General features: G+C 32.7%; 2 protein-coding genes and 1 long non-coding RNA gene across 5 annotated transcripts; 2 read left to right on the top strand and 1 right to left on the bottom strand.

Moving 5' to 3' along the window:
• Positions 1 to 55,033: 55,033 nt before the first annotated feature.
• Positions 55,034 to 104,618, top strand: LOC143246807 (uncharacterized). 3 transcript variants are annotated; one of them, XM_076493977.1, is made up of 5 exons: positions 55,046 to 55,147; positions 59,493 to 59,686; positions 91,598 to 91,718; positions 93,455 to 93,550; positions 101,565 to 104,618. In XM_076493977.1, the coding sequence occupies exon 5, from the start codon at positions 101,581 to 101,583 to the stop codon at positions 102,607 to 102,609; it is 1,029 nt and encodes a 342-aa protein (XP_076350092.1). In that variant the 5' UTR covers positions 55,046 to 55,147; positions 59,493 to 59,686; positions 91,598 to 91,718; positions 93,455 to 93,550; positions 101,565 to 101,580; the 3' UTR covers positions 102,610 to 104,618. The 3 variants fall into 3 exon arrangements, with proteins under 3 accessions (XP_076350091.1, XP_076350092.1, XP_076350093.1); XM_076493976.1 differs by lacking the exon at positions 59,493 to 59,686 and having other exon boundaries at positions 55,034 to 55,147; XM_076493978.1 differs by lacking the exons at positions 55,046 to 55,147; positions 59,493 to 59,686 and adding an exon at positions 65,463 to 65,550.
• Positions 104,619 to 107,195: 2,577 nt separating this feature from the next.
• Positions 107,196 to 116,029, bottom strand: LOC143246809 (uncharacterized). The gene is made up of 3 exons (XR_013026172.1): positions 115,885 to 116,029; positions 115,646 to 115,709; positions 107,196 to 108,757 (listed from the first exon to the last, which is right to left on the bottom strand). It is a non-coding gene; the product is annotated as an uncharacterized LOC143246809 (long non-coding RNA).
• Positions 116,030 to 117,407: 1,378 nt separating this feature from the next.
• Positions 117,408 to 119,663, top strand: LOC143246810 (phospholipase A and acyltransferase 3-like). The gene is made up of 2 exons (XM_076493980.1): positions 117,408 to 117,976; positions 118,620 to 119,663. The coding sequence occupies exons 1-2, from the start codon at positions 117,491 to 117,493 to the stop codon at positions 118,779 to 118,781; spliced, it is 648 nt and encodes a 215-aa protein (XP_076350095.1). The 5' UTR covers positions 117,408 to 117,490; the 3' UTR covers positions 118,782 to 119,663.
• The last annotated feature ends 2,233 nt before the right edge of the window (positions 119,664 to 121,896 follow it).

Below are 121,896 nucleotides of genomic sequence, written 5' to 3' on the forward strand. Positions count from 1 at the left end.
TTCAAAACCAGGCACAAAACTAAGGTCTATACTATGTAAAAACTACACTGACAAACACCACACTAACATTATTTATAAAATACAATGTGATAACTGCCACGACTTCTATATTGGAGAAACAAATAGAAAAATGGAAACCAGATTCAAAGAACATAAAAGTCACCTTCACACGTTTTCGAACACTGCAAGTCAAATAAACACAACATAACCATAGAAAACACTCAAATACTAAATAAAGAAACAAACATAAACAAACGCAAAATTAAAGAAGCCTTACTTATACAACAACTTAAACCAAAATAAAACCAATATAAGGGAACGCCTTTATACCTATATTAATATAATAAAATAAATAAAATTATTCAAACATCTAACACCGCCCTCTACATTCCGACACTCAGTTACACAACCCTTCAAACACGTGGTCAGCTTCTGGTCAGTTACCTCTTTCTTTATGAACCTGACGATGACCGAAGAAGGTCGAAACGTTGTCCGCTCCTCCACGTAAAAAATTTTCTCAACCCAAACGAGCCGTTTTACATAAATATTTAACTATGGCAATACTTCTCGAACCTATAAAAGGTATTCAAATCGTAACAAGTGTGTCCTGTATCATGTGATCTGTATTATGTGTCCTGTTCCTGTTTATTATTACACATACTTCTGTTCCTAAACTACTTGACAAACAATGTAGTGTTTATACATTTAATAGGTCTAATACTAATGTCCACTTTCTAACGGACTTTACCCCAGTTTCCACCATCTTCCTGAAGTGACATACTCTGTAGCAAATTTTACATTAATCCCCTGTCCAGCATTCCTCACTCACTACAAAGTTTCCAAAGAAAATGGTAACACTACTTATAAAACCTACGGTGCTGCCACCAACAGTGAGAAAAATTCATCTATTTGTATACGTTTTCAAAGACGCTCTCAACCACCAACTAAATACAATATTAATGATAACAGGTAACTAACAACTACTCAGACTACATCTCTTATCTCTTTCACGACAACACAAACAGGTCTGTTAATCTTTGATTAAATCTCTAATCTCCAATCAAGTAAATACAATATTAATGATAACAGGTAACTAACAACTACTCAGACTACATCTCTTATCTCTTTCACGACAACACAAACAGGTCTGTTAATCTTTGATTAAATCTCTAATCTCCAATCAACTAAATACAATATTAATGATAACAGGTAACTAACAACTACTCAGACTACATCTCTTATCTCTTTCACGACAACACAAACAGGTCTGTTAATCTTTGATTAAATCTCTAATCTCCAATCAAGTAAATACAATAATGTATAACAGGTAACTAACAACTACTCAGACTACATCTCTTATCTCTTTCACGACAACACAAACAGGTCTGTTAATCTTTGATTAAATCTCTAATCACCAATCAACTAAATACAATATTAATGATAACAGGTAACTAACAACTACTCAGACTACATCTCTTATCTCTTTCACGACAACACAAACAGGTCTGTTAATCTTTGATTAAATCTCTAATCTCCAATCAAGTAAATACAATATTAATGATAACAGGTAACTAACAACTACTCAGACTACATCTCTTATCTCTTTCACGACAACACAAACAGGTCTGTTAATCTTTGATTAAATCTCTAATCACCAATCAACTAAATACAATATTAATGATAACAGGTAACTAACAACTACTCAGACTACACCTCTTATCTCTTTCACGACAACACAAACAGGTCTGTTAATCTTTGATTAAATCTCTAATCTCCAATCAACTAAATACAATATTAATGATAACAGGTAACTAACAACTACTCAGACTACATCTCTTATCTCTTTCGACAACACAAACAGGTCTGTTAATCTTTGATTAAATCTCTAATCTCCAATCAACTAAATACAATATTAATGATAACAGGTAACTAACAACTACTCAGACTACATCTCTTATCTCTTTTACACGACAACACAAACAGGTCTGTTAATCTTTGATTAAATCTCTAATCTCCAATCAAGTAAATACAATATTACATGATAACAGGTAACTCAACAATCTACTCAGACTACATCTCTTATCTCTTTCTTACGATAACATAAATACAATCTCAACCAAACAAGGTAACCAAACAAACTACTCAGATTACATCTCATCTCTCTCTCACGACAACACAAACAAGGTCTGTTGTCTTTGATTATTAATCTCTAATCACCAATCAACTAAATACATATATATAATGATAACAGGTAACTAACAACTACTCAGACTACACCTCTTATCTCTTTCACGACAACACAAACAGGTCTGTTAATCTTTGATTAAATCTCTAATCTCCAATCAACTAAATACAATATTAGATAACAGGTAACTAACAACTACTCAGACTACATCTCTTATCTCTTTCACGACAACACAAACAGGTCTGTTAATCTTTGATTAAATCTCTAATCACCAATCAACTAAATACAATATTAATGATAACAGGTAACTAACAACTACTCAGACTACATCTCTTATCTCTTTCACGACAACACAAACAGGTCTGTTAATCTTTGATTAAATCTCTAATCACCAATCAACTAAATACAATATTAATGATAACAGGTAACTAACAACTACTCAGACTACATCTCTTATCTCTTTCACGACAACACAAACAGGTCTGTTAATCTTTGATTAAATCTCTAATCACCAACCAACTAAATACAATATTAATGATAACAGGTAACTAACAACTACTCAGACTACATCTCTTATCTCTTTCACGACAACACAAACAGGTCTGTTAATCTTTGATTAAATCTCTAATCACCAATCAAGTAAATACAATATTAATGATAACAGGTAACTAACAACTACTCAGACTACACCTCTTATCTCTTTCACGACAACACAAACAGGTCTGTTAATCTTTGATTAAATCTCTAATCACCTTTCTCAAAAACCCTTCGTCAAACATATTCGCCCTTTCAGCGGTGGGAGCTTTATAATTTCACGATCAATCCCTATTATTCATTGGTAAAAGTAACTCAAGAGTTGGCGATGGGTGGTGATGACTAATTGCCTATCCTTCTAGATGAAGACCAAAATTGTGGATGACAAGTGCCGATAGCCCTCAGTAGCTATGCGTGAAATTCAACAAAGAAACAACAAAATAAGCAAAGAAACAACAAAAATGGTTTAAGCTTTATCAGCAGTGGTGTAATGGTGTGAGAATCGTAAGCTTTATCAGCTTTAATGGTGTGAGAATCAGCATCAGCAGTGGTGTAATGGTGTGTGAGAATCGTGTCCTTTATCAACAGTAATGGTGTTCGTGTTTTAAGACGAAACGCTGTTCTCGCACTATTTTGAATGAATCTTATCTTACAAATCTCTAACTTTGTGAAGGTTCCCATCCCTAGAAGAAAGAATCATTAACCCTTCCATCTATGTCGTAGGCAGTTTATCAAATGAAAGGAAATATTGTTAAATAAAATGTTCTGTTAGTATATATCAAAGTTTCAAACAACTTGTATCAGAGTTTATATTTCTCACTTTTTCACTTATTTTCTATAGTTATTATATTGTTAGCAACTAGCTTTTGAAACCGGACAAAACAAAATGTATAGCACCGATAGTTTCATGACTTCTGATTCAAAACTAGAATCCAAACAATTATGTAAAAAACGGCTTAGATGTCAGCAACTAGCTTTTGAAACCGGACAAAACAAAATGGATAGCACTGATAGTTTCATGACTTCTGATTCAAAACTAGAATTCAAACAATTATGTAAAAAACGGCTTAGATGTCAGCAACTAGTTTTGAAAATCGGACAAAACAAAATGGATAGCACTGATAGTTTCATGACTTCTGATTCAAAACTAGAATCCAAACAATTATGTAAAAAACGGCTTAGATGTCAGCATTGAGAAACTGATACACAAACAAGAGTAGACGAGTCCAAAGAATTCACGATGAACCAAACTTGGAAATTTCGCAACAGGCTCAATAACATAATACACACAAGTTCGTATACATATCTGGACACGTTAAGTATTTATATTATAACTTTTGATACAGTATGTGTGCCTTCACAAAATTTAGTGGACCGTCAGTAAAGTTTTGTACACGATAAATCAGGTTTTAATGAAATATTTTTATTAAAAAATTGTTGATGAGAATATAATCTGTTTCCTTAGTATTCACAGTGCGAAGTGATTTCAGGTAACAATTAAGAAAACTTCATCCTATTAATCTCGGATATTATTTGTGTAATTTCTAAAACCTCTTAAATACATTTCTGTTGTATGTTGTCAGTAAGACTTATAACCTAACTATGTGGGGTTGTGTCAACTGACCGACCTCGTAACCAAAGTTTAAAAATATGAAATAAGTATAAATTATGCTTTTCTCGCGCTGGAATGACTACATATCATAACATGAAAATACGGTCGTTTAGTCTAAGTAGCTTAAGTCTCATAATGTTACACATTTATATATATTTATTATGTTGTATTATATTGACTTTCCCTTCCAGTGGTGACTAGCTAACAGTGCATAACTGCTACTGACTCGTTGCGCGTGCACTCATTTTCTTCACAAAGTGACCTTGTCTTGGCTGTAATTTAGCTAGTATTTTGTAATATAATCGTATTTCAATTATGATGCATTATATATGCATATAGATTATTACTGTTCAGAAATAAGTTATGAAGCCTATTTTTCTTAAATATAGAACAACAATAAACAAAGAAATATAGCAAACAATTATCTCTTCTAGCTACGAATTTTGAACATCATTGTGAATGGGCATAGGTTGCTAAGCCTTTTAAAACTTTGCACGTGGAGGATATCATACCAATTTTTTTAGGTCTTGTGTGTACAATTATAACCAAAAAAATCGTAAATAACTATACTGATACCATATAATTTTACAATAATTTATCAAGCTAAGTAACTAAGACGTATTTAGATTTTTAAAAAATTATATGAAACTTCAAGTAGAATAAAGACACAACTTACCACCCTGAGATCGTAGATGGAATAAACGTTGTAGCCTTTTCACGTATTGAAATGGACGAGAGAACCACTAGGGGGATATTCTAAACTGTTGATTGGTTGTTCACATGCATATAATTAAAAAAGGCGTATATAAGGAACCGTTTCAAAAAGTGGAAAGAGTCGTTTTAGTTAGTTATAGTCAATTCTAAATCAACTCACCAGCCGCCAGGTTATACTGACCACAGGCCAAGGCCTGGCTCACTTCCCTTACGCCTTCTCTCGTGTCCCTCTCACATACCCCACCTCACTTCTATACCTTAAAGAAATCAAACCAAAATAAAGACAAACTTCCATGAAAATCTCTCACGTAAAGGGACGAAGAAGAACCACAACGTTCCTGACCACCCCAGTTGGAGAGAGAATTCTTCTTCTGATTTCTCTCTCTGAACTAAAACTCTACCGCGTTCGTTTGCGAATAGAAAGAGGTAAACGGGGTTTCTGTGTTTGATTCAGCAAAATAGAAGTGTATGATGTTCTTCTTTTAGCTTGTCAATACTGATAATTTGAGTTCCTCATTTTAACGAAACTGTAGACTTTGTATTGAGGCATGTGAAACATCTAATTTTAAACAGTACTGCATTCGGTATTCCACGTGACTCACTATAATTTATATTTAGATGTGTTATTTTAACATTTACTGTTAAATTAAAAGGTCAGTAATATACAGTAACAAAGTTGGAAATATAATCTGAAATCTAATTTCACACTTCTTGACATAAATTCATAACAGTGCAATAAAACGTTGAATGCAAGTCAACAAACGCGATGACATGGCCTTTGACATCTGACTCATCGCGAAAGGTTTTTGTTTTTTTTACATATTATCAAATAATTCGAAAATTCAAAGTGAAAGAAAAATTAATTTTTATTGTAACTTTTTCAAATGTATCTTCCAATTAACTTACATCTACTTACATCTACTATTCGGGAAATATGTGTTTTTTATGTAACGGTGACGTAATGAACACTTTCATAATTACGCATTGATAAACTTAACACTGTACCACTGTGTAATGAAAACACGTATTAACCCTTTCAACACCAATTTTTAAAAGTGCAGCTGACCTTCTCATCTCTCAATTATTTAACTTCTCTCTTCATTCTTAGTGGACCAAGCGTGTTAAGGCGTGCGACTCGTAATCTGAGGGTCGCAGGTTCGCATCTCCGTCCCACCAAACATGCTCGCCCTTTCAGCCATGAGGGCGTTATAATGTTACGGTCAATCCCATTATTCGTTGGTAAAAGAGTAGCCCAAGAGTTGGCGATGAGTGGTGATAACTAGCTGCCTTCCCTCTAGTCTTACACTGCTAAATTAGGGACGACTAGCACAGATAGCTCTCGAGTAGCTTTGCACGAAATTCGAAAACAAACAAATCTTTCTTAGTGTTATTCGTTCCAGTGGAAATTCACCAATATAACAATCATTCCCAAGAAAGAAACTAAACCATTACGTCCAGTCAACTTTCAGTTTAGTGAAGTGTATTTTAAACAGTTCAAGTCTACCAGCTTGCCGCAGTATTCAGAACATAATAACGTAACTACGAGCAGTAAACCGAAAAACAGAAACCGATGTTTCATGTTCCTGGACGTTTAAAAAGTATTTCAGTCCGTTTAAAAGAGGAACGTGAATCCAAGCAAAGTCCGACACAACTCCAAAATGGTTTTTAGGTTGGTGTATGGTAACCTTTTATTCGTCTATACAACTAAAGTAGTACGGCTGTATGGTAACAATCTATACGTCTACAAAACTAATGTAATACGACTGTACGGTAACTTTCTATACGTTTACATAACTAGTGTAATAAGGTTGTGTGGTAACTTTCAATTCGTCTGTAGAAATAATGTTGTACGGCTGGGTGGTAACTTTCAATTCGTCTGTAGAAATAATGTTGTACGGCTGGGTGGTAACTTTCAATTCGTCTGTAGAAATAATGTTGTACGGCTGGGTGGTAACTTTCTATACATCTACAGAACTAATGTTGTACGGCTGTGTGGTAACTTTCAATTCGTCTGTAGAAATAATGTTGTACGGCTGGGTGGTAACTTTCTATACATCTACAGAACTAATGTTGTACGGCTGTGTGGTAACTTTCAATTCGTCTGTAGAAATAATGTTGTACGGCTGGGTGGTAACTTTCAATTCGTCTGTAGAAATAATGTTGTACGGCTGGGTGGTAACTTTCTATACATCTACAGAACTAATGTTGTACGGCTGTGTGGTAACTTTCAATTCGTCTGTAGAAATAATGTTGTACGGCTGGGTGGTAACTTTCTATACATCTACAGAACTAATGTTGTACGGCTGTGTGGTAACTTTCAATACATCTACAGAACTAATGTTGTACGGCTGTGGGTTAATTTTCTATACATCTACAGAACTAAAGTAGTACGGCTGTGTGGTAACTTTCTATACATCTACAGAACTAATGTTGTACAGCTGTGTGGTAACTTTCTATACATCTACAGAACTAAAGTAGTACGGCTGTGTGGTAACTTTCTATACATCTACAGAATTAATGTTGTACGGCTGTGTGGTAACTTTCTATACATCTACAGAACTAATGTTGTACGGCTGTGTGGTAACTTTCTATACATCTACAGAACTAAAGTGTACAGCTGTGTGGTAACTTTCTATACATCTACAGAACTAATGTTGTACGGCTGTGTGGTAACTTTCTATACATCTACAGAACTAAAGTAGTACGGCTGTGTGGTAACTTTCTATACATCTACAGAACTAAAGTAGTACGGCTGTGTGGTAACTTTCTATACATCTACAGAACTAAAGTAGTACGGCTGTGTGGTAACTTTCTATACATCTACAGAACTAATGTTGTACGGCTGTGTGGTAACTTTCTATACATCTACAGAACTAATGTTGTACGGCTGTGTGGTAACTTTCTATACATCTACAGAACTAATGTTGTACGGCTGTGTGGTAACTTTCTATACATCTACAGAACTAATGTTGTACAGCTGTGTGGTAACTTTCTATACATCAACAGAACTAATTTAGTACGGCTGTGTGGTAACTTTCTATACATCTACAGAACTAATGTTGTACGGCTGTGGGTTAATTTTCTATACATCTACAGAACTAAAGTAGTACGGCTGTGTGGTAACTTTCTATACATCTACAGAACTAATGTTGTACGGCTGTGTGGTAACTTTCTATACATCTACAGAACTAATGTTGTACGGCTGTGTGGTAACTTTCTATACATCTACAGAACTAATGTTGTACAGCTGTGTGGTAACTTTCTATACATCAACAGAACTAATTTAGTACGGCTGTGTGGTAACTTTCTATACATCTACAGAACTAATGTTGTACGGCTGTGGGTTAATTTTCTATACATCTACAGAACTAAAGTAGTACGGCTGTGTGGTAACTTTCTATACATCTACAGAACTAATGTTGTACAGCTGTGTGGTAACTTTCTATACATCTACAGAACTAATGTTGTACGGCTGTATTGTAACTAGACTGTTAATAATTGGATGAAGATGTTATGGACGGAAGAGTCCAAGTTTGTAATATATGGATCATGTGTTGAATGTCTGGTAGAAGAAACATACATCAATGTTTTAAGACTTGGGGCTGCTTCTCTTCACAAATACCGATCCATCCTGGTGCACCCAGTGGTTTGTGTATTATTGATAAATGATTCTAGTCCCAAGAGATAATAACCCCAAACATTCATCCAACCTATACAGAAATTAATTCGCTAAGAAAGAGGCTGCTGGAGTCATACAAATGATACAATGGTCCCCATACAGCTCTGATCTGAACCCAATTTACCAGATCTGGGATTTGATACATCAAAAACTTGACAGATCAAAATATGCTTCTAAAGATAATGTATGGAAGTATATTGGAGACACTTGGAGTAAAATCACAAAAAACACTTTGATTAAATATGTTAAAACAATGTTTGAAATACTTTCTGTATTTATTACAGTAAATGGGACATACAAAATATTAACTGTTTGATTAACTCAAATTTTCCACTAAGTTTATGTTGTAATAAACACGAAGATTAATCAATTTTGTTTATGTTTCATCTATGATTTATCTTCTATTGTTCTTAGAAAGTAACCTGAAATACAATGTATGACTTTGTCCTTACACTTTTACACAGTAATATATATATATGTGTGTATGTTTATCCCTAACATAACTTTCTTTTCGATTTATATATTTTTTCCACTTGAAGGCGAATATAAAATGCTTGTATAAATTTTAAGAAAACTTGACATCAGATCCATAATCCCTACAGAGAAGAGAACTACCCTCCTCGTGACGTTGTGTACAGATGTAATAGGTTTGTGCGCCACTTCTTACCTTATTCAGCCCGGTGTTTATATCACCCCTTCTACCACAATTAAAGTTCTTCTCAAGAAAATCAAAATCAGTAACCCTAGCAACTAGATATGTCACTTCCAGGTGCAGCACGTGAAGAGTCGTGTTCATCCTAAAGAAGTGATTCGTAAGAAAACAACGAATTAAATAACTTCTCTCCATCAGAATTGAAACTTTGTAACCCTGAAGACGACACTTATGAATACAGTTCAAAAAACAATGAATACTAGATAATAATTCTATTAGGATTATCAGCAATGTTAGAAAATCAGATAAGTCGTAGAATCTGAACAAGTGTAATGGCTCTAACTAGGACTAGATTATTCCACTCTATACACAGCACGAAAATCTTCAAGATACCAGATCACATAAGAAATAAACTGTTAACTGTTAAAAGTGCTTATCTCCTCCTAATCTATACCAGTAAGTCCAGTGACTTACATTTTGATACTCCTGTGGTAAGTAAAGCACGAGTACCCCTCTGAGCTTGAAAACTAATGAACAACTCACTGACATTTCTATACATCGAGAGGTCGCATTTAGAACTCGGATTTCTCGTTTAATAAAAATATTTTATAAAAGTAATCTGTCTTCAATTCCATTTCTGTCTGTATCCTGAATAATATGTGTATCACCCTAAATTAAATCTGTTTACCAAACAAGTGGTATTATTGTTAAATGTATGTGTGTTTTTTTTTTACAGCAAAGCCACATCAGGCTATCTGGTGAGCCCACAGAGAGGAATCGAACCCCTGATTTTAGCATTGTAAATCCGTAGACTTAGCGCTGTACTAGCGGGGGAAGGCTTTTGAAATGTAAGGCAAGATATTTTACCCAGAGATAATAGTATGTATGTTTTCCTATAGCAAAGCCACATCTGGCTATCTTCTGTGTCCACCAAGAGGAATCGCACCGAGAGGAATCGAATCCCTGACTTTAGCGTTCTAAATCCGAATACTTAACGCTGTTCTAACGGGAGACGAGATGATGGAACTTAAATATTCTTTGATAGATTGATTAGGCAAAGTATTCATGATGAAACTTTGTAGAATGGACGACAACTGTCTGTTGTAGAGATACGAGTGTAGAGGACGACCTGAAGACGGAAGATTTTGAAATGTCGTCCTCCACACTTGTGTCTCCACAACAGGCAGTTGTCGTCCATTCTATAAAGTTTCATGATGGAACTTAAAGTTGAAAGTTTTGGTATATCAGTTGTTAACACACAGGGTAAAAGTGGGATGAGTTGTTTTATTAAATAAGTTGTCATAATATTTATATAATACGAAACGAGATCAACAAACAATATAAACCATCATTCTAAAGGATTTAATATTTACAGGAGGGACAGGTTCATTCCAACAGTTTTAATCAAAAATTTAGTATTTATAGTAAGGACAGGTATCAATAAACATTCATTAGGGTTAACGGTTTTAGTTGAATATTTAATATTTATAGGAAGAACAGATATCAATAAACATTCATTAGGGTTAACGGTTTTAGTTGAATATTTAATATTTATAGGAAGGGCAGATATCAATAAACATTCATTAGGGTTAACATTTTTATTCAAATATTTAATATTTATAGGAAGGGCAGATATCAATAAACATTCTTCTGGGTTAACAGTTTTAGTTAAATATTTAATATTTATAGGAAGGGCAGATATCAATAAAATTTCATTAGGGTTAACAGTTTTAGTCAAATATTTAATATTTATAGGAAGGGCAGATATCAATAAACATTCTTTAGGGTTAACAGTTTTAGCCAAATGTTTAATATTTATAGGAAGGGCAGATATCAATAAAATTTCATTAGGGTGAATTGTTTTAGTCAAATATTTAATATTTATAGGTAGGACAGTTATCAATAAACAATTATTAGGGCTAACAGTTTTAGTCAAATATTTAATATTTATAGAAAGAGCAGATATCAACAAACATTCTTCAGGGTTAACACTTTTAGTCAAATATTATATAAGATCCGAATTAGAGACACTAGTGATTCCAGTGTTAAATAAGTCTTAGCTATTGATGTGTGGATTTCAAATATTAAATGTGCAATTATTAATATCAATATTTCACCAAGAAATCATCTTGATCAAAATATTTTTTTATAAAATTAATAATTTATAATGATAATTCACTAATTTTAGGTGATTTGAAGAGTAAACACAATGCTTGTGGCTGTGAACAAATTAACATAGATTAAGGATATATGTTTAATATTATAAATCCACATGTTATTTTGATAACAACTAAATTTCACTCTCATATTTATAATTTTGAAATTGGACCTGATGTCATTTCCTTGTAACTATTTATAGTTAGAAATTCGACTTAGTTAAAATTGGATGAAATCCTTTATAAAAATTTAAAATAATGTGAATTTCAAACTGTTAATAATGAAGAAAAATTACAATATTTAGTTTTATATTTTAAAGACTTTATAATTATAAATACAACAAACCTAAGTTTATCTAAATATTGTCCTAAACAGCTACAATGGAAATTTACCAAAGAAGTTGAAGAATCAATGAAAAATGAGAAAAGAGCAAGAAGGATAGTGATGGAAAATTATAATCCATACTTACATATAGCAAGAAGGACAGTGAGGGAAAATTATAATTCATACTTACATAAAGCAAGAAGGATAGTGATGGAAAATTATAATTCATACTTACATAAAGCAAGAAGGATAGTGAGGGAAATTATAATCCATACTTACATATAGCAAGAAGGACAGTGAGGGAAAATTATAATCCATACTTACATAAAGCAAGAAGGGCAGTGAGGGAAAATTATAATCCATACTTACATAAAGCAAGAAGGGCAGTGAGGGAAAATTATAATTTATACTTACATATAGCAAGAAGGACAGTGAGAGAAAATTATAATCCATACTTACATAAACCAAGAAGGATAGTGATGGAAATTATAATCCATACTTACATATAGCAAGAAGGACAGTGAGGGAAAATTATAATCCATACTTACATATAGCAAGAAGGACAGTGAGGGAAAATTATAATCCATACTTACATAAAGCAAGAAGGATAGTGATGGAAAATTATAATCCATACTTACATAAAGCAAGAAGGATAGTGATGGAAATTATAATCCATACTTACATATAGCAAGAAGGACAGTGAGGGAAAATTATAATCCATACTTACATAAAGCAAGAAGGGCAATGAGGGAAAATTATAATCCATACTTACATAAAGCAAGAAGGGCAGTGAGGGAAAATTATAATTTATACTTACATATAGCAAGAAGGACAGTGAGAGAAAATTATAATCCATACTTACATAAACCAAGAAGGATAGTGATGGAAATTATAATCCATACTTACATATAGCAAGAAGGACAGTGAGGGAAAATTATAATCCATACTTACATATAGCAAGAAGGACAGTGAGGGAAAATTATAATCCATACTTACATAAAGCAAGAAGGATAGTGATGGAAAATTATAATCCATACTTACATAAAGCAAGAAGGATAGTGATGGAAATTATAATCCATACTTACATATAGCAAGAAGGACAGTGAGGGAAAATTATAATCCATACTTACATAAAGCAAGAAGGACAGTGAGGAAAATTATAATCCATACTTACATAAAGCAAGAAGGGCAGTGAGGGAAAAGTATAATCCATACTTACATATAGCAAGAAGGACAGTGAGGGAAAATTATAATCCATACTTACATATAGCAAGAAGGATAGTGATGGAAAATTATAATCCATACTTACATAAAGCAAGAAGGATAGTGATGGAAAATTATAATCCATACTTACGTAGAAAATTATGATCCATATCTACATAGATAATTTTAATCCATAGAAAATTATTTACATAGATAATTATAATCCTTAGTTACATAGATAATTATAATCCATATTTACATAGATAATTCTAATACATACTTAGATAGATAATTACAATCCATACTTACGTAGAAAATTATAATTCATACTTACATAGATAATTATAATTCATACTTACGTATATAATTATAATCCATATTTAGATAGATAATTATAATCCATGTTTACAAAAGATCCAAAACAAATATTAAGGATTTAATTTTTAAAAAATCTAGATAATAAAAAGACATTTTTTGAAAAAGTTTACAATTAATTAGATAACAGCTCTGTTAAAAGTAAATATCCTGATATTATACTGGTGTGAATTTCGCACAAAGCTACACTTTGGCTATCTGCTATAAGGGTCCATAATTTAGCAGTTTAAGACTAGAGGAAAGTAGATAGTGATTACTACCCACTATCAACTCTGGTGGAACTCTTTTCTCTCTTACGTTATAACCCCCAAGGCTACACGGGCATGTATGTTTAGTGAGACGTGAATTCAAACCTGCAACTCTCATATTACAAGTCTAACCTATTAACCGACCTGGCCATGTTGACCCGATATTATATTCCATTATAAAATTGCTAAAACTGATACACAAAAGATTAACTTAAAAATTAATGAAACAAGTCACTATTTGTAAGATAATCCGGACTTTAATAATAAATTATTTGTAATGTTAATGAAAGAATAAATAATGATATCGGACAAATATCTTAACGACACAAAGTGTCGTCTTTGAAGATAATTAATATCAAATCTCATGAGGTAATGAAAGTTGTACAAACAAATAATACAACGTTTAGCAAGTATAACAAATATATTTCTCCATTTAGTTTCTATTGTTAGGGTTAGAGAAGATAAATAATTTTTTATAATTTTAATTTTAATATTATTTTATTATCTTTCACATTAAACTGTATATAATTAAATTCATTAACATTACATTTATAAATACACACTGTTGGTAGAGGAAGTGCACTAGAACCTGAAACACCAATCCTCAAGAATTAGTGGATAAATATCTTAGCACCTGACTAAATATGGTGAATTTGACAATGTCCCCGTAGTTTTCTTTTCCATTGCAAAGATCTCTCTTGTGAAGCTACTTGGTTGCAATGGAAATCCATAGGCCCACCAATTGACCAATATCTCTCAGCACAGAATAGTATTAAAATTCATTTTAATTTCTATTTGCTTTAGTAATGCAAATCGTCCAAAAAGCTCGTGTACACGTGACTTACAATGTTTTTTTCATTCGGATGATTTTTAATACTGTTGCGCATGGTCATGTGACACTCGTTCACAGCCTTTGAACTAAAATTTATGTTCGTGGATTCTCAACTGCTAAAACACTTCGCACTTAGCTTATCACATCTCGAGCAAACTGAAAGTCTCTTTCCATATTGTTCTGCACACCTAAGATGATCCATATTCCTTAGTTTTCCAATGCCATTAACTAAAACCGATATACTAATCTCGGAAATTCTAAAACCTTCATGTTAACAAACGCTTGAAATCTGAGAATACAAGAATTTTATATTGCAAAACGACAAATTTTAACTCGATCAATCGTATTATTTAAGATACATTAAATAATGTCACGATATGGCTCCACACAACCATAATAATAACTAGCTGAACTTAACACACCATGCTACATAATGTTACCTACTATTAAACCACCTACACAACCATAATAACAACTACAGGAAATTATTACACCATGCTACATAAATTTACCTACTATTAAACCATCTACACAACCATAATAATAACTACAGGAACATATTACACCATGCTACATAATGTTACCTACGATTAAACCACCTACACAACAATAATAATAACTAGATGAATTTAACACACCATGCTACATAATGTTACCTACTATTAAACCATCTACACACCATGATAGTAACTAGAGGAACTTATTACACCATGCTACATAAATTTACCTACTATTTAACCATCTACACAACCATAATAATAACCACAGTAAATTATTACACCATGCTACATAATGTTACCTGCTATTAAACTAACTATACAACCATAATAATAACTAGAGGAAATTATTACATGATGCTACATAAAGTTATATACTATTAAACAAACTACACAACGATAATAACAACTACAGGAACTTATTACACCATGCTACATAATGTTATCTACTACTAAACTACCCACACAACCATAATAATAACTACAGGAACTCATTACACAATGCTACATAATGTTACTTACTATTAAACAATCTACCCAACTACAGGAACTTATTAGACCATGCTACATAAAGACACCTACTATAAACTAACTATACAACCATAATAATAACTACAGGAAATTATTACATGATGCTACATAAAGTTATATACTATTAAACAAACTACACAACGATAATAACAACTACAGGAACTTATTACACCATGCTACATAATGTTACCTTCTATTAAACAACCTACACAACCATAATAATAACTACAGGAACTTATTACACCATGCTATATAAAGTTATCTACTACTAAACAACCTACCCAACTACAACAACAACTAAAGGAACTTATTACACCATGCTACATAATGATACCTACTATTAAACTAACTATACAACCTTAATATTAACTACAAGAACTTATTACACGATGCTACATAATGTTACCTACTTTTAAACCACCTACACAACAATAATAATAGCTACAGGAACTTATTACACCATGCTACATAAAGTTACATACTATTAAACAAACTACACAACGATAATAACAACTACAGGAACTTATTACACCATGTTAGATAATGTTACCTACTATTAAACCACCTACTCAACTACAATAATAACTACAGGGACTAATTACTCGATGCTACATAAAGTTACCTACTATTAAACCACCTACACAATAATAATAATAACTACAGGAACTTAACACACCATGCTACATAAAGTTACCTACTATTAAACTAACTACACAACGATAATAACAACTACAGAAACTTATTACACCATGCTACATAAAGTTACCTACTATTAAACTAACTACACAACCATAATAATAACTACAGGAACTTATTACACCATGCTACATAATGATACCTACTATTAAATTAACTATACAACCATAATATTAACTACAGGAACTTATTACACGATGCTACATAAAGTTACCCATTATTAAACTTACACAACTACAATAACAACTACAGAAACTTACTGCACCATGCTACATAAAGTTACCTTCTAATTAACCACCTACACAACAATAATAATAACTACAGGAACTAATTACACCATGCTACATAAAGTTATCTACTATTAAACCACTTACACACCCATAATAACAACTACAGGAACATATTACACCATGCTACATAATGTTACCTACGATTAAACCACCTACACAACCATAATAATAACTAGATGAATTTAACACACCATGCTACATAATGTTATTTACTATTAAACCATCTACACACCATGATAATAACTAGAGGAACTTATCACACCCTGCTACATGAGGTTACCTGCTATTAAACCACCTACACAACCATAATAATAACTATAGGATCTTATTACACCACGCTACATAATGTTACCTACTATTAAACCACCTACTAAACTACAATAATAAACACAGTAAATTATTACACGATGCTACATAAAGTTACCTACTATTAAACTAACTACAGAACTATAATAACAAGTACAAGAACTTATTACACCATGCTACATAATGTTACCTACTATTAAACTAACTATACAACCATAATAATAACTACAGGAAATTATTACATGATGCTACTTAAAGTTACATACTATTAAACAATCTACACAACGATAATAACAACTACAGAAACTCATTACACCATGCTACATAATGTTACCTACTATTAAACAACCTACCCAACTACAGGAACGTATTACACCATGCTACATTATGACACCTACTATTAAACTAACTATACAACCATAATAATAACTACAGGAACTTATTACACCATGCTACATAATGTTACCTTCTATTAAACAACCTACACAACCATAATAATAACTACAGGAACTTATTACACCATGCTATATTATGTTACCTACTGTTAAACCACCTACCCAACTACAATAACAACTAAAGGAACTTATTACGCCATGCTGCATAATGATTACCTACTATTAAACTAACTATACAACCATAATAATAACTACAGGAACTTATTACACCATGCTACATAATGTTACCTTCTATTAAACAACCTACACAACCATAATAATAACTACAGGAACTTATTACACCATGTTACATAAGTTTACTTACTATTAAACCACATACACAACGATAAAAATAACTAGACGAACATAACACACCATGCTACACAATGTTACCTACTATTAAACCACCTACACAATCATAATAACAACTACAGGAACTTATTACACCATGCTACATAATGTTACTTACTATTAAACCACCTACCCAACTACAATAATAGCTACGGGAACTAATTAAACGATGCTGCATAAAGTTACCTACTAGTAAACTAACTACACAACTATCATAACAACTACAGAAATTTATTACACCATGCTACATAATGTTACCTGCTATTAAACCACCTACCCAACTACAATAAGAACTAGAGGAACTTATGACACCATGCTACATAAAGATACCTACTACTAAACTAACTACACAACGATTATAACAATTGCAGGAACTTATTACACCATGCTACATAATGTTACCTTCCATTAAACCACCTACTCAACTATAATAATAACTACAGGAACTTATTACACCATGCTACATAAAGTTACCTACTATTAAACCACCTACTCAACCATAATAATAACTACAGGAACTTATTACACTATGCTACATAAAGTTACCTACTATTAAACCACCTACAAAACTATAATAATAAGTGGTATATTGTTGAATATCGAGTATTGTAAACAAAGTGTAAGTGGTATGTTGTTGTATATCGAGATTTGTAAACAAAGTGTAAGTGGTATGTTGTTGTATATCAAGTTTTGTAAACAAAGTGTAAGTGTTATGTTGTTGAATATCAAGTTTTGTAAGCAAAGTGTAAGTGGTATGTTGTTGAATATCGAGTTTTGTAAACAAAGTGTAAGTGGCATGTTGTTGGATATCGAGTCTTGTAAATAAAGTGTATGTGGCATGTTGTTGAATATCGAGTTTTGTAAACAAAGTGTAAGTGGTATGTTGTTGTATATCCCAGACTAACTTCTCAAGTCACTGTGAGGTTTTTTTCAACCTTTTCTCCGGTCTTCTCAACACGTAGTGTTAACAGTTGGGTTGCTAAGTGGTCTAATTTTTGTCTTCATAATTTATCGGTAACAATAGATGATATTTTTAATTAATTATTGAGAGTTTCGGTTCGTTGTAACATTCAGTCACATAACCATGGCAACAGACTGAGAGAATGGCCCTATTTTTATTAAATAATTGCTCATTATTTATGTATTATACGTATCGATGTAAGTGAGGCTATTTTAGTTTTGTTTCAAACGTTCCGTTTATTTGTTTAGTTTGATAAATATTTAATTTTTTTCTCCTAATTCAGTCTCTCTCTCTAATTGTCCCTTCCCTCCAATACCCTGAAGACTAGACCGTACCTGAATTGATATATAAATTGTGTTCGTTCAAATTTACAAGTGGCTTTATTATAATCTCCTAGTAAGTCACGTGACAGCTCGAACTAACCTCGTGCAACGTTAATGAACAAGTAGTGACTCTATTTCTGTGAAAAAGAGAAACATTAGTTTTAGGAGAATGAATACATATTGGTGTCAGAGTCTATACTATCAATATTATTTTACTGTGCCGTTATCGTGAACAAGGAATAAATATCTAACAAGTAACTGCATATGATTTCATCTTTCGCCTGGAGAACCACTTGCACTAATCAGCTGACATTTAGAACAAAACACCAATCAATATTTTATGAATGTATCGCTTAAACAAAATAAGCTAATTTCTCTAAATGAAAGTTTACACTTGACAACAACAACAACAAAAGACAAAGAAAACTGATTGTCGCTGACAGGAACATGTTATCAGTGGAAAAATCAAACAACTGACTCTGACTAGGACTAACTATGCTCTCTCATCACCACCAAAATAAAAACTGGTCTGGACCTGTTGCTTCTTTATGGTGGATTAACGTGAGCACGTGTATTTAAGTGGTTTAGGTTTCACTTTTAATTTTTTTAAAGAAAAGGAATCATTATGAATCACTATCTTTGTTAGCCAGAGATCCTGGGTTCATGCGGTAAGTCTACGGAATTACAACGCTAAAATCAGGAGTTCGATTCCCCTCGGTGGACTTAGCAGATAGCCCGATGTGACTTTGCTGTAAGGAAACACATACACACTCATGGGTAATTAGTGAGTTTTTAACGTTGCTACCAGCGTTATCTGACGTTACGTTTGCGAAATACTAACGTTGCTCCAATATTACCTTATATTAAGTTCATGAAATATATCGTTGTACTAATGTTATGTTACACAAGTTCATGAAACCTGAGATTGTTACTAAAGTTGCCTTACATTAAGTTCATGAAATATGACATTGTTATTAATTTACGTATTTGATAATGTTACCTTTGATTTACGAACAAAATCAAACGTACATAGGAATGTTTACAATAAACCCTTGTTCAACATCAGACCTGTTCCCTATGTCTTCAAAACGGTTTTGTATATTTGATAAATACTTCAATAACTAATTTCCCTGTTTTATATCATCTCTTCGTATTTTAAAATCTATAGCAGAGAAAGGCACAATTCTATTACCCCGTCCATTTCTCTCTGGACAAAAGTTTCGTACAATTCTATCACATAAATCTTTCCTTTTCATAACCACGATAAAATGGTTTATATAAATATAGTTGTGACGTAAGACATGTCAAAGGATGTCATCTCATAACTATGGAAAATAAATTATGTTTCACGTATCTCAGAACGGCTGGTATGGAAAATAAGTTATGTTTCACGTATCTCAGAACGGCTGGTATGGAAAATAAATTATGTTTCACGTATCTCAGAACGGCTGGTATGGACATTAACACTTTTGTTAATAAGTAGACAACAACTTTGGACCTTCCTAGGTCATCTTGAGGTTAAACTTATCAATAAAGGTGTTAATACCAACACCAGCCGTTCTGAGATACAATTTTGTTTGAACTGTGTTACCCCTCATCATGAATTAGTTTCAAATATAATTCACAAACTGTGATGATTTATAACACAGCATACAAATACAAACACCATTCTTAACACAGCATACAAATACAAACACCATTCTGTAGATTGTATTTTCCTTCTTATGTTATTAAAATATCTTGTTTCATTATGTCATTAGAATATCTAGTTTCATGATATCATTAGAGTATGTAGTTTGATAATGTTATTAGAATAACTTGTTTTGAGATGTCATTAGAGAACTATGATAGTTATATTGTCCCTAATATTAGCTATACCAAGAACTATGATAGTTGAAATGTTATATTAACAATACTAAGAACTATGACAGACATATTGTTCCTTATATTAACAATACCAAGAACTAAGATAGTTATATTAACAATATGAAAAACTATGATAGTTATATTGTTATATTAACAATATGAAGAACTATGAGTTACATTGTTATATTAACAATATAAAGAACTATGAGTTATATTGTTATATTAACAATATAAAGAACTATGAGTTATATTGTTATATTAACAATATAAAGAACTATGATAGTTATATTGTTATATTAACTACATCAAGAACTATGATAGTTATATTGTTATATTAACAATATGAAGAACTATGATAGTTATATTGTTATATTAACAATATAAAGAACTATGAGTTATATTGTTATATTAACAATATAAAGAACTATGATAGTTATATTGTTATATTGACAATATGAAGAACTATGATAGTTATATTGTTCCTTATATTAACAATACCAAGAACTAAGATAGTTATATTAACAATATGAAAAACTATGATAGTTATATTGTTATATTAACAATATGAAGAACTATGAGTTACATTGTTATATTAACAATATAAAGAACTATGAGTTATATTGTTATATTAACAATATAAAGAACTATGAGTTATATTGTTATATTAACAATATAAAGAACTATATGATAGTTATATTGTTATATATAACTATCATAGTTCTTGATAACTACATCAAGAACTATGATAGTTATATTGTTATATTAACAATATGAAATAACTATGATAGTTATATTGTTATATTAACAATATAAAGAACTATGAGTTATATTGTTATATTAACAATATAAAGAACTATGATAGTTATATTGTTATATTGACAATATGAAGAACTATGATAGTTATATTGTTATATTAACAATATGAAGAACTATGATAGTTATATTGTTATATTAACAATATGAAGAACTATGATAGTTATATTGTTATATTAACAATATCAAGAACTATGATAGTTATATTGTAATATTGACAATATAACAATATAACTATCATATTTCTTGATGTATTAATATAACAATATAACTATCATCTTTCTTGTCATAGTTCTTGATATTGTTAATATAACAATATAACTATCATTGTTCTTGATATTGTTAATATAACAATATAACTATCATAGTTCTTCTTCATATTGTTAATATAACAATAAAACTATCATAGTTCTTTATATTGTCAATATAACAATATAACTATCATAGTTCTTCATATTGTTAATATAATATAACAATATAACTATCATAGTTCTTGATGTAGTTAATATAACAATATAACTATCATAGTTCTTGATGTAGTTAATATAACAATATAACTATCATAGTTCTTGATGTAGTTAATATAACAATATAACTATCATAGTTCTTCATATTGTTAATATAACAATATAACTATCATAGTTCTTGATATTGTCAATATAACAATATAACTATCATAGTTCTTCATATTGTCAATATAACAATATAACTATCATAGTTCTTGATGTAGTTAATATAACAATATAACTATCATAGTTCTTGATGTAGTTAATATAACAATATAACTCTCATAGTTCTTGATGTAGTTAATATAACAATATAACTATCATAGTTCTTGATGTAGTTAATATAACAATATAACTATCATAGTTCTTGATGTAGTTAATATAACAATATAACTATCATAGTTCTTGATGTAGTTAATATAACAATATAACTATCATAGTTCTTGATGTAGTTAATATAACAATATAACTATCATAGTTCTTGATGTAGTTAATATAACAATATAACAATCATAGTTCTTGATATTGTCAATATAACAATATAACTATCATAGTTCTTCATATTGTCAATATAACAATATAACTATCATAGTTCTTCATATTGTCAATATAACAATAAAACTATCATAGTTCTTTATATATTTATTGTTAATATAACAATATAACTCTCATAGTTCTTGATGTAGTTAATATAACAATATAACTATCATAGTTCTTGATGTAGTTAATATAACAATATAACTATCATAGTTCTTGATGTAGTTAATATAACAATATAACTATCATAGTTCTTGATGTAGTTAATATAACAATATAACTATCATAGTTCTTGATGTAGTTAATATAACAATATAACAATCATAGTTCTTGATATTGTCAATATAACAATATAACTATCATAGTTCTTCATATTGTCAATATAACAATATAACTATCATAGTTCTTGATGTAGTTAATATAACAATATAACTCTCATAGTTCTTGATGTAGTTAATATAACAATATAACTATCATAGTTCTTGATGTAGTTAATATAACAATATAACTATCATAGTTCTTGATGTAGTTAATATAACAATATAACTATCATAGTTCTTGATGTAGTTAATATAACAATATAACAATCATAGTTCTTGATATTGTCAATATAACAATATAACTATCATAGTTCTTCATATTGTCAATATAACAATATAACTATCATAGTTCTTCATATTGTCAATATAACAATATAACTATCATAGTTCTTCATATTGTCAATATAACAATAAAACTATCATAGTTCTTTATATTGTTAATATAACAATATAACTCTCATAGTTCTTGATGTAGTTAATATAACAATATAACTATCATAGTTCTTGATGTAGTTAATATAACAATATAACTATCATAGTTCTTGATGTAGTTAATATAACAATATAACTATCATAGTTCTTGATGTAGTTAATATAACAATATAACTATCATAGTTCTTGATGTAGTTAATATAACAATATAACAATCATAGTTCTTGATATTGTCAATATAACAATATAACTATCATAGTTCTTCATATTGTCAATATAACAATATAACTATCATAGTTCTTGATATTGTCAATATAACAGTATAACTATCATAGTTCTTCATATTGTCAATATAACAATAAAACTATCATAGTTCTTTATATTGTGAATATAACAATATAACTATCATAGTTCTTGATGTAGTTAATATAACAATATAACTATCATAATTCTTGATATTGTCAATATAACAATATAACTATCATAGTTCTTTATATTGTCAATATAACAATATAACTATCATAGTTCTTTATATTGTTAATATAACAATGTAACTCATAGTTCTTCATATTGTTAATATAACAATATAACTATCATAGTTCTTTATATTGTCAATATAACAATATAACTATCATAGTTCTTTATATTGTTAATATAACAATATAACTATCATAGTTCTTGATATTGTCAATATAACAGTATAACTATCATAGTTCTTCATATTGTCAATATAACAATAAAACTATCATAGTTCTTCATATTGTTAATATAACAATATAACTATCATAGTTCTTGATGTAGTTAATATAACAATATAACTATCATAGTTCTTTATATTGTTAATATAACAATACAACTATCATAGTTCTTTATATTGTCAATATAACAATATAACTATCATAGTTCTTTATATTGTTAATATAACAATGTAACTATCATAGTTCTTGATGTAGTTAATATAACAATATAACTATCATAGTTCTTTATATTGTTAATATAACAATATAACTATCATAGTTCTTGATGTAGTTAATATAACAATATAACTATCATAGTTCTTTATATTGTCAATATAACAATATAACTATCATAATTCTTTATATTGTTAATATAACAATGTAACTCATAGTTCTTCATATTGTTAATATAACAATACAACTATCATAGTTCTTGATGTAGTTAATATAACAATATAACTATCATAGTTCTTTATATTGTTAATATAACAATATAACTATCATAGTTCTTGATGTAGTTAATATAACAATATAACTATCATGGTTCTTCATATTGTTAATATAACAATATAACTATCATAGTTCTTGATGTAGTTAATATAACAATATAACTATCATAGTTCTTCATATTGTTAATATAACAATATAACTATCATAGTTCTTGATGTAGTTAATATAACAATATAACTATCATAGTTCTTCATATTGTCAATATAACAATATAACTATCATAGTTCTTCATATTGTCAATATAACAATATAACTATCATAGTTTTTCATATTGTTTATATAACTATCTTAGTTCTTGTTTAATAATGTCGTTAGAAGGTGTGTTATCAAACATGATGTCATTAGATTATCTTGTTTCATAATGTCATTGGAAGGTGTGTTATCAAACATGATGTCATTAGATTATCTTGTTTCATAATGTCATTGGAAGGTGTGTTATCAAATATAATGTCATTAGAGTATAAAGTTTAATAATGTCGTTAGAAGGTGTGTTATCAAACATGATGTCATTAGAATATCTTGTTTAATAATGTCATTGGAAGGTGTGTTATCAAACATGAAGTCATCAGATTATCTTGTTTAATGATGTCATTGGAAGGTGTGTTATCAAATATGATGTCATTAGAGTATAAAGTTTAATAATGTCATTGGAAGGTGTGTTATCAAACATGATGTCATTAGATGATCTTGTTTCATAATGTCATTGGAAGGTGTGTTATCAAACATGATGTCATCAGATTATCTTGTTTAATGATGTCATTGGAAGGTGTGTTATCAAACATGATGTCATTAGATGATCTTGTTTCATAATGTCATTGGAAGGTGTGTTATCAAACATGATGTCATTAGATTATCTTGTTTAATGATGTCATTGGAAGGTGTGTTATCAAACATGATGTCAATAGATTATCTTGTTTCATAATGTCATTGGAAAGTGTGTTATCAAACATGATGTCATTAGATTATCTTGTTTAATGATGTCATTGGAAGGTGTGTTATCAAACTTCTAGTTCTACTTAACAGGTACTTTTTTAATCCAATTCATTTTGTCGGTGTCTTCACACTTGAATAATTGTTTACACGAATAGTAAAGTAAGCACTTAAGATGGAGACATTAGATTCGTTATTAACTACCAAGTATACAGACGTTCGTCGTGTTTGATATGTCGCTGTAATGGAAGTTTCAATCAAATGTACATTCATGTGGATTTAATTAGCTTCAAGAGAGACAAGAGGGCTTTTAAAGTTCTCTGTTTATGTAAATAATTGATACTTTTAGTCCTCAGACTCTAATCCATTTTAATTAAGAATTACACCTGGTGGTTGAACGCGCAAGTTTGGTTAATAATGTTCGAGATTTAGTTACTCACAAGATACCTTAAAATAACCCGGTTAGAAAAGTTATGTTTATGAAGTACCCAAAATAATAAAAATAAACTAATAATAGTAATAAATAATTATTAGTATTAATAGTAGTGAATAATTTAGAATGTAATCACAGGAAGTTGTATCAAATAATGGACGCTGCATTTGTTCTTTGAGTAGCTTTGTGCTTATGAAACAAAGAACTGGCTAGGAATGATAGGATACTGAGTTAAACCCTTATAAATGAGCTGCACCTACAAACTCCCCTATCATCCATCAATAAATACAGCATAAACAGTTCTGTATGGAAAAACGACAAGACAACTGATGCTGTGGAGATAGAACAGTTTTACCAAAGACAGTTTAAAACATTCATTTATATTCTACACCAATCTTACTGGATGAAATTAGGGTAAAATCCCTCAGGTTATACTCTTAGAGAAAAATATATACTGAAAAAAAATAAACTTTAAGATATAGATACTGTTCCCACAACATTCGTTATGGTGTACTTGGAACACTCATGGAGAGAAAATGAAATCTATTCCCGAGAAGTGCATATTAGATGTGTAGAAAGACTGGAATACATACATACTATAAACCAGAATTGTTCCAAGTGTTCATATCTTGATGTGTAGAGAGACTGGAATACATACATACTATAAACAAGAATTGTTCCAAGTGTTCATATCTTGATGTGTAGAAAGACTGGAATACATACATACTATAAACCAGAATTGTTCCAAGTGTTCATATCTTGATGTGGAGAGAGACTGGAATACATACATACTATAAACAAGAATTGTTCCAAGTGTTCATATCTTGATTCTACTCTACAGTAAATATTTATTGCCTGTCATCAAGCAGTTCACAGTTAACATTCATTGATTATGGTCAAGCAGTTCACAGATAACAGTTATTGTATATGATCTAGTAGTTCACAGTTAACAAATATTGATCATGGTCTAATACCTCACAGATAACAATTATTGATTATGCTCTAGCAGTTCAACATATAACTATCATAGTTCTTGGTATTGTTAATATCAGGAACAATATAACTATCATTGTTCTTGGTATTGTTGATATAAGGAACAATATAACTATCATAGTTCTTGGTATTGTTGATATAAGGAACAATTAACTATCATAGTTCTTGGTATTGTTGATATAAGGAACAATATAACTATCACAGTTCTTGGTATTGTTGATATAAGGAACAATATAACTATCATAGTTCTTGGTATTGTTGATATAAGGAACAATATAACTATCATAGTTCTTGGTATTGTTGATATAAGGAACAATATAACTATCATAGTTCTTGGTATTGTTAATATAAGGAACAATATAACTATCATTGTTCTTGGTATTGTTGATATAAGAAACAATATAACTATTATAGTTCTTGGTATTGTTGACATAAGGAACAATATAACTAACATAATTCTTGGTATTGTTGATATAAGAAACAATATAACTGTCATAGTTCTTGGTATTGTTGATATAAGGAACAACATAACTATCATAGTTGGTATTATTGTTAATATAATAATATCTTTATTTACAACACTAATGACAACGCTTTGTGTGTTATCTATAAAATTTACGGATTAGATACAATAAATTAGCTTTAGTTTTAAATTTCTACGTTTCTAATACATAAAATTTTTAAATTTTGATAACTTATAAATTTGGAATTCATTCTCTAGTTTAACTGTATCTATAGTTATCCATATTAAATAATACCCTGAAATATCTCTCTTCACTACACAGGAATAAAACTAGTCGTAATTTTATCTATAATTCAATTGGAAGTATTCTGCGCCTCGAATAATTGAGAAATTATTAAAAATGAATAGGAGTGCTAATTTATTTATCAGTTTACCCTGTATCACTGAGTTATATCGGTTTAAAACCCATGTATATAATCGTACTACATTGACTACTGAACACTATCCAAATATATGTTATTATACTTGTCTGACTACTGAACACTATCCAAATATATATTATTTTACTTGTCTGACTACTGAACACTCTCCAACTTTAGATCATTATACTTGTCTGACTACTGAACACTATCCAAATATATATTATTTTACTTGTCTGACTACTGAACACTCTCCAACTTTAGATCATTATACTTGTCTGACTGCTGAACACTATCCAAATATATATTATTTTGCTTGTCTGACTACTGAACACTATCCAAATATATATTATTTTACTTGTCTGACTACTGAACACTCTCCAACTTTAGATCATTATACTTGTCTGACTACTGAACACTATCCAAATGTATATTATTATACTTGTCTGACTGCTGAACATTCTCCAACTTTAGATCATTATACTTGTCTGACTACTGAACACTATCCAAATATATATTATTTTACTTGTCTGACTACTGAACACTATCCAAATATATATTATTATACTTGTCTGACTACTGAACACTATCCAAATATATATTATTTCACTTGTCTGACTACTGAACACTCTCCAACTTTAGATCATTATACTTGTCTGACTACTGAACACTATCCAAATATATATTATTTTACTTGTCTGACTACTGAACACTCTCCAACTTTAGATCATTATACTTGTCTGACTACTGAACACTATCCAAATATATATTATTTTACTTGTCTGACTACTGAACACTCTCCAACTTTAGATCGCTATACTTGTCTGACTACTGAACACTATCCAACTTTGGACAATTTTTATACACTGACTACTGAACACTATCCAACTTCAGACAATTTACTACTCTGACCACTGAACACTATCCAATTTTAGATCATTTACCAGCCTTACCACTGAACACTATCCAATTTTAGATCATTTACCAGTCTTACCACTGAACACTATCCAACGTTAGCTCATTTATTATCAAGTTTCTTGATTGCATTAGAACCCTAATTTGTTATTGTTATAACATTTTATCATTCAACATTAATAACATTAGCGGTATCTTGCTGGTTGTTCCTTTAAGAGTAACATTGTTTTAAGTTCGTAGTCTGTAAACAAATCATGCATTCCTCGTCGCAAAATCTTTAAGCACCATTTCGCTTTATTCAAAATTATAGGATGGGTCCAATTATTTGACATGTTAAGTAGTGTCTGAAATATTACAATCTTCGTATTAATGCGATTAGTATTGTCCAGTGGCACATCCGTACGTCCGTACCCGTGGTGGGTAGAGCTCAGATAGACCATTATGTAGCTTTCTGCTTAAACACAGATAACCAACCAACCATCCAACGGGTAATAGTATCAAAAGACGTAAAAATTATTTACCATTTCTTTACCAATTTTCAGACGTAACAGACCGAAAGCCTATGACAATTAACTATGGATGATCCGTATATTTTCATATTTGCCTTCGATTAATAACTTATTTTAATTTCAACCAAGAAATCCAAAATAGCCAGAAGTTCATCTGCAGCGTGCAACCAAACGTATTTCTCGTTTTAATATGGGATAACAACTTGTTGTGAAGCACATGTGTGCACGAACGGTCTCAGTTTTTGTGCCACTCGACACGAGCTCTGTTTGCTTCTGCCTTCTGCACGTGCTATATTCATTGATCAGCTCAATCTGTTGTGTTCGTTCAGTTATTTACCTTCATACGATGATTGGGGTCAACCTGTTGTGTTCACTCAGTTATTTACCCTCATACGATGATTGGGGTCAACCTGTTGCGTTCACTCACTTATTTACCTTCATACGATGGTTGAGATTAACCTGATGTGGGGATAAGACCTTTAGACTCGTGTGTCTTGAAAATGATGTCCTAATTGTCCGAGCCCAATAAGGTCAAACGACAATACTCTCCCCAGTGTCTCATGAACAAAGAAGAAGTGTCTATTCTTGTTTAAAAAATATGTGTACCTGTTCTAATTTAGCAGTTAAAGTATAGATTAAAAGTTCGCCGGCACACTCGAGGTTGTCAGACCACACGCTGACCTAAATCGGATTGACCTCTTGCGTCTCGTGACCTTGAACTGGTCATTGTTTTAGTTGCAAACTCTCTTTGTTAACCTAACCTAAAAAGGTGGAAACGTTTTTCTACATTGTTTTAACTGAAGTTTTAATATCCATACCAGACATTGTTTCATCCTGCATGACAGACTTACTTTAACTGAAGTTTTAATATCCATACCAGACATTGTTTCATCCTGCATGACAGACTTACTTTAACTGAAGTTTTAATATCCATACCAGACATTGTTTCATCCTGCATGACAGACTTACTTTAACTGAAGTTTTAATATCCATACCAGACATTGTTTCATCCTGCATGACAGACTTACTTTAACTGAAGTTTTAATATCCATACCAGACATTGTTTCATCCTGCATGACAGACTTACTTTAACTGAAGTTTTAATATCCATACCAGACATTGTTTCATCCTGCATGACAGACTTACTTTAACTGAAGTTTTAATATCCATACCAGACATTGTTTCATCCTGCATGACAGACTTACTTTAACTAAAGTTTTAATATCCATACCAGACATTGTTTCATTCTGCCCATGCATGACAGACTTACTTTAACTGAAGTTTTAATATCCATACCAGACATTGTTTCATCCTGCTAGACAGACTTACTTTAACTAAAGTTTTAATATCCATACCAGACATTGTTTCATCCTGCATGACAGACTTACTTTAACTGAAGTTTTAATATCCATACCAGACATTGTTTCATCCTGCATGACAGATTTACTTTAACTGAAGTTTTAATATCCATACCAGACAATGTTTCATCCTGCATGACAGACTTACTTTAACTGAAGTTTTAATATCCATACCAGACATTGTTTCATCCTGCATGACAGACATACTTTAATTGAAGTTTTAATATCCATACCAGACATTGTTTCATCCTGCTAGACAAACTTACTTTAACTAAAGTTTTAATATCCATACCAGACATTGTTTCATCCTGCATGACAGACTTACTTTAACTGAAGTTTTAATATCCATACCAGACATTGTTTCATCCTGCCCGTGCATGACAAACTTACTTTAACTGAAGTTTTAATATCCATACCAGACATTGTTTCATCCTGCATGACAGACTTACTTTAACTGAAGTTTTAATATCCATACCAGACATTGTTTCATCCTGCATGACAGACTTACTTTAACTGAAGTTTTAATATCCATACCAGACATTGTTTCATCCTGCATGACAGACTTACTTTAACTGAAGTTTTAATATCCATACCAGACATTGTTTCATCCTGCCCGTGCATGACAAACTTACTTTAACTGAAGTTTTAATATCCATACCAGACATTGTTTCATCCTGCATGACAAACTTACTTTAACTGAAGTTTTAATATCCATACCAGACATTGTTTCATCCTGCATGACAGACTTACTTTAACTGAAGTTTTAATATCCATACCAGACATTGTTTCATCCTGCCCGTGCATGACAAACTTACTTTAACTGAAGTTTTAATATCCATACCAGACATTGTTTCATCCTGCATGACAAACTTACTTTAACTGAAGTTTTAATATCCATACCAGACATTGTTTCATCCTGCATGACAGACTTACTTTAACTGAAGTTTTAATATCCATACCAGACATTGTTTCATCCTGCATGACAGACTTACTTTAACTGAAGTTTTAATATCCATACCAGACATTGTTTCATCCTGCATGACAGACTTACTTTAACTGAAGTTTTAATATCCATACCAGACATTGTTTCATCCTGCATGACAGACTTACTTTAACTGAAGTTTCAATATCCATACCAGACATTGTTTCATCCTGCATGACAGACTTACTTTAACTGAAGGTTTAATATCCATACCAGACATTGTTTCATCCTGCATGACAGACTTACTTTAATTAAAGTTTTAATATCCATACCAGACATTGTTTCATTCTGCCAATGCATGACAGACTTACTTTAACTGAAGTTTTAATATCCATACCAGACATTGTTTCATCCTGCCCGTGCATGACAGACTTACTTTAACTGAAGTTTTAATATCCATACCAGACATTGTTTCATCCTGCTAGACAGACTTACTTTAACTAAAGTTTTAATATCCATACCAGACATTGTTTCATCCTGCATGGTAGACTTACTTTAACTGAAGTTTTAATATCCATACCAGACATTGTTTCATCCTGCATGACAGATTTACTTTAACTGAAGTTTTAATATCCATACCAGACATTGTTTCATCCTGCATGACAGACTTACTTTAACTGAAGTTTTAATATCCATACCAGACATTGTTTCATCCTGCATGACAGACTTACTTTAACTGAAGTTTTAATATCCATACCAGACATTGTTTCATCCTGCATGACAGATTTACTTTAACTGAAGTTTTAATATCCATACCAGACATTGTTTCATCCTGCATGACAGACTTACTTTAACTGAAGTTTTAATATCCATACCAGACATTGTTTCATCCTGCATGACAGACATACTTTAATTGAAGTTTTAATATCCATACCAGACATTGTTTCATCCTGCTAGACAAACTTACTTTAACTAAAGTTTTAATATCCATACCAGACATTGTTTCATCCTGCATGACAGACTTACTTTAACTGAAGTTTTAATATCCATACCAGACATTGTTTCATCCTGCCCGTGCATGACAAACTTACTTTAACTGAAGTTTTAATATCCATACCAGACATTGTTTCATCCTGCATGACAAACTTACTTTAACTGAAGTTTTAATATCCATACCAGACATTGTTTCATCCTGCATGACAGACTTACTTTAACTGAAGTTTTAATATCCATACCAGACATTGTTTCATCCTGCATGACAGACTTACTTTAACTGAAGTTTTAATATCCATACCAGACATTGTTTCATCCTGCACGTGCATGACAAACTTACTTTAACTGAAGTTTTAATATCCATACGAGACATTGTTTCATCCTGCATGACAAACTTACTTTAACTGAAGTTTTAATATCCATACCAGACATTGTTTCATCCTGCATGACAGACTTACTTTAACTGAAGTTTTAATATCCATACCAGACATTGTTTCATCCTGCCCGTGCATGACAAACTTACTTTAACTGAAGTTTTAATATCCATACCAGACATTGTTTCATCCTGCATGACAGACTTACTTTAACTGAAGTTTTAATATCCATACCAGACATTGTTTCATCCTGCATGACAGACTTACTTTAACTGAAGTTTTAATATCCATACCAGACATTGTTTCATCCTGCCGTGCATGACAAACTTACTTTAACTGAAGTTTTAATATCCATACCAGACATTGTTTCATCCTGCATGACAAACTTACTTTAACTGAAGTTTTAATATCCATACCAGACATTGTTTCATCCTGCATGACAGACTTACTTTAACTGAAGTTTTAATATCCATACCAGACATTGTTTCATCCTGCCCGTGCATGACAAACTTACTTTAACTGAAGTTTTAATATCCATACCAGACATTGTTTCATCCTGCATGACAAACTTACTTTAACTGAAGTTTTAATATCCATACCAGACATTGTTTCATCCTGCATGACAGACTTACTTTAACTGAAGTTTTAATATCCATACCAGACATTGTTTCATCCTGCATGACAGACTTACTTTAACTGAAGTTTTAATATCCATACCAGACATTGTTTCATCCTGCATGACAGACTTACTTTAACTGAAGTTTTAATATCCATACCAGACATTGTTTCATCCTGCATGACAGACTTACTTTAACTGAAGTTTTAATATCCATACCAGACATTGTTTCATCCTGCATGACAGACTTACTTTAACTGAAGTTTTAATATCCATACCAGACATTGTTTCATCCTGCATGACAGACTTACTTTAACTGAAGTTTTAATATCCATACCAGACATTGTTTCATCCTGCATGACAGACTTACTTTAACTGAAGTTTTAATATCCATACCAGACATTGTTTCATCCTGCATGACAGACTTACTTTAACTGAAGTTTTAATATCCATACCAGACATTGTTTCATCCTGCCCGTGCATGACAAACTTACTTTAACTGAAGTTTTAATATCCATACCAGACATTGTTTCATCCTGCATGACAGACTTACTTTAACTGAAGTTTTAATATCCATACCAGACATTGTTTCATCCTGCATGACAGACTTACTTTAACTGAAGTTTTAATATCCATACCAGACATTGTTTCATCCTGCATGACAGACTTACTTTAACTGAAGTTTTAATATCCATACCAGACATTGTTTCATCCTGCCCGTGCATGACAGACTTACTTTAACTGAAGTTTTAATATCCATACCAGACATTGTTTCATCCTGCATGACAGACTTACTTTAACTGAAGTTTTAATATCCATACCAGACATTGTTTCATCCTGCCCGTGCATGACAAACTTACTTTAACTGAAGTTTTAATATCCATACCAGACATTGTTTCATCCTGCATGACAAACTTACTTTAACTGAAGTTTTAATATCCATACCAGACATTGTTTCATCCTGCATGACAGACTTACTTTAACTGAAGTTTTAATATCCATACCAGACATTGTTTCATCCTGCATGACAGACTTACTTTAACTGAAGTTTTAATATCCATACCAGACATTGTTTCATCCTGCATGACAGACTTACTTTAACTGAAGTTTTAATATCCATACCAGACATTGTTTCATCCTGCATGACAGACTTACTTTAACTGAAGTTTTAATATCCATACCAGACATTGTTTCATCCTGCATGACAGACTTACTTTAACTGAAGTTTTAATATCCATACCAGACATTGTTTCATCCTGCATGACAGACTTACTTTAACTGAAGTTTTAATATCCATACCAGACATTGTTTCATCCTGCATGACAGACTTACTTTAACTGAAGTTTTAATATCCATACCAGACATTGTTTCATCCTGCATGACAGACTTACTTTAACTGAAGTTTTAATATCCATACCAGACATTGTTTCATCCTGCATGACAGACTTACTTTAACTGAAGTTTTAATATCCATACCAGACATTGTTTCATCCTGCATGACAGACTTAGTTTTAATATCCATACCAGACATTGTTTCATCCTGCCCGTGCATGACAGACTTACTTTAACTGAAGTTTTAATATCCATACCAGACATTGTTTCATCCTGCATGACAGACTTACTTTAACTGAAGTTTTAATATCCATACCAGACATTGTTTCATCCTGCATGGTAGACTTACTTTAACTGAAGTTTTAATATCCATACCAGACATTGTTTCATCCTGCATGACAGATTTACTTTAACTGAAGTTTTAATATCCATACCAGACATTGTTTCATCCTGCATGACAGACTTACTTTAACTGAAGTTTTAATATCCATACCAGACATTGTTTCATCCTGCATGACAGATTTACTTTAACTGAAGTTTTAATATCCATACCAGACATTGTTTCATCCTGCATGACAGACTTACTTTAACTGAAGTTTTAATATCCATACCAGACATTGTTTCATCCTGCATGACAGACTTACTTTAACTGAAGTTTTAATATCCATACCAGACATTGTTTCATCCTGCATGACAGACTTACTTTAACTGAAGTTTTAATATCCATACCAGACATTGTTTCATCCTGCATGACAGACTTACTTTAACTGAAGTTTTAATATCCATACCAGACATTGTTTCATCCTGCATGACAGACATACTTTAACTGAAGTTTTAATATCCATACCAGACATTGTTTCATCCTGCATGACAGACTTACTTTAACTGAAGTTTTAATATCCATACCAGACATTGTTTCATCCTGCATGACAGACTTACTTTAACTGAAGTTTTAATATCCATACCAGACATTGTTTCATCCTGCCCGTGCATGACAAACTTACTTTAACTGAAGTTTTAATATCCATACCAGACATTGTTTCATCCTGCATGACAAACTTACTTTAACTGAAGTTTTAATATCCATACCAGACATTGTTTCATCCTGCATGACAGACTTACTTTAACTGAAGTTTTAATATCCATACCAGACATTGTTTCATCCTGCATGACAGACTTACTTTAACTGAAGTTTTAATATCCATACCAGACATTGTTTCATCCTGCACGTGCATGACAGACTTACTTTAACTGAAGTTTTAATATCCATACCAGACATTGTTTCATCCTGCATGACAAACTTACTTTAACTGAAGTTTTAATATCCATACCAGACATTGTTTCATCCTGCATGACAGACTTACTTTAACTGAAGTTTTAATATCCATACCAGACATTGTTTCATCCTGCCCGTGCATGACAAACTTACTTTAACTGAAGTTTTAATATCCATACCAGACATTGTTTCATCCTGCATGACAGACTTACTTTAACTGAAGTTTTAATATCCATACCAGACATTGTTTCATCCTGCATGACAGACTTACTTTAACTGAAGTTTTAATATCCATACCAGACATTGTTTCATCCTGCATGACAGACTTACTTTAACTGAAGTTTTAATATCCATACCAGACATTGTTTCATCCTGCCCGTGCATGACAAACTTACTTTAACTGAAGTTTTAATATCCATACCAGACATTGTTTCATCCTGCATGACAAACTTACTTTAACTGAAGTTTTAATATCCATACCAGACATTGTTTCATCCTGCATGACAGACTTACTTTAACTGAAGTTTTAATATCCATACCAGACATTGTTTCATCCTGCCTGCATGACAAACTTACTTTAACTGAAGTTTTAATATCCATACCAGACATTGTTTCATCCTGCATGACAAACTTACTTTAACTGAAGTTTTAATATCCATACCAGACATTGTTTCATCCTGCATGACAGACTTACTTTAACTGAAGTTTTAATATCCATACCAGACATTGTTTCATCCTGCATGACAGACTTACTTTAACTGAAGTTTTAATATCCATACCAGACATTGTTTCATCCTGCATGACAGACTTACTTTAACTGAAGTTTTAATATCCATACCAGACATTGTTTCATCCTGCATGACAGACTTACTTTAACTGAAGTTTTAATATCCATACCAGACATTGTTTCATCCTGCATGACAGACTTACTTTAACTGAAGTTTTAATATCCATACCAGACATTGTTTCATTCTGCCAATGCATGACAGACTTACTTTAACTGAAGTTTTAATATCCATACCAGACATTGTTTCATCCTGCCCATGCATGACAGACTTACTTTAACTGAAGTTTTAATATCCATACCAGACATTGTTTCATCCTGCATGACAGACTTACTTTAACTGAAGTTTTAATATCCATACCAGACATTGTTTCATCCTGCATGACAGATTTACTTTAACTGAAGTTTTAATATCCATACCAGACATTGTTTCATCCTGCATGACAGACTTACTTTAACTGAAGTTTTAATATCCATACCAGACATTGTTTCATCCTGCATGACAGACTTACTTTAACTGAAGTTTTAATATCCATACCAGACATTGTTTCATCCTGCATGACAGACTTACTTTAACTGAAGTTTTAATATCCATACCAGACATTGTTTCATCCTGCCCGCATGACAAACTTACTTTAACTGAAGTTTTAATATCCATACCAGACATTGTTTCATCCTGCATGACAAACTTACTTTAACTGAAGTTTTAATATCCATACCAGACATTGTTTCATCCTGCATGACAGACTTACTTTAACTGAAGTTTTAATATCCATACCAGACATTGTTTCATCCTGCATGACAGACTTACTTTAACTGAAGTTTTAATATCCATACCAGACATTGTTTCATCCTGCATGACAGACTTACTTTTAACTGAAGTTTTAATATCCATACCAGACATTGTTTCATCCTGCATGACAGACTTACTTTAACTGAAGTTTTAATATCCATACCAGACATTGTTTCATCTGCCATGCATGACAGACTTACTTTAACTGAAGTTTTAATATCCATACCAGACATTGTTTCATCCTGCCTGCATGACAGACTTACTTTAACTGAAGTTTTAATATCCATACCAGACATTGTTTCATCCTGCTGACAGACTTATTTTAACCAAGTTTTAATATCCATACCAGACATTGTTTCATCCTGCATGACAGACTTACTTTAACTGAAGTTTTAATATCCATACCAGACATTGTTTCATCCTGCATGACAGACTTACTTTAACTGAAGTTTTAATATCCATACCAGACATTGTTTCATCCTGCATGACAGACTTACTTTAACTGAAGTTTTAATATCCATACCAGACATTGTTTCATCCTGCATGACAGACTTACTTTAACTGAAGTTTTAATATCCATACCAGACATTGTTTCATCCTGCATGACAGACTTACTTTAACTGAAGTTTTAATATCCATACCAGACATTGTTTCATCCTGCATGACAGACTTACTTTAACTGAAGTTTTAATATCCATACCAGACATTGTTTCATCCTGCATGACAGACTTACTTTAACTGAAGTTTTAATATCCATACCAGACATTGTTTCATCCTGCATGACAGACTTACTTTAACTGAAGTTTTAATATCCATACCAGACATTGTTTCATCCTGCATGACAGACTTACTTTAACTGAAGTTTTAATATCCATACCAGACATTGTTTCATCCTGCATGACAGACTTACTTTAACTGAAGTTTTAATATCCATACCAGACATTGTTTCATCCTGCATGACAGACTTACTTTAACTGAAGTTTTAATATCCATACCAGACATTGTTTCATCCTGCATGACAGACTTACTTTAACTGAAGTTTTAATATCCATACCAGACATTGTTTCATCCTGCATGACAGACTTACTTTAACTGAAGTTTTAATATCCATACCAGACATTGTTTCATCCTGCATGACAGACTTACTTTAACTGAAGTTTTAATATCCATACCAGACATTGTTTCATCCTGCATGACAGACTTACTTTAACTGAAGTTTTAATATCCATACCAGACATTGTTTCATCCTGCATGACAGACTTACTTTAACTGAAGTTTTAATATCCATACCAGACATTGTTTCATCCTGCATGACAGACTTACTTTAACTGAAGTTTTAATATCCATACCAGACATTGTTTCATCCTGCATGACAGACTTACTTTAACTGAAGTTTTAATATCCATACCAGACATTGTTTCATCCTGCATGACAGACTTACTTTAACTGAAGTTTTAATATCCATACCAGACATTGTTTCATCCTGCATGACAGACTTACTTTAACTGAAGTTTTAATATCCATACCAGACATTGTTTCATCCTGCATGACAGACTTACTTTAACTGAAGTTTTAATATCCATACCAGACATTGTTTCATCCTGCATGACAGACTTACTTTAACTGAAGTTTTAATATCCATACCAGACATTGTTTCATCCTGCATGACAGACTTACTTTAACTGAAGTTTTAATATCCATACCAGACATTGTTTCATCCTGCATGACAGACTTACTTTAACTGAAGTTTTAATATCCATACCAGACATTGTTTCATCCTGCATGACAGACTTACTTTAACTGAAGTTTTAATATCCATACCAGACATTGTTTCATCCTGCATGACAGACTTACTTTAACTGAAGTTTTAATATCCATACCAGACATTGTTTCATCCTGCATGACAGACTTACTTTAACTGAAGTTTTAATATCCATACCAGACATTGTTTCATCCTGCATGACAGACTTACTTTAACTGAAGTTTTAATATCCATACCAGACATTGTTTCATCCTGCATGACAGACTTACTTTAACTGAAGTTTTAATATCCATACCAGACATTGTTTCATCCTGCATGACAGACTTACTTTAACTGAAGTTTTAATATCCATACCAGACATTGTTTCATCCTGCATGACAGACTTACTTTAACTGAAGTTTTAATATCCATACCAGACATTGTTTCATCCTGCATGACAGACTTACTTTAACTGAAGTTTTAATATCCATACCAGACATTGTTTCATCCTGCATGACAGACTTACTTTAACTGAAGTTTTAATATCCATACCAGACATTGTTTCATCCTGCATGACAGACTTACTTTAACTGAAGTTTTAATATCCATACCAGACATTGTTTCATCCTGCATGACAGACTTACTTTAACTGAAGTTTTAATATCCATACCAGACATTGTTTCATCCTGCATGACAGACTTACTTTAACTGAAGTTTTAATATCCATACCAGACATTGTTTCATCCTGCATGACAGACTTACTTTAACTGAAGTTTTAATATCCATACCAGACATTGTTTCATCCTGCATGACAGACTTACTTTAACTGAAGTTTTAATATCCATACCAGACATTGTTTCATCCTGCATGACAGACTTACTTTAACTGAAGTTTTAATATCCATACCAGACATTGTTTCATCCTGCATGACAGACTTACTTTAACTGAAGTTTTAATATCCATACCAGACATTGTTTCATCCTGCATGACAGACTTACTTTAACTGAAGTTTTAATATCCATACCAGACATTGTTTCATCCTGCATGACAGACTTACTTTAACTGAAGTTTTAATATCCATACCAGACATTGTTTCATCCTGCATGACAGACTTACTTTAACTGAAGTTTTAATATCCATACCAGACATTGTTTCATCCTGCATGACAGACTTACTTTAACTGAAGTTTTAATATCCATACCAGACATTGTTTCATCCTGCATGACAGACTTACTTTAACTGAAGTTTTAATATCCATACCAGACATTGTTTCATCCTGCATGACAGACTTACTTTAACTGAAGTTTTAATATCCATACCAGACATTGTTTCATCCTGCATGACAGACTTACTTTAACTGAAGTTTTAATATCCATACCAGACATTGTTTCATCCTGCATGACAGACTTACTTTAACTGAAGTTTTAATATCCATACCAGACATTGTTTCATCCTGCATGACAGACTTACTTTAACTGAAGTTTTAATATCCATACCAGACATTGTTTCATCCTGCATGACAGACTTACTTTAACTGAAGTTTTAATATCCATACCAGACATTGTTTCATCCTGCATGACAGACTTACTTTAACTGAAGTTTTAATATCCATACCTTTCATCCTGCATGACAGACTTACTTTAACTGAAGTTTTAATATCCATACCAGACATTGTTTCATCCTGCATGACAGACTTACTTTAACTGAAGTTTTAATATCCATACCAGACATTGTTTCATCCTGCATGACAGACTTACTTTAACTGAAGTTTTAATATCCATACCAGACATTGTTTCATCCTGCATGACAGACTTACTTTAACTGAAGTTTTAATATCCATACCAGACATTGTTTCATCCTGCATGACAGACTTACTTTAACTGAAGTTTTAATATCCATACCAGACATTGTTTCATCCTGCATGACAGACTTACTTTAACTGAAGTTTTAATATCCATACCAGACATTGTTTCATCCTGCATGACAGACTTACTTTAACTGAAGTTTTAATATCCATACCAGACATTGTTTCATCCTGCATGACAGACTTACTTTAACTGAAGTTTTAATATCCATACCAGACATTGTTTCATCCTGCATGACAGACTTACTTTAACTGAAGTTTTAATATCCATACCAGACATTGTTTCATCCTGCATGACAGACTTACTTTAACTGAAGTTTTAATATCCATACCAGACATTGTTTCATCCTGCATGACAGACTTACTTTAACTGAAGTTTTAATATCCATACCAGACATTGTTTCATCCTGCATGACAGACTTACTTTAACTGAAGTTTTAATATCCATACCAGACATTGTTTCATCCTGCATGACAGACTTACTTTAACTGAAGTTTTAATATCCATACCAGACATTGTTTCATCCTGCATGACAGACTTACTTTAACTGAAGTTTTAATATCCATACCAGACATTGTTTCATCCTGCATGACAGACTTACTTTAACTGAAGTTTTAATATCCATACCAGACATTGTTTCATCCTGCATGACAGACTTACTTTAACTGAAGTTTTAATATCCATACCAGACATTGTTTCATCCTGCATGACAGACTTACTTTAACTGAAGTTTTAATATCCATACCAGACATTGTTTCATCCTGCATGACAGACTTACTTTAACTGAAGTTTTAATATCCATACCAGACATTGTTTCATCCTGCATGACAGACTTACTTTAACTGAAGTTTTAATATCCATACCAGACATTGTTTCATCCTGCATGACAGACTTACTTTAACTGAAGTTTTAATATCCATACCAGACATTGTTTCATCCTGCATGACAGACTTACTTTAACTGAAGTTTTAATATCCATACCAGACATTGTTTCATCCTGCATGACAGACTTACTTTAACTGAAGTTTTAATATCCATACCAGACATTGTTTCATCCTGCATGACAGACTTACTTTAACTGAAGTTTTAATATCCATACCAGACATTGTTTCATCCTGCATGACAGACTTACTTTAACTGAAGTTTTAATATCCATACCAGACATTGTTTCATCCTGCATGACAGACTTACTTTAACTGAAGTTTTAATATCCATACCAGACATTGTTTCATCCTGCATGACAGACTTACTTTAACTGAAGTTTTAATATCCATACCAGACATTGTTTCATCCTGCATGACAGACTTACTTTAACTGAAGTTTTAATATCCATACCAGACATTGTTTCATCCTGCATGACAGACTTACTTTAACTGAAGTTTTAATATCCCATACCAGACATTGTTTCATCCTGCATGACAGACTTACTTTAACTGAAGTTTTAATATCCATACCAGACATTGTTTCATCCTGCATGACAGACTTACTTTAACTGAAGTTTTAATATCCATACCAGACATTGTTTCATCCTGCATGACAGACTTACTTTAACTGAAGTTTTAATATCCATACCAGACATTGTTTCATCCTGCATGACAGACTTACTTTAACTGAAGTTTTAATATCCATACCAGACATTGTTTCATCCTGCATGACAGACTTACTTTAACTGAAGTTTTAATATCCATACCAGACATTGTTTCATCCTGCATGACAGACTTACTTTAACTGAAGTTTTAATATCCATACCAGACATTGTTTCATCCTGCATGACAGACTTACTTTAACTGAAGTTTTAATATCCATACCAGACATTGTTTCATCCTGCATGACAGACTTACTTTAACTGAAGTTTTAATATCCATACCAGACATTGTTTCATCCTGCATGACAGACTTACTTTAACTGAAGTTTTAATATCCATACCAGACATTGTTTCATCCTGCATGACAGACTTACTTTAACTGAAGTTTTAATATCCATACCAGACATTGTTTCATCCTGCATGACAGACTTACTTTAACTGAAGTTTTAATATCCATACCAGACATTGTTTCATCCTGCATGACAGACTTACTTTAACTGAAGTTTTAATATCCATACCAGACATTGTTTCATCCTGCATGACAGACTTACTTTAACTGAAGTTTTAATATCCATACCAGACATTGTTTCATCCTGCATGACAGACTTACTTTAACTGAAGTTTTAATATCCATACCAGACATTGTTTCATCCTGCATGACAGACTTACTTTAACTGAAGTTTTAATATCCATACCAGACATTGTTTCATCCTGCATGACAGACTTACTTTAACTGAAGTTTTAATATCCATACCAGACATTGTTTCATCCTGCATGACAGACTTACTTTAACTGAAGTTTTAATATCCATACCAGACATTGTTTCATCCTGCATGACAGACTTACTTTAACTGAAGTTTTAATATCCATACCAGACATTGTTTCATCCTGCATGACAGACTTACTTTAACTGAAGTTTTAATATCCATACCAGACATTGTTTCATCCTGCATGACAGACTTACTTTAACTGAAGTTTTAATATCCATACCAGACATTGTTTCATCCTGCATGACAGACTTACTTTAACTGAAGTTTTAATATCCATACCAGACATTGTTTCATCCTGCATGACAGACTTACTTTAACTGAAGTTTTAATATCCATACCAGACATTGTTTCATCCTGCATGACAGACTTACTTTAACTGAAGTTTTAATATCCATACCAGACATTGTTTCATCCTGCATGACAGACTTACTTTAACTGAAGTTTTAATATCCATACCAGACATTGTTTCATCCTGCATGACAGACTTACTTTAACTGAAGTTTTAATATCCATACCAGACATTGTTTCATCCTGCATGACAGACTTACTTTAACTGAAGTTTTAATATCCATACCAGACATTGTTTCATCCTGCATGACAGACTTACTTTAACTGAAGTTTTAATATCCATACCAGACATTGTTTCATCCTGCATGACAGACTTACTTTAACTGAAGTTTTAATATCCATACCAGACATTGTTTCATCCTGCATGACAGACTTACTTTAACTGAAGTTTTAATATCCATACCAGACATTGTTTCATCCTGCATGACAGACTTACTTTAACTGAAGTTTTAATATCCATACCAGACATTGTTTCATCCTGCATGACAGACTTACTTTAACTGAAGTTTTAATATCCATACCAGACATTGTTTCATCCTGCATGACAGACTTACTTTAACTGAAGTTTTAATATCCATACCAGACATTGTTTCATCCTGCATGACAGACTTACTTTAACTGAAGTTTTAATATCCATACCAGACATTGTTTCATCCTGCATGACAGACTTACTTTAACTGAAGTTTTAATATCCATACCAGACATTGTTTCATCCTGCATGACAGACTTACTTTAACTGAAGTTTTAATATCCATACCAGACATTGTTTCATCCTGCATGACAGACTTACTTTAACTGAAGTTTTAATATCCATACCAGACATTGTTTCATCCTGCATGACAGACTTACTTTAACTGAAGTTTTAATATCCATACCAGACATTGTTTCATCCTGCATGACAGACTTACTTTAACTGAAGTTTTAATATCCATACCAGACATTGTTTCATCCTGCATGACAGACTTACTTTAACTGAAGTTTTAATATCCATACCAGACATTGTTTCATCCTGCATGACAGACTTACTTTAACTGAAGTTTTAATATCCATACCAGACATTGTTTCATCCTGCATGACAGACTTACTTTAACTGAAGTTTTAATATCCATACCAGACATTGTTTCATCCTGCATGACAGACTTACTTTAACTGAAGTTTTAATATCCATACCAGACATTGTTTCATCCTGCATGACAGACTTACTTTAACTGAAGTTTTAATATCCATACCAGACATTGTTTCATCCTGCATGACAGACTTACTTTAACTGAAGTTTTAATATCCATACCAGACATTGTTTCATCCTGCATGACAGACTTACTTTAACTGAAGTTTTAATATCCATACCAGACATTGTTTCATCCTGCATGACAGACTTACTTTAACTGAAGTTTTAATATCCATACCAGACATTGTTTCATCCTGCATGACAGACTTACTTTAACTGAAGTTTTAATATCCATACCAGACATTGTTTCATCCTGCATGACAGACTTACTTTAACTGAAGTTTTAATATCCATACCAGACATTGTTTCATCCTGCATGACAGACTTACTTTAACTGAAGTTTTAATATCCATACCAGACATTGTTTCATCCTGCATGACAGACTTACTTTAACTGAAGTTTTAATATCCATACCAGACATTGTTTCATCCTGCATGACAGACTTACTTTAACTGAAGTTTTAATATCCATACCAGACATTGTTTCATCCTGCATGACAGACTTACTTTAACTGAAGTTTTAATATCCATACCAGACATTGTTTCATCCTGCATGACAGACTTACTTTAACTGAAGTTTTAATATCCATACCAGACATTGTTTCATCCTGCATGACAGACTTACTTTAACTGAAGTTTTAATATCCATACCAGACATTGTTTCATCCTGCATGACAGACTTACTTTAACTGAAGTTTTAATATCCATACCAGACATTGTTTCATCCTGCATGACAGACTTACTTTAACTGAAGTTTTAATATCCATACCAGACATTGTTTCATCCTGCATGACAGACTTACTTTAACTGAAGTTTTAATATCCATACCAGACATTGTTTCATCCTGCATGACAGACTTACTTTAACTGAAGTTTTAATATCCATACCAGACATTGTTTCATCCTGCATGACAGACTTACTTTAACTGAAGTTTTAATATCCATACCAGACATTGTTTCATCCTGCATGACAGACTTACTTTAACTGAAGTTTTAATATCCATACCAGACATTGTTTCATCCTGCATGACAGACTTACTTTAACTGAAGTTTTAATATCCATACCAGACATTGTTTCATCCTGCATGACAGACTTACTTTAACTGAAGTTTTAATATCCATACCAGACATTGTTTCATCCTGCATGACAGACTTACTTTAACTGAAGTTTTAATATCCATACCAGACATTGTTTCATCCTGCATGACAGACTTACTTTAACTGAAGTTTTAATATCCATACCAGACATTGTTTCATCCTGCATGACAGACTTACTTTAACTGAAGTTTTAATATCCATACCAGACATTGTTTCATCCTGCATGACAGACTTACTTTAACTGAAGTTTTAATATCCATACCAGACATTGTTTCATCCTGCATGACAGACTTACTTTAACTGAAGTTTTAATATCCATACCAGACATTGTTTCATCCTGCATGACAGACTTACTTTAACTGAAGTTTTAATATCCATACCAGACATTGTTTCATCCTGCATGACAGACTTACTTTAACTGAAGTTTTAATATCCATACCAGACATTGTTTCATCCTGCATGACAGACTTACTTTAACTGAAGTTTTAATATCCATACCAGACATTGTTTCATCCTGCATGACAGACTTACTTTAACTGAAGTTTTAATATCCATACCAGACATTGTTTCATCCTGCATGACAGACTTACTTTAACTGAAGTTTTAATATCCATACCAGACATTGTTTCATCCTGCATGACAGACTTACTTTAACTGAAGTTTTAATATCCATACCAGACATTGTTTCATCCTGCATGACAGACTTACTTTAACTGAAGTTTTAATATCCATACCAGACATTGTTTCATCCTGCATGACAGACTTACTTTAACTGAAGTTTTAATATCCATACCAGACATTGTTTCATCCTGCATGACAGACTTACTTTAACTGAAGTTTTAATATCCATACCAGACATTGTTTCATCCTGCATGACAGACTTACTTTAACTGAAGTTTTAATATCCATACCAGACATTGTTTCATCCTGCATGACAGACTTACTTTAACTGAAGTTTTAATATCCATACCAGACATTGTTTCATCCTGCATGACAGACTTACTTTAACTGAAGTTTTAATATCCATACCAGACATTGTTTCATCCTGCATGACAGACTTACTTTAACTGAAGTTTTAATATCCATACCAGACATTGTTTCATCCTGCATGACAGACTTACTTTAACTGAAGTTTTAATATCCATACCAGACATTGTTTCATCCTGCATGACAGACTTACTTTAACTGAAGTTTTAATATCCATACCAGACATTGTTTCATCCTGCATGACAGACTTACTTTAACTGAAGTTTTAATATCCATACCAGACATTGTTTCATCCTGCATGACAGACTTACTTTAACTGAAGTTTTAATATCCATACCAGACATTGTTTCATCCTGCATGACAGACTTACTACTTTAACTAAGTTTTAATATCCATACCAGACATTGTTTCATCCTGCATGACAGACTTACTTTAACTGAAGTTTTAATATCCATACCAGACATTGTTTCATCCTGCATGACAGACTTACTTTAACTGAAGTTTTAATATCCATACCAGACATTGTTTCATCCTGCATGACAGACTTACTTTAACTGAAGTTTTAATATCCATACCAGACATTGTTTCATCCTGCATGACAGACTTACTTTAACTGAAGTTTTAATATCCATACCAGACATTGTTTCATCCTGCATGACAGACTTACTTTAACTGAAGTTTTAATATCCATACCAGACATTGTTTCATCCTGCATGACAGACTTACTTTAACTGAAGTTTTAATATCCATACCAGACATTGTTTCATCCTGCCCTGAAGTTTTAATATCCATACCAGACATTGTTTCATCCTGCACGTGCATGACAAACTTACTTTAACTGAAGTTTTAATATCCATACCAGACATTGTTTCATCCTGCATGACAGACTTACTTTAACTGAAGTTTTAATATCCATACCAGACATTGTTTCATCCTGCATGACAGACTTACTTTAACTGAAGTTTTAATATCCATACCAGACATTGTTTCATCCTGCATGACAGACTTACTTTAACTGAAGTTTTAATATCCATACCAGACATTGTTTCATCCTGCATGACAGACTTACTTTAACTGAAGTTTTAATATCCATACCAGACATTGTTTCATCCTGCATGACAGACTTACTTTAACTGAAGTTTTAATATCCATACCAGACATTGTTTCATCCTGCATGACAGACTTACTTTAACTGAAGTTTTAATATCCATACCAGACATTGTTTCATCCTGCATGACAGACTTACTTTAACTGAAGTTTTAATATCCATACCAGACATTGTTTCATCCTGCATGACAGACTTACTTTAACTGAAGTTTTAATATCCATACCAGACATTGTTTCATCCTGCATGACAGACTTACTTTAACTGAAGTTTTAATATCCATACCAGACATTGTTTCATCCTGCATGACAGACTTACTTTAACTGAAGTTTTAATATCCATACCAGACATTGTTTCATCCTGCATGACAGACTTACTTTAACTGAAGTTTTAATATCCATACCAGACATTGTTTCATCCTGCATGACAGACTTACTTTAACTGAAGTTTTAATATCCATACCAGACATTGTTTCATCCTGCATGACAGACTTACTTTAACTGAAGTTTTAATATCCATACCAGACATTGTTTCATCCTGCATGACAGACTTACTTTAACTGAAGTTTTAATATCCATACCAGACATTGTTTCATCCTGCATGACAGACTTACTTTAACTGAAGTTTTAATATCCATACCAGACATTGTTTCATCCTGCATGACAGACTTACTTTAACTGAAGTTTTAATATCCATACCAGACATTGTTTCATCCTGCATGACAGACTTACTTTAACTGAAGTTTTAATATCCATACCAGACATTGTTTCATCCTGCATGACAGACTTACTTTAACTGAAGTTTTAATATCCATACCAGACATTGTTTCATCCTGCATGACAGACTTACTTTAACTGAAGTTTTAATATCCATACCAGACATTGTTTCATCCTGCATGACAGACTTACTTTAACTGAAGTTTTAATATCCATACCAGACATTGTTTCATCCTGCATGACAGACTTACTTTAACTGAAGTTTTAATATCCATACCAGACATTGTTTCATCCTGCATGACAGACTTACTTTAACTGAAGTTTTAATATCCATACCAGACATTGTTTCATCCTGCATGACAGACTTACTTTAACTGAAGTTTTAATATCCATACCAGACATTGTTTCATCCTGCATGACAGACTTACTTTAACTGAAGTTTTAATATCCATACCAGACATTGTTTCATCCTGCATGACAGACTTACTTTAACTGAAGTTTTAATATCCATACCAGACATTGTTTCATCCTGCATGACAGACTTACTTTAACTGAAGTTTTAATATCCATACCAGACATTGTTTCATCCTGCATGACAGACTTACTTTAACTGAAGTTTTAATATCCATACCAGACATTGTTTCATCCTGCATGACAGACTTACTTTAACTGAAGTTTTAATATCCATACCAGACATTGTTTCATCCTGCATGACAGACTTACTTTAACTGAAGTTTTAATATCCATACCAGACATTGTTTCATCCTGCATGACAGACAGACTTACTTTAACTGAAGTTTTAATATCCATACCAGACATTGTTTCATCCTGCATGACAGACTTACTTTAACTGAAGTTTTAATATCCATACCAGACATTGTTTCATCCTGCATGACAGACAGACTTACTTTAACTGAAGTTTTAATATCCATACCAGACATTGTTTCATCCTGCATGACAGACTTACTTTAACTGAAGTTTTAATATCCATACCAGACATTGTTTCATCCTGCATGACAGACTTACTTTAACTGAAGTTTTAATATCCATACCAGACATTGTTTCATCCTGCATGACAGACTTACTTTAACTGAAGTTTTAATATCCATACCAGACATTGTTTCATCCTGCATGACAGACTTACTTTAACTGAAGTTTTAATATCCATACCAGACATTGTTTCATCCTGCATGACAGACTTACTTTAACTGAAGTTTTAATATCCATACCAGACATTGTTTCATCCTGCATGACAGACTTACTTTAACTGAAGTTTTAATATCCATACCAGACATTGTTTCATCCTGCCCATGCATGACAGACTTACTTTAACTGAAGTTTTAATATCCATACCAGACATTGTTTCATCCTGCATGACAGACTTACTTTAACTGAAGTTTTAATATCCATACCAGACATTGTTTCATCCTGCATGACAGACTTACTTTAACTGAAGTTTTAATATCCATACCAGACATTGTTTCATCCTGCATGACAGACTTACTTTAACTGAAGTTTTAATATCCATACCAGACATTGTTTCATCCTGCATGACAGACTTACTTTAACTGAAGTTTTAATATCCATACCAGACATTGTTTCATCCTGCATGACAGACTTACTTTAACTGAAGTTTTAATATCCATACCAGACATTGTTTCATCCTGCATGACAGACTTACTTTAACTGAAGTTTTAATATCCATACCAGACATTGTTTCATCCTGCATGACAGACTTACTTTAACTGAAGTTTTAATATCCATACCAGACATTGTTTCATCCTGCATGACAGACTTACTTTAACTGAAGTTTTAATATCCATACCAGACATTGTTTCATCCTGCATGACAGACTTACTTTAACTGAAGTTTTAATATCCATACCAGACATTGTTTCATCCTGCATGACAGACTTACTTTAACTGAAGTTTTAATATCCATACCAGACATTGTTTCATCCTGCATGACAGACTTACTTTAACTGAAGTTTTAATATCCATACCAGACATTGTTTCATCCTGCATGACAGACTTACTTTAACTGAAGTTTTAATATCCATACCAGACATTGTTTCATCCTGCATGACAGACTTACTTTAACTGAAGTTTTAATATCCATACCAGACATTGTTTCATCCTGCATGACAGACTTACTTTAACTGAAGTTTTAATATCCATACCAGACATTGTTTCATCCTGCATGACAGACTTACTTTAACTGAAGTTTTAATATCCATACCAGACATTGTTTCATCCTGCATGACAGACTTACTTTAACTGAAGTTTTAATATCCATACCAGACATTGTTTCATCCTGCATGACAGACTTACTTTAACTGAAGTTTTAATATCCATACCAGACATTGTTTCATCCTGCATGACAGACTTACTTTAACTGAAGTTTTAATATCCATACCAGACATTGTTTCATCCTGCATGACAGACTTACTTTAACTGAAGTTTTAATATCCATACCAGACATTGTTTCATCCTGCATGACAGACTTACTTTAACTGAAGTTTTAATATCCATACCAGACATTGTTTCATCCTGCATGACAGACTTACTTTAACTGAAGTTTTAATATCCATACCAGACATTGTTTCATCCTGCATGACAGACTTACTTTAACTGAAGTTTTAATATCCATACCAGACATTGTTTCATCCTGCATGACAGACTTACTTTAACTGAAGTTTTAATATCCATACCAGACATTGTTTCATCCTGCATGACAGACTTACTTTAACTGAAGTTTTAATATCCATACCAGACATTGTTTCATCCTGCATGACAGACTTACTTTAACTGAAGTTTTAATATCCATACCAGACATTGTTTCATCCTGCATGACAGACTTACTTTAACTGAAGTTTTAATATCCATACCAGACATTGTTTCATTCTGCCCATGCATGACAGACTTACTTTAACTGAAGTTTTAATATCCATACCAGACATTGTTTCATCCTGCATGACAGACTTACTTTAACTGAAGTTTTAATATCCATACCAGACATTGTTTCATCCTGCATGACAGACTTACTTTAACTGAAGTTTTAATATCCATACCAGACATTGTTTCATCCTGCATGACAGACTTACTTTAACTGAAGTTTTAATATCCATACCAGACATTGTTTCATCCTGCATGACAGACTTACTTTAACTGAAGTTTTAATATCCATACCAGACATTGTTTCATCCTGCATGACAGACTTACTTTAACTGAAGTTTTAATATCCATACCAGACATTGTTTCATCCTGCATGACAGACTTACTTTAACTGAAGTTTTAATATCCATACCAGACATTGTTTCATCCTGCATGACAGACTTACTTTAACTGAAGTTTTAATATCCATACCAGACATTGTTTCATCCTGCATGACAGACTTACTTTACCTGAAGAAACTCAGTGTTATTAAGTGTTTAAACATTATCTGAAGAAACTCAGTGTTATTATGTATTAAAACATTATCTGAAGAAACTCAGTGTTATTAAGTGTTTAAACATTACCTGAAGAAACTCAGTGTTATTATGTATTAAAATATTATCTGAAGACATCCTGTCTATATTAGTTAGTGGATTTTATCGCAGGTATAGTGTCATTTCTTGACCGTTAAAAGTAAACATTTTATTCGAACCATCACAACTGATGAATGTACGTAAATTTGAGTCAGAAGTGACTTATTGTTCTAATGCCTTAGTAAATTATTGTCTTAGACAATATTTATTTTTATTTTTGCCTACTTGGTCGAAGATATTACGTAATTTTCATTAGAAATATATGTACATACTTTACTTTTGAACACTTACATACAGATAAAAACCAACACGTTTCAGGTTCGACATCTGGTAATAACTAAAAAGGAGAGAAAAGAGAGCGAACTCGTTATGAAAGTATTCAACTCCAGTTTGTGTTAAACCCCGAGTGGTCAGGGAACATTATTTATGTAAAATCTTTCATTACACAGGTCAATTGTGAATCCAAAGTACGAAGTTTAAGAAAGGGAACCACACATTTCACCAACAGCTGTCCCTTTCTGCAAGTTAAATATCATAACAAGAACCACACGTTTCTCCAACAGCTGACCCTTTCTTTATGTTAAATATCATAACAAGAACCAAACGTTTCTCCAACAGCTGTCGTTTTCTTCATGTTAAATATCATAACAAGAACCACACGTTTCACAAACAGCTGTACCTTTTTTCATGTTAAATATCATAACAAGAACCAAACGTTTCACCAACAGCTGTCCCTTTCTTCATGTTAAATATCATAACAAGAACCAAACGTTTCACCAACAGCTGTCCCTTGATTCATGTTAAATATCATAACAAGAACCACACATTTCACCAACAGCTGACCCTTTCTTCATGTTAAATATCATAAAAAGAACCACATGTTTCTCCAACAGCTGTCCCTTTCTTCATGTTAAATATCATAACAAGAACCACACGATTCTCCAACAGCTGTCCCTTTCTTCATGTTAAATATCATAACAAGAACCAAACGTTTCCCCAACAGCTGTCCCTTTCTTCATGTTAAATATCATAAAAAGAACCACACGTTTCTCCAACAGCTGTCGCTTTCTTCATGTTAAATATCATAACAAGAACCAAACGTTTGTCCAACAGCTGTCCCTTTCTTCATGTTAAATATCATAACAAGAACCAAACGTTTCTGCAAGATGTCTCTTTCTTCATGTTAAATATCATAACAAGAACCAAACGTTTCACCAACAGCTGTCGCTTTCTTCATGTTAAATATCATAACAAGAACCAAACGTTTCACCAACAGCTGTCGCTTTCTTCATGTCAAATATCATAACAAGAACCACACGTTTCACCAACAGCTGTCGTTTCCTTCATGTTGAATATCATAACAAGAACCAAACGTTTCTCCAACAGCTGTCGTTTCCTTCATGTTAAATATCATAACAAGAACCACACGTTTCTCCAACAGCTGTCGTTTCCTTCATGTTAAATATCATTACAAAAACCACACGATTCTCCAACAGCTGTCCCTTTCTTCATGTTAAATATCATAACAAGAACCAAACGTTTCTTCCACAGCTGTCGCTTTCTTTATGTTAAATATCATAACAAGAACCAAACGTTTGTCAAACAGCTGTCCCTTTCTTCATGTTAAATATCATAACAAGAACCAAACGTTTCTGCAAGATGTCCCTTTCTTCATGTTAAATATCATAAGAAGAACCAAACGTTTCTGCAAGATGTCCCTTTCTTCATGTTAAATATCATAAGAAAAACCAAACGTTTCTGCAAGATGTCCCTTTCTTCATGTTAAATATCATAAGAAGAACCAAACATACCGCTGTGCCCCTCAGGTGGAGAATCGTTCTGAAAGTGTTCACGTCATATTCAGAGAAATAGTTGTGAAAACAGTGTAGAATTTCATCAATAAATATTTGTCGTATTGTTCATATAAATTTTGAAAAGGTTCGGTAATTATTTAATAATGAATGTTTTATATTAATATCAGTTTAACCACGCTATTTCTACTATTTATTTTATTTATTGCATTTCGGCAGATGGAAATCATTCGTATTTAGAAAATCGTTTATTAAACATACTAAACAGAGAAGTACAAAACCCACCTTTAACAAACATATGGAAAGTCTCCCGAAACAACACGTTCCAACAGGCGAAACGTCTAAACAAAATATTTTGAGTATAATCAATAACGTCGCGCCAGTAACGGACAAGCAGACGAAATTTGTCCAAATTATTTGTTTAGCTTTAATATATTTTCCCCTCTATCTTTCGCCTCTTTCCTACTAGAGTTATTGGACTAGCCCGACAAGCAACTGCTACTACCGCCACCTAGTATTTGTAAACAGATACCAGCAAAAGATGTTGGAATAACATTCACGGTGTGACAGATGCCAGCATCGTAGCTGGTGGTTAAACATGGAACCAAGTGTAACAAGTCAGCTCTGAAAGTCTAGTAAGTGGTCGAAATTCGTTTAATGATAAGATATTTGCCTATCAAAGTTCACTAATCATGAACTGTTATTGGGTAATATGTTTCTTTATCGGTTTTTTGTTTATTTGACGTAATATGTTTTGTGTATTATCAAAAGCCAGAATTATCACCCTGTCGTGACGTAAACCAGGTGAAAGCCTATCCATTCCAGATATTAGCTCTTAATATGTGATTGTACTCACGAAAGAGCTGTATCAACTGATCCGAGTAACGTTAACAGTTAGAGCTAGTCTGCTCATTAAAAACGTTTATTATCCTCACTCGATAGATTACACTCAAAACTGAACTTCACACATTCTATATCTGAAATATATATTAATAACAGTTGACACTGAAGGTGTTAACCAGTTGTTATTCACAGAGTTAACGATCTCCGTGTTAATGTTTAATTGCAAGTAGTGTTAAACATCACAGTGAACAAAATGAATCACCTGAATTTGATGGTGTCAGTCACCAGTATTGAGTAATGTTGTTAGTCAGCAGAATGTAATGGTGTCAGTCACCGGTACTCAGTACTGTTATTTGATCAAGTTATCTTTTGTACAACGTCACTGATAAGTCATTTGTATATTTCATAATATTTGCAGTACCATGACATAGTACAGAAAGGTCAGTACGGTCATCATTCTTGACACCTGACCAAGTCAGTGAGCCACCACCGTCATATTTATGTCTGTCTTCTATGAAGAGGGGTTTGAGTCTGGGTCTTGTTGTTCTTTACGTGTACACGTCTGGCTTTATTGTAAACCTTTGTCATCTATTGGCAGGATGTTTCACATTATACTGCGTGACCAATCCATGTGTTATTGAAAGTAGGTAGCTATTAGGTAGCGATGAAATTAGATAAACAAGCCAACAATAGATTGACCTAAACATGAATTTATGAAACCTAATCGTTTCCATGCTGAATTGTCTCTCAGTTGTTGGTTTCAGTTGTCGATTCACTTCAGAAGTTGAGGCCTTCTACTTGTTCGAGGCCTTTGTTATATTGTGGTTCGTTAATGTTGCAACTTGTTCAGGACTCCTGGCTGTTGTTGTGGTAATCTGAAACTGAATCCACATCCTGCTAAACTACGCTTTGATATTTGTCATGATTTGTTCAGTTTCTAGCCGCCCCAGCGCCCTCAGTGTAATAAAAATATCCAGATGTTTCTGATCATCGTACTTTCCCGTAACTTTATATACTTGTTTGTTTGTTTTGGAATTTCGCACAAAGCTACTCGAGGGCTATCTGTGCTAGCCGTCCCTAATTTAGCAGTGTAAGACTAGAGGGAAGGCAGCTAGTCATCACCACCCACCGCCAACTCTTGGGCTACTCTTTTACCAACGAAAAGTGGGATTGACCGTCACATTATAACGCCCCCACGGCTGGGAGGGCGAGCATGTTTAGCGCGACTCGGGCGCGAACCCGCGACCCTCAGATTACGAAGCGCACGCCTTAACGCGCTAGGCCATGCAAGGCCCGACTTTATATGCAAACACAATATACTTGACAAATCACATGACTAGCCACGTGTGTCGCGTGTGATTTAAAAATGTATTCGGTGGTGCTATTAATATTAGTTAATTTTGAGTTTTCGTAAATACAATACAAATGACTACAACTTTATTCTTAACTTGTCTAGACTACTGTAAAATAAGACACTTTATTAACCTGGGTAAGTAAAGTAATACTGTACATAGATTTACTAACAATACTCTTATGTAAAAATACATTCTGATGCAGAAGTCCATTCTCCAACAAATAATTTAACATAGGAGAGGTTGAAGAAAGCTGTTTTTAGAAGTATAAAATCAGTGTTCCAGACAGTAATCCCAACATAATTATTCGAGGTAATATTGTTCAAAACAATTATTAATACAAAGTAATGAAGTTGTGACAAACAATCAGTAGATATGTTTCAAATGTTATTATTCAAGTATGACAAATGAAACAATTGTGGCTCATAATATTATCAGTTGATGTTATTAGTTTGCACTAAAATCGACAGTGGATAAATAAGTCTGTAGTGCGAAACCGCTCATACACTTTTTCTCACGTCATATCACGTGTGACAATAACCTAGAAATCATTCAGTATAGAATGTGGTAACTTTCTACTCACAGTAGGATCATGGTAAACAGTTCTTCACCTGAATATTGTGTTATTATTTATCTGGTAACATTCTCCTCACAGTAGGATCATGGTAAACAGTTCTTCACCTGAATATTGTGTTACTATTTATCTGGTAACATTCTCCTCACAGTAGGATCATGGTAAACAGTTCTTCACCTGAATATTGTGTTACTATTTATCTGGTAACATTCTCCTCACAGTAGGATCATGGTAAAGAGTTCTTCACCTGAATATTGTGTTATTATTTATCTGGTAACATTCTCCTCACAGTAGGATCATGGTAAACAGTTCTTCACCTGAATATTGTGTTACTATTTATCTGGTAACATTCTCCTCACAGTAGGATCATGGTAAACAGTTCTTCACCTGAATATTGTGTTACTATTTATCTGGTAACATTCTCCTCACAGTAGGATCATGGTAAATAGTTCTTCACCTGAATATTGTGTTATTATTTATCTGGTGATATTCTCCTCACAGTAGGATCATGGTAAACAGTTCTTCACCTGAATATTGTGTTATTATTTATCTTGTGATATTCTCCTCACAGTAGGATCATGGTAAACAGTTCTTCACCTGAACATTGTGTTATTATTTATCTGGTAACATTCTCCTCACAGTAGGATCATGGTAAACAGTTCTTCACCTGAATATTGTGTTATTATTTATCTTGTGATATTCTCCTCACAGTAGGATCATGGTAAACAGTTCTTCACCTGAATATTGTGTTATTATTTATCTGGTAACATTCTCCTCACAGTAGGATCATGGTAAACAGTTCTTCACCTGAATATTGTGTTATTATTTATCTTGTGATATTCTCCTCACAGTAGGATCATGGTAAACAGTTCTTCACCTGATTATTGTGTTACTAATTATCTGGTAACATTCTCCTCACAGTAGGATCATGGTAAACAGTTCTTCACCTGAATATTGTGTTATTATTTATCTGGTAACATTCTCCTCACAGTAGGATCATGGTAAACAGTTCTTCACCTGAATATTGTGTTACTATTTATCTGGTAACATTCTCCTCACAGTAGGATCATGGTAAAGAGTTCTTCACCTGAATATTGTGTTATTATTTATCTGGTAACATTCTCCTCACAGTAGGATCATGGTAAACAGTTCTTCACCTGAATATTGTGTTATTATTTATCTGGTGATATTCTCCTCACAGTAGGATCATGGTAAACAGTTCTTCACCTGAATATTGTGTTATTATTTATCTGGTGATATTCTCCTCACAGTAGGATCATGGTAAACAGTTCTTCACCTGAATATTGTGTTACTATTTATCTGGTAACATTCTCCTCACAGTAGGATCATGGTAAACAGTTCTTCACCTGAATATTGTGTTACTATTTATCTGGTAACATTCTCCTCACAGTGGGATCATGGTAAAGAGTTCTTCACCTGAATATTGTGTTATTATTTATCTGGTAACATTCTCCTCACAGTAGGATCATGGTAAACAGTTCTTCACCTGAATATTGTGTTATTATTTATCTGGTGATATTCTCCTCACAGTAGGATCATGGTAAACAGTTCTTCACCTGAATATTGTGTTACTATTTATCTTGTGATATTCTCCTCACAGTAGGATCATGGTAAACAGTTTTTCACCTGAATATTGTGTTACTATTTATCTGGTAACATTCTCCTCACAGTAGGATCATGGTAAACAGTTTTTCACCTGAATATTGTGTTATTGTCTTTGATTATCTCCTGTATATGACTAGTAACGTCACTAAGTGTATATATCACTGGTTACGTGACCAAAGGTACAAATGTTACAGTTTATCACGTATTCATAACGTTACTAAATGTACAGCTGTTACAGTTTATCACGTGTTGGTAACGTGTCTAAATGTACAGCTGTTACCTCTTGTCACGCATTGGTAACGTGTCCAAATGTGCAGCTGTTACAGTTTATCACGTGTTGGTAACGTGTCCAAATGTGCAGCTGTTACAGTTTATCACGTGTTGGTAACGTGTCCAAATGTACAGCTGTTACATTTTATGACGTATTGGTAACGTGATCAAATGTATAATTTCAACTATTATAATATATCATGTTTTAAGACTTGAAGATCTAAACTGTATATTTTGAAATGTTATTCGACAATTAGTTTCATGTTTAGTTTTAAATTGGTGTTCTCACTTAACATTGCTTTTTTTAAAACCCAGGTTCTGTCTGTGAATAAACAGTTTCGGTTCCCGTACTTGCAAGGCCATGAAACATTTTGTTGTAGGTGAATAGCTTGTAGTCACGTTGAGAAGATATTATAAGATTGTGTGGTGGGCGATAAGTTGTCCAGGAAACAGTGCACGTGACTAGTGTGACTAAACAGACACTGTTTCCAAACTCTCATGGTTGAAAGGTAAAAGAGACTCGAACCTCGAATCTTGTCTTCTTTTATCATAGTTAATATCTAACAACATTTTATTATAGTCGTGTTCACGTGAATATTCAAGTGTTTGATAAATATTTACGGACTAAATTAGTACCAGGTTAAAGCATGCAGTATGTAATTGTTGGTAAAGGCACGTGACTTTCTTATATACTTTTATTGTTATAAAACTGTAAGTAATATGTACTTTAATGAGTTACATATATCGTATAGCGTTGTTGGTTGATTTACGTGCCTTTGGCTCAAATGTGAGCTGTTTGGTCTTATAACAACATAAGTATTATAGTTTGATTTGATTACAATTTTTAAATTCAACAGCGTTGGTTTTCAAACGTGATCTTTTCTATTGATATGTATTTGTTCGTTGTTAGGCCCAAGTTACACAACGGGCTATCTGTACCCGGATTTTTGTACTATAACTCTGTAGTCTTACTGCTTAGTCATTGTGAAGAGAGGGGGACAGTTATCGATTTGAATACTGTAGGGAAGAAGGGCGGCCTATCCAATATAGAATAAAGATGCACGACATTTGGTTAGTACAAACTTGTTACTATCGTCTGCTTTGTTTTTAATAATTTGTAAGAATTTTCTGCATAAATTTCCGTCAATTTAAAACAAAAGAAAACAAGAGAACTAAGTGCATTATTCTTAAGTTTAATTTATGGAAAGTGATATAAAGTCAGAACTGTTCTCAGCTTTGCTCTAGTTCGACTGGTGTTCAACTTGACCGTAAATAGCACTTATTGTTTTGTCAGATAGTTTGCAGTTTTTCCACTAGGTGTTCTTTGCAGGTTACTTTTCGAATATTTACGTGAAGCCCAAAAGAACTGTGTGTGTCAACAGCACACGCCGTCAATTCTTGAGCTTTTTTTGTGTCACCGAAGAGTGGGATTTGACCATTACTCCTATCACGCATCTACGGCTGCAAGATGCGGATCGTTGTTTGTTTATTTTCCTGGTAACTGGACGCAAACTCTGAACCTACAGACACACCGTATATCATGTTTAGTCCAAGGTGGTTTTTACTTTATATTTATTACCCATGAAAATACTTCAACACGTATTTACATCAAAGTGTTAGCAAGTGGCAAACCACGTGACAAACTTTACTTATTCAGATTAACGTTATCTCTAGGTTTTCGTCAATTTCTAATATTTAAAGTAAAATATTAATCAGTGATGACGAGAAACCCACTTGTTGAGAAATTTATATGCAAAAACGGCTCGTTTGGGCTGAGAAAACACTTTACATAGAAGAGCGAACAACGTTTCGACCTTCTTCGGTCATCGAACCTGACGAAGAAGGTCGAAACGTTGTTCGCTCTTCTATGTAAAGTGTTTTCTCAGCCCAAACGAGCCGTTTTTGCATATAAAGTAAAATATTATTAACTTGATCCTAGTTTTTAGTTTGTTTCCTCTTAATCACAAAAATTCACAGTGGGTTGTCTGTACTCCGCCCACCAGGGGTATCGAAACTCAAATTTTAGCGTTATGTTTCCCGTATTATTGCAGATACAATTTTTATTTTAATTCATTTCCTTTTCCAAAAGGCCTTTGAAATACTTTTGTTTCTGAACTTTTTTTATAAGTCACTCTTACAATAGAGCTGATGGTCTTTACTAAGACTGCCCGGCATGGCCACGTGGGTTAAGGCGTTCGACTCGTAATCCGAGGGTCGCGGGTTCGAATCCCCTTCGCACCAAACATGCTCGCCCTTTCAGCCGTGGGAGCGCTACAATGTGACGGTGAATCCTACTATTCATTGTTAAAAGGGTAGCTTAAGAGTTGGCGGTGGGTTGTGATGACTAGCTGCCTTCCCTCTAGTCTTACACTGCTAAATTAGGGACGGATAACGCAGATAGTCCTCGATTAGCTTTGCATGAAATCCAAAACAAACAAAAACTGTTGCTGAATATTTAATGTTAGGCTCACAAAAGATAGTTGTTTGGAAAGTTATGGTCACTATGTTATCTTGTTTTAAATTTTTGTCAGTCCTTCAAATATTTCGGTCAACTTACTTCAACCTTCTCGAAAATGAAAACTTCCTACTTCCTTCTAACACTTCAGTATTTTACCTAAAGCTAGGTCAAGTAATCATCTCAGTTAATAACGCACCTATAGTTTAATAGAACCTCATCTGAATAAATAAGACACGTCCAGTCAGGTAGCGATTAAGTTAACAACGTTCACTGGTTACCTTATCCGTCATGAACTGACTTGAATTTTAGGGAAATAAGTGAAACACAATAATACAGTAGTAATGCTTTTAAATTAGCACTTGTTATTTTCTATAACTTTTATCAGTGTGCCGTAATAAACACCTGGGCTTCAAGAAAACATTTTGTGTTTGCATGTTCCGAGAATTTCAAAGGTCCAAACTTGAATAATGTAATTATGCAACTTGTATGTTGCTTTAGAGAAGTTTTTCCAGGGGCGTAGATTTTTTACACCCGAAGGGGGTGATGATTTTTGCAACCACGTATGTAGACTGTTCAATTTACAAATTGGTAATCTCTGATTACGTGAACCTGAAAGCTGTAAACATGCAGTCACAGAGTAATTTTGTTGCCATGATACTTGGATGTATACTTAGGCCTACTGACTGATACTTACGAACTATCACTTAGATCGAAAAGCTTAGAAGCGTGTGTTTCTTATAGCAAAGCCACGTCGGGCTATCTGCTGAGCCCACCGAGGGGAATCGAACCCCTGATTTTGCGTTGTAAATCCGAAGACATACCGCTGTACTAGCAGGGGGCGAACTTAGAAGCACGCCTATATTAAAGATGTACATTTCGGCTACAAAAAAAGCCTACATCTACGCCTAATTATGTAATTCGATTGGTAAGAACACGAGAATCACAAGAACAAACACACAATTTGTAAGCCTGTAATGCAATAAAAGAATTCAACAGACCAAACTGTAGGGGATAATTGTATACACCATACCCCCACATAAAATGAAGGGGGAATGTATACCCTCCATCCCCCCAGATAACAGAGTTTATCTGTTACTAAACAGTTCCATATACGTTTAAGTTGTAACGGTCACTCTAAATATCTTATAACAACAGTCTCATTTTACGACGTCCAAGTGCAACAACATTTGCTTAAAGTTTCTCTTAAAGTAATATCAGGTTCAAATACTATACCACAACAATATTTCCGTATTGTGTTACAACTATAGTAATATCTGATTATATTACAATGTTTTTAAAGTCTCTATTAAAACAATGCGGATTAAAATACTTTATTACATTATTACCAATATTTGCTTAAAGTTTACATAAAAGTTATATCAAATTAAATGAATACATAACAACATTACACGATAAAAGATTCAATTACAACAAAATCAGTTTTACAGTTACATTAATATGTCTTCAAAAAAATTCAATTACAACAATATCATTGCACAAGGTTATATAACCACAACCACATCATCTTAATATTATGTCCTTCAAATAAATAACTGACAACACTACCGTCCTATGAAATCCCCATAATATCAGAAAGTTCCTGACATGAGAAATTGGTGGATTCCACTACTGTGTTAAGATACTCATAGTTTCTCAGCAGGTTCCTGAGATAAGATATTAATGGATTCCACTACTGTGTTAAGATACTCATAGTTTCTCAGCAGGTTCCTGAGATAAGATATTAATGGATTCCACTACTGTGTTAATATACTCTTAGTTTCTCAGCAGATTCCTGAGATAAGATATTAATGGATTCCACTACTGTGTTAAGATACTCTTAGTTTCTCAGCAGATTCCTGAGATAAGATATTAATGGATTCCACTACTGTGTTAAGATACTCTTAGTTTCTCAGCAGATTCCTGAGATAAGATATTAATGGATTCCACTACTGTGTTAAGATACTCATAGTTTCTCAGCAGGTTCCTGAGATAAGATATTAATGGATTCCACTACTGTGTTAAGATACTCTTAGTTTCTCAGCAGATTCCTGAGATAAGATATTAATGGATTCCACTACTGTGTTAAGATACTCTTAGTTTCTCAGCAGATTCCTGAGATAAGATATTAATGGATTCCACTACTGTGTTAAGATACTCATAGTTTCTCAGCAGGTTCCTGAGATAAGATATTAATGGATTCCACTACTGTGTTAAGATACTCTTAGTTTCTCAGCAGATTCCTGAGATAAGATATTAATGGATTCCACTACTGTGTTGAGATACTCTTAGTTTCTCAGCAGGTTCCTGAGATAAGATATTAATGGATTCCACTACTGTGTTAATATACTCTTAGTTTCTCAGCAGGTTCCTGAGATAAGATATTAATGGATTCCACTACTGTGTTAAGATACTTTTAGTTTCTCAGCAGGTTCCTGAGATAAGATATTAATGGATTCCACTACTGTGTTAAGATACTCATAGTTTCTCAGCAGGTTCCTGAGATAAGATATTGATGGATTCTACTACTGTGTTAATATACTCTATGTTCGAACCGTCGACTCGCTGATTGTGAGTCGTGAACTCTAAAGTTGCTAAGTCTAACAAATCATATGAAGTTCACCAAAACCCTGAACATAATAACGTATTCGTTAGAAGATATTACCAGTTCATATTCCAGTTCCAGTTTCAATTCATTATAAATTTCTACATATACATATTTAATTTTTCCCTAAAGTACATAGGACATTGCTTTCAGGTAATTATAATAATTTGATTATGGTTATAAAATGTCTATAGGTTCGGTCGGGTGTATTTGTTTTACGTTTATCAAAATTCATACTTCGTTCATCCTGTACTCACGATATAAATCATTATTTGTCAATCTCGTTTCGTCTCTACAAACGTAGACGTACGTGTACGTGATAGTTTCGATGAAGAAAAACACTTTATGTATATCATAAATAAAGGCGAGGTCTAACAAGTTAAAGTGTGCACACCCTTTTTTGTCGATTAAGTCTTCGAAAGTAAACAAAGCAGTCAACCTTGGTTTAGAGGACCTATTTCACGTATTTTAATTTTGTCAATGTTGTGTTTAATATTTAAAATACCTCACAGTGTAGCTCCACTCTTTCGAAATAGTCACTCGCTGCCTGTTTGTCCTGCCCTCTAGTGGCTTACCAGTAAGTCTGTAGGCTTAAACGATAAAATTCGGGTTGCTAAACAGGATTTCTAAACAATATAACATATAGGTCCACATTTCTTGAGTATGCGTTTTACACTAATAAAAAAAGATACGTCTTTCCTTCGTGTTTTCAACAATGTAGGTGGCTACACCGCCATGCGTGTTGTCGGAGTTGATTCAAGGATATTGTATACTCGTGTGTTAGTTTTACAGATTCGTGCCAGAACTAGAGTATAAGTCCAATAATTAGGGTATCGAACTTTACATCCTTGGGTTTGTGGTTCGCATCCATTGCCGAATAAAGTAAAGTAAGATTCCATAGAAATCCCTTGAGTAGCGTTAAGCTAATGATGGACACGTACAGACACAATATGTCTCTTGTACATACAACAAGTTTCCCCAATACTGAACGTGCGTTTCAAACAAATGCTCTTTCTAAAACGACTTGAGATTTGGGAGAAAATTCACTCTAATCGTTTGGTAATTGGTAATGCTATATGAGTTGGTTGACAAAACCGGTTCTAACAAGAGAAAAGAAAAAACAAGCCATCCCTGGAGGTGTGTTGACAACAAGTTGGGGTAATAAAACACTAGGGTGAAGTGACCACACATGACCTTTAGGGAAGTCAGAATCTGGCTGTTTCTCAAGGTGGGTCCCAGTTTCAAAGCAAGTTTTTAGAAGATTAGCCCGCTGTATCGAGATAACAACACTATGAAGTGACTTTCTTTAGAAAGTAAGACTTATTTTTATTTCAATATCCACTTGTTACACTAATATAACATATAAAAATATAACGTGATAATATGTCAGATACCTTCCAAAACAAAACTACAAACTAATCTCATGCTATTGATTGTATTGTGAACAATCACTTTACCAGAATCAATGTAAACATTTTATGAAAATGATAGACAATGAACAATAGAAGGTAACATTAAACATAACTCAAGATGAAAAACAAGAAACAAAATATAACTTAGAAAACTTATGTGTAAATAATTATAGCAGGACTTAATTGAATGATACTGTCATAGACTTAGTAACATTATGTGTAGGAGGAAAAGGGAGACTTGAAGTGATACTGTCATAGACTTAATAACATTATGTGTAGGAGGAAAAGATAGACTCGGAGTCATACTGTCATAAACGTAATAACGTTATGTGTAAGAGGAAAAGGTAGACTTGGAGTGATACTGTCATAGTCTTAATAATATTATGTGTAGGAGGAAAAGGTAGACTTGGAGTGATACTGTCATAGTCTTAATAATATTATGTGTAGGAGGAAAAAGTAGACTTGGAGTCATAATGTCATAGACTTAGTAACATTATGTGTAGGAGGAAAAGGTAGACTCGGAGTGATACTGTCATAGACTTAGTAACATTATGTGTAGGAGGAAAGGTAGACTTGGAGTGATACTGTCATAGACTTAGTAACATTAATGTAGGATGAAAAGGTAGACTTGGAGTGATACTGTAATAGACTTAATAACATTATGTGTAGGAGGAAAAGGTAGACTTAGAGTGAAACTGTAATAGACTTAATAACATTATGTGTAGGAGGAAAAGGTAGACTTGGAGTGATACTGTCATAGACTTAATAACGTAATGTGTAGGTGGAAAAGGTAGACTTGGAGTGATACTATCATAGACTTAGTAACATTATGTGTAGGAGGAAAAGGTAGACTTGGAGTGATACTGTCATAGACTTAGTAACATTATGTGCAGAAGGAAAAGGTAGACTTGGAGTAATACTGTCATAGACTTAGTAACATTATGTGTAGGAGGAAAGGTAGACTTGGAGTGATACTGTCATAGACTTAATAACATTATGTGTAGGAGGAAAAGGTAGACTCGGAGTGATACTGTCATAGACTTAATAACATTATGTGTAGGAGGAAAAGGTAGACTTGGAGTGATACTGTCATAGACTTAGTAACATTATGTATAGGAGGAAAAGGTAGACTTGGAGTGTTACGGTCATAGACTTACTAAGATTATGTGTAGGAGGAAAAGGTAGACTTGGAGTGATACTTTCATAGACTTAGTAACATTATGTGTAGGAGGAAAAGGTAGACTTGGAGTGATACTGTCATAGATATAATAACGTTATGTGTAGGAGGAAAAGGTAGACTTGGAGTGATACTGTCATAGTCTTAATAATATTATGTGTAGAAGGAAAAGGTAGACTTGGAGTGATACTGTCATAGACTTAGTAACATTATGTGTGGGAGGAAAAGGTAGACTTGGAGTGATACTGTCATAGACTTAATAACATTATGTGTAGGAGGAAAAGGTAGACTTGGAGTGATACTGTCATAGACTTAGTAACATTATGTATAGGAGGAAAAGGTAGACTTGGAGAGAACTGTCATAGACTTAGTAACATTATGTGTAGAAGGAATAGGTAGACTTGGAGTGATACTGTCATAGACTTAGTAACATTATGTGTAGGAAGAAACGGTAGACTTGGAGTGATATTGTCATAAACTTAGTAACATTATGTGTAGGAGGAAAAGGTAGACTCGGAGTGATACTATCATAGACTTAATAACATTATGTGTAGGAGGAAAAGGTAGACTTGGAGTGATACTGTCATAAACATAGTAACATTATGTGTAGGAGGAAAAGGTAGACTTGGAGAGTACTGTCATAGACTTAGTAACATTATGTGTAGAAGAAATAGGTAGACTTGGAGTGATACTGTCATAGACTTAGTAACATTATGTGTAGGAGGAAAAGGTAGACTTGGAGTGATACTGTCATAGACTTAGTAACATTATGTGTAGGAGGAAAAGGTAGACTCGGAGTGCTACTGTCATAAACGTAATAACATTATGTGTAGGAGGAAAAGGTAGACTTGGAGTGATACTGTCATAGACTTAATAACGTAATGTGTAGGTGGAAAAGGTAGACTTGGAGTGATACTATCATAGACTTAGTAACATTATGTGTGGGAGGAAAAGGTAGACTTGGAGTGATACTGTCATAGACTTAATAACATTATGTGTAGGAGGAAAAGGTAGACTTGGAGTGATACTGTCATAGACTTAGTACCATTATGTATAGGAGGAAAAGGTAGACTTGGAGAGAACTGTCATAGACTTAGTAACATTATGTGTAGAAGGAATAGGTAGACTTGGAGTGATACTGTCATAGACTTAGTAATATTATGTGTAGGAAGAAACGGTAGACTTGGAGTGATATTGTCATAAACTTAGTAACATTATGTGTAGGAGGAAAAGGTAGACTCGGAGTGATACTATCATAGACTTAATAACATTATGTGTAGGAGGAAAAGGTAGACTTGGAGTGATACTGTCATAAACTTAGTAACATTATGTGTAGGAGGAAAAGGTAGACTTGGAGAGTACTGTCATAGACTTAGTAACATTATGTGTAGGAGGAAAAGGTAGACTCGGAGTGCTACTGTCATAAACGTAATAACATTATGTGTAGGAGGAAAAGGTAGACTTGGAGTGATACTGTCATAGACTTAATAACGTAATGTGTAGGTGGAAAAGGTAGACTTGGAGTGATACTATCATAGACTTAGTAACATTATGTGTAGGAGGAAAAGGTAGACTTGGAGTGATGCTGTCATAGACTTAATAACATTATGTGTAGAAGAAAAAGGTAGACTTGGAGTGATACTGTCATAGACTTAATAACGTAATGTGTAGGTGGAAAAGGTAGACTTGGAGTGATACTATCATAGACTTAGTAACATTATGTGTAGGAGGAAAAGGTAGACTTGGAGTGATGCTGTCATAGACTTAATAACATTATGTGTAGAAGGAAAAGGTAGACTTGGAGTGATACTGTCATAGACTTAGTAACATTATGTATAGGAGGAAAAGGTAGACTTGGAGTGATACTGTCATAGACTTAGTAACATTATGTGTAGGAGGAAAAGGTAGACTTGGAGTGATACTGTCATAGACTTAATAACATTATGTGTGGGAGGAAAAGGTAGACTCGGAGTGATACTGTCATAGACTTAGTAACATTATGTGTAGGAAGAAAAGGTAGACTCGGAGTGATACTGTCATAAACGTAATAACATTATGTGTAGGAGGAAAAGGTAGACTTGGAGTGATACTGTCATAGACTTAATAACGTTATGTGTAGGTGGAAAAGGTCAACTTGAAGTGATACTGTCATAGACTTAGTAACATTATGTGTAGGAGGAAAAGGTAGACTTGGAGTGATACTGTCATAGACTTAGTAACATTAAGTGTAGGAGGAAAAGGTAGACTTGGAGTGATACTGTCATAGACTTAATAACATTATGTGTAGGAAGAAACGGTAGACTTGGAGTGATATTGTCATAAACTTAGTAACATTATGTGTAGGAGGAAAAGGTAGACTCGGAGTGATACTATCATAGACTTAATAACATTATGTGTAGGAGGAAAAGGTAGACTTGGAGTGATACTGTCATAAACTTAGTAACATTATGTGTAGGAGGAAAAGGTAGACTTGGAGAGTACTGTCATAGACTTAGTAACATTATGTGTAGGAGGAAAAGGTAGACTTGGAGTGATACTGTCATAGACTTAGTAACATTATGTGTAGGAGGAAAAGGTAGACTCGGAGTGCTACTGTCATAAACGTAATAACATTATGTGTAGGAGGAAAAGGTAGACTTGGAGTGATACTGTCATAGACTTAATAACGTAATGTGTAGGTGGAAAAGGTAGACTTGGAGTGATACTATCATAGACTTAGTAACATTATGTGTAGGAGGAAAAGGTAGACTTGGAGTGATGCTGTCATAGACTTAATAACATTATGTGTAGAAGGAAAAGGTAGACTTGGAGTGATACTGTCATAGACTTAGTAACATTATGTATAGGAGGAAAAGGTAGACTTGGAGTGATACTGTCATAGACTTAGTAACATTATGTGTAGGAGGAAAAGGTAGACTTGGAGTGATACTGTCATAGACTTAATAACATTATGTGTGGGAGGAAAAGGTAGACTTGGAGTGATACTTTCATAGACTTAGTAACATTATGTGTAGGAGGAAAAGGTAGACTCGGAGTGATACTGTCATAGACTTAGTAACATTATGTGTAGGAGGAAAAGGTAGACTCGGAGTGATACTGTCATAAACGTAATAACATTATGTGTAGGAGGAAAAGGTAGACTTGGAGTGATACTGTCATAGACTTAATAACGTTATGTGTAGGTGGAAAAGGTCAACTTGAAGTGATACTGTCATAGACTTAGTAACATTATGTGTAGGAGGAAAAGGTAGACTTGGAGTGATACTGTCATAGACTTAGTAACATTAAGTGTAGGAGGAAAAGGTAGACTTGGAGTGATACTGTCATAGACTTAATAACATTATGTGTAGGAAGAAACGGTAGACTTGGAGTGATATTGTCATAAACTTAGTAACATTATGTGTAGGAGGAAAAGGTAGACTCGGAGTGATACTATCATAGACTTAATAACATTATGTGTAGGAGGAAAAGGTAGACTTGGAGTGATACTGTCATAAACTTAGTAACATTATGTGTAGGAGGAAAAGGTAGACTTGGAGAGTACTGTCATAGACTTAGTAACATTATGTGTAGAAGGAATAGGTAGACTTGGAGTGATACTGTCATAGACTTAGTAACATTATGTGTAGGAGGAAAAGGTAGACTTGGAGTGATACTGTCATAGACTTAGTAACATTATGTGTAGGAGGAAAAGGTAGACTCGGAGTGCTACTGTCATAAACGTAATAACATTATGTGTAGGAGGAAAAGGTAGACTTGGAGTGATACTGTCATAGACTTAATAACGTAATGTGTAGGTGGAAAAGGTAGACTTGGAGTGATACTATCATAGACTTAGTAACATTATGTGTAGGAGGAAAAGGTAGACTTGGAGTGATGCTGTCATAGACTTAATAACATTATGTGTAGGAGGAAAAGGTAGACTTGGAGTGATACTGTCATAGACTTAGTAACATTATGTATAGGAGGAAAAGGTAGACTTGGAGTGATACTGTCATAGACTTAGTAACATTATGTGTAGGAGGAAAAGGTAGACTTGGAGTGATACTGTCATAGACTTAATAACGTTATGTGTAGGTGGAAAAGGTCAACTTGAAGTGATACTGTCATAGACTTAGTAACATTATGTGTAGGAGGAAAAGGTAGACTTGGAGTGATACTGTCATAGACTTAGTAACATTATGTGTAGGAGGAAAAGGTAGACTTGGAGTGATACTGTCATAGACTTAGTAACATTAAGTGTAGGAGGAAAAGGTAGACTTGGAGTGATACTGTCATAGACTTAATAACGTTATGTGTAGGTGGAAAAGGTCAACTTGAAGTGATACTGTCATAGACTTAGTAACATTATGTGTAGCAGGAAAAGGTAGACTTGGAGTGATACTGTAATAGACTTAGTAACATTATGTGTAGGAGGAAAAGGTAGACTTGGAGTGATACTGTCATAGACTTAGTAACATTAAGTGTGGAAAAAATATATTTGTTGTGATAATGTCTTAGATTTAGTAACCGAAAGTGTGGAAAAAATAGATTTGTTGTGATAATGTCTTATATTTAGTAACCTAAAGTGTGGAAAAAAATAGATTTGTTGTGATAATGTCTTATATTTAGTAACCTAAAGTGTGGAAAAAAATAGATTTGTAGTGATAATGTCTTAGATTTAGTAACCTAAAGTGTGGAAAAAAACAGATTTGTAGTGATAATGTCTTAGATTTAGTAACCTGAAGTGTAGGAAGAAAAAATAGATTTGTAGTGATAATGTCTTATATTTAGTAACCTAAAGTGTGGAAAAAAATAGATTTGTTGTGATAATGTCTTATATTTAGTTACCTAAAGTGTGGAAAAAATAGATTTGTTGTGATAATGTCTTAGATTTAGTAACCTAAAGTGTGGAAAAAAATAGATTTGTTGTGATAATGTCTTATATTTAGTAACCTAAAGTGTGGAAAAAATTGATTTGTAGTGATAATGTCTTAGATTTAGTAACCTGAAGTGTAGGAAGAAAAAATAGATTTGTAGTGATAATGTCTTATATTTAGTAACCTAAAGTGTGGAAAAAAATAGATTTGTTGTGATAATGTTTTAGATTTAGTAACCTAAAGTGTGGAAAAAAATAGATTTGTAGTGATAATGTCTTATATTTAGTTACCTAAAGTGTGGAAAAAAATAGATTTGTTGTGATAATGTCTTAGATTTAGTAACCTAAAATGTGGAAAAAATAGATTTGTTGTGATAATGTCTCATATTTAGTAACCTAAAGTGTGGAAAAAAATAGATTTGTTGTGATAATGTCTTAGAGTTAGTAACCTAAAGTGTAGAAAGAGAAAATTGATTTGTTGTGGTAATGTTTGATTTTAGTAACCTAAAGTGTGGAAATAAATAGATTTGTTGTGATAATGTCTTATATTTAGTAACCTAAAATATACCTTACCGAAGAAGATGTCGTTTTTGTATAGTTTATTTATGTAAATAAAGCTTCTTACACAGAACCCGACGACTTTATGTATCATTAGGTCACAACTTCGCATGATCCATTAATGTCCCCTATCACGTTGATTCTGTGTTAAGTGTCTCTCCCTCTGTATATAATTGTACGTCCTCTGCGTAAAATACCATTTTCTCTTGGTGTGAGGTTTCAACATATGTCTGCTGTTTCCCTTAAGTAAAATGATATAGTTATTACATCACATTGTTGATGTGAGAGTCTGTGAATGGTTGAAGAATTATGAAAATTAGATTTGTTATATACTCTGTTCTAAACACCAACAAGTATAGTTGGTGTGAATTATTTTGGTTGATATTTACCAGTTAATAATGTTATATTGACTTTCATATCTTAGGGTGATCCGAGGTGTGAAATATTTAAAATTACATCAACACTTTTTCTGTATAAGACTTACATAAAACATTAACCTCTTCAGTGCCGTAGACGAGATAACTCGTCCAAACCGATCGGTAACACAGTGCCACGGACGAGTTAATTCGTTCTCAATAATACCTATCTTCAACGCTAGATGTCAGCACCATACATGCATTTGCCCTACTTACAAATTGTTTCACTTTCGATCCAAAATGGCGTCACGAAAAAAGTTACCAGACGAAGAAGCATTAGAGTTGTATTGTAGCAGCTGAAATACTTGGCAGTCAACAGGTTAAAGAATAATGGAAATTTTCTGTATAATTTTCTAAATAATGAATACATTTTCAGTTTCCTTAAGAAAATTTAATATAATGGTTTTACTCACTGAACAACTTTTATAACAACAAATAATAAGGAAACAGAAATAAATCATATTGGGTTATTTAAAATGAACAGAAATTATTATTAAAATGTTTATTATACAGTCTTGGTCAAAATGTTTAAATAATCTTCTATGTTGATGTTATTGTCCACTTGTATGGAATAGTAATTGCATGTAAATCGAGTCGCGAGCTCAAATCCCCGTCGCACCAAACATACTTGTCCTTTCAGTCGTGGGGACGTTATAATGTAACGCTCAATCCAGCTATTCGTTGGTAAAAGAATAGCCCAAGAGTTGACAATGGATGATGATTACTCGCTGTATTGTTTCTAGATCAATGTTTTGTCCAGACAGTTTATCTGTACATGGTTTAGAGGTATGTCTCGTAACGTTCCAGAAGTTACATGGTATCATATTGTTCGACTGTCTAGAAATGGCATGAACACTTCCAGAACAATAGGGTACCTAACACCAGTGTACTGTATCCAGAATTCTGAAAGGTCATGAGACTACAAGAAACCTTTTTCCAGAAAATTCTATTGGTTGATGCTAGAAAACTACTGACCAATTACTATATTAGCAGGATCTAGGTTGAAAGACGTCTTGTAGCAACTTATAGCATCAATTGCTTGAGCACATTCATTCAAGGGTATCTAGAGGAACAATGAATAAGAAAATGACCACTGTTATTTTTCAAGAAGGAGTGGCTATCTGCAAACCGATATTAACCAGAACTCACCGCTTTCATCGTTATATTAGGACAATAAAGCAAGTCAACTCACAGCTAGGACTCTAGCGACACGTGTGTTCTCTGTGGAAAAGATAGTCTTATTTTATTTACTTTCTAGACAAACGACGAACACATTATAATGTGACGGCCAATCCCACTATTCGTTAGTAAAAGAGTAGCCCAAGAGCCGGCGGTGGGTGGTAATGACTAGCTGCCTTACCTCTAGTCTTACACTGTTAAAATATAGCCGGTTAACGCAGATAGTTCTCGTATAGCTTTGCGCGAAATTCAAAAATCAAACTTACTGTGTGGTTTACTAAAAATTGTCCTACACACAATATTTTTAAATATAGGAACATATAATCGGAAACTGGCGGGCTTGTTTTTAAACATTTGTAAAAAGCGAGTACATAGTTAATAATATTTTGACAGTTATATATCATTGTGTTTTTGCGAGTTATAACACCGTCATTATGTAATAACATTCCTTTGTAAGAAACAATTCGGTTAGCAAAAAATTTGTTTTTTTAAATTATATGGTTTAACACGGCATAACTAAATCAGTTTTTATCAGTTTTTTTTTAAATATTATATAAAGACCTAACTAAATCAGCGAACATTGAAGTTTTAAAGATTATATAATTGTAAAAGGCTTTACTAAATCGGTACATCGTAAACTTTTAAACATCACATAATTGCATGTGTTACTAAATCTGTTTTTATTGAATTTTGTAAATATTATGTGATTATATCAGGCCTAACTAAATCGGTTTTATCGACCTTTTACAAGTTCCCACTATTTATAGTCATATAAACGGTTTCCCCAGTGGCACAGCGGACTTCCAACCCTAGAACAGGACTTGGATCTCGTAGCGGGCAGAGCACAGACAGTTTATCCTGTTGTTTTGTCGTTCCTTGAAACAAACACAAATAGACTGAAAACCAGTTACTACACTATTAACACTTTTTTCATGTAATTTTTAAATTCAATGTTTCAGGAATGATTTTGTACTCAAATATCTTAAGTAAATAGACGATAATTTGATTACTTTTAAAGTTCCATTTGACTGTTATAGGCCTAGAAATTAACAAATTTTAAATTGGAAAGTATCATAAATTTTATGAGTCAGAATTTATAATTTGCATATAATTCTATAGAGGTCACCACAGTAACAATTACTGTAATATTAAGGGTGTTGGATGTTTTTCTTATAGCAAAGCCACAAAGGGCTATCTGCTCAGCCCACCGAGGGGAATCGAACCCCTGGTTTTAGCGTTGTAAATCCGGGTAATATTAAGTAGAAATTGTAAAAATGTTTTTTATTACTTGATAATATTGTAACACGTTCCCAAAGTGAAGTACATTTCGTCTTCACGTGTTCAAATTTTCAGTTTGTAAGTAAAGATAGTTACGTGCTAAGAAATGAACTCAAATGAAGTATATTTCGTCTTCACGTGTTCAAATTTTCAGTTTGTAAGTAAAGATAGTTACGTGCTAAGAAATGAACTCAAATGAAGTATATTTCGTCTTCACGTGTTCAAAGTTTTAGTTTGTAAGTAAAGATAGTTACGTGCTAAGAAATGAACTCAAATGAAGTATATTTCGTCTTCACGTGTTCAAAGTTTCAGTTTGTAAGTAAAGATAGTTACGTGCTAAGAAATGAACTCAAATGAAGTATATTTCGTCTTCACGTGTTCAAAGTTTCAGTTTGTAAGTAAAGATAGTTACGTGCTAAGAAATGAACTCAAATGAAGTATATTTCGTCTTCACGTGTTCAAATTTTCAGTTTGTCAGTAAAGATAGTTACGTGCTAAGAAACGAACTCAAATGAAGTACATTTCGTCTTCACGTGTTCAAAGTTTTAGTTTGTAAGTAAAGATACTTACGTGCTAAGAAATGAACTCAAATGTTCCTTGAAATCAAATTATTTGCATATTTTATCGTGTTTCGTCACAAAATCATCACAGAGAACTGATAAAACAAAGAACCAACAAATGTTAACGTTTTTTTATTGACATGTCGGTGAGAACGAGATTATGTGGGCTCAACCAAGCGTGATTCAGAGCACGTGAAGCCTAAATTTGGTAGTTGTTAATACACCTACAGGCACGTGAATCAAGAATTCGTGTCGATTCATGACGACAGAGAAAGAAATAATAAAAATAAACTGTATTGGTAGCAGATACGTTCTCTTCAACTGTATCGTAGCAGATACGTTCTCTTCAACTCTATAGGTAGCAGATTCGTTCTCTTCAACTGTATAGGTACCAGATTCGTTCTCTTCAACTGTATAGGTACCAGATTCGTTCTCTTCAACTGTATAGGTACCAGATACGTTCTCTTCAACTCTATAGGTAGCAGATTCGTTCTCTTCAACTGTATAGGTACCAGATTCGTTCTCTTCAACTGTATAGGTACCAGATACGTTCTCTTCAACTCTATAGGTAGCAGATTCGTTCTCTTCAACTGTATAGGTAGCAGATACGTTCTCTTCAACTCTATCGTACCAGATACGTTCTCTTCAACTGTATAGGTAGCAGATACGTTCTCTTCAACTCTATCGTATACTGAGAATCATTTTTAAGTCCTAAAGAGCCTTAATCTAAAATAAAAAATTCTGTATTTCAAAGCTACGCCTTATCTTCCACGTGCTTAGAAGTAACTTCGATGTCTTACAACGCTAGTATCGTGGGTTCGATTCTTGTAATGGGTACAGAACAGGCACTTTATTGCGTAGGTTTATACTTAAGCAAAAAAATACACCTAAATGACTTGAGCAACAATGTTGATGAAAAGCAAAATAATCAGAAAATAAAGATATTGAAATCAATCAATCAATGATAAGTTGTCAATCAATCAATTAATGAGAAGTTGTCAATCAATCAATGGTAAGTTATCAATCAATCGAAGTTAGTTTTCTCTGTTTATGAGTTTATGTATTTTTATTTTACTCGGTAGTAAAAGTGAAATCCTTTACAACAGCCAACTCCATAACAACCAACTTCTGTGAATCAAATTGAACAAGTGTAGTGTAGTGTAACTTGAAGTCGAATTTATAACTATTTAATGTATTCTACATTGTTTATCTATTTATCACTTGTTATCGGAGAGGCTCGTGTAACCACAGCATGAACAGTAAATTTACGAACCCTTCAGTGGCCTGGCATGGCCAAGCGTGTAAGAGCGTTCGACTCGTAATCCGAGGGTCGCGGGTTCCAATCCCTGTCATACCAGACATGTTTGCCCTTACAGTCGTATGTGTGTTATAATATTAAAGTCAATTCCACTATTCATCAGTAAAAGAGTTGCTGAAGAGCTGGCGGTGGGTGGTGATGACTAGCTGCCTTTTATCTAGTCTTAAACTGCTAAAGTAGAGACAGCTAGCGCAGATAGCCCTCGTGTAATTTTGCGCAAAATTCAAAACAAACGAAGGTATTATTGGTCGGAATGCTACGGTGATGTCAACATTCTTCACGAGACAGTAAACTAGAGGAAGTGACGTAATATAAACATACGTTTAGTTTGATTCTTCCGTTGTTTGTCCGTGATATTAATACAACTGACGAAGAACGAAAATCAGCCTAGTAGTTGATATAGCGAAATAGAGATACTGTTTCAGCTCTCTTAGTTTTCCAGATAAGAGTGGATTTTGTTTTTAGACTTGGGTATCTTTGCTGTTAACGGTGTACGTTCGTCAGAAATTGAAATAATATTTCACAAGGTTCAACCTGCATAGGAGTTTGTGTTTTTCTTGTTTTGTTTCTTGTCAAGCGAAAAGTAGTACACAGAGGGGACTCTCCACTGCAGATATCGAAATCCTGTTTTTAGGGTTATAAACCCTCGGCCTTAATACTAAGTCACAAAGGAATGAAAATAGGACACTTAAGTAAATTCGAAATACACATACTGAGCTAATAACAACTTCATGATAAAAATTCTATTTTATAATTAAAAATAGATACAATGAAAGAGAGAGAGAGTAAACTTAAAGAAAAGATATAAACATAATTGTAATAAAAGGTAAAAACGATAAGAGTTGAAGAAATAATAAAACCAAATATTATTGTAATAAAAGGTAAAAACGATAAGAGTTGAAGAAATAATAAATTATAAACATCAAAAAATATTTAATTTTATTATACTTCTGATGATGAAGATAATAACTCGCTACAAGAAGCTTTATTTATTCAACAAGCAATTAGTCGATAATTGTTCTACTTATATTACACAAAATTAGTCGCTAGTAGTTCTATTTATATTACACACAATTAGTCGATAATAATTCTATATCTTTACACACAATTAGTCGATAATAGTTCTATTTATTTTACACATAATTAGTCGATAATAATTCTATTTATATTACACACAATTAGTCGATAAGAGTTCTATTTATTCTACACACAATTAGTCGATAAGAGTTCTATTTATTCTACACACAATTAGTCGATAAGAGTTCTATTTATTCTACCCACTATTAGTCGATAATCTTTGCTAATTCAACTATAATTCATTGATAAACTAAACGACAGAAAAAAATAATAAGTGAACAAAACCATAGTCATAAAAAATTTGAATTTGCTATCTTATAGTGTTTTATGTGCACTATACTGAGTTGATTATTGTTTTATTTATATCTTCCACTATTAATTCATGTATTAACGCTATATTTATATTACTGTGATATACGTACGTGTATATACTTGACAATAGTTTTATAAAATCCACAATTCCTTTTAACTTGTACATAAGTTGGTAACATTAGTTTTATTTTAGAGACGTAACATGATAAAGTAGTAAATTATAGTTTCATAATTAACAGTTTGTTGTGAAGACGGAAGTGTAGTTTGACTGATTCAGACTTGTTAGAACCAGAGAATCTTTTACACCTGGTGTCCAAGTTACTCCGTTATCTTTGAAATTCTTTAAACAAATACTCCAATGTCGGATTCACTCTGTTCTGCCAATTAATTCCCCAAATTGCTTATTGTCAAGGCAACAGATATAAATAAGTCAAGATGTTTTCCTGATTAGTTATTTGGACAACATGCATGTAGTTTCAGTTCTCAGACATTCCCTCGTTTATCTTCCACTGCTTGGTGGGCTGTGGTGGATGGTGACTTTATCAGTAATTCCCAAACGTCTCTGGTGATACAACCCACAGATTAGGGAAGGGGGGTAGTTATCTCGTGTTGAATAATTTTTAACATACACACTCCTGTCGAATTCACGTTTTTATCACGTCCAGGTCAGGTGCTCTAACAAATAGCTCAGCAAAGAGTTCAAGGCCATTGTTAAGCCTAACCAAATTGAATTTCCAAGTAACGCTCAACGAACTTTCTTTTCACATATTAAGATTTTGGATTCTTCTCTCCAACAAACGTTCGGAAGTAAACTGTTTTATTTTTTGTTAAACCTTATAATATTATACTCACTACAGTAATAACAGTAAGTAGAATGGCTTACTTCCGGTATGGCGGTAAGTGCTAACATGACTTAAACTAATTTATAATGCAGCCTTCACAACAAGAACAAACAAAACCAACTTACTGGTTCTCACTAGCTCTTAACAAGACCAAGCATCACCAACTTAACCTGTTCTTAAACTAACAAGTGTCACAACCATCTACCGTAGTTATCTTAACTTACTTCACTAACTGTTGTTTCAACCATCTACAGTAGTTGTCTTTACTTACTAAACTAACTGGTGTTTCAACCATCTACAGCAGTTATCTTAACTTACTTAACTAACTGTTGTTTCAACCATCTACAGAAGTTATCTTAACTTACTTAACTAACTGTTGTTTCAACCATCTACAGAAGTTATCTTAACTTACTAAACTAACTGGTGTTTCAACCATCTACAGTAGTTATCTTAACATACTTAACTAACTAGTGTTTCAATCATCTACAGTAGTTATCTTAACTTATTTAACTAACTAGTGTTTCAACCATCTACAGTAGTTATCTTAACTTACTTAACTAACTAGTGTTTCAATCATCTACAGTAGTTATCTTAACTTACTTATCTAACTAGTGTTTCAACCATCTACAGTAGTTATCTTAACTTACTTATCTAACTAGTGTTTCAACCATCTACAGTAGTTATCTTAACTTACTTAACTAACTAGTGTTTCAATCATCTATAGTAGTTATCTTAACATACTTAACTAACTAGTGTTTCAATCATCTACAGTAATTATCTTAACTTACTAAACTAACTATGTTTCAATCATCTACAGTAGTTATCTTAACATACTTAACTAACTAGTGTTTCAATCATCTACAGTAATTATCTTAACTTACTACACTAACTATGTTTCAATCATCTACAGTAGTTATCTTAACTTACTTTACAAACTAGTGTTTCAACCATCTGCAGTAGTTATCTTAACTTACTAAACTAACTATGTTTCAATCATCTACAGTAGTTATCTTAACTTACTTAACTAACTAGTGTTTCAATCATCTGCAGTAGTTATCTTTAATTACTAAACTAACTAGTGTTTCAACCATCTACAGTAGTTATCTTAACTTACTAAACTAACTGGTGTTTCAAACATCTACAGTAGTTATCTTTACTTACTAAACTATGTTTCAATCATCTACAGTAGTTATCTTAACTTACTTATCTAACTATGTTTCAATCATCTACAGTAGTTATCTTAACTTACTAAACTAACTAGTGTTTCAACCATCTACAGTAGTTATCTTAACTTACTTATCTAACTAGTGTTTCAATCATCTACAGCAGTTATCTTAACTTACTTAACAAACTAGTGTCACAACCATCTACAGTAGTTATCTTAACTTACTAAACTAACTGGTGTTTCAACCATCTACCATAGTTATCTCAACTTACTAAACTAACTAGTGTTTCAACCATCTACAGTAGTTATCTTAACTTACTTATCTAACTAGTGATTCAATCATCTACAGCAGTTATCTTAACTTACTTAACAAACTAGTGTCACAACCATCTACAGTAGTTATCTTAACATACTTGACTAACTAGTGTTTCAAACCATCTACAGTAGTTATCTTTACTTACTAAACTAACTATGTTTCAATCATCTACAGTAGTTATCTTAACTTACTTATCTAACTATGTTTCAATCATCTACAGTAGTTATCTTAACTTACTTATCTAACTAGTGTTTCAACCATCTACAGTAGTTATCTTAACTTACTTAACTAACTAGTGTTTCAAACCATCTACAGCAGTTATCTTAACTTACTAAACTAACTGGTGTTTCAACCATCTACAGTAGTTATCTTAACATACTTAACTAATTAGTGTTTCAATCATCTACAGTAGATATCTTAACTTACTTATCTAACTATGTTTCAATCATCTACAGTAGTTATATTAACATACTTAACTAACTAATGTTTCAACCATCTACAGAAGTTATCTTAACTTACTAAACTAACTGGTGTTTCAACCATCTACAGTAGTTATCTTAACATAGTTAACTAACTAGTGTTTCAATCATCTACAGTAGTTATCTTAACTTATTTAACTAACTAGTGTTTCAACCATCTACAGTAGTTATCTTAACTTACTTAACTAACTAGTGTTTCAATCATCTACAGTAGTTATCTTAACTTACTTATCTAACTAGTGTTTCAACCATCTACAGTAGTTATCTTAACTTACTTATCTAACTAGTGTTTCAACCATCTACAGTAGTTATCTTAACTTACTTAACTAACTAGTCTTTCAATCATCTATAGTAGTTATCTTAACATACTTAACTAATTAGTGTTTCAATCATCTACAGTAATTATCTTAACTTACTAAACTAACTATGTTTCAATCATCTACAGTAGTTATCTTAACATACTTAACTAACTAGTGTTTCAATCATCTACAGTAATTATCTTAACTTACTAAACTAACTATGTTTCAATCATCTACAGTAGTTATCTTAACTTACTTAACTAACTAGTGTTTCAATCATCTGCAGTAGTTATCTTTAATTACTAAACTAACTAGTGTTTCAACCATCTACAGTAGTTATCTTAACTTACTAAACTAACTGGTGTTTCAAACATCTACAGTAGTTATCTTTACTTACTTATCTAACTATGTTTCAATCATCTACAGTAGTTATCTTAACTTACTAAACTAACTAGTGTTTCAACCATCTACAGTAGTTATCTTAACTTACTTATCTAACTAGTGTTTCAATCATCTACAGCAGTTATCTTAACTTACTTAACAAACTAGTGTCACAACCATCTACAGTAGTTATCTTAACTTACTAAACTAACTGGTGTTTCAACCATCTACCATAGTTATCTCAACTTACTAAACTAACTAGTGTTTCAACCATCTACAGTAGTTATCTTAACATACTTGACTAACTAGTGTTTCAACCATCTACAGTAGTTATCTTTACTTACTAAACTAACTAGTGTTTCAATCATCTATAGTAGTTATCTTAACATACTTGACTAACTAGTGTTTCAACCATCTACAGTAGTTATCTTTACTTACTAAACTAACTATGTTTCAATCATCTACAGTAGTTATCTTAACATACTTATCTAACTATGTTTCAATCATCTACAGTAGTTATCTTAACATACTTAACTAAATCGTGTTTCAATCATCTACAGTAGTTATCTTAACTTACTTAACTAACTAGTGTTTCAATCATCTACAGTAGTTATCTTAACTTACTTAACTAACTAGTGTTTCAACCATCTACAGTAGTTATCTTTACTTACTAAACTAACTAGTGTTTCAATCATCTACAGTAGTTATCTTAACTTACTAAACTAACTAGTGTTTCAACCATCTACAGTAGTTATCTTAATTTAGTTAACTAACTAGTGTTTTAACCATCTACAGTAGTTATCTTTACTTACTAAACTAACTAGTGTTTCAACCATCTACAGTAGTTATCTTAACATACTTGACTAACTAGTGTTTCAACCATCTACAGTAGTTATCTTTACTTACTAAACTAACTAGTGTTTCAATCATCTATAGTAGTTATCTTAACATACTTGACTAACTAGTGTTTCAACCATCTACAGTAGTTATCGTTACTTACTAAACTAACTATGTTTCAATCATCTACAGTAGTTATCTTAACATACTTGACTAACTAGTGTTTCAACCATCTACAGTAGTTATCTTTACTTACTAAACTAACTAGTGTTTCAACCATCTACAGTAGTTATCTTTAATTACTAAACTAAATCGTGTTTCAATCATCTACAGTAGTTATCTTAACATACTTGACTAACTAGTGTTTCAACCATCTACAGTAGTTATCGTTACTTACTAAACTAACTATGTTTCAACCATCTACAGTAGTTATCTTAATTTAGTTAACTAACTAGTGTTTTAACCATCTACAGTAGTTATCTTTACTTACTAAACTAACTAGTGTTTCAACCATCTACAGTAGTTATCTTAACTTACTAAACTAACTGGTGTTTCAACCATCTACCGTAGTTATCTTAACTTACTAAACTAACTAGTGTTTCAACCATCTACAGTAGTTATCTTAACATACTTGACTAACTAGTGTTTCAACCATCTACAGTAGTTATCTTTACTTACTAAACTAACTAGTGTTTCAATCATCTATAGTAGTTATCTTAACATACTTGACTAACTAGTGTTTCAACCATCTACAGTAGTTATCTTTACTTACTAAACTAACTATGTTTCAATCATCTACAGTAGTTATCTTAACTTACTTATCTAACTATGTTTCAATCATCTACAGTAGTTATCTTAACTTACTTATCTAACTAGTGTTTCAACCATCTACAGTAGTTATCTTAACTTACTTAACTAACTAGTGTTTCAACCATCTACAGCAGTTATCTTAACTTACTAAACTAACTGGTGTTTCAACCATCTACAGTAGTTATCTTAACATACTTAACTAACTAGTGTTTCAATCATCTACAGTAGTTATCTTAACTTACTTATCTAACTATTTTTCAATCATCTACAGTAGTTATCTTAACATACTTAACTAGCTAGTGTTTCAATCATCTACAGTAGTTATCTTAACTTACTTAACTAACTAGTGTTTCAATCATCTATAGTAGTTATCTTAACATACTTGACTAACTAGTGTTTCAACCATCTACAGTAGTTATCGTTACTTACTAAACTAACTATGTTTCAATCATCTACAGTAGTTATCTTAACATACTTGACTAACTAGTGTTTCAACCATCTACAGTAGTTATCTTTACTTACTAAACTAACTAGTGTTTCAACCATCTACAGTAGTTATCTTTAATTACTAAACTAAATCGTGTTTCAATCATCTACAGTAGTTATCTTAACATACTTGACTAACTAGTGTTTCAACCATCTACAGTAGTTATCGTTACTTACTAAACTAACTATGTTTCAACCATCTACAGTAGTTATCTTAATTTAGTTAACTAACTAGTGTTTTAACCATCTACAGTAGTTATCTTTACTTACTAAATTAACTAGTGTTTCAACCATCTACAGTAGTTATCTTAACTTACTAAACTAACTGGTGTTTCAACCATCTACCGTAGTTATCTTAACTTACTAAACTAACTAGTGTTTCAACCATCTACAGTAGTTATCTTAATTTAGTTAACTAACTAGTGTTTTAACCATCTACAGTAGTTATCTTTACTTACTAAACTAACTAGTGTTTCAACCATCTACAGTAGTTATCTTAACATACTTGACTAACTAGTGTTTCAACCATCTACAGTAGTTATCTTTACTTACTAAACTAACTAGTGTTTCAATCATCTATAGTAGTTATCTTAACATACTTGACTAACTAGTGTTTCAACCATCTACAGTAGTTTTCTTTACTTACTAAACTAACTATGTTTCAATCATCTACAGTAGTTATCTTAACTTACTTATCTAACTATGTTTCAATCATCTACAGTAGTTATCTTAACTTACTTATCTAACTAGTGTTTCAACCATCTACAGTAGTTATCTTAACTTACTTAACTAACTAGTGTTTCAACCATCTACAGCAGTTATCTTAACATACTTAACTAACTAGTGTTTCAATCATCTACAGTAGTTATCTTAACTTACTTATCTAACTATTTTTCAATCATCTACAGTAGTTATCTTAACATACTTAACTAACTAGTGTTTCAATCATCTACAGTAGTTATCTTAACTTACTTAACTAACTAGTGTTTCAATCATCTACAGTAGTTATCTTAACTTACTTATCTAACTATGTTTCAATCATCTACAGTAGTTATCTTAACTTACTAAACTAACTAGTGTTTCAACCATCTACAGTAGTTATCTTAATTTAGTTAACTAACTAGTGTTTTAACCATCTACAGTAGTTATCTTTACTTACTAAACTAACTAGTGTTTCAACCATCTACAGTAGTTATCTTTAATTACTAAACTAAATCGTGTTTCAATCATCTACAGTAGTTATCTTAACTTACTTAACTTACTAGTGTTTCAATCATCTACAGTAGTTATCTTAACTTACTTAACTAACTATGTTTCAATCATCTACAGTAGTTATCTTAACTTACTTAACTAACTAGTGTTTCAATCATCTGCAGTAGTTATCTTTAATTACTAAACTAACTAGTGTTTCAACCATCTACAGTAGTTATCTTACCTTACTAAACTAACTGGTGTTTCAAACATCTACAGTAGTTATCTTTACTTACTAAACTATGTTTCAATCATCTACAGTAGTTATCTTAACTTACTTATCTAACTATGTTTCAATCATCTACAGTAGTTATCTTAACTTACTAAACTAACTAGTGTTTCAACCATCTACAGTAGTTATCTTAACTTACTTATCTAACTAGTGTTTCAATCATCTACAGCAGTTATCTTAACTTACTTAACAAACTAGTGTCACAACCATCTACAGTAGTTATCTTAACTTACTAAACTAACTGGTGTTTCAACCATCTACCATAGTTATCTCAACTTACTAAACTAACTAGTGTTTCAACCATCTACAGTAGTTATCTTAACTTACTTATCTAACTAGTGATTCAATCATCTACAGCAGTTATCTTAACTTACTTAACAAACTAGTGTCACAACCATCTACAGTAGTTATCTTAACATACTTGACTAACTAGTGTTTCAACCATCTACAGTAGTTATCTTTACTTACTAAACTAACTATGTTTCAATCATCTACAGTAGTTATCTTAACTTACTTATCTAACTATGTTTCAATCATCTACAGTAGTTATCTTAACTTACTTATCTAACTAGTGTTTCAACCATCTACAGTAGTTATCTTAACTTACTTAACTAACTAGTGTTTCAACCATCTACAGCAGTTATCTTAACTTACTAAACTAACTGGTGTTTCAACCATCTACAGTAGTTATCTTAACATACTTAACTAATTAGTGTTTCAATCATCTACAGTAGATATCTTAACTTACTTATCTAACTATGTTTCAATCATCTACAGTAGTTATATTAACATACTTAACTAACTAATGTTTCAACCATCTACAGAAGTTATCTTAACTTACTAAACTAACTGGTGTTTCAACCATCTACAGTAGTTATCTTAACATAGTTAACTAACTAGTGTTTCAATCATCTACAGTAGTTATCTTAACTTATTTAACTAACTAGTGTTTCAACCATCTACAGTAGTTATCTTAACTTACTTAACTAACTAGTGTTTCAATCATCTACAGTAGTTATCTTAACTTACTTATCTAACTAGTGTTTCAACCATCTACAGTAGTTATCTTAACTTACTTATCTAACTAGTGTTTCAACCATCTACAGTAGTTATCTTAACTTACTTAACTAACTAGTGTTTCAATCATCTATAGTAGTTATCTTAACATACTTAACTAACTAGTGTTTCAATCATCTACAGTAATTATCTTAACTTACTAAACTAACTATGTTTCAATCATCTACAGTAGTTATCTTAACATACTTAACTAACTAGTGTTTCAATCATCTACAGTAATTATCTTAACTTACTAAACTAACTATGTTTCAATCATCTACAGTAGTTATCTTAACTTACTTAACTAACTAGTGTTTCAATCATCTGCAGTAGTTATCTTTAATTACTAAACTAACTAGTGTTTCAACCATCTACAGTAGTTATCTTAACTTACTAAACTAACTGGTGTTTCAAACATCTACAGTAGTTATCTTTACTTACTTATCTAACTATGTTTCAATCATCTACAGTAGTTATCTTAACTTACTAAACTAACTAGTGTTTCAACCATCTACAGTAGTTATCTTAACTTACTTATCTAACTAGTGTTTCAATCATCTACAGCAGTTATCTTAACTTACTTAACAAACTAGTGTCACAACCATCTACAGTAGTTATCTTAACTTACTAAACTAACTGGTGTTTCAACCATCTACCATAGTTATCTCAACTTACTAAACTAACTAGTGTTTCAACCATCTACAGTAGTTATCTTAACATACTTGACTAACTAGTGTTTCAACCATCTACAGTAGTTATCTTTACTTACTAAACTAACTAGTGTTTCAATCATCTATAGTAGTTATCTTTACTTACTAAACTAACTATGTTTCAATCATCTACAGTAGTTATCTTAACATACTTATCTAACTATGTTTCAATCATCTACAGTAGTTATCTTAACATACTTAACTAAATCGTGTTTCAATCATCTACAGTAGTTATCTTAACTTACTTAACTAACTAGTGTTTCAATCATCTACAGTAGTTATCTTAACTTACTTAACTAACTAGTGTTTCAACCATCTACAGTAGTTATCTTTACTTACTAAACTAACTAGTGTTTCAATCATCTACAGTAGTTATCTTAACTTACTAAACTAACTAGTGTTTCAACCATCTACAGTAGTTATCTTAATTTAGTTAACTAACTAGTGTTTTAACCATCTACAGTAGTTATCTTTACTTACTAAACTAACTAGTGTTTCAACCATCTACAGTAGTTATCTTAACATACTTGACTAACTAGTGTTTCAACCATCTACAGTAGTTATCTTTACTTACTAAACTAACTAGTGTTTCAATCATCTATAGTAGTTATCTTAACATACTTGACTAACTAGTGTTTCAACCATCTACAGTAGTTATCGTTACTTACTAAACTAACTATGTTTCAATCATCTACAGTAGTTATCTTAACATACTTGACTAACTAGTGTTTCAACCATCTACAGTAGTTATCTTTACTTACTAAACTAACTAGTGTTTCAACCATCTACAGTAGTTATCTTTAATTACTAAACTAAATCGTGTTTCAATCATCTACAGTAGTTATCTTAACATACTTGACTAACTAGTGTTTCAACCATCTACAGTAGTTATCGTTACTTACTAAACTAACTATGTTTCAACCATCTACAGTAGTTATCTTAATTTAGTTAACTAACTAGTGTTTTAACCATCTACAGTAGTTATCTTTACTTACTAAACTAACTAGTGTTTCAACCATCTACAGTAGTTATCTTAACTTACTAAACTAACTGGTGTTTCAACCATCTACCGTAGTTATCTTAACTTACTAAACTAACTAGTGTTTCAACCATCTACAGTAGTTATCTTAATTTAGTTAACTAACTAGTGTTTTAACCATCTACAGTAGTTATCTTTACTTACTAAACTAACTAGTGTTTCAACCATCTACAGTAGTTATCTTAACATACTTGACTAACTAGTGTTTCAACCATCTACAGTAGTTATCTTTACTTACTAAACTAACTAGTGTTTCAATCATCTATAGTAGTTATCTTAACATACTTGACTAACTAGTGTTTCAACCATCTACAGTAGTTATCTTTACTTACTAAACTAACTATGTTTCAATCATCTACAGTAGTTATCTTAACTTACTTATCTAACTATGTTTCAATCATCTACAGTAGTTATCTTAACTTACTTATCTAACTAGTGTTTCAACCATCTACAGTAGTTATCTTAACTTACTTAACTAACTAGTGTTTCAACCATCTACAGCAGTTATCTTAACTTACTAAACTAACTGGTGTTTCAACCATCTACAGTAGTTATCTTAACATACTTAACTAACTAGTGTTTCAATCATCTACAGTAGTTATCTTAACTTACTTATCTAACTATTTTTCAATCATCTACAGTAGTTATCTTAACATACTTAACTAGCTAGTGTTTCAATCATCTACAGTAGTTATCTTAACTTACTTAACTAACTAGTGTTTCAATCATCTACAGTAGTTATCTTAACTTACTTAACTAACTAGTGTTTCAATCATCTACAGTAGTTATCTTAACTTACTTATCTAACTATGTTTCAATCATCTACAGTAGTTATCTTAACTTACTAAACTAACTAGTGTTTCAACCATCTACAGTAGTTATCTTAATTTAGTTAACTAACTAGTGTTTTAACCATCTACAGTAGTTATCTTTACTTACTAAACTAACTAGTGTTTCAACCATCTACAGTAGTTATCTTTAATTACTAAACTAAATCGTGTTTCAATCATCTACAGTAGTTATCTTAACTTACTTAACTAACTAGTGTTTCAATCATCTACAGTAGTTATCTTAACTTACTTAACTAACTAGTGTTTCAACCATCTACAGTAGTTATCTTAATTTAGTTAACTAACTAGTGTTTTAACCATCTACAGTAGTTATCTTTACTTACTAAACTAACTAGTGTTTAAACCATCTACAGTAGTTATCTTAATTTACTTAACTAACTAGTGTTTCAACCATCTACAGTAGTTATCTTAACTTACTTAACTAACTAGTGTTTCAACCATCTACAATAGTTATATTAACTTACTAAACTAACTAGTATTTCAACCATCTACAGTAGTTATCTTAACTTACTTAACTAACTAGTGTTTCAACAATCTACAATAGTTATCTTAACTGTCTAAACTAATAGTGTTTCAACCATCTACAGTAGTTATCCATAATAAGGACTGTCACATGGTATCCCATCAGTTGAGAAGGAAGAGTCTGTAAGGCCTAGGTATTTACCCTGGTTTTGTGGCCCTCGACAACCGTGTGTAGTATATTAGATTGAGCGAAAGGCATGTAAAAGAAAATTTGTTTTCTATTGGTTTAAATAAAAGGCTATTAAAAAGTGGAAAATAATGGTCTCCATAAATCAGTGCTATGTCAGTAAGAAATATATTCTTACCACTTATTACACCTGCACTGGTTGTGTTCAGTATCCAAAAGAAAAATTCAGATCTGAAGTCAGCTTGATATTAAAGAAATTAATAATTAATCATTCGCTTTGCCACTCCCTCTGCAATTACTTGGATAACACACTTTGCTTTATATTAAGTAATTCTCTCACCGAATGGTACTGAGGTAATGTTTCTTACAAGTTTTAATTCACTCTCTTTATTTGAAACACGTAAGGCTTGTAAACAACATCAAATCTGTCGGTAGAGGGAGTCTACTAGACGTTAATCCAAATTTCAAGCTTTATCTAATTCACGGAATTACTAGTGTAGATTGTTTCAACTTGAAGCATTTTCAATAATCCCACAGCTGCTATCTGATTTCCAGAGATATCTCTTTTGACCAATCAGTGAACAACATATTAATCATCACGTGACAGTGATGAAGAAAACAAACTTGGTCGTAAGTCATTTCTGAGACGTACTGTGTCTTCGTTGTAGTTTCATACAGAACACTCGCCACATTTATCACATATTCTATTTATTTATTGGAGAAGTAATAATTCAGACAGAGAACCGGTTTGAGCCAATCAGAATACAGGAAGCTTTGAAGATCTCATATGGTGTTATACTAACCTGTATGACATCTTTACTTCATAAGCTGGCCACGATTTATTATTCAAATCACATGAGATGTGTAACAAAATAACAGCGCCTCTACACGTAGAAATCTCATTATTTCTTATTCTCCGCCCTTTGACCTCAATCCCCGACAACGTGTGTAAAGTATGCTGGTTATTACAATTGGGTTTGTTTGGGTGAAGCTGTTTATACGCTCAAAATACGTGTACAACTACCAGAGAAACTATTTATTATAACATTGTGTTTAAAAGATAGATATATTAGACAGGAAATACTGTTGGAATACAGCATTATTTGTTATAATTAACATGTGACTTTGGTTACTGCTATGTTCAGGACATATCTGTATAGGGATACATACCCAAGTACCAAAGGGAGGTAACTTGGGGTATAGTCATAAAAGTATCAAACTAGAGGTACAATGGTAAAAATCAAAAGTAGCAAAGTTTAGATATGCTGGTGTAAACCAAAGAATCAATGCAAGGGAATACTAGTGGAGTGTAAAAGGAGCATGCTAAGGGTATGATGGTGGATATTAACAGTGGCAAACGTGAGTACATTTCAAAGGTAAGTTCTACAAAAAACAGAAGGTATCTGTTGAATTGAAGAAACATAATATACTGATACAAGATTAATACTCTAGAATAAAACAATCAAGTTATTATCCAGGTATTCTTTAAGGCGTTGCAAAAGTCCAGAAGAAATGTTGTCCTGTCAGACAAACTGTATCAGTTAAAATCACGTATGCATTGATTTCTTTTAAAAATAGTTTAAAAGATTTAGGTACAGTGACTATACTATAAAATAATTTATTCTAATGAAATGCGAGATTTAAGGTTTAATAAAAAGACAATTTTTAATGCGGTTTCTCTCTATGTGACGATATTCCTGTAAACCTTGCGTCAAATATGGCTGTTAATAAAGTATTCCAAATATAAATTGTAAAAAAACATTACTAGAGTATGTTTTTCAGCAGTTGTTGAGATACAATTGTTTTTCATAGATACCGTTCATGACCAAGCAGCGATGGGTTCCAGATTAACAACGTTACTTGCCAACGTGTTTCTTTGTTACCCTGAGAAACAATGATTAATGAACAGTTTTCAACCTGTACACTGTCGCAGGTACGTTGGTTTTGTATTTGTCAGATATGTCAATTCTGTAACTGAACACGTAGTTGAGATTTTTAAAAATGAAATTCACTGTAGAACACAAAAAATGAAGTTACTTTTTCTTAAAGAGAGTACTGTGTTATGAAGAAGTTAAATGTGGAATTTATCGTAGAAGGACATTTAGGGGTTTCGACTCTGCAAGTTTTAATGCATTCCTGTTTAAGAAATATTTAGTTGGTAGTTTCATTTTGCGTGATTAAAATATCCCCAGCAGGTGTCACGAGTTTATATGAAAATCTATCAAAGGCAACATTCTACTGAGTACAAACTGTTTCGGAGCCTCACGACGTTCGGACATGTTTCAATCTGACCACCGTAAGGCCCGGCATGACCAGGTGGGTTAAGGCGTTCGACTCGTAACCTGAGGGTCGCGGGTTCGAATCCCCGTCGCACCAAACATGCTCGCTCGCCCTTATATAGTGACGGTCAATCCCACTATTCGTTAGTAAAAGAGTGGCCCAAGAGTTGGCGGTGAGTGGTGATGACTAGCTGCCTTCCCTCTAGTTTTACACTACTAAATTAGGGATGGCTAGCACAGATAGCTTTCGTGTAGCTTTGCGCGAAATTCAAAAAACAAACAAACTGACCACCGTGCATCTTAGCAATAGCCCTGCAGCTTAATGTTTATTACAAAAAGCTCTTCATTAAAAAGCACATTATCACTTTGTTCTTGCTTTCAATAAACATTTTACTCTGTGTTAGAACAATGATTTACCATTACCGATATAAACAGCCCGATCTCACAGCAATGGCCCAACATGGTCATGTGCTTAGGGCGTTCGACTCTCAATCTGAGGGTCGCAGGTTCCAATCTCCGTCCCACCAAGAATGTTCGTCCTTTCAGCCGTGGGAGTGTTATTATGTACAATCAATTCATTGGTGAAAGCGTAGCCCAAGAGTTGGCAATGAGTGGTGATGACTAACTGCTTTCCTTTTGGTTTTTTACTGCTAACTTAGTGACGGTTAATGCAGATAGCGTGTCTTTATTTAAAACATTATGAACACCTGTTTCATTTTTAGTTTGAGTTTGGTACGTCAGAATGAAGCTTGGGTGCACGTGACCAGACCGAGAATCTGTTATACTGTGTTTCCCGGGATACGTGGAAGGCTTTACTGACCTATGACTTTTGTGTTCGTAGATTTTCACCTCCTGCCTTTCTTTGCTTACCAAAGTTGGAGTACGACTTGATAGAAGTCTCTTTCTGGATGATTCCGACACCCCACGTTATTCCTTATTCTTTTTTTTTTCTCCAATGGTATTAAATATGCTTGTCTTAAATTCTAAATCCTCTATCTGTTAAAATTTTTGGGTGTGAGTTTATTGATATTTTGCGTTAGAAGGGGCTGTCAAATAGTCTTACCCAAAATGATAAATTTTGGGGGGCACTATATATCGGCTGTATTGTCACGTGATTTGCTAATTTGCATATTCAAAATTATTTTTATTCTATTTATTGTGCATAATAACAACGTGCATTTTCAGCCCTCTTTATTTGGAGAAAGTCAACTCCTCTAAACAAACAAATTGTATCAAACGTTCAACTGGACTGTCAGTTAAAAACAACTGTAAGCTTAGTGGATTTCATTCACAGATAGATTTAATATTCATTTTAAAACCTGAATTAAATTACAGCTATAAAGATATCACTACTGATAACATCTAATATTGATTAATTTAAATGTTCTAGATACACCGGATCTACCACCAGATGGCTTTAGGCACGTGTGTGACAACACGCAAATCTGCGGGTTCAAAGAAATTACTATAAGAAAACGTTCTGATCGTGAGTATGACGGTTTCAGTTTAAGTATGTTTTAAGTCACTTTATAAAGTAAGAGAGAAAAAAACATTCATATACATAAACTCTTATATATAGATTAAATCCATCAAGTTAAATAAAATATCACTAATCGCTATTTTATTGAAACCGAGAGAGACAACTAGTGGAGATAAAAAAGTTCAGCTAAAGGATATAATAGTGGAGATAAAACTGTTTAACTTAAGGATATACTACTGGAGATAAAACAGTTCAACTTAAAGGTATACTAGTGGATATAAAACAGTTCAACTAAGGGATATACAAGTGGAGATAAAACTGTTTAACTTAAGGATATACTTGTGGAGATTAAAGTGTTCAACTTAAGAGTATACTACACGAGATTAAATTCTTCAACTTAAGGGTATACGGTGGAGTAAAATGTTCAACTTAAGGATATACTACAGGAGACTGAAGTGTTCAAATTAAGGGTATACTACAAAATATTAAAGTGTTCAACTTAAGGATATACTACAGGAGACTGAAGTGTTCAAATTAAGGGTATACTACAAAATATTAAAGTGTTCAACTTAAGGATGTACTACAGGAGACTGAAGTGTTCAAATTAAGGGTATACTACAAAATATTAAAGTGTTCAACTTAAGGATGTACTACAGGAGACTGAAGTGTTCAAATTAAGGGTATACTACAAAATATTAAAGTGTTCAACTTAAGGATATACTAACGGAGACTGAAGTGTTCAAATTAAGGGTATACTACAAAATATTAAAGTGTTCAACTTAAGGATATACTAACGGAGACTGAAGTGTTCAATTAAGGGTATACTACAAAATATTAAAGTGTTCAACTTAAGGATATACTAACGGAGACTGAAGTGTTCAAATTAAGGGTATACTACAAAATATTAAAGTGTTCAACTTAAAAATATACCAACGGAGACGAAAATGTTCAAATGAAGGGTAACATTGTGGATGGGAAAGTATTCGAATTAGGGTATATTATTAAAGACAAAAATTTTCAAATTTAGGGTATATTAGTGAAGGCTAAAGTGTTTAACGTAGAAGTTTTCTAGCAGAAATAAAAATGTTCAAATTAAGGGTATACTAGAGGAGATTAATGTGTTCATGTTAAAGGTATACTAGTGACAACCAAAATATTCAAGTTAAAGGTTTACTAGTGCAGACCAAAATATTCAGGTTAAGGGTATACTAGTGGAGACGAAAATATTCAGGTTAAGGGTATACTTGTGGAGACTAAAATATTCATGTCAAGGGTGTACTAGTGAATACCAAAATATTCAAGTTAAGGATATACTAGTAGAGATTAAAGTGTTCAACTTAAGAGTATACTACACGAGATTAAATTCTTTAACTTAAGGGTATACGGTGGAGTAAAATGTTCAACTTAAGGATATACTACAGGAGACTGAAGTGTTCAAATTAAGGGTATACTACAAAATATTAAAGTGTTCAACTTAAGGATATACTACAGGAGACTGAAGTGTTCAAATTAAGGGTATACTACAAAATATTAAAGTGTTCAACTTAAGGATATACTACAGGAGACTGAAGTGTTCAAATTAAGGGTATGCTACAAAATATTAAAGTGTTCAACTTAAGGATGTACTACAAAAGACTGAAGTGTTCAAATTAAGGGTATACTACAAAATATTAAAGTGTTCAACTTAAGGATATACTAACGGAGACTGAAGTGTTCAAATTAAGGGTATACTACAAAATATTAAAGTGTTCAACTTAAAAATATACTAACGGAGACGAAAATGTTCAAATGAAGGGTAACATTGTGGATGGGAAAGTATTCGAATTAGGGTATATTATTAAAGACAAAATTTTTCAAATTTAGGGTATATTAGTGAAGGCTAAAGTGTTTAACGTAGAAGTTTTCTAGCAGAAATAAAAAATGTTCAAATTAAGGGTATACTAGAGGAGATTAATGTGTTCATGTTAAGGGTATACTAGTGACAACCAAAATATTCAAGTTAAAGGTTTACTAGTGCAGACCAAAATATTCAGGTTAAGGGTATACTAGTGGAGACCAAAATATTCAGGTTAAGGGTATACTTGTGGAGACTAAAATATTCATGTCAAGGGTGTACTAGTGAATACCAAAATATTCAATTTAAGGATATACTAGTAGAGATTAAAGTGTTCAACTTAAGAGTATACTACACGAGATTAAATTCTTCAACTTAAGGGTATACGGTGGAGTAAAATGTTCAACTTAAGGATATACTACAGGAGACTGAAGTGTTCAAATTAAGAGTATACTACAAAATATTAAAGTGTTCAACTTAAGGATATACTACAGGAGACTGAAGTGTTCAAATTAAGGGTATACTACAAAATATTAAAGTGTTCAACTTAAGGATATACTACAGGAGACTGAAGTGTTCAAATTAAGGGTATGCTACAAAATATTAAAGTGTTCAACTTAAGGATGTACTACAAAAGACTGAAGTGTTCAAATTATGGTATACTACAAAATATTTAAGTGTTCAACTTAAGGATATACTACAGGAGACTGAAGTGTTCAAATTAAGGGTATACTACAAAATATTAAAGTGTTCAACTTAAGGATATACTACAGGAGACTGAAGTGTTCAAATTAAGGGTATACTACAAAATATTAAAGTGTTCAACTTAAGGATATACTACAGGAGACTGAAGTGTTCAAATTAAGGGTATACTACAAAATATTAAAGTGTTCAATTTAAGGATATACTACAGGAGACTGAAGTGTTCAAATTAAGGGTATACTACAAAATATTAAAGTGTTCAATTTAAGGATATACTACAGGAGACTGAAGTGTTCAAATTAAGGGTATACTACAAAATGTTAAAGTGTTCAACTTAAGGATATACTACAGGAGACTGAAGTGTTCAAATTATGGTATACTACAAAATATTAAAGTGTTCAACTTAAGGATATACTAACGGAGACTCAAGTGTTCAAATTAAGGGTATACTACAAAATGTTAAAGTGTTCAACTTAAGGATCTACTACAGGAGACTGAAGTGTTCAAATTATGGTGTACCACAAAATATTAAAGTGTTCAACTTAAGGATATACTAACGGAGACACAAGTGTTCAAATTAAGGGTATACTACAAAATGTTAAAGTGTTCAACTTAAGGATATACTACAGGAGACTGAAGTGTTCAATTAAGGGTATACTACAAAATATTAAAGTGTTCAACTTAAGGATGTACTACAAAAGACTGAAGTGTTCAAATTAAGGGTATACTACAAAATATTAAAGTGTTCAACTTAAGGATATACTACAGGAGACTGAAGTGTTCAAATTAAGGGTATACTACAAAATATTAAAGTGTTCAACTTAAGGATATACTAACGGAGACTGAAGTGTTCAAATTAAGGGTATACTACAAAATATTAAAGTGTTCAACTTAAAAATATACTAACGGAGACGAAAATGTTCAAATGAAGGGTAACATTGTGGATGGGAAAGTATTCGAATTAAGGTATATTATTAAAGACAAAAATTTTCAAATTTAGGGTATATTAGTGAAGGCTAAAGTGTTTAACGTAGAAGTTTTCTAGCAGAAATAAAAATGTTCAAATTAAGGGTATACTAGAGGAGATTAATGTGTTCATGTTAAGGGTATACTAGTGACAACCAAAATATTCAAGTTAAAGGTTTACTAGTGCAGACCAAAATATTCAGGTTAAGGGTATACTTGTGGAGACTAAAATATTCATGTCAAGGGTGTACTAGTGAATACCAAAATATTCAAGTTAAGGATATACTAGTAGAGATTAAAGTGTTCAACTTAAGAGTATACTACACGAGATTAAATTCTTCAACTTAAGGGTATACGGTGGAGTAAAATGTTCAACTTAAGGATATACTACAGGAGACTGAAGTGTTCAAATTAAGGGTATACTACAAAATATTAAAGTGTTCAACTTAAGGATATACTACAGGAGACTGAAGTGTTCAAATTAAGGGTATACTACAAAATATTAAAGTGTTCAACTTAAGGATATACTGCAGTAGACTGAAGTGTTCAAATTATGGTATAATACAAAATATTAAAGTGTTCAACTTAAGCATATACTAACGGAGACTGAAGTGTTCAAATTAAGGGTATACTACAAAATGTTAAAGTGTTCAACTTAAGGATATACTACAGGAGACTGAAGTGTTCAAATTATGGTATACTACAAAATATTAAAGTGTTCAACTTAAGGATATACTAACGGAGACTGAAGTGTTCAAATTAAGGGTATACTACAAAATATTAAAGTGTTCAACTTAAGGATATACTACAGGAGACTGAAGTGTTCAAATTAAGGGTATACTACAAAATATTAAAGTGTTCAACTTAACGATATACTACAGGAGACTGAAGTGTTCAAATTAAGGGTATACTACAAAATATTAAAGTGTTCAACTTAAGGATGTACTACAGGAGACTGAAGTGTTCAAATTAAGGGTATACTACAAAATATTAAAGTGTTCAACTTAAGGATGTACTACAGGAGACTGAAGTGTTCAAATTATGGTATACCACAAAATATTAAAGTGTTCAACTTAAGGATATACTAACGGAGACTCAAGTGTTCAAATTAAGGGTATACTACAAAATGTTAAAGTGTTCAACTTAAGGATATACTACAGGAGACTGAAGTGTTCAAATTAAGGGTATACTACAAAATATTAAAGTGTTCAACTTAAGGATATACTACAGGAGACTGAAGTGTTCAAATTAAGGGTATACTACAAAATATTAATGTGTTCAACTTAAGGATATACTAACAGAGACTGAAGTGTTCAAATTAAGGGTATACTACAAAATATTAAAGTGTTCAACTTAAGTATATACTAACGGAGACTGAAGTGTTCAAATTAAGGGTATACTACAAAATATTAAAGTGTTCAACTTAAAAATATACTAACGGAGACGAAAATGTTCAAATGAAGGGTAACATTGTGGATGGGAAAGTATTCGAATTAAGGTATATTATTAAAGACAAAAATTTACAAATTTAGGGTATATTAGTGAAGGCTAAAGTGTTTAACGTAGAAGTTTTTTAGCAGAAACAAAAATGTTCAAATTAAGGGTATACTAGAGGAGATTAATGTGTTCATGTTAAGGGGATACTAGTGACAACCAAAATATTCAAGTTAAAGGTTTACTAATGCAGACCAAAATATTCAGGTTAAGGGTATACTAGTGGAGACCAAAATATTCAGGTTAAGGGTATACAAGTGTAGATTAAAATGTTCAAATTAAGTGCATACTAACGGAGCAGGAGGTGTTCAAATGAAGGGTAAAATAGTCGATGGGAAAGTATTCAAATTAAGGGTATATTATTAAAGACAAAATTTTTCAAATTTAGGGTATATTAGTAAAGGCTAAAGTGTTCAACTTAGAAGTTTTCTAGCAGAAATAAAAATGTTCAAATTAAGGGTATACTGGTGAACACCAATATATTCAAATTAAGGATATAATAGCAAATATTAAAACGTTCAAAGTAAGGTTATACTACTGGAAACCAAAATATTTAAGTTAAGGGTATACTAGTGCAGACCAAAATATTCAAGTTAAGGGTATACTAGTGAATACCAAAATATTCAAGTTAAGGATATACTAGTAGAGACTAAAATATTCATGTTAAGGGTATACTAGTGGAGACTAAAATATTCAAGTTAAGGGTATACTAGTGAATACCAATATATTCAAGTTAAGGATATACTAGTAGAGACTAAAATATTCATGTTAAGGGTATAATAGTGGAGACTAAACTATTCATGTTAAGGGTGTACTAGTGAATACCAAAATATTCAAGTTAATGATATACTAGTAGAGACTAAAATATTCATGTTAAGGGTATACTAGTGGAGACTAAAATATTCATGTTAAGGGTATACTAGTAGAGACTAAAATATTCATGTTAAGGGTATACTAGTAGAGACTAAAATATTCATGTTAAGGGTATACTAGTGGAGACTAAAATATTCATGTTAAGGGTGTACTAGTGGAGACCAAAATATTCAAGTTAAGGATATACTAGTAGAGACTAAAATATTCATGTTAAGGGTTTACTAGTGGAGACCAAAATATTCATGTTAAGGGTATACTAGTGGAGACCAAAATATTCAAGTTAAGGGTATACTAGTGAATACCAAAATATTCAAGTTAAGGATATACTAGTAGAGACTAAAATATTCATGTTAAGGGTATACTAGTGGAGACCAAAATATTCATGTTAGGGGTATACTAGTGGAGACTAAAATATTCATGTTAAGGGTATACTAGTGGAGACCAAAATATTCATGTTAAGGGTATACTAGTGGAGACTAAAATATTCATGTTAAGGGTATACTAGTGGAGACCAAAATATTCATGTTAAGGGTATACTAGTGGAGACCAAAATATTCATGTTAAGTGTATACTAGTGGAGACTAAAATATTCATGTTAAGGGTATACTAGTGGAGACTAAAATATTCATGTTAAGGGTATACTAGTGGAGACCAAAATATTCATGTTAAGGGTATACTAGTGAAGACTAAAATATTCATGTTAAGGGTATACTAGTGGAGACTAAAATATTCATGTTAAGGGTATACTAGTGGAGACTAAAATATTCATGTTAAGGGTGTACTAGTGGAGACCAAAATATTCAAGTTAAGGGTATACTAGTGTAGACCAAAATATTCATGTTAAGGGTATACTAGTGGAGACCAAAATATTCATGTTAAGGGTATACTAGTGGAGACTAAAATATTCATGTTAAGTGTATACTAGTGGAGACTAAAATATTCATGTTAAGGGTATACTAGTGGAGACTAAAATATTCATGTTAAGGGTATACTAGTGGAGACCAAAATATTCATGTTAAGGGTATACTAGTGAAGACTAAAATATTCATGTTAAGGGTGTACTAGTGGAGACTAAAATATTCATGTTAAGGGTATACTAGTGGAGACCAAAATATTCATGTTAAGGGTATACTAGTGAAGACTAAAATATTCATGTTAAGGGTATACTAGTGGAGACCAAAATATTCATGTTAAGGGTATACTAGTGAAGACTAAAATATTCATGTTAAGGGTGTACTAGTGGAGACCAAAATATTCATGTTAAGGGTATACTAGTGGAGACTAAAATATTCATGTTAAGGGTGTACTAGTCAAAAACAAGAAGCATAAAGTAAGGTAAAAAAAACAACGTGACCAACGGTTTAAATATATGTTGAATATTAAGTATATGTTGAATATTAAATATATGTTGAATATTAAATATATGTTGAATATTAAGTATACGTTGAATATTAAATATATGTTGAATATTAAGTATACGTTGAATATTAAATATACGTTGAATATTAAATATATGTTGAATATTAAGTATACGTTGAATATTAAATATACGTTGAATATTAAATATGTTTAATATTAAATATATGTTGAATATTCAAGATATGTTGAATATTAAAGATATGCTGAATATTAAAGATATGTTGAATATTAAATATGCTGAATATTAAAGATATATTGTTCAAAACGGAGAGGTAAAATTAAAATCCAAAATCTTCCAACTGAAGATGTTCTAGTGGGTATAGAGGTACAGAGGTGAAAACTACAAGTATATGACAACCTGTGCAGCTAATGATTTAATGTTCGACAGTCCACTACCTTGATCTTTCCTTTACAGTGGTGATGAAACTCAACGTTATGGTGACGTGTCTACAGGTTATTATTGTTACACTTTTAGATTAACTCTCAACGTAAAAATATGTCCTTATAATATAAAGTCCCATAGCTTCTGTGAATGTAAGTGAAACAGAGTTAGAAACTGTGATAACAAGGTTTTAACCAATTAGCTGCGATGAATATACACCGTGTAGAACATTAGGGGTACACATAAACATTGTCAGTTTTTTTTGCTGTAAGTACGTTTTTAATATTTAGTATTCTTTATTTAGAAACACAAGCATTGAATCTTATAGGATATATATTTATTTTGAGTAGAGCGACCTGTTCTGTTATGAAGCTGATGAAATGGGTGGAGAGCCACTTCAGTCGCTCCCGACGGAAAGGGAAGAAAGATGAACCACAAAGATTGTCACCTCAGGACGAAAACGATATCACTTATGCAAACTGTTTCTCTCAACACGTTGCAGCTCAACCCCCAGGGGAATGCTATACCCCTCGACCTCTCTCCATACAAGAGAAAAAAGTCTCTAACATCCGCACAAGTTTCTTGGATCTCGCTGCCGTGCATGACGTCAATTGTCCACGACAACGATCACGTATTCGAACCAATCCGTGGATTAATTGTAATACAAGTTCCATCTGTAGTTCCGTGGACAGCGGTTGGGGCAGCTCTCCGTCCTCAAGTCCTTCAGATAGCTCTGAAACAACCGAAACGCAAAACAGAACATTTGGACCATGGATTTTATCGTCGTCCATCGGACGTGGTCGTGATGTTCGTCTGATTTCAGCACCACAGTTAATGTTCCCCGAATTTTGGGTCACAAGAGATACTGGCCAACTGTCAACTACCACATCCATGTCCACCTCTGACATCCGGATCATTCTAGGACAGACGAAGTGTGGACTTACACCTGCAGCATGGCCTCTCTCTTGTAGGCACAGACCACGAAACCCAAATTTTGATGTTGAGGAAGTATTTCTTGAAGATCTTTCTGAAAACAGTGAACAAATCAAGAACTCCGTTCTGGAAGTGTTCAACAATCCAGAAGCAGGTGGTGCGTGTTCTCGCGCAGCTTCCACGATTCACGTCAGCAGCAAGTTAGAATCATTGGCCGAGAAGGTGAAGCGTTTACGAGCCGAACGCTGTCTCGTCCAGGAAAAAATCAACCGGATTCGAGAAGTGGATCAGTTGAGGAGAGAAGAGGGTTTTATGGTTCACCAAGAGCTTTTAGAATATCGCAGAACTCTTCTGTTACGTACCTTGAAAGGCCTTCATCTTCGTGTAAAACAGCAAAATAAGAGGTTGCTAAGGGCCTATAGCACAACCCAGGAATTGAGAATAAAATGGGCAGAAACGTAGATGTTGTAGTGATGGATATTTCTATTTAGAATGTTTGTAGATGTTGTACTGATGGATATTTCTTTACAATGTTTGTAGATGTTGTACTGATGGACATTTCTATTTAGAATGTTTGTAGATGTTGTACTGATGGATATTTCTATTTAGAATGTTTGTAGATGTTGTACTGATGGATATTTCTATTTATAATGTTTGTAGATGTTGTACTGATGAATATTTCTATTTAGAATGTTTGTAGATGTTGTACTGATGGATATTTCCATTCAGAATGTTTGTAGATGTTGTACTGATGGATATTTCTATTTAGAATGTTTGTAGATGTTGTACTGATGGACATTTCTATTTAGAATGTTTGTAGATGTTGTACTGATGGATATTTCCATTTAGAATGTTTGTAGATGTTGTACTGATCGATATTTCTATTTAGAATGTTTGTAGATGTTGTACTGATGGACATTTCTATTTAAAATGTTTGTACGTCATCACAATAATTTGAAGCTTAGATGTGATAGTGTCCAAAAAACTGATGATTGATCTTCAAATATTGTATTTTCTCTTTACATTTAAATTTAAGTGTTGTAATGCAAATTTAAAGGTTGTTAGAAGTAACTATAGGAACTGAACCACAGTTGTCTGATGTGCTCTAATTTGTTAAAGATGTTCTTGATTTTAAGGTTCTACTAAATTTCCAAGTGTTCAAAATCCTCCCAGTTCTTGTCAGTTCATTACAGTTCTTCAATTTCATCAGTTCATTACAGTTCTTCAATTTAATCAGTTCATTACAGTTCTTCTATTTCATCAGTTCATTACAGTTCTTCTATTTCATCAGTTCATTACAGTTCTTCTGTTTCATCAGTTCATTACAGTTCTTCTATTTCATCAGTTCATTACAGTTCTTCTGTTTCATCAGTTTATTACAATTCTTCTATTTCATCAGTTTATTACAGTTCTTCTATTTCATCAGTTTATTACAGTTCTTCTATTTCATCAGTTCATTACAGTTCTTCTGTTTCATCAGTTCATTACAGTTCTTCTGTTTCATCAGTTCATTACAGTTCTTCTGTTTCATCAGTTCATTACAGTTCTTCTGTTTCATCAGTTCATTACAGTTCTTCTATTTCATCAGTTCATTACAGTTCTTCTATTTCATCAGTTCATTACAGTTCTTCTGTTTCATCAGTTCATTACAGTTCTTCTATTTCATCAGTTCATTACAGTTCTTCTGTTTCATCAGTTCATTACAGTTCTTCTGTTTCATAGATAACGGGCTGTTGTTGTTTTTGAGAAAGTGAAGAATCATTGGGTTATTCTTGACTAGAAAGCTGATGGAGAGATATGGCTGTAAGAATGACAAAACATTCAAATCTCTTGATGTTCACATTAGAATCCTTCATGATACACCTAAGAGAGGTAAGAAATACCATTATTGATTCATGAACGGTAGAACACACTTACTTCTACTAGTATAGAAGTTTGGTTGTTACTTTCCATCAGTAACACATCAACCATGTGCATCTGTATTAAAAATAATATTGTAGTGATAACCCACACATCAACCATGTGCATCTGTATTAATAGTAATATTATCGTGATAACCCACACATCAACCATGTGCATCTGTATTAATAGTAATATTGTGATGATAACCCACACATCAACCATGTGCATCTGTATTAATAGTAATATTGTAGTGATAACCCCCACATCAACCATGTGCATCTGTATTAATAGTACTATTGTGGTGATAACCCACAGATCAACCATGTGCATCTGTATTAATAGTAATATTGTACTGATAACCCACACATCAACAGTGTGCATCTGTATTAATAGTAATATTGTAGTGATAACCCAGACATCAACCATGTGCATCTGTATTGATAGTAATATTGTAGTGATAATCCACACATCAACCATATGCATCTGTATTAATAGTAATATTGTAGTGATAACCCACACATCAACCATGTGCATCTGTATTAATAAAAATATTGTGATGATAACCCACACATCAACCATGTGCATCTGTATTAATAGTACTATTGTGGTGATAACCCACATATCAACCATGTGCATCTGTATTAATAGTACTATTGTGGTGATAACCCACATATCAACCATGTGAATCTGTATTAATAGTAATACTGTAGTGATAACCCACACATTAACCATGTGCATCTGTATTAATAGTAATATTGTGGTGATAACCCACACATTAACCATGTGCATTTGTATTAATAGTAATATTGTGGTGATAACCCACACATCAACCATGTGCATCTGTATTAATAGTAATATTGTAGTGATAATCCACACATCAACCATGTGCATCTGTATTAATAGTAATATTGTAGTGATAATCCACACATCAACCATGTGCATCTGTATTAATAGTAAAATTGTGGTGATAACCCACACATTAACCATGTGCATCTGTATTAATAGTAATATTGTAGTGATAATCCACACATCAACCATGTGCATCTGTATTAACAGTAATATTGTAGTGATAACCCACACATCAACCATGTGCATCTCTATTAATAGTAATATTGTGATGATAACCCACACATCAACCATGTGCATCTGTATTAATAGTAATACTGTAGTGATAACCCACACATTAACCATGTGCATCTGTATTAATAGTAATATTGTGGTGATAACCCACACATTAACCATGTGCATTTGTATTAATAGTAATATTGTGGTGATAACCCACACATCAACCATGTGCATCTGTATTAATAGTAATATTGTAGTGATAATCCACACATCAACCATGTGCATCTGTATTAATAGTAATATTGTAGTGATAATCCACACATCAACCATGTGCATCTGTATTAATAGTAAAATTGTGGTGATAACCCACACATTAACCATGTGCATCTGTATTAATAGTAATATTGTAGTGATAATCCACACATCAACCATGTGCATCTGTATTAATAGTAATATTGTAGCGATAATCCACACATCAACCATGTGCATCTGTATTAATAGTAATATTGTAGTGATAATCCACACATCAACCATGTGCATCTGTATTAATAGTAATATTGTAGTGATAACCCCCACATCAACCATGTGCATCTCTATTAATAGTACTATTGTGGTGATAACCCACACATCAACCATGTGCATCTATATTAATAGTACTATTGTGGTGATAACCCACACATCAACCATGTGCATCTATATTAATAGTAATATTGTAGTGATAACCCACACATTAACCATGTGCATCTGTATTAATAGTAATATTGTGATGATAACCCACACATCAACCATGTGCATCTGTATTAATAGTAATATTGTAGTGATAGCCCACACATCAACCGTGTGCATCTGTATTAATAGTAATATTGTAGTGATAACCCACACATTAACCATGTGCATCTGTATTAATAGTAATATTGTAGTGATAACCCACACATCAACCATGTGCATCTGTATTAATAGTAATATTGTAGTGATAACCCACCCATCAACCATGTGCATCTGTATTAATAGTAATATTGTAGAGATAATCCACACATCAACCATGTGCATCTGTATTAATAGTAATATTGTAGTGATAACCCACACATCAACCATGTGCATCTGTATTAATAGCAATATTGTGGTGATAACCCACACATCAACCATGTGCATCTGTATTAATAGTACTATTGTAGTGATAACCCACACATCAACCATGTGCATCTGTATTAATAGTAATATTGTAGCGATAACCCACACATCAACCATGTGCATCTGTATTAATAGTAATATTGTAGTGATAATCCACACATCAACCATGTGCATCTGTATTAATAGTAATATTGTAGTGATAATCCACACATTAACCATGTGCATCTGTATTAATAGTAATATTGTAGCGATAATCTACATATCAACCATGTGCATCTGTATTAACAGTAATATTGTAGTGATAACCCACACATCAACCATGTGCATCTGTATTAATAGTAATATTGTAGTGATAATCCACACATCAACCATGTGCATCTGTATTAATAGTAATATTCTAGTGATAATCCACACATCAACCATGTGCATCTGTATTAATAGTAATATTGTAGTGATAACCCACACATCAACCATGTGCATCTGTATTAATAGTAATATTGTAGTGATAACCCACCCATCAACCATGTGCATCTGTATTAATAGTAATATTGTAGCGATAACCCACACATCAACCATGTGCATCTGTATTAATAGTAATATTGTAGTGATAATCCACACATAAACCATGTGCATCTGTATTAATAGTAATATTGTAGTGATAATCCACACATCAACCATGTGCATCTGTATTAATAGTAATATTGTAGAGATAATCCACACATCAACAGTGTGCATCTGTTTCGAGTGTACCCTGTTTCAATGCCAACACACTGAAGTTATAAAGAGCAGCACATAGAATTAATACCGGTATTGTACACCATATGATATGTCATCTTCTAATGAAGTTTTCTTTACCAACAACAAGCCATCTGATTTCACAAATGATAATCTGAAACCTTTGTTTATGAAAAGCATTATTTCTAACCTGAGTCACTTCACTGAAGGCTTAGGTTGTATCACCTTACTCAATACCTGAGTAATGTCACTTCTCTGAAGGCTTAAGTTGTATCACCTTACTGAATACCTGAGTAATGTCATTTCTCTGAAGGCTTAAGTTGTATCACCTTACTGAATACCTGAGTAATGTCATTTCTCTGAAGGCTTAAGTTGTATCACCTTACTGAATACCTGAGTAATGTCACTTCACTGAAGGCTTAAGTTGTATCACCTTACTGAATACCTGAGTAATGTCACTTCACTGAAGGCTTAAGTTGTATCACCTTACTGAATACCTGAGTAATGTCACTTCTCTGAAGGTTTAAGTTGTATCACCTCACTGAATACCCAAGTAATGTCACTTCTCTGAAGGCTTAAGTTGTATCACCTTACTGAATACCCGAGTAATGTCACTTCACTGAAGGCTTAAGTTGTATCACCTTACTGAATACCTGAGTAATGTCACTTCACTGAAGGCTTAAGTTGTATCACCTTACTGAATACCTGAGTAATGTCACTTCTCTGAAGGCTTAAGTTGTATCACCTCACTGAATACCTGAGTAATGTCACTTCTCTGAAGGCTTAAGTTGTATCACCTTACTGAATACCTGAGTAATATCACTTCTCTGAAGGCTTAAGTTGTATCACCTTACTGAATACCTGAGTAATATCACTTCACTGAAGGCTTAAGTTGTATCACCTCACTGAATACCTGAGTAATGTCACTTCACTGAAGACATACATACGTGTAGTGTTTTCATTGTTACAAGAACAGTCTTACATAAATGTGGTGTTTCACTGTTACAAGAACAGTCTTACATCAGTGCAGTGTTCTCATTGTTACAAGAACAGTCTGACATAAATGTGGTGTTTCACTGTTACAAGAACAGTCTTACATCAGTGCGGTGTTCTCATTGTTACAAGAACAGTCTGACATAAATGTGGTGTTTTCATTGTTATAAAAGCACTCTTACATAAGTGTGGCGTTTCACTGTTACAAGAACAGTCTGACATAAATGTGGTGTTTCACTGTTACAAGAACACTCTAACATATGTGTATTGTTTTCATTGTTATAAAAGCACTCTTACATAAGTGTGGTGTTTTCATTGTTGTAAGTTTATTCTTAAACAAGTATGTTGTCCTCACAGTTGTAGCAAGAACGTTTTGAATCAAATGGTTTATGATGAAAATGCTCATTTTGAGTTGTTTAAGTGTACTAGACTATTCAATCAGAATGGGGACATTTAACATCTTTATTCTATCTTATAAAGGTGACTAAAACAAGGACCTCTGTTTTTCGCTTCGAAACAGCCTTATCACAAGAAGATCCTATAATCTGATAACCCTCACAGTAACCTCAAGGTTACTTACGATACCAACATTTTTCTATAGTTGTTTGTCGTCTGTATTGGTAACTTCCACCCTTCAGTCAACACTGTAAGTTTTAACCAATAACAACAAAACTAGGCCTGACATTTGGCTCGTGTCGCAACTATTCACTGGGGTAGTGTTGTTTCTTCAAAGTATTTAAAAAGATAACTTCAATTACGATGCACTGAGACAACCATTATCAACCTATAAAACAAACAATATTGTTTGTCCATACTATGGTGAAGATAGTTCCGAAAATAAAGTTACATTTACCACCATTTTCTGAGTTAAATCATTATTTAAAGAGGTCATAGAATTAGCATACAGGAATCAATCCATCTCCAGCTTAGGTAAATCATTTCAACATTAACAACATGACAGAAACGTTTGATGGAATGCACGATGAAAAAATTAACGATTATTATACGACAGACGAAAGAAAATAAACAAAACTGATAATTTTATAATACAATAAGCTAAAAACTTGAGAAAATTTTCTGTATAAAAAATACATGAGTAATACTCATCTGTTCAGAAGAATGAGAGATAAAAGTTCTTCCCTATTCTGACATATTAAAATAACTAATTATTCGTTAGGCTCAGCTTATCATTACGAAAGATTGCTTATTTTCCCGACTACATATTCAGCGACGATTACAGCGGCATCTTCAGGTCAACAAATAAATTTCGTTAAAGGTGAATTTTATAGAAAAAAAGAAAACTTTGCAGTCAAAAGAACTACTCATACTGATTAATTTTGCAGATTCATATTTTTTATAAACAATATGTGCTAATAAAAGAAACATAGAACTTTGTGCAGAAAGAGCCCTTTCCGAGCGACAATCCGAATACGTTTGCCGCTAGGAAAAGTACTGTGACGTAATAGTTGCCAAACAAACCGCCAACGCCAGCGCGTTGAATGTAAATAAACATGGCCAGTGCATAAGAAGAAATAGAGGCGGAGTCAGTTTTGACTTTGTGTTCTGAACATTGTCGAATAACGCCATATCAATTCGAACCTACTCTGAACGAACCTAGAACAGTTGCTTTTGACACAGATCTGACATCTGTTTCATTTTTTACTCAGAAACTAGTGTTTAAAAATATGGCAACCACACAGGAATTATACCTAACCAAAGTACAGTTTCTAAGGCAATTATTAAATTTGTTGAAAATTCACCTTTAAGACAAGAAAAATTAATATTTTGTTCTCCCAGTAACAAAATATTATTTCATTCCATATTGTACAACTTGCTAATATAATCTATGCTCATGTAAGGTGTATGTGTTTTTTAGGGTAGTTTATCCTGCATCGTAGTACTTATTAATGTAAAAATAAAATAACCTGGGAGTTCAAACACTTATTATTAATAATTTGATTATTAAAAATATTTTAAAATACAGTCTATTTTCAGTTAAACTGAAACAAACTTGAGCTCAATTATTTGGCTAAGAATTGTACGCGTTCGTTACCTGCCTTTTAAAGTTTCAATAAACAATAATGCAATATTTCACACTCATGTTAAATATTCCAACAATATTTCACAAACAATGATAAACATGTCAATATTTTAACAATAGTTTTAACGACAACTGAAATAGAGCGTCAATATATCTTTTCCACTTATGATATTTTAAATTATTGTGAAATATATTTCGTTCAATAACTGAAACTTATATACTTGTATTATATTTATTTTAGATATAATAATAAGAGTTTTAATATACCGTGGAATAGTTTGGATTGATTTATGATATATACTCTTCAAAAAAGAAACGCAAAAGGGATATTTTTGTTATTTTAAAGAGAAATATATGTAATAACGTTCCAAGCTCAGAGTATGTGATGTTACACATGTTAAGGCACTGATTGTCAGACCAAAATGACAATAAACGTTGTGCACATTGAAAACGGAGGAAAACATCGGATTTTTCGCCAAAACGCATTCGTGTCCAATAAATTTGTTTGAGAGATCTGCATGTTCTGCAAGTGCAACATGTGCAAAATCCCTATAAAAGTGACGGGTTCTCGGTTTCCATAGCTCAGTGTTAAGCCACCGACACGCAATACAGTTACGCCAAGACTGACTGAAGCACAACGCAACAACCCCATTGGTCGCTTGGAAGCAGGCGAATCTCGATCAGATGTTGCCAGAGCTTTGAATGTCCACCCAAGCACCATCACAAGGCTATGGAATCGTCACCAACAACATGGATCAACTTGTGACCGTCCATGATCTGGCAGACCTCGTGTGGCCACGCCCACACAAGATCACTGCATCCGGTTACGTCACCTTCAGAATAGAACCACCACTGCGACGTCTACTGCCTCAACCATACCAGGGCTGCGTAGGATTTCCGATCAGACCGTACGCAACCGTCGACGAGATTCTTAGGCCCCATGTGCAACCCATTATGGTGAACGTCAACGACGTTTTTCAACATGACAACGCCCGTCCTCACACAGCCCAAATCACCACTGTCTTCTTGAGACACCACAACATCAACGTTCTTCCCTAGCCCTCCAGATCACCAGATTTAAACCCCATCGAACATCTTTGGGACGAGTTGGACCGACGTCTGTGACGGCGACAACCTTAACCGCAGACTCTACCTCAGCTTGCAGCAGCTTTGCAGGCTGAGTGGACAGCCATTCCACAGGATGTGATTCGTCATCTCATCGCTTCCATGGGCAGGAGATGCCAATCAGTTATTGATGCTCACGGGGGCATACTCGTTATTGACGTTGAATGACATTAAACTTCAACTAGTGAGCGTGGACTTCGCCTTTGCAGACTTTGGATGTTCAGCAGTGAATGTGCAAAGTTTCACACATGTCATACAGAACTACCCGGAATAAACTTGTTAACAATATGTCTCAAATTTTGCCTTTTGCGTTTCTTTTTTTGAAGAGTATATATCTTAGCTATATCGTATATCTTAATAAAAAGAAAATTATAAAACCTACTAGAACCTTTAAATGTCATTAACACAGATCATGCTAGAATAATTTTAATGATAATGTTGTAATAAATGGACATTTTTAAAAGCAAAACGAAATATTAACAATGAAAAAAGTGTAATCTACTTTTGTTTTAAGATGCATGTTAGCATGGTCAGCTTTTATCAAATATTACCAATTATTTCATCAAGGAAAATATACAACTATTGGTGTTCAAACTTAAACAAAATGGTGGTTTGTTGTATATCATTTTATCAAACACCCTAAACGCGTTTGACTTTGCTCTGAGATTTCTCAGGTAAAAACAAAGTGAATGGTAAAACGTTTCCAGTAATATTTTATTCTTATTATACGTGTGTTACTGCAATGTTGAAGTTAGTAGGAATACAATACGTTTGTTTTACTTATTTTTAAGTGTTGATTTGTAATTCTAACTCAAGCTGTGGCGACAGAACATTTATAGTGATGGTGAAATCATTAAACAAAACTGAAACCCTATACATAGTGAAGGCTGCGAGTTCGATTGTTGTTATTGGTAAAACCAATACGTGAATAGCGCCCCTATACTTCAAAAAAGGAAACTATCGTCGCAGGCTAAGTTCTCGTGCCCTTCGACACAACGGTTGTTTTTATAAAGTCATTCTTTTTTACTTCCTTGTTTTATTCTAAGTATAAAAGTGACGTCTTTAGGTTTGAGTTTTGTTTTTATACAAACGTGAAGATTCTTTTCCTTATTATGATTGTAAAATAACTTTACATGTTATTTATATTGTTTTTATTTCTCTTATACTGAGTTTGTACATTTTATTTCAATTAAAATGTGTTTTATCCAACTCACTAAATGTGTTAAAGTGAACCTTAGAACAATATACTTTACAACTCAACTCCATTTTGTGTCTATTGTACATACATAAGATGTGAAATTCATTACTAATAAAAGTTAATATAAATCACACATTTTATACGTAAGCCTCTTTTGACACATTGATTAATGTAATTAGTAACACCGTCAGTAGTCATGGTGATTTCAAATTATATTTCCTACCAAGTTCATAAGTTTGAAAGTACTGAGACTTTTGTTTAGTCCACAGAAATAACTTAAAATAAATTTCCCTTGTAATAATAGCTAAAAACTTACAGACAATAGTTTATTGAAGTCCGTTAGAGCTTAATTTATGGTGGTTCATAAACCCTAAATGGTAGTCATTCTTTATATTTCACTTAAATCAATTAGATATTCGGAGAAAAATATAGATTATTTGTTACTATTTAAACTAGCTAAGCCAAGCCTACAGAGATAGAACTTATTTATATTTTACTAAAATCTACCAGGCCCTTAGAAACAGAACTTATACTTGGATCATCTGCACACTTAAGAGAGACTTAAGACTGTAACTTATTAGTTACAGAACACGTTTGATATTGTATCATTTCTGTGGATTGTAACTAGCAGATGTGAACAAGTTTAATATTATATCACTCCTGTGAACTGTAACTAACATGTGTAAACACGTCTGATGAAAACAACAAATTAAAATAATAAAGTTTTGTTATTTATCGATATTTTGAGCGATCTTGACTAATATATTTAAAACTAAATATATTTTTTATTAATTGACAAAAACCGCTGTCAGCGAGTTAATTCTGTTCATTGCAATACGTTGGAAACAGTTAACAGATTTCAAATAGTACCTTAATATATGGTTTAAACTTTAAATGATAGATATTAGAAAGTGATCTGAAAGCTTTTACTGCCACCTCTTGAGCAATATTAAAACTATGTAATTTTTACAGTTAACAATCCAATATAAAAAATTAATAATAGTTATGACAAATATGAAAGTCTCATATAAAGAGGAGAAACTATAAATTAATGTTATTTTAAGTTACGAGAGAACTCTAAATTTTTAGATCTTCCTGACTTGTTCCAACTGAAGCCAGTCGTAAAACAAAGAAATACAAAATGCATATATATATATTTCCTTTTAAAGTGGACTAAAAGGAGAGAAATCACAAAACTACTGAAACTAATAGTTACTGAAATAACCGGGAAAAGTTTATGAAAATTACTAGAACGTGTTATTACATGCTATATCAAAAAAGTGAGTATGGTTGTATAACAGTAAAGGAAACTAGTTGCGCCAGTATAGATGGCACTGTACGATTGGTGGAGAGTAGTCACATGATCAGCATATATTATTAAGTGGCACAAAACTGGTGAGGTTTAACAACAAGTGCGATGTTGAAAAATGCTTCGGGTGAGAGTGGACAAAACAGTTTTGGAATTGCTTGACCTAAACTGAAATTAATAAAACTGCTGGACTCAAATAATGATATTTATAAATATACTAAAGTAAGAGAATTTTATACAGAGAGGTAGTGGACTTTAGGGTGGACTCATATATTGATATTTACAAATATACTAAAGTGAGAGAATATTATACAGAGAGGTAGTGGACTTTAAGGTGGACTCAAATAATGATATTTACAAATTACTAAAGTGAGAGAATATTATACAGAGAGGTAGTGGACTTTAGGGTGGATTCAAATAATGATATTTACAAATATACTAAAGTGAGAGAATATTATACAGAGAATTAGTGGGCTTTAAGGTGGACTCAAATAATGATATTTACAAACATACTAAAGTGATAGAATATTATACAGAGAGGTAGTGGACTTTAAGGTGGACTCAAATAATGATATTTACAAATTTACTAAAGTGAGAGAATATTATACAGAGAATTAGTGGGCTTTAAGGTGGACTCAAATAATGATATTTACAAACATACTAAAGTGATAGAATATTATACAGAGAGGTAGTGGACTTTAAGGTGGACTCAAATAATGATATTTACAAATTTACTAAAGTGAGAGAATATTATACAGATAGGTAGTGGACTTTAAGGTGGACTCAAATAATGATATTTACAAATTTACTAAAGTGAGAGAATATTATACAGTTAGGTAGTGAACTTTAAGGTGGACTCAAATAATGATATTTACAAACATACTAAAGTGATAGAATATTATCCAGAGAGGTAGTGGACTTTGAGGTGGACTCAAATAATGATATTTACAAATATACTAAAGTGAGAGAATATTATACAGAGAATTAGTGGGCTTTAAGGTGGACTCAAATAATGATATTTACAAACATACTAAAGTGATAGAATATTATACAGAGAGGTAGTGGACTTTAAGGTGGACTCAAATAATGATATTTACAAATTTACTAAAGTGAGAGAATATTATACAGATAGGTAGTGGACTTTAAGGTGGACTCAAATAATGATATTTACAAATATACTAAAGTGAGAGAATATTATACAGAGAGGTAGTGGACTTTAAGGTTCTATATGACAAGGAGTGACCTTGAGAATATTATACAGAGAAGTAGTGGACATTAAGGTTCTATATGACCAGGAGTGAGCTTGAGAATATTATACAGAGAAGTAGTGGACATTAAGGTTCTATATGACCAGGAGTGACCTTCTTATCAGTGGAGGTAAAACTTCTCATGTATACATCTTGGAGCTCTGTAATTAGGAAACTAAATAAAAATAGCTGACTGACAGTGTTGCAGCTTATGTTGCAAGTGTATTAATGGTCCTAAAATCAAAATGTCAAGTATTTCAACCTGTATGGTAACTAGATAAGTAACCGTTTTCAATCTGACTATTTTTTCATTCTTTTTTATTATTATCTCGTGTATTTGGGATCAGGAATTAGTTTTACATTTTTATTCAATATTCTACATAAAATGATTTTAATTTATAATTAACATAATGTTTTGGAACAACATGGGACTTATTGGTCCATCTCAGCTGTTCCATCCTCTAAACTAAAATAATTTTTATAAAAATCTTGAATCTAGCCCTCATAATTCATATGCTTATAAAGCTTTTTTATTAAACTCAATCAAATTTACTGCATCTTCAACATCTGAAGACAGCCCATAACAAAGGCCAACCACCCTCATAGAGAAATGAAACTGTCTTAGCTGAAGATGACTCCTATCCTGCCAGAATTTATATTTTTGTTCTCTAGTCCATCTGTTCTTACTTTTGAATGTAATGATACGTTGACAGTATCAGTTCACCTACATACTACAATCAGGTATCACTAACCTTTCTTTTTGAGAGAGATTTCAGCTTCTCCTCATATGACAATCCTTCCATTCCAGGTATCTTTCTGTAACCATTTTTAAAAAAATTCAATGTCTTTGTTAAGGTAAGGAGCCCAAGACTGAAAACAATATCTTAAATGTGGCCTAACCATACAATAACTATACAATAAAATCATAACCTCGTTAGACTTGTATTCAGTATTTCTGTAGATACAATATAAAGCTCTATATTTGTCCTACCTTTACTAACAGCACACAATTTGGATGGTTTCAGAGGCTGATCAACTATAACATCAACATCTCTTTCTTTCATGACACTGTTAAGAATATTCATATCGAAATTATGCTAATAGCCCACATGCATTGTCTTACATTTATTATAATTAAACCCCATCAACCATTTATTTACCCAACTCACTGAATTATCTAAATCCTTGTGTAACTTAACAGCATGATCTACACATACAGCAATACAGAAAACCTTTATAGTCACCAAAGTCACTTATTAACTATTCCTTCATCTATGTCACTGATGTAAAGAACAAAGACTGAGACATGAGGTATCACACTTGCAACATCAATCCAGTGTCACAAACTCCATTTGTAACAACTCTCTTAATACCTGTGCTAACGAACTGTGCTTAACCTGAAGATGACCTTGGAAGGTCGAAACGTTGTTCTCTCCTTGTCAATAAAAGTGTTAATACCCATACCAGCCATTCTGAGATACATTTTTATTTCAAATGGGTTTCTCGTCATCAAGGATGTACCAAACTGAATGCTAGCTAGGCCTATAGAAAAACTAAATATTTCATGTGCTGGAAAAAACACAAAACAAAAATAAAATCGAATAAAATATGTGGTGTTATGATTAAAATTACAACTCTAAAAAAGATAAAAATAATGAAAATATTTTATTAAACTAAATCAGTTTTCTGATACGAAAATGTCTTAATACTTTGTTCTTTAAAATATATTAAAAATTTGACATGTTATTTAAAGTACAGTTCGGGCAGTAATTAGTTTGTTTTAAATTTCGCGCAAACCTACACGAGGGCTATCTACGCCAGTTATCTCTAATTTAGAAGTGTAAGACTAGAGAAAAAGCAGCTGGTCATCACACCCAGCGCCAACTCTTGGGTTACTCTTTTACCAACGAATAGTTGGATTGACCGTCACGTTATAACGCCTCCACAGCTGTTTGGTGTGACTGGGATGATTTTGAGTCTCAGACAGCGTACATGTATACGTAATATACTTTTCACACCTTGAGAATACATTTTCTTTATTCAAAAATGTTACTCAAAGAAATGAGAAACCACTTGTGAATTATTTCTTTCTAAACGACCTAATAACTGATAAATATTTCTAAGCACTTTCGTTATTCATGTGGTCTATAAAATAAAATACTTCTAATATTTCATAATGGGAACTGTATTTGATAAACATGATCTCTGGTATTAAAGAATAGGCATCGTCGTCTTTGGATACGACATATGCAGTGTTAATGACATATTATTAAATGTTTTTCTTGGATTTCATTTCTTAATCTCACGACAAAACATAATTTTCTACATTTGTTTAATATGTTTATTATTTATATTTAATCTATTTATTTTCATTTTTTTTCTCTGGGGCTTTGCGATATAAGATTTATACTGTTACTCTCTAGTCGAGTCCCAATTAGTCGATCTCTGTCACGTGACTACTCACTAGACCACTTACGAACGACTTTAGTTCATGGAATTTTCCACTACTTTTACAGGGAGGGTGAAAGTTTAATTTTTCAAAAATATAAAATATCGGATGAAATAGAAAAAGAGAGTACATTATTTAAGTGTTAAAAATGAATAAAAACCAGAGAAATAAAGTTCCTCCTAAACATAAAAACAGAGTACTGCCTCCCAGGAAAGCTAAAAAGTTATGTGTTAAACTAGAAAGCTTCGGTCTGACTGCTTTTTACCCAGCTGTAGAGTTGAAAGCTGAACCTGGTGACATAGTTGAAATCGATCGTACACTCTACGCACACTGGGCGATTTATGTTGGAGAAGGAAACGTAATTCATGTTTGTGGATTGAACAACGAAGATATTGCTACAGATACAGCTGTTGTTACGTTGGCAAAGTTAAGCGACGTAGCTGGGTTAAGTGGTGTTAGAATAAATAATAAAGACGTTCCAGCTAAAGAACGTAACCTGAAGGCGTTACCACCAAAACAAGTGATAGCGAACGCGTTTGCGTGTTTGAATAAATCGGTGGAATACAACTTGTTGACTCGAAGCTGCGAACATTATGTGACTGAGTGGAAATATGGAGAAGGTTGGAGTGACCAGGTGAGTAAATATATACAACTTAGGGGTTATACAAATATATACAACAACGTACTAAATATCAGCCAGTTATATAAATAATTAGGCTTAATTAGTTTAGCCTAGAAAGATATTACTGTTATACTCGGTAAAATTAAGAATTATTAGTTTACTTGATATATTGTGTATTCAGATGCAATACAGGTCAATAACTGACTTGTACTGGACTGTACCCCTGGTCATGCTATACTGTAATTTATAGTAACACTAAAACAGTATTATTGTCTATAATTACGGTATCAGTGCCAGAATACGTTACTTTATAATACAAAGTACTGTTACTAATTTTAATCTACTAACTGAAACTGTGTTGGACCTAAATTAAGTTCTATAATTTGTAAGTTCTAATACAGGTAGGCATATAGTGCATGTAAATCTGATACCTTTTACTCTTTCGGTTATAAATTGACAGGATTTGATAAGTTATTAAGAAACTTGTTTTGTTAGACGTACACCTTTGATGGATTTTGTGAATTGTTGGGGGTTTGCCGTTTGATAAAATTTAAAACTGAAAGGTGCTGTAATATATTTAACCTTGTTTATTAGAACTAAATGAGAGACCCCTATATTTAATTACGTTATATTTTCTCTTATTATAACATTTTAGGCCTCTGTTGCAGTGAGTGTCATGAGAACACTAACAAATGACTACGAAGCAGGACACAGTCAATTGGTCAACAGCTTGAATACAGTTCTCAACTGCCCTGTTTCTCCGAGCCCCAAATCGACACCCACTACTCAAACTTCTGCCCCTGACTTTACCCGATGAACCACAAACAAAAATACTGGAATTTGTAACGTGCACCTGGTTTATAAATTATATCTCGTTTTGTTTGTGATAGTCAGTGAAACATTGACAAACATACCTTAATGTCCTGTGTTTTTGAGTCGTTCGAAAAGGACATTTGAGTTCGTGTACGTGTTTTTATTTGGTTGATATCAGTACAACTTTGTTATATTGGCATTTTTAATTTGTTAATGCGATGATACGAAAGTGTAAGGCTTAATTATGATGTCTGTTTGCGAATTTAAACTAAAATGTAAATTGAAATTCGGGGATTTTAAAAATAATGACCCGTGGAAGTAAGACCAACGATGTTTCCGTGGTAAGTTGTCGCTGATTGTTAAATAACAAACGCGTTTTTAACATTGATACTCGACCTAAATAAACAAAATATGAATATACACTAGCGCACCCTTCATTTTTAAAATGCGTATTGCAAAAATCTGTATATTACTGAAGTATAATAACATTTCTATTTGTGGTTAGAGGAAATATTGACAATAATATTGTACTGAGTAAAACTTGAGACTTGGAAACCTCTGTTAATACAAGTAACGACTGCTTTACAGAAACTAATGACAGAAATAATAAAGATGTTATTTGGAAAATGTGTACATAAATTAATTTTTAGTAGTAAAGGTGGTATTGTAATAGTAAAATTGTATAAGAGTCATTATTGTGATTTCTTGTTCTAATAATTCAGTAATACATTATGATGAGGTAATACAGACTTTCATATAATAACTTAATATATTTCTTGACAGATCAAATAAATCCCATCGGATAGTTAGTACAATAAAATTGAATATGTTGTTAAAGTTACTGGAAACATAAACTCAATAAAATTATGTTTCGTGTGTTGACGTATTCCTCACGTGGCCTTGTTACCAGTTTATTTCTAGATATTTCTGTTCATTGTACACATTTATAGTTCAACTTTTATTGGCATCTCAAGGTACCAGTTTAGAGGATCGTGTGATGTGTGTCTTATTAAAACCATTTTGATTCAAATTTTAGATACAAATCTAATTAATAAAATATATTCATTTCGCAGACACTAAAGTAAAATTTCACAATATATTCTAACACTAAAGTACACCAAGTTGTATATTACAAGAACACCTAGCCTATTGTGTAACATTGTGAATACTGGATTCTCAGTAGCACAGCGTGATTTAAAACGCTAAAAACCGGGTTTCAGTACCTGTGGTGGGCGGCACAGGGATACCCCATTGTTTAACATTGCGCTTAACATCAAATAAACAAACAAATACTGAGTGTTTCAGGAAAATGTAAAACGAAGAAAAAATTCTACGTTTTAGTATTTACAATTAATATTTTCACAAAATTAGAATTCGAGTTCAGGATATCCACAGCTGAATCAGACTTGTTTGGGTAAAACTTTCACGCGTCTGCTCTCTAAGTTTATCAATATTTTAATATCTCACACTAATAAATGTTTATTAAAATAATACTGTCTTTAGCTTCATATGATCTACATACACTAATACTCTGGTTTTACTGAACTGTTCGTCCTGCGATCTACGTACACTAATACTCTGGTTTTACTGAACTGTTCGTCCTATGATCTACATACACTAATACTCTGGTTTTACTGAACTGTTCGTCCTGCGATCTACGTACACTAATACTCTGGTTTTACTGAACTGTTCGTCCTATGATCTACATACACTAATACTCTGGTTTTACTGAACTGTTCGTCCTGCGATCTACGTACACTAATACTCTGGTTTTACTGAACTGTTCGTCCTATGATCTACATACACTAATACTCTGGTTTTACTGAACTGTTCTTCCTGCGATCTACGTACACTAATACTCTGGTTTTACTGAACTGTTCGTCCTATGATCTACTTACACCAATACTCTGGTTTTACTGAACTGTTCGTCCTGCGATCTACGTACACTAATACTCTGGTTTTACTGAACTGTTCGTCCTGCGATCTACGTACACTAATACTCTGGTTTTACTGAACTGTTCGTCCTATGATCTACGTACACTAATACTCTGGTTTTACTGAACTGTTCGTCCTATGATCTACGTACACTAATACTCTGGTTTTACTGAACTGTTCGTCCTGCGATCTACGTACACTAATACTCTGGTTTTACTGAACTGTTCGTCCTATGATTTACATACACTAATACTCTGGTTTTACTGAACTGTTCGTCCTGCGATCTACGTACACTAATACTCTGGTTTTACTGAACTGTTCGTCCTATGATCTACGTACACTAATACTCTGGTTTTACTGAACTGTTCGTCCTGCGATCTACGTACACTAATACTCTGGTTTTACTGAACTGTTCGTCCTATGATCTACGTACACTAATACTCTGGTTTTACTGAACTGTTCGTCCTGCGATCTACGTACACTAATACTCTGGTTTTACTGAACTGTTCGTCCTGCGATCTACGTTCACTAATACTCTGGTTTTACTGAACTGTTCGTCCTGCGATCTACGTACACTAATACTCTGGTTTTACTGAACTGTTCGTCCTATGATCTACATACACTAATACTCTGGTTTTACTGAACTGTTCGTCCTGCGATCTACGTACACTAATACTCTGGTTTTACTGAACTGTTCGTCCTGCGATCTACGTACACTAATACTCTGGTTTTACTGAACTGTTCGTCCTGCGATCTACGTACACTAATACTCTGGTTTTACTGAACTGTTCGTCCTATGATCTACGTACATTAATACTCTGGTTTTACTGAACTGTTCGTCCTATGATCTACGTACACTAATACTCTGGTTTTACTGAACTGTTCGTCCTGCGATCTACGTACACTAATACTCTGGTTTTACTGAACTGTTCGTCCTATGATCTACATACACTAATACTCTGGTTTTACTGAACTGTTCGTCCTGCGATCTACGTACACTAATACTCTGGTTTTACTGAACTGTTCGTCCTATGATCTACGTACACTAATACTCTGGCTTTACTGAACTGTTCGTCCTGCGATCTACGTACACTAATACTCTGGTTTTACTGAACTGTTCGTCCTATGATCTACGTACACTAATACTCTGGTTTTACTGAACTGTTCGTCCTGCGATCTACGTA

The sequence above is a fragment of the Tachypleus tridentatus genome, chromosome 3 (genome assembly GCF_004210375.1).
Source record: "Tachypleus tridentatus isolate NWPU-2018 chromosome 3, ASM421037v1, whole genome shotgun sequence".
Lineage (NCBI taxonomy): Eukaryota > Metazoa > Arthropoda > Merostomata > Xiphosura > Limulidae > Tachypleus > Tachypleus tridentatus.

Coding starts and splice junctions, on each gene's coding strand:
- LOC143246807 (XM_076493976.1), top strand. CDS start 101,581: ATGAAGCTGATGAAATGGGTGGAGAGCCACTTCAGTCGCTCCCGACGG.
- LOC143246810 (XM_076493980.1), top strand. CDS start 117,491: ATGAATAAAAACCAGAGAAATAAAGTTCCTCCTAAACATAAAAACAGA. Junction 117,977..118,619: donor GAGAAGGTTGGAGTGACCAG/GTGAGTAAATAT, acceptor ATAACATTTTAG/GCCTCTGTTGCAGTGAGTGT.